The sequence below is a fragment of the Eublepharis macularius genome, chromosome 5 (genome assembly GCF_028583425.1).
Source record: "Eublepharis macularius isolate TG4126 chromosome 5, MPM_Emac_v1.0, whole genome shotgun sequence".
NCBI classification, from domain to species: Eukaryota; Metazoa; Chordata; class Lepidosauria; order Squamata; family Eublepharidae; genus Eublepharis; species Eublepharis macularius.
In genome coordinates, this window is record NC_072794.1 from 7,915,913 (window position 1) to 8,054,747 (window position 138,835).

At 45.7% G+C, this 138,835-nt stretch overlaps 3 protein-coding genes across 5 annotated transcripts; 2 read left to right on the forward strand and 1 right to left on the reverse strand.

Annotated features, from left to right (window-relative positions):
* Nucleotides 1-8,065: 8,065 nt before the first annotated feature.
* RNF126 (ring finger protein 126) lies at nucleotides 8,066-25,005 on the forward strand. 2 transcript variants are annotated; one of them, XM_054979191.1, is made up of 9 exons: nucleotides 8,066-8,163; nucleotides 12,928-12,986; nucleotides 13,643-13,706; nucleotides 14,874-15,118; nucleotides 18,644-18,712; nucleotides 18,808-18,877; nucleotides 21,678-21,771; nucleotides 22,443-22,558; nucleotides 24,219-25,005. In XM_054979191.1, exons 1-9 carry the CDS (start codon nucleotides 8,089-8,091, stop codon nucleotides 24,375-24,377), a joined length of 951 nt encoding a protein of 316 aa, XP_054835166.1. In that variant the 5' UTR covers nucleotides 8,066-8,088; the 3' UTR covers nucleotides 24,378-25,005. The 2 variants fall into 2 exon arrangements, with proteins under 2 accessions (XP_054835166.1, XP_054835167.1); XM_054979192.1 differs by having other exon boundaries at nucleotides 21,678-21,767; nucleotides 24,219-24,355.
* A 23,002-nt stretch (nucleotides 25,006-48,007) lies between these two features.
* FGF22 (fibroblast growth factor 22) lies at nucleotides 48,008-62,239 on the reverse strand. Its single transcript, XM_054979454.1, has 3 exons — nucleotides 61,549-62,239; nucleotides 49,392-49,495; nucleotides 48,008-48,337 (listed from the first exon to the last, which is right to left on the reverse strand). Exons 1-3 carry the CDS (start codon nucleotides 61,853-61,855, stop codon nucleotides 48,143-48,145), a joined length of 606 nt encoding a protein of 201 aa, XP_054835429.1. The 5' UTR covers nucleotides 61,856-62,239; the 3' UTR covers nucleotides 48,008-48,142.
* A 6,992-nt stretch (nucleotides 62,240-69,231) lies between these two features.
* POLRMT (RNA polymerase mitochondrial) lies at nucleotides 69,232-119,177 on the forward strand. Of its 2 annotated transcripts, XM_054979452.1 has the most exons (21): nucleotides 69,232-69,332; nucleotides 70,591-70,686; nucleotides 71,886-72,580; nucleotides 73,636-73,766; nucleotides 79,126-79,315; nucleotides 79,805-79,954; nucleotides 80,621-80,782; nucleotides 83,797-83,967; nucleotides 87,125-87,364; nucleotides 88,715-89,497; nucleotides 92,900-93,022; nucleotides 93,173-93,295; nucleotides 93,813-93,992; nucleotides 95,156-95,242; nucleotides 95,737-95,850; nucleotides 102,922-102,974; nucleotides 107,863-107,961; nucleotides 111,644-111,716; nucleotides 113,274-113,365; nucleotides 113,756-113,829; nucleotides 117,932-119,177. In XM_054979452.1, the coding sequence occupies exons 1-21, from the start codon at nucleotides 69,290-69,292 to the stop codon at nucleotides 117,979-117,981; spliced, it is 3,729 nt and encodes a 1,242-aa protein (XP_054835427.1). In that variant the 5' UTR covers nucleotides 69,232-69,289; the 3' UTR covers nucleotides 117,982-119,177. The 2 variants fall into 2 exon arrangements, with proteins under 2 accessions (XP_054835427.1, XP_054835428.1); XM_054979453.1 differs by lacking the exons at nucleotides 111,644-111,716; nucleotides 113,274-113,365; nucleotides 113,756-113,829; nucleotides 117,932-119,177 and adding an exon at nucleotides 109,614-110,044.
* The last annotated feature ends 19,658 nt before the right edge of the window (nucleotides 119,178-138,835 follow it).

The window sequence follows — 138,835 nt, forward strand, 5'->3', positions numbered from 1 at the left end:
TCCGGTGGCAGGCCCACAGCTTTCTGCTGCCTGGCATCAATTTGGGGACACTCCTTGGTTAGGTCAGGGAATGGGCACATCTCCTTTGCCTATGGATATGGTTGCCTCTGGGGGGGGCACTGATGGTGCCTCTTATGTGGGTCACGCTGTGGGTTGGCCAGGTGGTATGGGTTCTTCTTGGGCCGGTTACCCTTATCCCTATCTGGTATATGGCAATGTGCTATTTAATGCCCTGTCATTTGAGGATACGGCGCTGCCCCTTGGGGATCACCTGACACAGGCAACAAGGGATACAATTTTGAAAGGGGACGATGTGGATGTCTTTTCCATGAGCTGGAGAAGATAGTTAGAGAAAGAAAATGATAGGGATAGATAAAGAGAGAAAATGAAAGCTAGAGATAGAAAGAGATAGGAAAGGGCAGATATACACAGAAAGAGATAGATTCAGGTATATGGTGGTGGAAAAACAGAAAGAAACAGATAGAGATAGAAACAAATAGACAGGAAGCAAAAAGGTACAGAGAAACAGATAGGAAAGACAATATAGAGATCAACTGTGCTAAAGCTAGAAACAGAATGTGAATGCTGCAAACAGATACGGAGTTGGACAGAACAAGATCCATTGAGTGATCGATCGATAAATAGATCGATCGATAGATAGGAGAGAAAAACAAAAACCTTATAAAAGATACACAGACACATAGAAAGAGAGAAAATGATAGCAAGAAATAGTAAGAGATAGGAAGGGCAGATATGCATAGAAAGAGATAGATTCAGACAGATAGTGGTGGAAAGACAGAAAGAAACAGATATAGATGGAAAGTCATGACTAGACAGTAAGAGATGGATAAAAAGAAAGATAGAAAGGTACATAGAAATCATATGTGGTAGAGCTACAAACAGAATTTGAATGCTACAAATACATACAGGGTCAGACAGAACAAGATAGATAGATAGATCAAAAGAAGGAGAGAAAAACAAAAAAATTAGAAGATAGATACACATATATACACATAGACGAAAATAGGTAGAGAAAGGTATACAGAAAATGATAGAGATATTGAAAGAGAGGAAGTGATTGCTAGAGACAGAGATAGGAAAGGCCATATATCCACAGAAATAGATTCACATAGATGATGGAAAGACATAGAAAGAAACAGATAGAGATAGAAAGTAACAGACAAGAAGAGACAGACTCAGAGAAACAGATTGAAAACGCTACATAGAGATCAACTGTGCTAGAGCTAGAAACAGAATGTGAACGCTCCAAATATATAGAGAGAGTTGGACAGAACAAGATAGATAAATAGAACGATCAAAAGAAGGAGAGAAAAACGAGAACATTAGAAAAAGAGATACACATAGATGAAGATAGTTAGAGAAAGGTATATAGAAAACAGAGATAGAGAAAGAGAGAAAATGATAAGTAGAGATAGAAAGAGACAGGAAAGAGCAGATATACGCAGAAAGAGATATATTCAGATAGATAGTGGTGGAAAGATACAGGAAGAAACAGACAGAGATAGAAAGTAACAAACAGACTGTAAGAGACTGATACAGAGAAACAGATAGAAAAGTCTACATAAAGATCAACTGTGCTAGAGCTAGAATCAGAATGTAAACGCTACAAATACATATAAAGTTGGACAGAACCAGGTAAATAGAAAGATAGATAGAAAGAAGGATTGAAAGACAGAACAAGATACATATACATATCGAGTTGAACACAAAAAGGTAGATAGAGATTTTGAAAAACATATACATTAGAAAAAGATAGATAAACATATATACACATAGATAAAGATAGAGAAAGGTATATAGAAAACGACAGAGATAGACATGTCTCTATCATAAGAGATATATAGAGAAACATAGAAAAGGCTACACAGAGATCAACTGTGCTATAGCTAGAAAAAGAATGTGAACACTACAAATACATACAGAGTCGAAGAGAACAAGATAGATAGATTGTAAGAAGGAAAGAAAAACAAAAACATTAGAAAAAGAGATACACACACAGATGATAGAGAAAAGTATGTAGAAAATGATAGACAGAGAGAGAGAGAAAGTAATTGCTAGAGATAGAAAGAGATAAGAAAGGGCAATATACATAGAAGGAGAAAGATTTAGAGAGAGAGTGGTGGAAAGACATAGAAAGAAACAGAGATAGGAAGTAACAAAAAGACAGTAATAAACAGATGCAAATAAACAGAAAAGGCTACATAGAGCACCTGTGCTCTAGAAAGGCTAGAAAGAGGACGCAAATGCTAAAATATATATGTAGAGTTGGACAGAACAAAACAGACAGACAAACACACACACACAGACAGACACTTATAAAGTCGGAAAGAATAAGATAGATAGAAAGGAGAGAAAAACAAAAATATTAGAAAAAGATAGATACACATAGATACACAGATGAAGAAGGAGCAAAGTATACAGAAAATGATATAGACATAGTTGAATCGGTTGGTAAGGAGGGGACACCTCCCATGGGCTTTTCCTGGCCCTGGGGTCATGTGGGTCAGGGGGCCGCTTTTGGTGGACAGGTGGCACCTCCGGTGGCAGGCCCACAGCTTTCTGCTGCCTGGCATCAATTTGGGGACACTCCTTGGTTAGGTCAGGGAATGGGCACATCTCCTTTGCCTATGGATATGGTTGCCTCTTGGGGGGGCACTGATGGCGCCTCTTATGCGGGTCACGCTGTGGGTTGGCCAGGTGGTATGGCTTCTTCTTGGGCCGGTTACCCTTATCCCTATCTGGTATATGGCAATGTGCTATTTAATGCCCTGTCATTTGAGGATACGGCGCTGCCCCTTGGGGATCACCTGACACAGGCAACAAGGGATACAATTTTGAAAGGGGACGATGTGGATGTCTTTTCCCTCCTTTTCCATGAGCTGGAGAAGATAGTTAGAGAAAGAAAATGATAGGGATAGATAAAGAGAGAAAATGAAAGCTAGAGATAGAAAGAGATAGGAAAGGGCAGATATACACAGAAAGAGATAGATTCAGGTATATGGTGGTGGAAAAACAGAAAGAAACAGATAGAGATAGAAAGTAACAAATAGACAGGAAGCGAAAGGTACAGAGAAACAGATAGGAAAGACAACATAGAGATCAACTGTGCTAAAGCTAGTAACAGAATGTGAATGCTGCAAACAGATATTGAGTTGGACAGAACAAGATCGATCGATCGATAAATAGATCGATCAATCGATAGATAGATAGATAGATAGATAGATAGATAGATAGATAGATAGATAGATAGGAGAGAAAAACAAAAACCTTATAAAAGATACACAGACACATAGAAAGAGAGAAAATGATAGCAAGAAATAGTAAGAGATAGGAAGGGCAGATATGCATAGAAAGAGATAGATTCAGACAGATAGTGGTGGAAAGACAGAAAGAAACAGATATAGATGGAAAGTCATGACTAGACAGTAAGAGACTGATAGAGAGAAAGATAGAAAGGTATATAGAGATCAAATGTGGTAGAGCTACAAACAATGTGAATGCTACAAATACAAATACATACATGGTCGGACAGAACAAGATAAATAGAAAGATCGAAGAAGGAGAGAAAAACAAGAACATTAGAAAAAGATAGATACACAAAGATGAAGATAGAGAAAGGTATATAGAAAACGATGGAGACAGAGAGAGAAAATGATAGCTAGAGAGAAAGAGATAGGTAAGGGTAGATAGACATAGAAAGAGAGATTCAGATAGATAGTGGGGGAAAGAGAAAGAAACAGAGATAGAATGAAACAAAGACAAGAAGAGACAGGTTCAGAGAAACAAATAGAAAAGGTTACATAGAGATCAACTGTGCTAGAGCTAGAAACCGAAAGCGAATGCTACAAATAGCTATAGAGTTTAACAGAACAAGATAGATAAATAGATAGAAAGAAGGATTGAAAAACAAAAACATTAGAAAAAGGTACATACACAAATACACAGATGAAGTTAGTTAGAAAAAGGTATATATAAAATGATAGAGATAGATATAGAAAAACAGAAAATGATAGCTAGAGAGACAAAGAAATAGAAAGGGCAGATATACATAGAAATTGATAGATTCAGATAGATAGAAGTGGAAAAACTGGAAGAAATAGAAAGAGATAGAGTAACAAAGCGACAGTAAGAAACATATACAGAGAAGCAGACAGAAAAGGCTACATAGAGATCAACTGTGATAGAGCTAGAAACACTGCGAACGCTATCCATACATATAGAATTGAACAGAACAATAGAGAGAGAGAGAGAGAAGGAGAAAAAGAAAGAAAGAAAGAAAGAAAGAAAGAAAGAAAGAAAGAAAGAAAGAAAGAAAGAAAGAAAGAAAGAAAGAAAGAAAGAAAGAAAGAAAGAAAGAAAGAAAGAAAGAAAGAAGGCGAGAATGCTACAAATAGATACAGAGTCGGACAGAACTAGATGAATAGAAAGACAGATTGAAAAAAACAGAATCTGAACGCTACAAATACATACAGAGTCAGACAGAACAAGATAGATAGAAAGACAGATAGGAAGAAGGATTGAAAAACAAAACCATACATATCCATGGATGAAAATAGAGATAGAAAGTAACAAATAGACAGGAAGAGACAGAAACTAGCTCTAACAGTTTTTAGCTCTAATACAGTTGATATCTATGTAGTCTTTTCTAGCTTTATCTGTATCTATCTCTTCGTCTCTATTTGTTACTTTCTATCTCCATCTGTTTATTTCTGTCTCTCCACTATCTAATCTGAATCTCTCTCTTTCTATGTATATCTGCCCTTCCTATCTCTAGCTGTCTTTTTCTCTTTCTTTATCTCTCTCTATTGTTTTCTATGTACCATTCTCTAACTATTCTATATACCACTCTCTAACTATTTACCATTCTCTAACTATACATCTATATGTAAGTTTGTGAATCTATCTTTGTCTAATGTTTTTGTTTTTAAATCCTTTCTATCTATCTTTTTATCTACCTTGTTCTGACCAACTCTCCTTCTTTCAACTCTCCTCTAGTTTGAAAGAAGGCGAGAAAAAAGAAAACATTAGAAAAAGATTTACACATATACATACACAGAAGATAGACAAAGTATATAGAAAATGAAAGAGAGAAAATGTAGCTAGAGAGAAATAGATAGGAAAGGGCAGATAAACATAGAAAGAGATAGATTCAGATTGATAGTGGTGGAAAGGTACAAAGAAACAGATAGAGATAGAAAGTAACAAACAGTAAGAGACAGATACAGAGAAACAGATAGAAAAGGCTACATAGAGATCATCTCTATCCAACTGTGTTCGCATCCTCTTTCTAGCTCTAGCACAGGTGCTCTATGGAGCCTTTTCTGTTTCTTTGCATATCTCTATTACTGTCTAGTTGTTACTTTCTATTTGTTTCTTTCTGTCTTTCCACCACTATCTCTCTGAATCTCCCTCTATTTATATCTGCCCTTTCCTATTGCTTTCTATCTCTAGCAATTACTTTCTTCTCTATGTCTATTGTTTTCTGTATACATTTGTGTATATATATGCATCTATCTTTTCTAATGTTTTTGTTGTTCTTTGCTTCTTACGATCTCTCTACCTTTTTATCTTGTTCTGTCTGACTCTGTATGTATTTGTAGCATTCACATTGTTTTTCTAGCTCTAGCACAGTTGATTTCTGTGTAGCCTTTTCTATTGGGACAGGGTAAAAGCCAGAACAGGCCAGAATGGGCCGGAATAGGCACTAAAGAAATGCCACTACCACAAAAGACAGTGGCATCTGTTAAAGACACTCCAGAACAAGATTTTAGAAAAGAACACTCTGAAGTGGCATGCTTTCCCTACCAATAGGTTCCCGGAACAGCATAAAACAGGCCAGAATGGGCACTAAAGAAATGCCAGTACCACAAAATGCAGTGGGATGTGTTAAAGACACACCAGAACAATATTTTAGAAATGAAAACACTGAAGTGGTACACTTTTATTAACCCTTTCCCTGCCAAAATGCTCCCAGAACCGCACAGGACAGGCAGGAATGGGCACTAAAGTAATGCCACTACCACATAATCCAGTTGGAACCATTACAGACAATGCAGAACCAGATTTTAGAAATGAAAACACTGAAGTGGCACCCTTTTATTAATCCATCCCCTACCAAAAGGTTCCCGGAACAGCAGAAAACAGGCTGGAACAGGCACTAAAGAAATGCCAGTACTATAAAATACTGTGAGATGTGTTAAAGATACTCCAGAACATTGAAATGTTTTAAATTAATAATAGTACGCCATAGACCGGTGGCCCAGAGGCCAAGGAGATGTCTCCCAGCAGCATCTGTTGATACCTCTGCCAAGTGGTTCTGAAAGATTGTTACTCAAAAGGCTACCTGTGTCTGTACCCCTTCCCTTAATGAAAGTAGTCAGAGCATGTCTAGGGTGCAAACTAGAACCCAAGGGTTAACATAAAGTAGGGATCTCTTCCTGTATATACCACTGTCCTGTGGAGGGTGTTATTCTTGCCACTGAGGGAAATGACAACAGGAATGGGGGGTGGAGGGGAGGGGGAACCCTGGTCTTGCTGCCTCCTAGTAACTGCTTACACAGAGGGGAATTAACCAAACAGAAGCTTTTACGATGGAGAGTTAACCAGACCCAACACCGAAAGTGAAACACTTCAGTGTTTTCATTTCTACAATCTTATTCTGCATTGTCTATAATGCTTCCCACTGTTTTTTGTGGCACACGCTTTTTGTTAGTGCCCCTTCTGGCCTGTTTTCTGCTGTTCTGGGAGCATTTTGTCAAAGAATACGTTAATGAAAGCATGCCAGTTCAGAGTTTTCATTTCTAAAATCTTGTTCTGGAGTGTCTTTAACACATCCCATTGTTTTTTTTGGTACTGCGATTTCTTTATTGCCCGTTCCGTCCTGGTTTTGTGCGGTTCCGGAAGCATTTTGGTAGGGAAAGGGTTAATAAAAGCATGCCACTTCAGAGTTTTCATTTCTAAAATATTGTTCTGGTGTGTCTTTAACACATCCCACTGCATTTTGTGGTACTTGCATTTCTTTAGTGCCCGTTCTGGCCTGTTTTATTCTGTTCTGGGAGCTTTCTGGCAGGGAAAGGGTTAATAAAAGCATGCCACTTCAGAGTTTTCATTTCTCCAATCTTGTTCTGGAGTGTCTTTAACAGATGCCACTGTTTTTTGTGGTACTGGCATTTCTTTAGTGCCTGTTCCTGCCTGTTTTATTCTGTTCTGGGAGCTTTCTGGCAGGGAAAGGGTTCATAAAAGCTCGCCACTTCAGAGTTTTCATTTCTAAAATCTTGTTCTGGAATGTCTTGTGGTACTGGCATTTGTTTAATGCCTGTTCCAGCTTTTTCCCTGTCCCGATGAAAGTAAGAGTATAGAGTGGAGAAATACTTTTGTAGTGTAACAGACTGTTATATATTCTACGTTTATTGTTTTTGTGCATTCCTACATCATTTATCCATTGTTAATTGTCTTTGTTGTTTATTCTTTCCTTTGCTTTCAAATAAAAACTAAAAAAGAGATGGACAGCCCGAGCAATGAGGCTGCACACTAACATTTATTGGCACTACCCTGTTCTTTCCTCCTTGTCATTTATCCCCAGGTACTGGGCTTTGGCGATAGACTACCCTGAACATGGAGGTTCCACTTCAGGTTGCAGCGCCAATTGAGCGCGGCCCGTTATTTTGCAACCTCCGGTATTGCGCAAGCGCAGTCGCGCTTCTTCAACGCTCGCTTATTCTCTCTGAGCGCCCCTTCCCGCCTCTTTCTCTCTCCGCTTCAGCAACGCATCCGGCTACGGCGGCCGAAAGGAGGCAGCCCCATCCCACAGGACGAGTACAAAAAGAAGTTATTCCCAGAGGAAGGAAAATTTAAAAAGTCGACACGCTCCGCCCAGAGAGGCTAAGTCCAACGGGAGAAGGCGGGCATTCAGTCAGGGGCGGGGCTTCATTAGGACTGGAACGGCAACAAAAAGGGCGGCGGGCCTCGCCCACCAACTCATCTGCTTTTCTGAACTCTCTCGGCCGCCGTAGCCTGGTTACGTTACTGGGCGTGGCTTCCTCCCCGTAGGGGAGGGACGGAAACAAGATGGCCGAGGCTTCCCCACAGGCTGGGCGCTATTTCTGTCACTGCTGCTCGGCCGAGATCGCCCCACGGCTTCCGGTGAGGAGCGCGGGCGGGAGTCGGCGGCGGAGAGGGGCGCGGGCGACGGGGCGGTGTGTATGTTGGGCGGGGAGGGAGTGCCGTTGGGGGCAGGGTGTGTGCGACCCGTGGCGATTAGGGTTGCCAACTCTGGGTTGGGAAATTCCTGAAGACATTAGGAATGGAGCCTGGGGAGGGTGGAGCTTGGGGAGGGAGTTCAGCAGAATATAGTGCTACTGAGTCCGAGAGATCTCCAGGCTCCACCTGGAGGTTGGCAATCGTACGGTGTCTGGAGTGCTGTGAAGAGAAGGGGCAGCCCGGGTAGATGGAGGAGGAGGAAGGAGCAGGTGATGATGCGGAGCTGCTTTTGACCCACATGTTTGTCTGGCGGGGGGAGGTGGTTCAGTCTGGTTCCGTCAGGGAATCCTGTTCAGGCTCTTATTTTTATGCGTTGGGTGGGTTTGATTTCGTGGCTGCCCCTTAGAAGGAGGAGGCAGCTTGCTTCTGATTCGTTTTGCTTCATTTACAAAATAAAATCCTGTCTTGCACCCAGATGTTTAGGCCACCACTTATGGTTTCTTTCCACACCCGCAAGGGAGAGAAGGCGGCAGGGTATATTCCACTCTCATCAAATCTTGAAAGCTAGTCAGGGTCAGTTCCTTCCAGTCTGAAGAAGGGCCCTCTGACTCTCTGCTCCGGAAATCCTTTTGTCTCTAAGGTGCCATTGGACTGAAACCCTACAGTACTTGGATGGGCAACCTCCAAGGATGATTATGTGGAGGAAGGCAATGGCATACCACCTCTGTTTCTCACTGGTCTTTTTTAAAAATAGAGTTTTTAAAAATTTATTTATACTCCACACTTTACCAAAAAAAATGGGAAGTTGTTTCCAGAAAGGTGATGTATAATAAAACTTACCTTGAAAGCCCTTGCTGGGGTTGTCGTATTCTGGTTGTGACTTAACAACACATATGTGTACACACCATCTTCAAAAGCTGGGCTAAGAGGAAGTGAGTGGACCAAGGTCATCTTCTTAGCTTCAGGCTTGAGTGGGAGTTTGAACCTATGCCTTTCCAGGGGATGGTAGAGTTGCCACCTTTTGAGAAACACAGATCACTGGTGTTTGCTGAGGGATGGGTCCCAGCTCTGTTCACCCAGCTGAGGGATGGGTCCTAGCTCTGTTTACAGAGTGGTCAAAAGGCCAGTATAATCGACAGGTGGACAGAGATGAATGCTAACAGAAAATGCTTTATTTGTCTAAGGGGTGCTGTGCTTCCATGTACTTAAATGCCCAACCAAGCAGTAATTGCATACATGATAACTGATGGACAAGGATAAATCTACTACAGTCCAGAGTCTTCCTGGGATTGCTACAGGTACAAAGCAAGAACTTGAAAGACATGTAACTCATGTAGATAAGACACTTTCAGTCACGTTCGTAACATATAACATACTATTAAGGAATTAAGCATTCAGAACAGATTCGGTAAAACTTCATTTTACAGATGAAGAACACTGAGGCTCAAGTTCTAGAAAAGATCATCTGTATCAAAGAACTCAAAAAAGTTCAAAGATATGCTTCAAGAAAGAGAGTCAAGCCACAGGACACTCAGAGAATCCATGACAGATTATTCAGATATCCTTCAAAATATTAGATTATTGAACCAAATCAAAGAGCAGGTGCAGTAGAAACGCAACGCTTGCAGCTTAAGCAGGCAGGCACACATGGTGTGACTGTCTTTACTCCCTATCCTTGACAGAATTGCTCCACTACTTGCTTCTGCTGGGTGGCTGCTGCTTCTGTTGTAGCAGTTGACCATGGTACTTCATATTGGCAGAGTGGGCATACAGCTTGTGCTTCCAGCCCCCACATCCAGGAATGTGGTGAGAACCAATATGGAGGAAGACAAAGGGGTGTATAGAAGGATGGGTGGTGGAAGAAGAGATCAGTAAAGAAATGGAGACAGATAAAAAGAAAATATCAAAAATTTCAGCCATGTGATACAGAAGTAATAATAAACAGATGTATTGGTCATCCTTGCATACAAGTCCTCAGCAATGAATAGACTGCAACCATTACCAATGTCAGTTTGAGCACCCCCTCCCCCAGAAAAAAGAAAAAAAAACTTGCCTGGAAGTGGCTGTTCATATGTCTTAAAATAAAGGAGGGTAAAGGGAATACAATACTTAGAATTTGAGTAGTGCTTTCAAATGTTCAAAGTGCTTTGCATATGTTATCTTGCAATTCTTAGTAATCTTATAAGCAGTACAGAGTGAGGTTGAGAAAGAGTGGGTTGACTACTGAGCTCATGGCAGGGATGAGGTTCAGACAAAAGACTTTCTGTTTCATAGCTCAGTTAGTACCCAATGCCAGCTCTCAAAAGTGAAAGTGATACAAAAAATGGGATTTGCTGAGTCAGAAAGATTGGCTAGAGACCAGCTGCAGCAATTTGTAGTGTAAGAAAATGCTTCCAGGATTATTTATGTTCTTTGTCCGTATGGCTCCACTGAACAAGAGATGGAGGGCCTTTACCTGCTCTGGCAGGTTTTCAACCCTTCTGCATACATGGGAGTTTTGTGAACCGTGTGTTTCACAGGCAGCTATATATAGCTGAGCCAGTTTGAAGTGAAGAAGATGGGCAGTTCTCTTTCTGATGCTTAACTTCTAACACACCCATTCCTTCTGGCTAGCCTAGTGCTACCTTGTCAAACTGGGACAACTTGGTGGAGGTGAAAACATGTAGGTTTTCATGGTGTAGTACACTTGCAGAATTTCTCCACAGTGGATGTCCCCACCCTAGCAATGCCTTTGACCAAACTTATAAAACAGGTGCCTTCTGAAAGTTGCCTCTGACAGCTTGCTGAGGGGGTAATGTATGTTCTTGATCTTTAATTTATGTCCTCTTAAATTTGGCATGTGAGTTATGGAGGTTAATTTTACAAATTTAATTAATATTTTTCTCGCTTTTACCTGAGGAGTTCATAATTTCAATTTAGTATCTCAGTTACCTTGCAAGGTAGCTTATGCACAGCCTTTATAGATGAGTCCAGATTTGAACCTGAACTTCCTATATGGAAGCCCTGGCACTTTAGCCACACCAAAGACCTTAACGGCCCTGTGAGATAGGTAACTGAGAGTGAGTTGCTCGAACCATGCTGTCTGTGGCAACTCGGTCTGACTCTGCCAGTCTTCTGGACAACATCTAGCTAGGCTGAACTGATATGCCCAGTAAAAGGACAGAGGTGAGCAGAATCCAAGGCCCCTTGGCAATGGTAGACTACGGGGACTCTAGATTTCTCTAGGAATGTTTTTGCATCACGGGTGGGTTGACTGGTCAGCAAAAGGGTGGGGGAGCAAATGAGAGTGCCTGTTGATGGATTATCATTGGTAATAAACAGGAAGACCAACAAAATCTTATTCTGGCATAAGATTTCATGAAATTTGTCAGATGCAATAAGTAGGTAAGTTCCCAAAAAAGTTCCACAATCTACTGGAAATGCAAGGGCTCATATGGTACCAGTTTTGAATTCAGGTTTTTTACTATGCAGCCTAAACATTCTATTACCTAATCAAAACCCTTTCATTTGGCAGTAAAAGTCACGGTAGAGTAATGGTGAGATGTCTGGCTGGGACTGGAAAAACCCAGGTTCTAATCACCCAGCCGCAGTGAAGCCCATTGAGTGACTATGGGCCAGTTGTGTACAACCTCAGGTGATCTACCTCAAAGGATTGTTGTAAAAATAAAATGGAGGGGAAACCATGTGTGCTACCCAGAGCTCCTTGGAGGAAGTTGGGATAATGCACGTATGGATAGATTCTACCTGGTGAGGATAGATTGGGCCAGACTTCAGAAAAAAGTGCTGAGTGGTAGCAGTGTTACGAATTTGCTTTGTGCAACATGTGCATGTTCATGGCTAATTTGTTGCTTACCTGCAGTATCTCTTTGCAACTTGAGACCATATTTTTGAGGTTTTGACTTGAGACTCAGTCAAAATCTCAGGAATATGGCTTGGGTTTTCACCTCATTGGGTTGGTCAAAATGGGAACTGGGGATTTTAACAAATGAGAAAATAAGAACCACTGTTTTAGTGAAGTCTGATGGCAGAATTCAAGTGTAACTTTGTGAGTAGCATCCAGCTGTGAGAGAAGATGGGCACCTGAGATGTGGGAAGTTTTTTGACAGGTCTACTCACATTGTCTTTTCTTCCATTTTATTCTCAGAACAACTCGGTGAGGTAGGTTAAGCTAAGAGTGTGCAGCTTTTGAGAGTTAGAGCTCCCAAGGTGAGAGCTTGAAAGCTTATGCCCTGAAAATCTTGTTGGTCTCTGAGGTGCCACTGGACTCAAATCCTGCTGTTCTACTGCAGACCAACACGGCTGTCCACAGCCTAAAACTATTTTAAACCAACTCTTCCAGCCTTTGTTTTGTTGGTAGTATTTCATGTTGCATATTGATTGTATAAATCTCCATTAATTGCATATGAAATTGAGCTGCTTTTGCTCAGACAACTCATATTTTTTATTCATTAGTGTCCTTAATTGAAACATACAATATATTTGGATGGATCAAAAGTATTGGTGGTCAATGTGAATGACAGAGGGGAGGGAACAAGTTTGAGCCTGAAGCAGATACTCGCTTGCTGGGGGAGGCTTGGTTTATATTGTTTTGAGGGATGGACTCTTGAAAGAACACGTTGGATTTTTTCTTTGGCTAGAAGAGTATCTGCCCCCTCTGCTGTTGTTTTCTTAGCTGAAAGGCTGTTCATCTAATTTCCCTTTCTGTAGGACTACATTTGCCCAAGGTGTGAATCCGGTTTTATTGAAGAGCTTCCAGAAGAGCCCAGGTAACCAGCCTCATTCTGATTGTCTTGAATGTTGTAGGTAGTGTTTAATTATCAAGTTTGCATCCTGCCTTTTCTGCAGGGCGCTTGCTCGTCTCTCAAAAAAGCTTTGTTTGGAATTCTCAAGTGACCTCCTTGCTAGAAGCAGGCCAGGCTCAGACCTGCTTAGTGGCAAAGGACAGCTGCTTTCTGGCCCCACTTCCACCTGCATGTGGAGGACAGATTTAAGATAAAACTAAAGGAAGGAGAACTTGTTGTGTGATGGCCTCCCCTTTAAGAGTGGCTATAAATGAAACATTACCAGGAAACTTCATTTGGCAACAGATGTGGAGCCTTTCAATAAATATAGGGTGCAGATTGTGTTAAGTGCAGCTTGATTGCGTAGAGACATTTTGTGCAGGGAAACGTAACCTGGGAAAATAGTGTCTACAAAGAGAATTATAACCCCTCCCCAACAATTACCTAGTACGGTTGTTCACGCATTCCTTTGTTGGTGTTGTGGCCTTTTCTTAAAAAAAAAGAGAGAGGACAAGAACGCTCCAGTTTCAGTAGCTCCTCACCTGCCTATTCAGGTATTCATCATTACAGGCTGATAGTATTTATTTGATAGGTCAAACTTCCAAATTTGTTTAGCTGTGACTTGGTTTTTCTCTTTCCAGGAATATTGAAAATGGCTCCAGCTCTTCAGCATCGACCAGTGATCAGAGCAGACACCCGTTTGAGGTAAGCAATGTTTCTCCCATCAGCAAACACTGGCTACAAGTTGAGTGACCAGCTTTGCTGCCTGTGCATCAGTCAGTCACCTCTTGGTTCCTGGCCAGGTTCATAGTAGTGGGTTGTTATCTTTAAGGGAGTGCCTTGTCCCATCTGTATCATCCCCCACCTACACACGAAGCAAGTTCTGCTAGCACAGAAATTCTTGAATGTGTGCTGCGAGGAAACTACAAAGTGTTGCTGGGAGAAATAAATGAGTTGAATAGTTTCAGACTCCTTTGAGTCCAAAGAGGCAGCCTGCTGCTGTACTGTCCTGGCCTTGCCTCCCTCCATTCAGGACTGGCAATGCTGTCGTATTTCCCTTCCGTGTGACTGGATCAGTCACACCTAATACGGAAATAAATGCCTTCAGAGGAGCTTGCAAATGTATTGTTGCCTTCTAAACCGGAAGACATGTTAGCACCAGTGACTCATGTGGAAGTGTCTTTTGTGTGAATCATCTGTCATACTCTAAAAGTGAAGCTTTTTGAGAGCAAGTGTGACTTCTGCTAATTTTAATCTGGAAGATGAGCCTCAGCAGTCAGAAGTTTGGGAAATTCCAGGCTGTAGTACCAGAGCAGAGCCTTTCTGGTGGTGGTGCCTGTCATTGCATGGCTTCCTTTGCAAGGCCCCGTCAGTTCCCTCATTGTTTTGCTTCCACCACCAGCTATTTACTTACCAAGGTTTTTAATTCTTAAATTGCCTTTTAATAATCAGATTGATTGCCTTTATTGTGTGATGGCCATTTGTTTCATCCCTGTTGCTATGGAACATACACCTCTAAGTGATCACTTTTGGAAAGTAGCTAATAGTTACCTGAAGAAAAATCTTAGATGCAGGAGGGCCTAGGTTTACATCCTGGACAGCCCCATAGAACTTGAGGAAAGAGAGGGGCAGGCATCTTGAGAACAAACTCGGTGGAAAGATCCACAGCTCAGGCAGAAGAGTGCCGGCCCTGGCAGGTAGAATGTCCTAAGTTGGCTTGTTGCTGCCTCCAGGATAGCAGGAACTGGAAAAGGCTTCTGTCAGCCTGAGACCCCAGAGAGTTTTTTCTGGTCAGAGTAGGCTGGCGTAAGAGGATCTGTGCTCTGCCTTTGCATATGGAAACTTCATCTGCATTTCCCTTTCTCATGCCAGAATGTGGATCAACACTTATTCACCCTGCCACAGGGCTATGGCCAGTTTGCCTTTGGGATATTTGATGACAGCTTTGAGTTCCCAGCCTTTGGGTCCAACACACAGTCAGAAGACAACCGAGATGCTGAGAACCGGCGAGAGAGGGAGCACCAGTCTCGGCACAGATACGGTGCCAGGCAGCCCCGGGCTCGTTTTACCACACGGCGCACTGCTGGCAGGCATGAAGGGGTCCCAACACTAGAAGGGTGAGGACGCTTTCCAGTGATGAGGGTCTCTAGAGTGGCTCTGAACTACTGAGACTGCTGACAGTTGGATTACTTCTGCCTTTGGAGTGTGGGTGTCTCTTCTCATTCCAATGGTTCACACTGTGGGTTGTTCTCCTTTCAATCCATTAGGAGGCAGGTTCTTCACAGAGAAAATAATTGGTCAGGTCTGGACTGAGAGGCACCTCTCACTTTCTCCCCAGAGCTGCACTTTTTCCTGCTTTTGCAGTGAACCATCACTAGTTCCTTCTGATCTGTTCTATCATGGTTTGCCAGTTGGCTGAGCCCATTTGTAATAGTAATAGTAATAGTTAGTAATAGTAACATTCAATTTATATACTGCCCTTCAGGATGACTTATCACCCACTCAGAGCGGTTTACAAAGTATGTTATCATTATCCCCACAACAAACACCCTGTGAGGAGCTGAGAGAGCTCCTAGAAGCTGTGACTGACCCAAGGTCACCCAGCTGGCTACAAGTGGAGGAGTTAGGAATCAAACTCGGTTCTCCAGATTAGAATCCCACGCTATTAACCACTACACCAAACTGGCTCTCAGCTGATGTTCTCTGCTGTTTGGAGGGGTTGTGGAGCCACAGAGCCAGCCTCATGGCTGCATCTCATGCACTACCACCCCCATCTTGTGTTGAGGGATGAGTGTGGGCAGCCATGAGGCTCTGCTGTGCAGCTGATGTCCAGGTTTGCTCCCCTCCCCTCCCGACCCCAGTCCCTGGAATCCTGAGGATAGACAGCCTTGAGATCTGCTCCATTCTGTCAGGGAGGCTTCATTTTTAGGACCTTATTTGTACCTCTAGGGGGGAGGGGATGTCTTTTCAGTCTTGGATCCCCTGCTCCCTGTTACGAGAGGTGAAATCACGTTTGCTTTAGTGGAGTCCTTGGTAGCAGTAGTAGAGTTTAGGTTGTAGTAGTAGAATTTATTGTATGGCCAAAGGCCATTACAATCCAAACACATAAAACAATCTGACATAAATAAATGAATCATATACACAAATATCAACAATTAATCCTGTATACAAATATCAACAATTAAAATAATCTAACTAGGATATGCTGATCAAATAAAATCATTGCTTTCTCTGGATACAGGTCTAGCCCAAATTTTTTTGGCTGCTAAAGCAAAAAGTGACCCTCTATAAGAAACAAATGGATCAGTGTCTGTGAGGAGAAAAAGTAGCTTCTCTGAATCTGAAGAAAAGTTTAGACCCATTAAAAACTCTGCAAGAAATTTAGACCTTGGCTCTGCATAAAGGGAACAGGATAATAAGTAGTGTGGTAGGTCTTCTAGAACTTGGGGTCTGCAAATGCAGTAGCAAAGGGCGGGTCCTTGGTGTGAGAGGGCATGCTCGCTGCCTCCTCCCCTGCTTTGAAGAAGGTTCTCCTGGATGTTGTGGGGCTTATTAAAGTACTTATATCCTGTCTTTCCCCATGGCTTCAGGCAGCTTACAAATGCAAATTTAAAATATGCAATAAAACTTGCAGGTACCCCTCCTCCGGTCAAATAAATAAATTAAATGCCTGCAGCTTAAACCCCATAAAAGCCCAGGCAAATAAAATAGACTTCCAAGGCCTTCTAAACACCTCCCCTCCCCACACTTCAGGGAGATGGTTCTGTAAGGTGGGAGCTACAGTGTAAAAAAGCACTTGATCCGGTTGATGCCAGGAAGGCCACTCATCCTCTGCCGGTTAGCAGGTTACAGCCTGAGGGCCTCAGCTGGTACCCAGGGACATATTGAAAGAGACAGTCCTTTAGATCATTTTTTATATGCTGCCTTTCTACTCAAAATAGGGTTCGAAGGCAGCAAACAACAGACAAAACATTAAAAAAACATTTAAAATGCATATCATAATAAAAACATAAATATGTAAACCAACACACACAGCCAGGGAAGCGGACCAGTTCATGCTTACTGGGGGTACAGCAGAAGACAGTGACCGAGGGAGACAGGCAGTTCCTCTAGGGGAGGGAATTCCAAAGTTTTGGCACCATGACTGAGAAGGTCCTTTCTTGGGTTGGTACACATCTAACCTCGGATGGTGGGGGCACCTGAAGCTCTCTCTTGTGTAGCAGTTTTAATGATGGCTTTCCTCTGCCTCCTGTTCCCTGCTTTCTTTGGAGCCACCTGCCTCTTGGGCTTTATGTTCAAAGACATCTGCAGGGCAGTTCTGTGCTCTTCTGTACACAGCCTCTTCAGGCACTATGAAATCACACTTTGGCCTCCTCTGAGGAATCCTCTGGCAACTGGGTGCTCCACTGTGATGTTTGGCTCTAGTTGTGTTTTTTCTCCACTTGCTTTTTGTCCCTGGGCCTGCTCTTACTGCTCTGTAGTACCGCATTGTCTGGACCTCTGGAGGTCAGCAAGTTGGTAGAACAGGGTTTGTTTACCTGATAGATTCTGCTTGTTACCTGTTTATCTGACTACATTCCAGGACTCAACAGCAGGCAATGTCTGGCATACCATGCTAGGCCTTAGATCATCATCATCATCATCATAATAATGATGACAACAACAACAACAATAATAACACTAACTACATTTGATTTATATACCGTCCTTCAGGACGACTTAACACCCACTCAGAGCGGTTTACAAAGTATGTTGTTATTATCCCCATAACAATCACCCTGTGAGGTGGGTGGGGCTGAGAGAGCTCTGAGAGAGCTGTGACTGACCCAAGGTCACCCAGCTGGCTTCAAGTGGAGGAGTGGAAAATCAAACCTGGTTTTCCATGTTAGAGTTCTGCACTCTTAACCAGTACACCAAACTGGCTCTCAGAATTAATTCTACCCGTCCACCCCCCAGCATTGTACAAGTCATGCTTATTGCTGAAGTAGCAGCACCTGGCTCTGGGGGAGCTGTGAGAGGTGCCTCCTTGTCCAGCCCTAGCCACTTCTGTCCTGTAATTATCAGGAATGAGCTGGAAAAGGCAGACTTGGAAAGTTCTGTGTCACATTTTAGTTTTCCTTTGCAGGTGCAATATGACTTGAAACAGCTTGTTGCTCAGTAATACTGTACATGTAGAAATACTAAGCATGGAAAATAAAGTACAAACTTGCTCAGTGCTCACTGATGTGTGACGTTTGCAGTTTAAATTAAAGAGGAGGTAAATAACATGGAGTTGCTTAGCTGAGGGGTCTTGAAGCACTGAAGTGGGTCCCACTTCAAATGGCTTTTGAACCATGGCTTTGCAGTTACGTCACCCAACACTTATATGGCTAAGTGAATAACTGAATAACAAATAATAAATGAATAACAAAGTCTTCTTAGCTTTCATGGGTAGAGCCTGAGGGGGGTAGTGGATTCTTAGAACTGCTCACAGTAAGGTCAGAACTGCTTGAGGGGTTACTGTGACTCTAGAAACTGTTACATGCAGAACCCTCAAGCCACTTGATCTTTGGCCTGGCTTGAAGGCATCTGTTTGTTGTTCTTAGCAGGCTTTCTCTCCCTGCATGGAGATCAATCTTGTTTTGTCCCTTTCTCTTTGGCAGAATTATCCAGCAGTTGGTCAATGGGATTATTGCTCCCACCACGATACCAAACCTCGGAGTGGGCCCTTGGTGAGTTGGGGCTGTGCATGGCTCTTTCAGAAGGCTTTCCTGTCCCAGTGGAGACTTAATCCTTCCTCCCCTCCTTGTTGTCTTTATTCTTAAAGGGGAGTCTTGCATTCAAATCCCATGGACTATGCCTGGGGGGCCAACGGCTTGGACGCCATTATTACTCAGGTAAAACCTAGCTGCCTCTTGAGAGCTTCTGCTTGGGGGAGGAGAGGGAAAGTACAACCCAGAGCTATACGTGAAAACATCCAGATTCCAGTCCCAAATCCTGCATAGCTTAAGTTGAGCCAGGCCTTACCTTTGCAAAATGGGAAGGAAATGCCTTAGACATTAGAGTGTCTTTAGCTCTAGGCAACCATAGTGTCCTTTCCTCTAAAATCTGGGACAGGGGGGGCAAGTCTCTCAGATCAGAGGACATGACTTCTGTCCCCAGAGTTGTGTTCTGACCACAACCCTTTGAAACCCACAATCTCAGCACAGCAATTTGTTTGCTTTGGTTGCTCCCTTTCTGTTTCCTTGGAACATGCCTTGCACAATTTAGCTTTGCTGAATGCAATCAAAGTAAGAAATTGTGATTAAAGAGCAACCCTGCTTTCCATAATTTGAGGGCTGGTTGGGTTGTTTTGGCCTCCCCCTCTTAGCTTAGGTGGTTGAGCTCCTGGTTTAAAATGATTTTTTCCAAATCCTTTCTGAGCCAGCTTGATGTTAAGACTGCTTTGGTCCCTGGTGATTGACTGTCAGGAGAAAGATGGGGCAGTGTGACTCTGTTGATTCTCTGGGAGCCATTTGGCTGCTTTCAATGCAAAAAAGTTTATTTTTCTGAAATGACTGGGGGAGGGGGTTGAGAGCACGGCATTGTGATGGTTCCACTCCTCCCATGCTGGAAAACACCACAAGGTGGTGCTATGGGACTGTTTCTCTAGTTGGGAACACTGCCTTGTAGGGTCTCCCAGGCCATCCATACTCTTCCCCCATGACTGGGAGGACTGTCATCAGTATGCCCATTACAAACAAAAACACTGTGGATGAGCTAACATGCCTGAATCTTACAGAAGAATTTTAAATTACAATATTAAGACTCCATTGTGTAATATATGCTGCTGTGTAAAGCTGTTACAGAGTTGTGTGCCAATAACTACTATGAGAAAGAATGTTTAATAAATCAAAGCCAATACATTCAACCATAAGGAAGATAATGAATCAAGATGTACAAAACCAAGAACCACTAGGGGTGTCCGGTAACTGGCCCATTTCAAAGGGCAATTCTTCATCATGTACTGTACAATATCTTGCTTCCAAATAGTTGTAATGCAGTTATACACAGTATTAAGTGCAAGCAGTCAGATTCTTCATTGGGGAATGAGCCACAAATTAAGTGCATTTCACAGTGGAGTCTTAATATTGTAATTTAAAATTCATGTGTAAGATTCAGGAGGGCTGCATACATGGTGTTTTTGTTTATATTGGTTATTAGCACTCCATGGTCCGTTGTGTTTCATCAATATGCCCATGGCATCCAGCTCTGCTTCTACTGATTTTCTGAACTAGGTGTAGCACTTATATCCATGCAACCAGAGTTTGTAGCACTCCTGCTTAGGGAGATGAAATTGGACTTGATTATTTGTTATATGTACCTCCCTGCTTTCTTTGTAGAATCCCCCAAATTATGGGTTGGGCTGTCTTCTGAAACCTGCTAAATCTTGCTACAGTAAAGTTGGTTAGTCTTAAAGGTGCTACTGGACTCTTTTCGATTTTTTCAAATCTTGGACTTTAAGGGCTTATCTGTTTAAACAACTTTTTTTTTGCATTTAACTTGATTGCTTGTTAATTGATTTTAGCAGTTGCAGCTTTGCTTCTCATCCCCTGCCCCCTAAACTAGTATTGTATTATGCTTTTTCCTGATCTGACTTGAGAATCTTTGAATTGAAAGGCGGGTAAGACATTTGCTAAGAAAATGTGCTGGTCCATCATATATCAAAGCACACAGTCTCAAGAACTTCAGGGAAAGAGAGGGTCCCAACCTGTCCTGTTGGGGATTTTTGGGGTGGGCTGAGGCGCTGCACAGCAGCACTTTTTCAGTTTTACAGCTCTCTCTACACCCATGATGGTGATGGGAGGTGAGCTCTTCCTCAAACATTGTGTCTTTAGTTGGCTGTTTCTGGTCTTAAGTAGCTTCTACAAGCTCCTTGTAGCTGGCTGAAGGAGCCCCTGAAGAACCTCAGTGCCTGTCATTCTCCCAGCATTATAGGCCTGAATCTCCCTCCACCTCCACTTCCAAAAGAGTGACAGATGTTTGCTGCTTTGCTACCCATTCCCAGCGTCTAATGTTTTTCTAGGAATGGCCTGTGAATTTGCTTTACTATAGATTGCAGGCTACCCAAGGGTGGTTCAATGCTATAAGATTCATGGTTTATTCCCATATTCCCCGGCAGGCCTTCCTGACCCTTGGAAAAATGGATTCCTGTAGTTGTGGGACTCGCGTGGACTAATAGGAACAAGGGATGGGAGCTGCAGAATCTCCCCCTTTTTCTTCCACAAGTGTGATCTCTGCTATTGAAAGAGGCAGGAGAATGGCTTTCTCTCTTCCTTCTTCATGACAGCACCTCCCACTGACCAATCACTGTATCTATTCCATAGACTGAAAACATCTTACAGAATAAACAATTGAGATTCTTGAGATGCTGAATGGCTCCTTCTGGTTTTAAAAGCCCTATTTCTTTCTCGACGTTTATATCTTGTGCTATGGGTACTGAGTTGAGGGGTGAAGTATGAAAGCGTTATCCTTTTTTTTAAATTTGTGGTGAGTAAATGGAGTGCGTTGCCCAGGGCTTCCTACTGAACTGTGCAGTCAGAGAGCGTTTGAAACTCCAGTCTCCTCCCTCCCCTGCTTGCCACTGCACACTGTCTCCTCCCTGGTACTTGTGTGGTGCAGCCGGACCACTCTGTTAATACTCATTTTTTCTTTCAGCTACTGAATCAGTTTGAAAACACGGGCCCTCCCCCTGCAGATAAGGAAAAGATCCAGGCCCTCCCAACTATTCCTATAACAGAAGAACATGTAGGTGAGGACTCTTGCTTGCTCCCCCCACCCATGCTGTCATCGCTTTATTTTGTCCCTTCTGCCCATCCACATGATCCTTGGTTTGCTTTTCTAAGCACTTACATCTAGACTTTGTTCCAGCTTATGCTTGTGTGCTGAGTGAGAACAGGCAGTGCCTTGTTTAAGGCATGAGTGAGCCTAACATGTCCCATCAGAGAAGGCTGCCTGCCACATCTCTGCATGTTGAGCAGGTAGTTTCTGTCCCTTGTCCTGGAGTCTGACTTTGATGTGGCTGGATTATTTAGTCACTCACTCCCTGTAGCAGGGGTGTAGCAAATTTATCAGTCCTCCAAAGCCAGAAACTTGGTACAAGCCACTTCAGGTAATTCTCAGACTCTCAACTTTTATAGGAGGTGTAAGCATGAAGCATGGCTCCTGTTTTAATTCTGAAACTGGAGGAACTCTCTGGGACATTAAATTCCCCAGTATATTTCCTTGTATGAAAGGCATGCCAAACTCTGGGATGTTTTAGTTTCTAAAACTTTCACATTTCCCTGAGTTGGACCCCAGGGATCTGTTCTGCTAATGGCAATGTTTCCTCTGGGGAGGGCTGATGCTGCAGGAAAGAACCACTGCTTGCAATGGAATAAATAAGTCTACGCTGGTTCTTAGCTGTGTCTTTTGAAACGGTAGGTTCTGGGCTGGAGTGTCCTGTCTGTAAAGAAGATTACGAAGCCGGTGAGAGCGTGCGGCAATTACCCTGCAACCATTTATTCCATGATGGCTGTATAGTCCCCTGGCTTGAACAGGTTAGCACCCAAGGGCAAAAAAGAGGGATTTTAAAAACGTAAAGGGATAATCTGCAGCCCTTCCCATGTCCTTAGTTTTGTCTCTGGTCAGCTGAGGCCTATGGGCTGGAGGACAAACAGTAAAAGTAATCTCATCTTGCCTCTGGGGGGATTGTACAATATATAATCCAAGTGTGATAAACGGGGGAGAAGAGCCAGTATCTTTAAAAGCTGGATGAGAGAGATTACACACTTTTCCCTAAGTAATCTTGTATCACTTCAGCTGCATTAATAAAAGCATGGTACTAAATTACAAGAAGAAATAGCTCTGCAGTAGTCTGACCTCATCTGGAGTACTGTGTCTCATTCTGGGTGCTGCACTCTAAAGAAAAGGGCGGGGGGAGTAAGTAATTTGGGTTGTATATGCAGGAGAGCAATGAAGATTGAGAGTCTAGAAAACCAGTCATGGGAGGACAAGTTGAAGGAACTGGGCATGTTTAGCTTGGAGAAGTTAAAGAGCTGTAATTAGTCTTCCGATACCTAATGGGTTGTCACTTAAAAGACGACCAAACCTTTTTCTCTGCCACTCCAGAGAGCAAGACTCTGCCACCTCTTTTGTTGGCTTCTATCTGTAGTACCCCAGCCATGCCCAGTTGAGTATGTATGTATGCTGCAGCTCCTGACATTGTAACAATCATTTTAGGGGCCAGACTGCCCACAAAAGGGTTACTTTGCTGTATATGGAAAATTCTGTTGGAGGATAGTGTATATCCTCTAAGGACACAGCTATATGCCTTCTTGGTTCTTCACTAAGTACACCCAGTTCCTTCCACATGTCTTCCACTGGAATCATGTTCAAGACCCTCTTCAGAACCTCTCCAGTTGCTGAGTTGGACCCCTTGAGGTCGCCCAAAGATGTAGAATATGTAATCTAGTCTGAAAGGTATGTCAGTTGCTTGCAATTGACTCTGCACTGAAACATAAAATAACTTAATTTCTCACCAAGTACTTTCATTTCAGTGGACTTGGATCACCCAAGAGCAGCTGTGTTCACTGCTTAGTGGAATTGCTGGAAGTGTGTCTGTCACATTTTATCCTGCCATTCCTCCAAGTAATTCAGGGCAGTTAGAACTGTCAGTTACTTTATTACAAGTTTGGTGGTGCTGTGGGAAAATTTTGCTAATATATCTTGGCATGGTATTTTTTTACATATTTACCTTTAAATATTGTCCAGGTTTACCATTTTGGATTTTTAAAAAATATGGTTACAGGGTAAGAATCAAGATAACATTGTCAGCATTGTCATTAATTAATAGGTTTGAGAGAATAGCTGATAAACTGGTTGAAGAGGGATTATAGGGACACAGTATTCCATTAGAAGTGCTAGTACAATCTCTTTCCAAGTCCTGGAGGTATTGCCCCTGATAACACCACAGTGTATACGCCCACCTCCTCTGATTGATGTGACTTTATGTGCAGCTAGGTCAGTTTGGCTGTGGATCCCCAGAAGCTGCTCAGTAGTACCCTCTGGATTTTTAGGGATGCTAGCAGCAGTGGGGGCAATGGGGGAGGGTGTTAAAAGAAGCCCCTGCTCAGTTCAGAAGGCTAGCCTTGGTGATTTTTTTTCCTGTTCCCCATCTTTATTTTGTTCTTTGTTTGTTTGCGTTTTCTCTCACCAAAGCACGACACCTGTCCTGTGTGCCGGAAAAGCTTGAGCGGACAGAATACAGCCACAAATCCCCCAGGACTCTCGGCAATGAATTTTGCTTCTTCATCTTCCTCTTCCTCCTCCTCTTCCTCCAGTTCACCGAGTAACGAAAATTCTGCAAACAACTCATGAATCTTTAAGAAAATGAAAATAAGTCACCATCCTCATTCCCTTCTCTAATGTCGCTGCCCTTCCTCACTTCCACCTGGGGCAATGTTGGGGAGGTTCCTCCAGAACAGAGCAACAGGGGTGGGGAGAATGGGAGCCCCAATATGTTTCCATCATGATGCTGAGGCCCTCTTCCCCCTGGATGTTCAGTGATGTCACAGTCTCAAGCGGGGTGGGGGTGGGGAGTCCTGTCCTTGTAAAGGACTCCTGACATTGGCCCAGCAGCACTGCACAAAAGCTACAGCAGTTGGCCCATGGGAAAGCACTGAGGGAGTGGCTGCAGTTCCAGACGAAAGGTTGTTCATATGGGTGGGGTTTTTTTTTTGGAACTCTCGACCCCCATCCTCTCCCCTGGCTGGTTTTCTACACTGGGAGGAGCCAATGAAGCTTTTAGCTAGTCACTGCTGAAAAAGATGTGAGCTTGAAGGTATTCCCCTCCCTCCACTTCCTGGCTGTGTTGAGCTTTGCCCTCTCTTCTCCCCCTTCCCTCTTTTTTGTTTAACATCGCCCTTTTGGCAGTTCGATACCAAGAAAAGGGTTTTTTATAATTTTAAATTATTACTGCTATTAAATAAATGGACATTTCCGCTCAGTGAATGTTATCTATTGGGTTTATGCCGGCAAAACAAAGTGAGATCCTAGGATGGAAGGGTGTGGAGGGTCCTTTCTTTTATCTAAGCCAGAGTTACCATTGGGCTGGCCATCCTTCCTCATGTGGATCTTATTTATAAAATCGGAGTCTTTTCCAAGCCTATTTCTGGGGAATTTAATGTAGCATATATAAATATACACAGGTGATGCCCAACAATGAATCAGAATATTTGGAAAGCTCAAACATGCAAATAGGACTAGAGGGAAAAGGATTAGTTTGCTACCCTCTAAGTGAGCCTTCACGTTGCATTGGAGAGTTTTCCCTTACTGCTGCTTTTTCAGGGAGGAAGCATGAGGGGCTGTCTTGTAGATGGTCACGGATTCCTCCTCCTCAATATTCCTATTCCTCTGCGCTTTCCTATGTCAATGAAAGCAGTTCAGGAGGAAAAAGTTGGATGACCTACTCTGAGCCAGCTGCGGCACTGCAGGAATTATTTTCAGAAACCTCATGGAAATTTTAGGTGCTGTGCTATTCAGGAAAATGAACCACAGACCTTGTGCTCTGGCTTACAGTCAAAGCCAAGGAGTTGAAGAAAGTGTAGAGAATGCTACGGGTCGCTTAAATATATGCCAATAGAACGAGCTGAAAAGCAGAATTTTAGTGGCGGGGGGAGGGGTGAAGGGTGCCACCAGGGCATGGAGGATGTATTTTTTTGCATTTGCAGGGGACCAAATGAGCAAGCATAGCAAGTTAGAAAATGGCAGAGGCAGAAGAACTGATAGGATAGTGGGAGCAAGATCATAAATACTCCTTGGGTTCTGTATTAGTAAAATCATCTGAAAAATTGTGTGTGACGGGGGAGCAGTTTGAAAATCCCTTCCTATCCCATCTCCCCTGTAGGATTGTTGAAGCTCTTGGGGGCTTGATCTGTCTGATTTCCCTTCACTCCCCCCCCCCCCCGGTTAACTGTTAACTCCTGGAATATGTTCAGTCTTCATCAGGCCGTGGGTGAGTCTGTTTCTTTGGATGAACTTGCAGAGTCCTGTTTCCTGTATGCTTATGCATCCCCTAGGGCATCCACACAGTGGCCTGTGAATTAATCATTCGGTATGGTCTTTTTTGCCCTTGAATCTGCAGGGGCTGCCAGGGACCTGCTTCCTGTAGCAGCTTCACAGAATCACCACCGACTGCTGATAAGGTCTCATGATGCCTGATGGTGGGCTTCATTGCATGGGAAACAGTGAGAGGTGGAGGACACAAGATGGCTCAGAGCAAGCCTTTGTACAATCACCTACCTCACCCTCTGCTTCACCTCCAGTAGCTTCTGGATTGGCTTTTGTTGTTCAATGAACTTGTTTTGCAGGATCACATCAGCTGTGCAGTCATACGCAAGTGTGTGCTTTGTACAAGGGCTGTGCTTAATGAATAGTGTTCATGGCTATGAGACAGGGCAAGTAGCACTAGCTTAAGAAATGGTTGTGCAAATTCAGAAAAAGAGTCAAGGTGGCTTGATGCAATTTCCATGTTCAGAGGCAGTGTGATGCCAAGCCACAGATAAAGGGGAGGGTTGTGGACTTCACCATACCCAGGTGTTGCATGGTGGTTGGGATGGAAGACTAGTAGTGGAGGTGGGGAGAGGTTCAAATCCCCACTCTGCCACAGGTGACTTCCTCTTAAAGCCTCCCTTCCCTTCCACAGAGATGGTTGAGGCTGTAATGGAGGAGGCGAGTTCAAATATCCCCCTCTGAACTTCTCGGAAGAAGATAAAACAGAGAGGCCCCTGGCTGGCTCTTTGGGGGAAGCAACACTGGAAATCTTTAACCTGATCCAGCAGTCCTGTGGGTATGTGCTTGTCATCCCCCGCCCCGCCCGCCCCAGGCTTCTCAAGCATGAATGTGTTGAAGAAGCAGTGACTCACCTGCAGGAACTAGGTAATGTGTTAAATGGTTGATAATGCAACTGGGAGGCCCAGAGTTCTGTGGAATACACCTGCATTCAGCTTATGGTCCAGCAGGAGAGGCTGTTCCCATGGTGTCTTGAGCAATACCGTGCAATGTACTTGCTGTAACACTTTATTATATGCAGATTCCAAAGTAACTGGGTCACTGGTATTGCTTAAGCAGCCCAGCTCCTATAACCTTATTCCTCACTGCAGATTGGTGCTATTGAAAGCCATTTCTTACCTACTTCAACATCTCGTTTTTTGATTGCCCTTCAGGCTGCTCTGAATGAAAGGTGCAGCCAGTCAGATGTTTTTAAGCTAGCACAGCATGCTGCTCCTAAAAGCAAGCCAGAAAAAAATGCATTCAGTGAAGGATCTTCTGAGCGTTCCTCCTAGCTCGAAAACCCTCATAGTGACTTACAGGGAAGCAGGGCTGTCAGGCGGGGGGGTGGGGGGCGGGTGTAAGAAAGGAGTTGCTGATACGCATCAAAACTCCCTTTATGGACCTTCCTGCTTCCCACTGGAGAGGCTAATGGGCGTAGCTCTCCAGGGCGTGGAGAAGCTCTTCCCACCTGGGAGGGCTACTCGGAAGCTGCCTCTTCAACGTTTCCCATTTCTTGAAGGTTTCACCTTGGCAGTATTATGCTTTGCAAGACCATTTAGCAAACAGGTAAAACTGGAGTTGAGTGATACCATAAAGACATAAGCTTCATGAGTCAGAGTCCATTTCATCAGAATTATAAGTTATATAAGTTCTGTTAACAGGCAAAAATATAAAACTTAATGCAGAGAAACAGATAAAACAGGATGTTACTTAGATGTATTCACCTTTAATAGGGATGGGAAATACAAGGTATTAGCGGTTACAGCGAGTTAGGAATTCCAAGTACTTTTTAAACCTGGCATGTCTTGAATAATAATTCTGCTACAGACCGGATTTTCCCTTTGAAGTTTCTTTGTAAGAGAACTGTAACTTTTAGATCATCAACAGAATGCCCTGGAAGATTTAAATGTCTCCCTCCTGGCTTTTGAATATTGTGATTTTTAATTTCACATGTACATCCATTCTTTTCAGCACATTCAGCATAGACTAATACTTTGTTTTTAGAGTAAGATTCAGGTCCAGTGGCACCTTAAAGACCGACTAGATTTCAAGCTTTGGAGAGTCAGACCCTTTGTCATAGACTCTGACCCTCCAAAGCTCATCCCCTGGAAATCTATTTAAGGTGCTACTGGTCCAGAATCTTGCTCTTCTACTATAGACCAACACAGCTACCCACGTGAATCTTTTACTTACCCACCCATTAAAAATTTTTGTTTACTTCACTTGTACCCCAAAACTGCCTACTTGTATCTACCTCATTTCCTCTTGTTTTGAGTTTTGCCTGTCTAAGAACAGTTGGAAGCATCTCATGCACTAAGTGAGAATTGATTATTCTTTGTATTGCTCTTTGTATTGCACGCGCGCGCGCACACACACACACACAGACAGAGAGAGAGGCGTGTATATAAATTGGCCTGACACATAGTATATCTGATACTAAGTTCTGGCTTCTGAAGGCATAAATGACGTTAGTTTTCAGGTGCTACTAGACTGAAACAGCTAATGATTACCCATCTGGAATTCTCAATTCTATCAAAAGCAATAATAACTGTCTATTTGATTTTGTTTTAATTCACTCTTGGGATGACCTGATTTTTTAATTATTGCTGTTGAAATAACCTTGTAACAGCTGCTGAAGGAATTATTACCATCTGAAGAGATGACTAAATTCTGTGTAACATTTTGCAAGCTAAATATTTGAATCAGAGAATCTTAAAAGCTGTTGCTGTCTTTAACATCTATTGCAAAGAATGTTTGTAGCTGGTTAGTGAACAGATGCCTGTTTAGGTTGGTTCTCTTTATTTAGAGCTGCTTTTTCAAGACTTGGTTGGTGTTAGCTATTGAGGAAGGAGAAAAGTAGGCCATTTGGTTTCTTTTAATTTTATTATTTAAATTTATTAATGGCTTTATTTTAATTTTACTAATTTTGAATTAAATTAATAATGTTTACTAGACAATAGTGCTATAATACCTTTGAGTAAAGGTAATCTTTGATTTTAGGCCAGAAATATGGTAATATGTTTGGACAGTGACTTTGACAAGAAGGCAAAAAGTTGCTTGCCCTCCTCAATCTTACAGAGTCCCTGTTTTGGATCCTTCTTGTTCATATGAGCTTTTTGAACATCTTGAGATTAATTTGTTTATTGATCAAGCTGTAATTTGAGTTGCAGATGTTACGTGAGCAGTTGGTGCAAAAGGGTTGATAGTGTAGTTGGGGGCTGGTGTAACATAGTGGTTAGGGTGTTGGACTAGGGCCTGGGATGGCTAGGTTCAAATCCCCGCTCTGCCATGGAAGCTTGCTGGGTGACCCTGGTCTTGCCGCAATATCTCAGCCTTAACCTGACGTCTCACAAGAGGGGTATTAGGATTTAGTGATGGATATTTGCCTAGTAAACAATGAGTAAAAAAAAAAAAGCTCATACGAGCTATTCTCTCACCGTTGTGCTTTTGAATGGGGAGACCAGCACATCAAATATTTCAGAAAATTCAAAAGATGACAATGGAAAGTTGTTCAGTTTTATGTTATAAGCACCTTAGTAGAATAGATTAATGAGCAGGTATCAGAGAACATTGTTTTTGAATCTGTAGATTTAAGCCTTGGCACTGACAATGATCCTTATGTACGTCAGAGGCATAGTATAAAAGAATTACAAGGCAAGCTAGGTGCTGTGGCCAAGGATAGTGATTTATTCTGTGTGAATGATGAGATAGCACCTATGAATAGAGTCATTACAATCTCTGCAGGTAGTAGGGTGATAGTACACCCACCCAGGAGTTTCCATATGAACAAATTTTGGTCTTGGATGACTGATCCAAGGTGGCCAGGACTTTTCAAGGAAATTGATACACCAAACGGAGGAAACAAATAGATCAGAAAATAACCAAGCAAAATAATTCATCATTTAAGAACTCAATAAAAGGGATACCAAGTGAGATATACAGATCCCTTGTAGAGCAAAAGCAAATGAGTTGTTTGATAGCCCTTATGTTAACAATTGTTCATGGGGAACTAGAGTGCAGACTGACACTAAATATACATCTTGCTTTTGGCACTAAGCGCAGGGATGTCTGCAAGAAAAGGCCTTTAAAATGATGGCCTGAAACATTTCTTTTCCTTCCTTCACTTCTTTTTTGGGTAAAATCCACCCTGGTAAAGGGTTCTGGAGAATGTGAAAGCTTGTGTACTGTTTTGTGTCACTGGTTGGTCCTAATACAAATCATTCTGTTGATTGTAGTTTTTTTGGAGGGGTTTGATCTTGTATCAGGATGGCTACAAACAACCTTTTCCTTGCCTGAAAAAAAAAGTCATTTGTGAATGTAGCAGGTGCCTGTATCTCCACCTACTTCCGAAATTGCTTTGTGCAGCTCTTGCACCGTGAAATCCAGCTTGGGGTACATCATTTAAGAACTCAATAAAAGGGATACCAAGTGAGATACACAGATCCCTTGTAGAGCAAAAGCAAATGAGCTGGATGTACAGAGAGCTCCAGAATAAGCTAAGAGAAAAAAAGGAAATGTTCAGGAAATGGAGAGAGTATATGAGGGGTTACTAGGCACTGCAGATCAGCCATCAGAGAGGCCAAAGCTCAGCACGAGCTGGGTCTGGCCAGGAGGGCTTGCTACAATAAGAAAATCTTCTACAGATATGTGAGAAGCAAACGCAAGGTAAAAGAGGCAATTGGACCGCTGTTGGGAGTAGATGGAGAAACTCTGATGCAGGACAGAGAAAAAGCAGATAGGCTTAATGACTTTTTTGCCTCTATTTTCTCCCTGAAGAAATCAGGCTCATCTAGAGATAATAGAAAATGTGGCAGGACACCTGAGTGGCTAATTGACATTGACAGAGAGGTAGTGGAGAGGCATCTGGCTGCACTGGATGAATACAAATCCCCTGGGCCAGATGGGGTGCACCCAAGAGTGCTGAAAGAACTTTCTAGAGAACTTGCAGAACCCCTGTCCATCATCTTCAAGGCCTCCTGGAGGACTGTGCCACAAGACTGGAGAAGAGCAAATGTTATCCCAATCTTTAAGAAAGGGAAGAAAGATGACCCGGGAAACTACAGGCCGGTCAGTCTGACTTCTGTTGCTGGGAAGATATTAGAACAGATTTTAAAGGGATCAATCTGTAAACATCTGAAGGACCACTCAGTGATCTGGGGAAGTCAGCATGGTTTTGTTCCTAACAGATGTTGCCAGACCAACCTGGTTTCCTTCTTTGATCGAGTGACCAGCTTACTGGATCGGGGGAACTCTTTTGACGTGATTTATCTGGATTTCAGTAAAGCTTTTGTGATAAGGTCCCCCATGACATTCTGATGGGCAAACTGGAAGACTGTGGACTGGACTATAGGACAGTTCGGTGGATAGGGAACTGGTTAGAGGACCGCACTCAAAGAGTGGTGGTCAATGGCATTTCATCAGATTGGAGGGAGGTGTCCAGTGGAGTGCTGGAGGGCTTGGTTTTGGGCCCGGTACTTTTCAATATTTTTATCAATGATCTGGATGAAGGAGTGGAAGGGCTGCTCATTAAATTTGCTGATGATACCAAATTGGGAGGAGTAGCAAATACCCAAGGAGATAGAATTAAAATTCAACAAGACCTGAATACTCTGGAGAAGTGGGCAGCTGTGAATAGGATGCAATTCAACAAAGACAAGTGCACAGTATTACATCTGGGCCACAAAAATGGGAAGCACAAATACTGGATGGGGGATACACTTCTGGGCAGTAGTATATATGAAAGGGATCTTGGGGTAAGAGTGGACTGTAAACTAAATATGAGCAGTCAGTGTGATGTGGTGGCAAAAAAGGCTAATTCAATCTTGGGTTGTATCAAAGGGGCCATAGTGTCGAAATCGCAGGAGGTCATAGCCCCCTCTCTATACTGCCTTGGTCAGGCCACACCTAGAGTATTGTGTGCAGTTCTGGAGGCCTCACTTCAAAAAGGATGTGGACAAAATCGAGAGGGTGCAGAGGAGAGCGACGAGGATGATCAGGGGTCTGGAGACTAAGCCCTATGATGAAAGGCTAAGGGCCTTGGGAATGTTTAGTTTGGAGAAGAGGTTGAGGGGGGACATGATTGCTCTCTTTAAATATTTGAAAGGCTGTCATTTGGAGGAGGGCAGGGAGCTGTTCCAGTTGGCAGCAGAGGGTAGGACGCGAAGCACTGGGCTTAAATTACATGCACAAAGGTGCTGGATATTAGGAAAAAACTTTTTCACGGTCAGAGTAGTTCAAAAGTGGACTCAGCTGCCTAGGGAGGTGGGGAGCTCCCCCTCACTGGCGGTTTTCAAGAAGAGGCTGGATGGATAATTGTCAGAGATGCTTTAGGCTGATCCTGCACTGGGCAGGGGGTTGGACTTGATGGTCTGTATGGCCCCTTCCAACTCTATGATTCTATAAGCGAGCTTATTCCATGACAGACTAAAGGTGATCTGTATGTTAGGGGCTCGGGCACACTGGGGAGAACCTGGAACTGAGTGGAATGGCAGATAGGAAGGTAGTCTAGAATAATAATAACATTTGATTTATATACCACCCTTCAGGATGACATAGCACCCACTCAGAGTGGTTTATAAAGTATGCTATTATCCCCACAACAATAAACACCCTGTGAGGTGGGTGGGTGGCTGAGAGAGCTCCTAGAAGCTGTGTGACTTACCCAAGATCACCCAGCTGGCTTCAAGTGAAGGAGTGGGGAATCAAACCCGGTTCTCCAGATTAGAGTCCTGCACTCTTAACCACTACACCAAACTGGCTCTCTGCCAAGAGGGATAGCCAGGTTGGTGGCCTTTTTCAGTGAGCAGAAGGCAAGCAGAGGACGGGACCCAGGAAGATCATCAGCCATTATCATCCAAGGGTTTAATCCCTCTAACATCAGTTTGGTGCTGCCACAATGTGAAAAATATGGAAATCTGTTTTATTTTTATGTATGATGCTTTTTAGTAGTGTGCAACAACGCAGCTAAGCCAGCATAGTGCTGTGGTCAAATTAAGGCCTCTGTGGCCCAGGTTCAAATCTCCACCCAGCAATGAAATTGGCTAATCTAGTTGCTGTAAGGACAAAATGTTCACTCTGGGCTCCTTGATGTAAAAAAGTAGTAACAACAACAACATTTGATTTATATACCGCCCTTCAGAACAACTTAATTCCCACTCAGAGTGGTTTACAAAGTATGCCACACAGCCCCGGTGCCAGGGTTACGGGCGCTGGAGGCAATCCCCGCACGCAAGTAGAGCGCGCGCGTGCCCTGGGCTGCGTTATGATGTCATCACGTGCTGACGTCATCGTGCAGTGACGCCGGGGCCATTCACCGGTGGGGGGCTGGGGTGGCGCAAGGAGGCTGCCCGTGCTCCACACGCTGCCCTGGCCACCTGCCGTCCCTGGCCTGCAGCTGCTGCGCCCGCCCAGGGGCATGTGGTGGCAGCGGTGGTGCAGGGCTGGCCGGAGGCGGTGCTGTGCACGCTTCCGCCCCCAGCACCCCCTCCAGCGCCCCCTCCGGCCCTGCAGTGCCTGCGCCCCCCGCCTCACAGCCTCAATGGTGGCGCCGGCCCTGTCCCCACAACAAAACACCCTGTGAGGTGGGTGGGGCTGAGAGAGCTCTAAAGAGCCGTGACTAGCCCAAGGTCACCCAGCTGGCTTCACGTGGAGGAGTGGGGAATCAAACCTGGCTCTCCAGATTAGAGTCTCGCGCTCTTAACCACTACACCAAACTGGCTCTCAAATTAATTGCTTATAAATTTGTTTGTTACAAGTTTTCTTATGCTCTTGTTCTAATGCTTTAATTTTAGCAATAATCTCTTTCCAAACTCCCAGGCCTCAGCTCCTTCTAGGTCTCTCAACAGGCCAATGAAAGAGAAATACCCAAGGGCCTGGATGGCAGAATGTCAGCAAAAGCAGGCCTAGCTGCCTCCCAGGCCTCAAAGAGCATAAGCCTGTGGCCTAGACTTTCCAAACTCCCAGGCCTCAGCCCCTTCTAGGCCTCCTAACAGGCCAGTGAAAGAGAAAAAGCCCAAGGGCCTGGACCCATCAGGCAAGAATGCCTGGAAAATTTTCTGTTGGTGGTATGTCAGCAAAGGCAGGCCTAGCCTCTTTCCAGGCCTCAGAGAGTGCAAGCCTGTGGCCTAAACTTGCCCAACTCCTAGGCCTCGGCCTACTCCTGGGCCTCTCAAAAGACTAGTGAAAGGGAGAAGGTCTGGGGTTTGCATCCACCAGGCAAGGACGCCTGAAGGGAGTTGCTGTAATAATGTGGTTAAATGCTGGGCCATGAATCATTACCCTGCTGGTTTGAGTCTCATAATTGCTTGAACTCGGTGGCTGACCTTGGGTAAACCAGTCTCAATTACTTAGCGGTTCTGACCTTATCACAGCCCCTGACTTGGTTAGTCCAGGCAAGCCAGATCTCATCAGATCTCAGTACCTTCAGCAGGGTTGGCCTTGGTTAGCAATTAGATGGGAGACCTCCAAAAAAGACCAGTGTTGCAGAGGCAACTATGACTGGATGACATTTTCCACCACTAAGGGGAAAGAAATTACATGCCCCCTATTTACATAGTCACAGCCATAGTTACTATTTAACAAACAAACTGGCATGGCCCAGGATGAAAATAAGGAATTCAAAGCGGTCCTGACGGCACACCAATAAATAGTCTAGCGACTAGACTCTCAGATGGGCAAGAGGCATTTCAGTGTGGGGGCCTGACTCCAGATAGGTAAAGAGGTGCCCTCCCAGATTAAAGAGGAGGCAAGGGCCATTAAGAGCACATATCTCGGTTAAGCCTTCTACCTAAGGACCCTGCGCTATCAGTTTTCTCCCTCAGCCAAGAAAGGGAGCTGTTAAAAGAAGGGAAAATTCCCTAGCAGGTCTTCCTCAGGAGCTGTATCCTAGAAGGCTCTCTAAGGTGATGAGGATCCTGGAGTCTTCTCCCTTAAGAGCTAAGGGGTTGGAGAGAATCCTCCTTAGAATCAGGAATAACCCCATCAGGGATTCCCTTCCAGTAGTCTCTCTTACTTGTAGAAGTCTGAGAGGGAAACTCTGGAAAAACTAACTACTTTTGTTTCCTCCCCCCCCCCCCCAGTCTTAAACATTAATTCCAGGGGTTACTGAGAGGATCAAGCTGCCATTGGTGGATGATCTGGTAACCAGCCTGCCGTCTAATCCTGTGCTGCCCATTGACAAGGACGGACTACCTAAGATTCCAGCATCAAGTGGTTTGAACTGGCTATGCACAGAAAATTGGAAGTTTCCACTGCATCCTTCAGAGCATTGGTGACAGCTCCACTCCTTCCTAGAGTCACATTCTCTTGGGTCTCAGACCTGGCTTCAGTGATCAGTAAACTTCTTTAAAGAGCCAAAGATCAAAACTAAGAAAATAGCCCCAGCAATATGCTATGCTGTGGTCAACAAGAACCATGGTTTTCAGGTAATCAGGCATAACACTTGGTCCACGTTCTAATTTCTAAACTATTTGCCCCAAAGCCAAAGTAACCGCGGGTACCTTTCAAAGATATCAACCTGTCTGGAGAAACTCTAAATAAAGGAAAGCAGTCCAAACATCGAGAGAAGGGTAGTACCTTCTCCTTCAACAAATCCAGTCAGAATACTAACGGAACAAAGAAGGGAACTCAATGAGTCCACCAAGGCAGCAGGCGCGATGGTGTTTGGGGGATGCTAACAATGCTCAGCAAACCCTTGGCAGCCAATAATAAAAAACAGGCGGGTGTTGGATACTGTGACCAGTGGAAATCAGTTCTGTGCCACCTGGTCCCATTTCCTCTCGATCCAAAGGAATTTGGTCAAATAACACAAGACGCCTAGGAACATGAATGGAATGGGAATGGAAAGGCTAAAATTTGTCTTAACTGCCATTCAGAAGAGAGATTGTCTGGCTTCCATCAATCTCTCAGAGGCACTTCCAACATTGGGCCCTTTCCTTTGAGCTGAAAACGCCACTTAGGATGTTCATCAGAATCCTAGTAGCCCTAATAGCATGGCTAGGCCATGGAGAGTGGCTCCTTTCCCATGTCCAAACAACATCTTGAGAGACGTCACTTCGGAGATGCCTGTTGCCATACCATGGGGCATTAGATCACAAGCGGTCCAAGATAGTTGACCTGCCAGAGATCCTCAGACAGGAAAACAACCAGTGGCTGTACCTCATTCAGTCCCATGAGGGTGTCCCACTCAGGGAACCAGAGAGAACAGTGATGACCATGGACACATCTTTGAGGATGGGGGTCCCACACACCCAAGGAAGAATGGCATAGGGCATCTGGCTGAAGGACAAATGATCAGCAGGGTAAACCTTTTGGAACTCGGAGCCATCAGACACGGTGTGGTGGAATCTCAGAATCTTCCCACAGGTCACTATACAGAGGACAACTCCGAGGTGGACTGGTTAAGTCAGAGAGTGATGAACCAAGCAGAATGGATGCTATCCAGAGAGATTCCCCAACTGGTCTACCACAGTTTTTGACAAGGCGCAAAAAGAAGAAACCCTCAAACCATAGGGACAGATGATGTGAGCAGCAAGCTGCCTTCACACATCCTGTATGTCTTCCACAGTACAGCTATTGCACAGAGCTGTTCAGAAGATCACACAGTAAAGTGCAGAAGTTATGCTAATAGCAACCTTCAGGTCCAGAAAGATATGGTCTCAAAACGTGAAGAATCTTTTAAGCATGGATCCCTGGCACCTTTACTGAAGGAGGGCCCATTGATGCAGGGATCAATATGACACCCCTGACCAGCTCTGACAAGCCTCACAGTGTGGAGGTCGAACTTAAACAACTAATAGTGTTGGACTAAGCAGAAGGCATGATTGGTACTGTGCTAACCTCCAGGAAGAGTTCCACTGTGTGTGTGTATATATATTTAATATATATATATATATATATTTAAAAAATCCTGCCAAGTTCCCAGAAGAGGACATGGATAGAGTCATGTAATCTTTTGGGGCTAATTAGAGAGTTACTATCTTTCAAGAGGGGTTGAAGAAAAGTCTTAATACCAGCACCCTTAGGGTCAAGCTACAAGTGACGAATGACACTTGCCTGGTAAGTGAACAGACTCACATGAATTTCTCTCTGTTCTCTTGCCATTCACTTGCGCTCCACTTGATCAAGTGGCGAGCAAGTGAATGGCAAGTGAACAGGGAGGAATACACTTGAGTCTGTTCACTTGCCAGGCAAGTGTCATTCGTCACTTGTAGCTTGACCCTTAGACAACAGGTATTGACCATCCCAACAATTAGGAGTTCTTGGAAGGGATGTTCCCTTATATATCATCTTCATGGCAATGGATTCTAAAAGGGGACCTCATTGTCGAATCTTCCAAGAATTCACTGTTTTTTCCCCACATGAAATCTTAATCTGGCATTATACAAAAAATGCCTTGAGCCTATGACCTCATGTCCCCTAAAGAAACTGACCTTTAAAACCATCTTTCAGATGAGAATAAAATCAGCTAGACAAGTGTCAGAATGACAGTCACTAGCAGTAGATAGAGATCCATGCCCTTTCCTCCAAGATGGTGGAGCAAGTTATGAACAAAAACAACTTTCTTCCAAAGGTGAACTCCATGTTTTCATAGGACAGGAGAGATAGTACTTCCCTCCATCTAACCTAATCCAAAGCACAGGAAGAAAAAAAAAACCTCACTCCCTTGATATAAGTAGAGATGTGAGATTCCACTTGGGCAGGACTAAACAGTTTTTCACAAGTCTGGGGCGCTAGTTGTGTGTTTGCAGGAAGTCGTCCTTGGGACAGAGAGTGGCCTTTTCTTGGCTAAGTAGGTAAAGCAGAGGGTACATAATTCTGGCATGTCAAGCCAGAGGTCTTGGGATGCCCATAGACGTCAGGGCACATTCACTAAGGGAAACAGTGACACAGGCAGCCTATAAATCCTTTAGTCATTAGAAACGATCAATAAGATGGTCACATGGAAATCAGTATATTCTCTCATCAAGAAATATAGTTGTCCTCCCCAGAGACAACCTTCAGCAGGAGGGTACTACAACACACCCCCTAGGCCTGGAAGCCGGACTACCCACCCTGGGGCATGCAGCTCTTGTATGTCCCAAAAGTAAGGATTGCCCCACTCCTATGACCACTGGAGAATGGAAGATTTGTATTCACTTACCGTGAAGCTTCCTTTCTCGGTGGTCCAGGAGTGGGGCAGTCCTGCCCACCCAAGTTTCTTGCAGGGCGGCTTCTAGGATTGGATGAAGAGTTGAGATAATTGTCTTCCTCCCATTGGATTCAAGGGGGGGGGACCTTTCTATTTATTTTTTTAAAATGAGGGGAGTTATTTTCCTTCTTGGTATCGTGATGGGGAGTCAGGGCTTGGGAACAGACTGGTGATTCCAGGGACAAGCCCCTCCCCTCCGGGATCAAAATCAGCTGACTGACCCTGCCTTCAGAGAGGAGGAGCTATATCCCAAAAATAAGGACTGCCCCACTTCTGGACCACCGAGAAAGGAAGCTTCACGGTAAGTGAATACAAATCTTCCCTTCTTCTCCTGGACCAAAATCAACCAGGTGAAACTTTTCTTAAGCATGAAGTGTTTGTACATCTTATAGGATGTGCCCTGACATTTTCCTCTTGAGAGAAACCAGCCAAGACAAAAAGAGACTTCAAGGAAGGAGAGATCTGTGAGAAAAACTTTGCAGGCAGACTGGAAGCATGCATTTTGCATTTATTTACACCCCACTTTTCTCCCCAGTTGGGACTCAAAGCAGCTTAGAACATCATTCTTCCCTCCTCTGTTTTCTCACAACAACCATCTTCTGACGTAGGTTAGGCTGAGAGTTTGTGAAGGGGCCAAAGTCACCCAGCAAGCTTCTGTAGCAGCAGTAGGGATTTGAACACAGGTGTCCCAGAATCCTAGTCCAGCACTCTCTGCTATGCTGGAACAGTACTGGCAGGAACACAGATTTGGCTAGCAATAAAGCTCTAGAAGGCTGAGCTAGAGACCAGGATGCCAGTTGCTTCAATCTCACCTCCACAGTGACTTCGCTTTATGGCCTGAGGTGAACAAATGCTCCATACGCTAAGAGACTACAAAAGGGGAAGTGGATGTCACTCAGGGGTTGAAGGCAAGCTTCACACACAGCAGGTTCTCGGTTCTATCCCCTGGCTTTTCAACAGTTTACCAGAACATGAGGGGAATAGGCCTTGCCAGAGACCTCACTGCCCACCAGAGTTATCAGTGCATACCAAGATGGCAGGCAGGTTTGATATGTTTGTATAAATTCTGCAGATGGCTTTCCGTTACTGAGGCACATCTTTGGCTACAGGTCTCGTGAGAAAATGATTCCAATGCTCTTTGAAAACTGAAGCGGGATGCAGAAATGAGCAGCAGCCCATTTCCACAGACAGGATACAATTGTACCTACAAATATGCCCTCTTGTGGATAGTGCATGGCCAACCAGAGAGAACCAAGAGTACTAAAGAAATGCCATCTCCCAAATGAGAGAGAAGCCTGACTTGAGAAGGTTTCATTACAACAAGAAAAATAACAGATGCTTCTAACTCAGAGCACCATCCCAGCTCTCTGTCCTTTCAGCTCTGGCACGGAGGAGAGACGGCAGCAGGGAACATTTCCTGTTTACAAGCCTGGCTTTTGACTGAGTCAGCTATCAGTGCGCTGGCAAAATTATGCCATTACCTGTTTGTATCTAGGCTGGTTCCTCTCCCGCCCAGGAACTGTTTGCAATGATGATGCGACAGTGGATTGAATATAAAGAAATCTGAGGAAATGCAATGCCTGCACTGGAAAGTGGGAGGCGCCTGTAGAGGCAGAGTGGGTGTGGGTGGGCAGTCCTGAACAAATCAGCTGAAACAATGAAGAAATTGAAGCATCTTCCCTGGTAGGAGAGTCTTGTCACATATTTTAGGGTCCACGGTTTCCCTGGCCAGGCCTGGGCAATTCAGTGCCACTGCATGACCTGGAGGTACAACTTAAATATATCCAATACACACGTGGCTGCAGACAGTTGCAGCCTAGGATGCAATGGAGCGTATGGGCTGGCTGGGTATGAAGCCAGATCATGCCACTGCTAAAGGGGGCACAAAGGAGAGAAGTGGGAGGCACAGCTGCAGTGGAGCTACAACGGTGTTCAGGGAGACACAGAGAAACAAGGAAGCTGGTTTCCATGAAAACATTTGGCTGATTGGTATAGGGTCTTTGGAGTGAGCACCTACTCCTTGCCATTTCCATTTCCTCTTGGAAAGATTGGCTGAGAAAATGGCTAGTATCCCTTGCCATTTGTGAATGGCATACTACCTTAGAATTGTTTAGCTGGTCTAAATCATATTTAACCAAATATTTAGAGTGTCAGTTGAACTCCCAAAGTGTGGGGTGGAGCACTCTGTGGTGTTGCCAAAGAATCAATAATGCACTGGAATTAAAAAAAAATAGCTCAAGCCTTCCGTCAATACAAAGCAACTAACTTGGAAAGGAAATTGCTTACTGCATGCTTGCATGAGTCCTTGTTCTGACTGTGCTTTCTTCAGTTCATTTTCCCAGAGTGGCTGTTCTCATTGAATTAAAATTGGAGGAAACTCTTTGTTGTATTCCTCATGAAATACTTGCTTCCATTTAGATTCTTAAGCATTCTTCTGGAGGTTGGTAATTCTTCGGTCTGCACGGGAAATGCAAGGAAATGAGGTGGCAGAATGGAGTGCACTGTTTTGAATATGGAGGATCATATTTTGCAGTTCAAAACTCCCTGCAAACAGGAAAGCAGAACAGCAAGCTGAGAGGTTTAGCCAGGTCTGTTGCCTCATTCTTATGTAGGTGTGAAATCAGGCTCTGTTCTTTCCCACATGAAACCATTAGTGAGAGGTGAGCCTCTAATTTTAATTTAGACCATATGCCCCTCAGCTGTTAGAATTTTAGGGAAACTGATTTATGGATGTAGTCCAAATAGCATGATGTTAATTACTAGACAGCAATTACAGTCATTGGACAAGAATTAAACACCAGGCTAATAGCACCATAAAGACTAACAAGCAGAAGTTTTCATGGGCCGGAGCTCTCTTTGTCAAAAGCACATCACAGAGAGAACATCAGAGCCCATCTTTCCTAGATCACACAGAGACCTTCTCACCTCCATAGAAAATGCACCTGTCTTGGTGGGAGCAAGGACTTCTGAAGGCTTGTGGCTGTGCCTCTGTAGCCCAGGCTATAGCAAAAGTTTCCTTCTGAAACATGTTCCAAAGTCATTATGGATCCATCCTTTCCCCAGCAGTCAGCCCTTGGTAAGATAAACTGGCAGGACTGGTCAAATTCCAGCTAGGTAACTAAAGGCCAGTGTGTATCTTACTGCCTGCTGTTCCTGCCTTCCTAGCAGAAGACTGTAGCTTGCCGAGTCTGGTCTATTTACACTGAAGAGTGTTTTTTTTAAAAAAAAAATCAGGCTGGGTAGGAGAAATAATGTTACATGGTAAAGGTAGTTGGTTCTGAGCATTTTCTGCTTATTATTGTAACCAAACTATAAAGAGGGGAACTGACTGAGGAGGAAAGAAGCTTTTCAAAGAGTGCTTAAGGTAGATGGATTTAATGAACAAGTTTTTTATATAGGTCATGGATGCACCTATTAAAAGCAGTTTGTACCAGACAGCCAGTGAGGGACTAAACACTGGCTAAAGACTGACCTGAACTGTCCCTGGGTGAGTCATTTCCCTGGTTGTCTCAGTTTCCCCAGTTATAATAAGCAGGCCAAGGAGTCTGACCTGCTTTAGAAGGCCGGCGTAATACTCATGCCATTTGGCATTTGTGTAGCTCTCTTAAATTGTTCAAAGGGTCCTACACGCAGTAGTTCTTACAACAGCCCTGTAAGGTGGCCCAGTAATATATCTACAATTCAGAGCATGTGTAGGGCTGAGACTCAGAGAGTAGCAACTTGCCTAAGGATGCAACTAAGGCAAGACTTTAACCCCGGTATGTGTACTGCAATGCTCATGTGCCCTAAAGAGGGTCTTATGTAAGTCTGCTGTAGCCCAAACAACAGAGTCCCAGGTTGCCTGCATGCCTGGAGGAAAATGTCCTGTTCCTTTAAGAGAGGTTTGCTGCGTGGAAGTGGGCAGCTGCAGCTTTTCATGGCATGGAGGTCAATAATATCACCTAGTAAATAACATCCTATTAAGTCTTCTGTTAAAGGGATGGCATTTGTTTCCTCCAGGCTGTTTGTTGACAATCCTAGTTAAACATGGAAGAATGTGTTGTGGCAAAGCCAAGTGGCCTCTGGTTCATGAAAGGCTGGGCCACCATAATCTCATTTGTCTTTCAGCTGTCACAAGATTCGTTGTTGTTCTCCATTCATAAAAGCAAGGCTGTGACAGACTTGGAGCATTAATTAGAATGCTGGCTGCTGAAGAAAGAGGCAAGAATGTATTTATTCATTTACTTTATTTATACCCCATTTTTCTCCCCATGGGGGACCCAATTTACAAGTCTTCTCTTCCATATGATCCACACAACAACCCTGTGAGGTAGGCTAGGCTAATAATAATAATAATAACAACAACATTCGATTTATATACCGCCCTTCAGAACAACTTAATGCTCACTCAGAGCGGTTTACCAAGTATGTTACTATTATCCCCCCTGTGAGGTGGGTGGGGCTGAGAGAGCTCCAGAGAGCTGTGACTAGCCCAAGGTCACCCAGCTGGCTTCAAGTGGAGCAGTGGGGAATCAAACCCGGCTCTCCAGATTAGAGTCCCGCGCTCTTAACCACTACACCCATAAGAATATGGGATGGGCCCAAGCTCACCAAGCAAGCTTCCATGGTAGAGTGGTGGTTCAAACCTGAGTTTCTGTAGTTTGGCACTCAAACCACTACACCAGATTGTCTCAGGTCTGAGAGCTAAACTACACGAGATGGGTTCCCACAGGTTTACCTGGGAAGTGTAGTCAGGCCAACAGCAGCAGGGCCAGAAGGACGGGAGGGAAAGAGTCAGTGAGGGGAGCCCGAAGCTGACGGGTGGCCAGCAGCAGCAAAAGGAGCTGCTGAGGCTGCCACTGTTGCAGCTGCGGCAGCAACAGCCTCAGCAGTTCCTTCTGCCACTGCTAGCCGCCTATCAGCTTCAGGCTCAGCTCTCTTTGGGCTCTGCTCGTTGACTCTTTCCCACCTGTCCTTCTGGCTCTGCTGCTGCTCTGACATGCCCCCCCCCCCGCTCCCGCACTCCTGGAGGAAAACCTGAGTGGAGAGGCACATCTTGTGTAGTTTAGCTCTGTTGTCCTTGTCTGGAAATGGCTCATAAATGTGCTTTCCAGAGCATGGCACAACAGTTCTGTTGTTCTGCCTCTAGCTATGGGTCTCCTTGCCTAACTCCCTTTCTCATTGGCTGTGGGACACAATTGCAATCTTGCTGGCTAGGTGTGTGCATAATGAAAAAATGAGCTGAAATTACACATGGAACTTGCTGGTTCAGCTCGTTAAAGTGGCTTCTGGAACACTGAACCAAATCCAGGAAATGAGGCTGTAACAACTCCCCCCTCCCCCACTGTGCCAAAAAGTTTGTGTGTTGCGTTTCAGTACTTACTGTGCAGTGGCAGTGCAGGCAGGCCAGGCAGTGGGGTGGGCCATCTGGCAGCATCTTATTTTCCTTAATGGCAAGTCTATCTGCCCACATCATGCAACCACTTGGCTCCAGAGGGGAGAGACTGAGCCATTAGTGTTCACTCCGTTGGCTGGAAGGGGATGTGTGTGTGGTGCACATGAGTCTATTTTTTTCCAGTGCTTCCTGGACAATGGCATTGGAATTGAGTGGCTCATAGGAATCAAAGGTTTGCTTTGCACTGGGAAAGGGAGCAGCAGATAGCATGGCGCCATCATGCCAGTGTCGCCTTCACCCTCACCATCCCTTTCTGTGCATTTGTATGAACAATGCTAGGAAAGACTGGCCTGGCAACATCTACATGGGTGTGCACATGTGAGTTTGAGGAGGGAGGGGGTCTCCTGCAGCCTTTGAGCCCCCCCCCCCATCGCCACAAAGCCTATTATTATGCAGGTGAAAATTAGAAAGAAAAAGCAATAATTAAAGGACAGCCAGGAAGTCCCAGGCATGTGGAGCTGGTTTATGGCCATCCAGTGGCCTTCTTCTGCTATCCTTTGCTTAGAATCATAGAAGCATAGGGTTGGAAGGGACCTCTAGGGTCACCTAGTGCAATCCCCTGCACAATGCAGGAAATTCACAAATACCCTCCAACTGCCCAGTGACCCCTGCTCCATGCCCAGAAAATGGCAAAACACCTCCAGGATCCCTAGCCAAACTGGCCTGTGGAAAACTGCCACCCAACTCCAAGGTGGCGATTGGCACCACCCTGGGCATGTAAGAAGGGCCACGAAAACCTAGTACTGATGCAACCCCTTCTGCCCTCCCCCTCATGATCTGCCCAGGCTCACAGAATCGGCATTGCTGTAAGATGGCCATCTAGCCTCTGCTTAAAAACCTCCAAAGAAGGAGAGCCCACCACCTCCCGAGGAAGCCTGTTCCACTGAGGGACCACTCTTACTGTCAGGAAGTTCTTCCTAGTGTTTAGCCAAAAGGTCTTTTGATTTACTTTCAACCCCTTGGTTCTGGTCCGAGCTTCTGGGGCAGCAGAAAACAACTCTGCCTTCCTCTATATTGCAGCCTTTCAAGTTTTTGGAGATGGTTATCATATCACCTCTCAGTCGTCTCCTCTCCAAGCTAAATATACCGAGCTCCTTCAACCTTTCCTCACAGGACTTGGTCTCCAAACCCCTCACCCTAGCACCCTGGCACCCTGCTTAGGTACCAGGGTTACTCACTGTGATTGCAGAAGTCCTCCAAAAATAGTGGGTTGAAGAGCACTAGAAAGAATTTAATCTTGCCCAGAAAGCTTTTTGGTTTTGGGGGGCTTTTCTGATTAAAACTGTTGACTCAGCATTAAATGTCTGGGAGATAACAGGCCTGTGCATGCATACTCACACCCACACGCACCCCCAAGTCTTTCCAGATCAGTATTCCATGTGGATGGACCCTTCTTTTATTTTGGGCATAACCACAGGACTTTTTCATTCAGTTTCTTCTGTGACCTCAGTTTCACATATTTCCATTTCATTCAACTTTGGGTTAACAGTTTTATTAGTTGGAAGGGGAGACTGGCAGCTAACAACCTGTCCAGTCTCCCACTTTTACTTGTAAAAAAATAAGCAAAAAGAGGGCCATCCTCCCTCTACTTCCCCTTCTGTGAAGGAAAAACCCTAGCCCTCCCTTTCTGTGCACTTTTACGCAGAAGGGCTCCTGCAGCAGAATTCACCTGAATGGCTCTTCATTGTAGAAATGGAACTAGAAGACACAGGGAAACATGGCATATCAGTCGGACTCAAGGTAAAATTTATTGGCTTTGTCACTAAAGCAGGAATTCTAAAAAAAAAATTGTGTTATGCTGGACCTGTTGAGTCTCCTGCTTGTGTGCCATGCTGACACAGTTTGTTTCCCACTATTGTGTGTGCATGGCCACCACCAACACGCGCCTTCTTTGGGGTCCATTAGTTTTCATATGCTTGATGAAAAACTCATTGGATCAATGGGTTTTGGGACAATGCGAACAGTGTGTGCATGTGCAGCTGTCCGGTACTTGCCTTGGTGTGTGCCTTCCCCAAACATTCCTTGGGTGTATAAACACTGAACCCTATTCTTGTGTGCTCTCAAAATCAGTGGCTCAATGGTTTAGAGAGAGGACTGTTTTCTGTGCCATTTTGGTGCTGTTGTGTGCAAAAAAAGCTGCCCCAGAGCCTCACCCTCTTGAAAAGAAGAGTGCATTTGCACATGAGCATCCAACACGTGCAAGGGGCTGAAACTCATTAAACAAACAGACCAAAAAAACCCCCAAACCCGGATCAGTTCCGAGCAGGCACCACCCCAGCTGGAACAGACCGGTAATGAGCTGCAATTACTCCATAACTCCCAGAACAGAAACTGAAATGGACACTTCCTAGATGCACAGTCCTATTGCTGGGTGAAGCACAGGGGCTGCATCATCACTTCATATGCTTCAAAACAGAGGCACTCTCTGGCCACCAACTCCAGGGACAGGGTCTATTACCCTTCTGGGCTATATGGGCACTAATCAAACCAGCCCAGATGGAGAGTCTGGCCTGACTGCAGCTTGAAACAAAAGAGCTTTGCTGTGTATTATTTACCTAGCAGAATTCTTGCCTTTATGGTCGAATCCACACATCCTTGGATGGTGTTTTATTGGATATTCACTTCTTGGATTTTCCTGTAGGAATATCCATCATGTGGAGATCTTACCTGTGACAAATGAGGTGCTGTGGGGGAAGGCCCTGGATGTTGCATGGGGTCTTGAACTGGGGAGCAAATAGTGCAGCCCTCATGAATTTCTTATTCATAAACATCAGATCATTTGGAAATGAGTTTTTCTTGCATTGCTATTTTGTTCCAAGTACAGCATTTTAATTTTCCCTCAGGAGTGAATGGCAACCATATAGAGACAGTGTAGTGTAATAGTTAGTGTGTCACACTAGGAACCCAGGTTCAAATCCCCACACTGCCATGAAAGATCACTGAGAGGCTTTTTGCCACCCACTCTCTTACAGGGTTGTTGTAAGGAGGATGAAAAAGTGAAATCGACAGCAGCCCGTACATGGGCTTTCTCTGTGGTGGCCCCTACCCTGTGGAATGGCCTGCCTGAGGAGGTCAGGAGAGCCCCCGCTCTCCTGGCTTTCCGCAAACGATGCAAAACCAAATTATTCAAAAATGTTTTACTCAGATAAGGGTGTATTGTAGGGAGGGGGTCTCAGATGATCTGCTAATGAGCTAGGAACCAGAGACCTCACCACTATGTCGTATTGGATTCCTGCTAATGCTGTGTCTTTGTGAACTTGTATCTATTTACCCTATGGCATTGTTCATGGAAATGTTCCTGGTATTGACTGTACTAATCTCACACTGTGTAATCCGCCTTGAGTCTCAGTGACAAAGACGGACTGTAAATGACAAATAAATAAGGGGGAGCCACCTGTGCCGGTCTGGGCTCCTTGGAGGCAAGCTGAGATACAAACTAGATAGAGAGAAACCATTCAGTGATATTGGAGAATGGGGATTGGATGCACTTGTACGGAGACCCAAATGGGATACAGGGTTAAACCTTTCCTGAGTGAAGCCAGCAGTGGTGGTGGTAGGGATTTCTGCTTTCAGCTCTGGTCTTGATGGTAGCCTCTTTATTTTGCCCCACAGGAGTCAGTAGCAGCTACTAAGAACAGAACGAAGATAATGACTAGCCCCTGCCTAGCATTTCCAGTTCATTTCTACCCCAATTTTCTCTGCATTGCAGACTCAAAGTGGTTTACCATATTCCTTTCTTCTCCATTTTATCCTCACAAGAACCCTGTGAGGGGTAGATAAGGCTGAGGAGGTGTGAGTGGTCCGAGGTTCCATGCACATCTGACTCAGATCCTAATCTAGTGCACCACACAGGCTCTCTTGGAGCCATCTTGGATTTTGTTTCTTGGTGCTGTACACAGAGTGACAGAAGGCAGGAATCCAGAGGAGTTAACCGTGTTAGTCTGTAGTTGCAAAATAGTAAAGAGTTCAGTAGCTGTGGTTCTTGAAAACTTATGCTACAATAAAGTTGGTTAGTCTTAAAGGTGCTACTAGACTCTTTACTAGAAGGCAGGAAGGTGGCTTTTTATATGTAGTTTAGAGCAAGGAAACAACTTAAAAGGTTCACATCCTTACAGACAGAATCTTAATTGCACCATAAACCCAGCCACTGAAACACAATGGAACTTTTCTAACCTTTCCACCTATCCTGGAAGACGCTCAGGGAGACTGTCTCCCAGCATAACTGGGCAGTCTTGATTCAGCGCCAAGATGGGAAAATTAAGAAGGCATTGAGACGACCTTCCAAGAATGTATGTAAGGATGAAGGTATACCTCTTAGATATGTAAACACGGTGCAACAGTGTTCAATACTGGCTTTATTCCTTGCTGTTTAACAGACTCTTATCCTTCATTTTTTAAAACAAAAACAATAAATAGAAAAAATTAAATACACATACAATAAAATAGTCCAGTGTATGGAAAGCAAGCTCATCAGTCAAGGAGCATGGGTAGGAAGTGGGTGGAGAGGTGCTGCCGATAGGTCTTTGTCCCCTGTCGTGGGATGCCCTTGCCGTTAAGGGAGAGGAACATCTGTCGGCCTTCGTGGTGCCAGTGCAGTGAGGCGTATGTGTTGAAGCCATTCTCTTCAATGCGCTCCTTGAATTTGCAGTTGAGGCTGTACACTTTCTAGAAGGGGCAGGGGAGACACAGAAAGGAGTGGGTTGTACTTATGATTAATACATAAGAACCAGAGAATCTCTAGCGTGGAATCCTAAACTAGCAATCAGCAAAGTTCCTTTTGCTTTTAAGCTTCTTACTTCCCAGCCATAGGCTGGTCTCCCATGATGTCATAGCAGGCTGATAGACCCCCTAATGACTCAACTGTCAGCAGCAGAATTTATTTACTTCCTTTATACCCTATCTTTCTTCTTAGGCATACACATCTGTCAAGTCACAACCCATTTATGAAGACCCCAACAAAGGGCTTTCAAAGCATGTGAGAAGCAGAGGTGGTTTTCCATTGTCTTCCTCTACATAGTCTTCCTTGGTGATCCCCCACCCAAGAACTGAACTTGCTTTAACTTCCCAGATCTGACAGCATTGGGCTATATCGTGCCACCTTCCCTCCCCTTTCTCCCTAAAGAGGACCTAAAGCAGTTTAGAACGTTAACAGAAGAAAAATCAATGGTGCAATGGGAAAAGAAATGTATTTCACTTTAAGATCTTAAAATGAAATTTTTCTCCCCTGCACCATTGCTTTTTCTTAGTTCTGTATTGGTGTGGCCCTCTTTTCTGCATTTAAAATCTCACAACAAAGATCCTGGGAGAAAAGTAAAAAAAGTCAATTTTAATGTGAAGACAGACACAATCACACTCAAAAAAATGGGGATGGGAATGCAAGAGTTATTAGTAGGGAAGGGGAAAAACAGAAACTGAATGGGAAGGGGGCAGAGGCAGCGTCTGAGCTGGAAAATCAGAAAATTCACTATATAATCAGTGTTCTTCGGCATCACTGCCAGGCCTCTTTCATTTGGGGCAGAGCTTTTTAAAAATGTGCAACGAAACACAAAATGTGCAGTTCTGGGAAGGATGGAGTGTAGATCCAAAAGAGTATTTGTTCCATTTAAAAAGTCATCTGCACTTTCCTTTTCAAAAAACTCATCTGGGGTTATGGGGAAGCACAACCCACCCCCAGGCCATCTTTCCATTCCAAATTAAAAGAACAAAGTTTCCATATTACCGTCCCGTAGATTTTCCCCTTTCTGTTCATGGCCAAGTAGAAGCCACTGTGAATGGATCGAATTGCAACAACACCCACGTGAACTGAGCGGATCTCCACAATGCCTGGGGGAGGAGGGGGTGACATTGAATAAGATGCCCATGCTGAGATATCCTTCCCGATTTCATTTGTTCAACTTTGACATTGGAAAGGCAGGCAAAAAATCTTTCATATATTTATCTAATCCCATACAAATAGCAGCAAATCTGGTTTATTTGTTTCTCGTCTGTGTACATTAAAAGCAATGATATGAGGGCAGAATGCAGCATTCAGGGCAAAATTGGGTTTTCTGTGAATCCCATTTGAAAACTGCACATTTCTGTGCATGCAAAAAGACCGTATGTGGTTGGCACCTTCTGACTGACCTCCATGAAACTGGCATGGATCGGCAGTGGCTGGGGTGCAGGGCAGGGAGAGAGCTTTGGTGATCTGGATAGCTTCTTGTCTCACCCTGTGATTAGTAAGCCCTGAATCAATCATGCCAAATCATTTATAATTTAGGTTATTTACTTACAGTATTTATATCCCACCTTTCTGCCCAATCAGGGCTACCAAGGGGGCTAACTGTTAAAAACAGAGCATTACAAAAACAGATACCACCACTTAAAACGCAACTTAAAATGCAGATGTAAAAACAGAAACAACAATTAAAACATCAGGCTGGGGTCACTGAGGGAATGCCAGATGAAACAAAAAGTGTTTACCCATTGACAGAATAGGAGGGGGACAGATAAATATGTCTGGGGAGGGAGTTCCATAATTTTGTTGCCACCTCTTTTAGGTGGCTGCCTGTCTACTACAGACTAACACGGCTAACTCCTCTGGATCTATGTCTAATCTCTGATAGCTAGAACATCCAAATCAGGTCCTCAGTAGATGACTGCAGCAGTCAGGTAGGCTGCTATGGGAGTAGGTATGCTGGCCCCACTAGGGTTGCCAGGTCCCCCTTCCCCCTGGGTGGGAGGTGGCACTAACCTTGCGTTCTCTTCCGGAAAGTGACATCATTGCGCAGGCCACGTGCTGCCCTGGGAGTGCTCCCACGCCTGGCAAGGGGCTGACTCTGCTGCACTCCGCAGCGGCCCGATTCGGGCCAGAATTGAGCTGCTATGGCACTAGACTTACCATTCCTCTGCCCGGGGTGGGGGATCCCCTACTTCCTGGGCTAGTGGGGGGGCATGCCCCCCGGGTGCCCCTGGCAACGCAGCTCACCCCTGGATGGCGCGGCGCGGTGTGCTCCTGTGCCCCGCAGCAGGCCCATTTGGGCCAAATCAGCCCCCGTGTGTGTGTGTGGGGGGTGATTCAGCGCTCCCAGGCTGCCCCTCTGACCTGTGTGATGATGTCACTTCTCAGAAGTGACATTATCACGCCAGCTGGGAGCATATACATGCTGCAAGCGAGAGGAAGAAGGGGAGAAGGAGGAAGGTAAGAGACAGCATCCCGATCTCCCGCCAGGAGAGTGAAGGGACCTGGCAACCCCATGCGCCACGCAGGAGCACACCCCAGGAGGCGTGTCCACGCCCCTGCCAGCCAAGTAAGCGGGTGCGGGGGGCTGGAGGTGGGAGTGGGGGACTGGCAACCCTACCCCAAACCATATGGGTTTTAAAGGTCAACACCCACACCCTGAGTTAGGCCAGGAAACAAATTGGGAGGTAGTGTAGATGGGCCAAGACTGGAATGCTGTCATCCTTATGACTAATCCAGTCAACATCCTTGCTGCAGCACTTTGCACCAATTAAAGTTCCAAACCAGGACTGCCAGGTTCCCACTAGGGTTGCCAGCCTGGAGATTTCCTGGAATTACAACTCCTGATAACAGAGATCAGTTCCCATGGAGGAAATGGCTGCTTTGGAGGGTGGACTCTATGGCATTATACCATTCTGAGGCTCCTCTCCTCCCCAGGCTCCATCCCTAAATCAGCAGGGATTTCCCAGCGTGAAGTTGGTAACCCTAGGTAGGGGATTCCCCACTTCCAGTGGGCTATTCCCTCCACCATTCAGCTGGCCAGCAAGAACAAAAATGCAGGAAACTTGGGGCATGCTGACATAACTCCCTGTGGGCCCAGAAGTGACATCAATGTGTTGGGGACTCTCTAGTATTTGAGCAAAGCTCTATGAGTTTTCCCCAGTGCTAGAGCATCCCTGTTCATGCACTGATATCATGGGAGTTTAGATTGCCCTCCGTGCTGCTGGAGCGGTGCAGAGGGCAATCTAACCTCCCCTCTGTGTGGAGATCAGGGGGCGGGTCCACCAGCCATGTGACCATTTTAGCCGAGGGCGATTTAAACTTTTAAAAACTCTCCCCTTGTTCCAGCTGACCCAGAGTGATGTCATTGGCTCTGGGAGCATGCACACATTATGTGTGTGCACTTGTGGTACCAGGGGCACCACCTCCCACCAAGAGTTGCCCCCTGTGCTGGCAACCCACTGAGTTCCACCACCTCTTTCCCCCCCAAAAAAAGCCCTGCTGTTCATCATTGTGTCTTCTGTGCAGTCCCACATGGGAACTGCACATGCACAGTTCCCATGTGTGCCTGCACAAAAGAACACTTTATGAACAACAGTTACAGGTAAGCACAACCCAGTTTTCTACTGCAGACCAACACAACTACCCACCTAAAGCTGCCCTCCTAGAAGCATGAGACAGAGATGAGTGTCATCCTAATATTGGTGACTGCCCTGCCCAGATCTCAGGATGGCCTCACTCAGCGGTCTTATGTAGATGTTAAATGGCATAGGGGACAAGATGGGATTGCAGGACCCAAGAGGCTGAACAGCAGTGCCCCAGGACCACTTCCTAAAACCTTTCTTCCAGGTTGGATGGATACCACCACCAAACAGTGCCTCCTAGTGCTAACCTTGAAAGGCATTCTGGAAGAATACCACGGTTGATGGTATCAAAGGGCATGGAATGGTCCTGGAAAATTCTCCATCTCCTGGCACAGGCCAATCACCTGGGCAACCAAAGCTGTTTCAGTTCCATAACAGTTGCTGAACCCAAACTGGAAAGGATCCAGATGATCCCCTTCATCCAAGAAGCCTTAAAGTTGTTCAGCCCCACCCCCCCCATGCTCCCAGTCAGTCACCTGGCTCAAGAATGATACATTTGAGCCTGATTGATAATTATTTAGATCTCCTGAGCCAGGGTAGGTTTCTTTGGCAGTGGATACCACAGCCTTTTTCATGGCTGGAGCAACTGCCCCCTCTCACGGAAGCATTAACTACCTCTAGCATCCAGTCAAACCTTTCTGCCCCCCACCCTGGCAGATTTAAATGGGGGGGGGCAGTTCATACAAACGGGGCAGTAGGCCTCCACCCTCCAAGGGCCCTGGCCTCATCCACAGAATGAGTAAACTAGAAGCATCCGAAGAGTCCAAGTTGGAACAGATGTGGGAGATTTTATCTGCAAAGCGTTGATCAAAATGGTCACAGCAGGCCACCTCCTTTTGCAGACCCAATCCCAATAGTCCTCTGCCCACCTGGGACACAGGATTGCCAACTTCCAGGCAGTGGCTGGAGATCTCCTGTAACTGATCTCCAGGCCACAGAGATCAATTCCCCTGGAGAAAATGGCTGGTTTGGAAGGTAAACTCTATGGCATTATTCCCTGCTGTGTTCCTCTCCTCCCCAAACCCTGCCCTCCCCAGGCTCCACCCCCAGCATCTCCACAGATTTCCCAACCTGGAGCTGGCAACCCCATTCGGACAGCTCTACTGGCCTACATTGTGCAGCAGCAACAGTGGCAGAAAAGTGGCAGACAGAGAGATGAAATTATTGTATGTGGCCATACATATTTACAGCTCTAAAATTTTAAAATTACATCTATCTCAAAAAATTCACATTCAGACACAAAAATTATATTTCATTTCATCAGACTGCTTCCTTAAGAACCACATTTGCTCTAATTTTCCTGGTGACTAAAGCAAAAAGTGCCATCCTGTTGGAAACAATGGGACCCATGTCTAACACCATACATTTTAGTTTGTCAGAATCAGAAAAGGAATATAAGCTCTCTAATGTCTTTGCCAGAAATTTATTTCTGGGATCCGAGTATAAAGGGCAAACCAAAACATCGTGGGGGGCAGAAAGTGAGGTTTCTTTGCCATCATAACTGCCACAGAATAGACCAATAACAAACATGGCAACCTAAACAAGAGGAGAAATTAGGCTATGGTCTTCAGCTGTAGCATTCAGCAACCAACTTTTCTTAACACAACATGGATTTTTAATATTTACGCAGTTTTTTTCTTTTATTAATCTTTCTCATATTTTTATCTCACCCTTCCTCTAAGGTTACAGCCAGGTCATTCTATTTTATCTCCACAACGATGTCGTGAGGTGGGTTAGGCGGAGTGGGGATTCAAACCTGGTCTCGCCAGGCCTAGTCTAATGACCTTAATTACCTTACCAGGCTGTTTCTCATAGTCACTAACAGATATGTACCACTTTTCTTCAACACAAGCATTCTCAAAGCAGTTGGGGCACCACTGGTGACTGAAGTTGGGTCTTGGTGTCTGCAACGGGGAGGCAACTGGGGAGTATCTGAGTAAGGGCAGCTGGAGTATCAGATGGCCAGCCCGCGCACACAAGGAATTGTAACAAACTTTAAACATTTTGGATTTGGGTGGGCGGGAGAATGAGTTCTCCGAGTGCTTGCAGGGGTGCGTGAGAGTTAACAGGACAATACTAACCAGAATTATTCCCTTTGAAGCCCATTCTTCAATGGATGTAAAAGGGTATAACTCTCCTTGAAGGTGGAAGAAAATGCACTTGTCATAGCTGATTTATGGTGATCCTGTAGGGTTTTCACGGCAAGAGGTGAACAGAGGGATTTGCCAGTTTGTTTTATTTATGCATGTCCTGCTTTTCTCCCTAAGTGGGCAGCAAAGCACCATTTTTCTGTCTTCCACCATTTTAACCTCACAATGACAACCCTACGAGGTAGGTTAGACTGGGAGAGAAAGTGACAAAGCCAGGTTCGCCTGACAACCTTCTCTAACAGAGTCGGGCCTGACACAGCATTGTTCATTTCCAAAAAACAAGAAAAATGCTGGTGCACAACAAGACCCTGTCAGACTCCTGTTTGTAACCTGAGAGGGGGGTCCTCTTTCCTGACTGTAACCATATATGTGCTGGCTGTAGCTGAGAAAGGACCTTTGAGTGGTCAGAGTGACTTTTTTTTACTAAACTGCCAAGAATCTCTTTCTTTGTAGAAGGGTAAGGCGACAAAGGGTGCCTTGACCTGGATAGCCCAGATGAACTTGATCTCTTCAGATCTCAGAAGCTAAGCAAGGTCAGCCTTGGTTAGTAATTGGGTGGGAGACCTCCACCAAAGACCAGCATTGCAGAGGCAGGCAATGGCAAACCACCTCTGTTGGTCTCTTGCTTTGAAAACCCTGCCAGAGGTCTCTATAAATCAGCTATGACTTGACTGCACTCTCCACCAAAGCCATAGAGGGTAGAGTAGATTTTGTTCCTTAAGGGGAGACAAAAGGAAGGACAGATTTCCCCCCCCTGCTTTAAGTGCATAGAGAAATCACCTACCCATGTGGACGATTTAAATCTCGTAAGTGTCTCTCTCTCTCTGAGGGTCAAACCACACAAGAAAAAATACACTTGAATTACATTTGAATTGCACTCAAATACACTCGAATTACAAAATACACTTGAATTACCTGTGTAATTTGAGTATATTTTGTCTCATGTGATGAGACCCTGATTAGGGGATGGATATCTGCCCGTGCTGTTTCAGCCCTTTGAACCAGTAGTGAATCCACTTGCAACCCTTTCGGTGGGAAAGGGTGTGTGTGTTCATGTGCACCACCAAAAACAACACTCTGCCCCCCTCCCGTTTCCTTTTCTGCAGATATGTACAGTCATGTCTGGATGATAGCCACCTGAGAGCATCACCCTGTGTGTTGGGGTAGGGCGGGGGGGGGGGGGCGTGGCGTGGCGTGGCAGATGCTCAGCAACATTCTAGTTTCTTCTTTGTGGCTTACTTTATATAAGGAGACTTCAGAGCCGAGTCCTGGATCTGAATTCAAGTAAAAGACAAGCACTCCCTAAATGCTTGCTATCTGGGGCACAGAATTAAAACTGGAGGCGTGTTGTGTCTGATACCTGATAAGGCCCACACTAAAAATCAGCCTGACTTTGGAGGGTTCTTTTTTTTTATTGATTGACCAAAATGAAACACACAAAATGTACAATACTCCAATACCCATAATAACTTAAAAAATAAAAATTAAAAAAAAGTAAAAAAAATCAAAGGGGAAATAAATTTTTAAGTTCAATTAATTCAAAAACATATCATAATCCTTCCTATTTGGGATAATATTATTACACTTTAGATATTCTAATACCATATTCCACCCCTCTTCATGACTAGCTTTCCACATATTGATATTTCCTCAAAAAAGGAATTGTTGGTTATTCTACTCATTACATACATCTCCCATATTTTATTATACCGTTGCATCTTTGTAGGTGATGTATCTGATTTCCAATGTTTAGTTATTAATAACCTTGCAGCTGCCAACAAGATTGAAATCAAAGTTATACATTCTTTTGTCAATCTACAATCATTCCAAATATCAAATAACATCACTTTAACGTTGTAAGCAGGGCTTTTTTTCAGCTGGAACGTGGTGGAATGGAACCTCTTGAAAATGGTCACATGGCCGGTGGCCCCGCCCCCTGATCTCCAGACAGAGGGGAGTTTAGATTGCCCTCCGCGCCGCTCAGTGGTGCAGAGGGCAATCTAAACTCCCCTCTGTCTGGAGATCAGGGGGCGGGGCCACCGGCCATGTGACCATTTTCTCCGAGGGCAACCCACTGAGTTCCACCACCTCTTTTCCCAGAAAAAAAGCCCTGGTTGTAAGGAAAAGAAACTTTAACAATCCTTATAATCAATCTCCTCATAAATTTCCCTCCAAAAGACTTTAATTACCGGGCATTTGCAGCAGATATGATAGGGAGTTCCTTTTATTCTACATTTCCTCCAACAATATGGGCTAGCAGTTTTAAACATTGATTTAAGCTTAGATGGAGTCAAATATCAATTTGAAAACATTTTATAATATTGGTATTTAGTACACAAAATTTTCGATATATTTGAAGGCGAGGCCCAAATTTTCTCCCAGTCTGGTTCAGTTAGTTCTTTTACTCCATTCTTTTGCCAACTTGTGAAGTATCTTGGTAAGGGGGAATAGAACATTTCCACCAAATGTTTATATAACTTCAATAACCAAACTTTAACAATACTCTCTGAATCCTTTGTGGGAGGTAGATTTAATGAAAGAGATTTTATGTACCTCTATGTGCCTTTTACTATTGCTATGCACTTTTATTATTCTCAGGAGCTGATGTAGTATTTGTAACACAACCTGCAAGAAAATGAGACTTGAAACAAAAGACCAAAGCAGAATGTGTGTTACACATGTGAATCACTGTGAGAAGTGAGATTAGGCACTGTGAAGCTGGCTACCAGGTAGATTGCACTTGCCAGACACCTGCTTATGACTTAATACAGAAACTTCTTTGTAAAACTGCTTATGCAAAATATAGCAACAGAAAGGATGGGAAAAGAAAATGTGTTACTGAAAGAAGAAAGCTAGTTGCAAGCTAATTAGATTAGCAGGACCTTTCAAGGCTGAGAGGAAACCACAAAGCAGAGGAATGGGTGCTGAATGTAACTTTGAGCACATTCCTCGGGAAGGGAGAGTGCTCCCCTCCCACGGAACCCAGAGAAATATTCTCTGCTTGAAACCCACAAGGTTGCCAAAAGCGACATCGGGGCTTCTTTACTGAATGTTACATGGACCAGAGGAATGGGCATGAATGAAAAGCCTATGAAAGAGATGTGTGGGAAAGGAAGGGAGATGTTCCTTCTAGAGGCAGAACAAGGACCGATAAGCACTGGCAATTGGGTAATATTGTAATTGTGCGGTTGACCTAAGTTGTTTATTCCAATAAGAATACCCCTGGACATTTGTATCATGAGAGGTGGTCACCCACTTGAGCCAATGGGGGCCACTGTATTTTCTGAGCCAATAGAATAACAAATATTATAATTAACCAAAGGGTATTAATTGCTTTGCACTGTTATTGTAGCTTTGATGAGTGTTGGACACGAGGCAACCTTTTACTCTTGGTGTAACCATCGTTCCTCCATCGTTTAATAAACAGTTATAGATTGCTTCATCCGCAGGACTCCGTGTCTGTCTCTTATTATGATTGGCTGAGGGACATTCGGACCACAAGTTGTGCGGAACATCTTCAACATTAGCTCAAAAAATGTTATTTGTCTTTTAAAAACACCCTTTCTTTGCAATGAAGATATTTAATTACTTATTTGGAGATAATGAAACCATTCAATGTTGTTTTCCAATTTCCTCTCTACTTGAGCTTTAGTTACTATTTCTCCATTTTTGGCCCACTCCAAAAAGCAGCCTGACCTTGGAGGGTTCTACCCCCTGGGTATCTGCATGTGTCACTGTTCAGGGCATGCTACCTGACTGGAAGGAGGCCAGTCTAGACTGAGGGACTCATGCTGAAATCCAACAGACGGTTTCCTCCCAAGGCAGGTTGTTTGTCACGTCAGCATTAGGAATGATTGGCAGTGCAATTCTTAGCAATTCTTGTAAGGCCATTGAGTTCAATGGCCTTTGAAGGTGGCTACTTGGTTTAGGATTGCACTGAGAGTGATCCAGTTACATCCACTGAAGAAACATGGCACAACCAATTCCACACATAACCCAAGAAGTCTGGAAAACAACTCCAGAGCAAAGAATCCTGCAAAGAAACAGCAGTCCCCCCTTCTGTGGCTGTTAATACTCACAGGAACTTTTGTCTAATTTCTAATATATACTGCTGGTGTAGTTTGGCAATGCCTACTTTAGAAATAATCACTATTGTCTCAGAGATGGGAGCACAGATTGGGGTGTCAGCTGGCAAAGTGGAACTCAGTCCAGGCTTTGGATCCATCTTTTTTCCTTTGCACTTTGAGGCATATCAAGGTAATCCATTAGCAGAGGTGGGCACTGGCTTCTTTGACTCTTGCCTGAAATGCACTGGATGCTGGCTTCAGGCTCAAAAGTTTCGAGCAGTTGTACACAAGGAACATCTGAAATCAGCTGGGGCTGGGAGCCAAACTTCCTGCCCTCCTGATTCATATTATAGATGTATTTGGTGCTCTTCAGTTCTGACTATTGGCAGACGATTCCCAGCATCCATGATTCACAGGTAGACTGCCTCTCTGAATGGAAGCTCCATTTATTCTTGCCATAGTAACCCCAAACAAAGACAAGCAAATTCTGCCTCGGGTATAAATTATTAAAATTAAGCATGTATGTGCATATTGTGTTGCCTTTGTTAGCTATGAGGGGAGGCAATGAACCCTTGTTTCCCTAGGAATCTTATCCCATCCCTCCTCTGGCTTTGGAAATGCTGTCAAGCACACATTCAAACAGGTTTTCACAGTCCTGGAAGCTATAACTTTGTCTTTTAAATAAAAAAGCAAACTAAAATTCTACTAAATGCCATTTGTTTACTTGGTGGAAACATGCAAAAATGTCCTGCTGTGGTTTACAGCTAAATGAATTTGCATCTTCTTGTAACCTGAGCAAACAGCACCAATATATCATAAACAAGGAATATCAGGAGAGCCTTGCAGGATCAGGCCAAAGATGCGTCCAGTCTGTTTTTTAACGTGGCCATCTGTGGCCATCTCTGGGAAACGTATAACAAATCAGGAAGTGATAGACCTTATCAAGCAACAGATATCCAGAGGTACACTGACTCTAAACGTGAAGGTTTCTTCCAGTTCATAGTCATTGATAGACTAATAAGCTGTCTAATTCCTATTTAAAGCTAAACCTGTGGCTTTTATCTTGTGGCTGAAAACTCCACATACCTGTTTATGTAAGGTGAGAAGAAATAACTTTGTTTCATGAAGTGATGCTGAATTCTGTTATAAGAGAAACATTCCCTGTTTGCTATCTCTATGTCATGCATAATTTTAACTTCTCATGTTTCTTTCATGGGCATTTTAGAAACAACTTTTAAAGGTCAGTAAGGGCAGCTAGAGATTTAAAATGCTTAGAAATTAGTATGGGAAAAAAAACCTTTTGTGTGGAGGGGGGGGGGGTCAGAAAAATACGGAAATTTGGGAGAAAAATTACATACCTACTTAACAAACATGAACCGATTGTACTGCTCAGACAACATACAATTTTCGTATTTGTATAACTACATATTTTGGCATATGCATGAAATTTAACAGTGCAAATGCTTTAGTTTTCTACAAGCCCATTAATTGAGATGCCCAATAATTGGCCTACGTGCCTAGTAATTAAGAGTATTCTGAACTCCCCCCGCCCCTGCTACTTTAGCCAATGTATATTTTAACTATCTGAGTGGTAGGAAAAAATGTAAGAACAGCAGTAACAACAACAACATTAGATTAATGCCCACTCAGACCGGTTTACATAGTGTGTTGTTATTATCCTCCCGACAATCACCCTGGGAGGTGGGTGGGGCTGAGAGAGCTCCGAGAAGCTGTGACTGCCCCAAGGTCACCCAGCTGGCTTCAAGCGGAGGAGTGGGGACTCAAACCCGGTTCTCCAGATTAGAGACCTGCTGCTTTTAACCAGTACACAAATAATAAGTTTATTATTTGAACAGAAGCCCTCTCATACAGTCCTTTGGATCAGTAACACTGTATGTAAAAACTCTCATACTACTCCTCTTGAGTAAAATCTTTTTGAAAAAGTGTTTCACCCATTGCAGGAGAGGAAATATTTCCCAAAAGTGTTTTCTTGCTTTTTTAAAATTCCTATTTATCTGTGCAAAGTCTTTTTCCCTCTGTATTTTCCTCAACAGGTTTTTATAGTTCTTAAGGACAGCCTATAAGACAGTGAATTTCCTAAGAACTGGTGACTTAGGTGAGACCTGAACCATCTCTTCTGCAGAGTCCACGCTGACCCATGCTCTCATTAAGGTCTTAAGTCTCACTCACCGAACAGCCCTGTAAGGCAGGCCAGTATTTATCACCCTTTTTTGCAAACAAGTGAGCCTGAGAGAACAGCAGCTTCATGTTATTGTGGGTAAGGTGATAGTAGGGTTGCCAGCTCAAGGCTGGGAAATTCCTGGAGATTTTGGAGGTGGAGCCTGGAGAGGGTGGAGTTTGGGGAAGGGACAGACCTCAGCAGGGTATAATGCCATAGTGGTCATCCTCCAAAACAGCCATTTTCTCCAGGGGAAGTGACCTCTATGGCCTGGAGATAGGGTTGCCAGTCCCCCGCCCCTGCTTGCCTGGCCAGCAGGGGGAGAACGCGCCTCCTGGGGTGCATTAAAAATGCATTTTACATTTAAAAAATCTTTTTCCACCTTGGTGTTGGAACCCGTAAGGACTAGAAACTTATATGTTGTTTTTAGATGAAGCCATAAAATGGACAGTAAAAGCAGTACATGAGCCCTGCTGGTGAACCAGGATGCTTTGCTTGATAGAAATTGGAGCCAGGGCCTTTTTTCAGCAGGAACACGGTGAAACGGAGTTCCGGAACCTCTTGAAAATGGTCACATTTCCAGCGGCGCGTGGGTGGGTGGGGAATCTAAATTACCCTCTGGCTGGAGATCAGGGGGTGGGGCCACCAGCCATGTGACCATTTTCTCCGAGGGCAACCCACTGAGTTCCACCACCTCTTTTCCAAGAAAAAAAGCCCTGATTGGAGCTATTAGGGTTCGATTCTAGAAGCTGAGATCTGAAATAGGATACAACATCATTAGAAAAAGAGAGCCATTGAGCATATAGAAAATGCATTTATTTGCTCTCAGGAATCAGCAGCAACTAGTTTGTATAACTCTAACAGGTCTTTCAACTATAGCAGAACTACTTCATTGGTTAAAATTGGCTCTATGCACATTAGTCATCCATGCTGTTGATTAATCTACCTATTTTGTGGACTAATGTTGTTGGTCCTGGTGATTACAAACTCTTGGCCCTGTTTTGTCCTAATATTCTCTTCTTACCTTTCCAATTTGTGACAATGAGGCCTAGGAACTTTAGCCTGAGACAAATCTGGGATTTGCTGGGCAAAACGTCAAACATAAGCACTACTTACTGTATGGACACTTCTTCCAACGAGTCCCTTCTACTTTGCCAGTGCTGTCAATGTGTAGGAAGAAATGGGTTGACGAATAGAGTCGCCTCCAGCGAACGTCGCCCTCCAGGTGGTGATAGCTCCTGGCATTCCTGTTGCTCCCTGCCCTCAAACGCGGGCTGTCCCCTTGCACAGCTGGGCCTCTGTGCCCCAGAACTGATCCACCCAATAGAAGAAGAGCCAAAGGAAACCAAACAGCAAACCCACAGAGTGGCTCTCGCTGACCCATAGCAGCCCAGACCACAAGACCGAATCTCTCACCCAGCATCTAGCTGGCCAGCGGCAACCATGGGTTTCAGAATGCCACCTGGCAAGTCCCTTCCCTCCCTAAAACTGGTGCCTTCTGTTCCTTGGTGTGGTGCAGTCCATAGAAAGGGATGGATGCACTGCCAATGGACCCATGCTGGAAAACCTCATCAACTGTAAAGTGATCTCCAGTTGTGTGTAAGTTGCAGAGCCCAGCAAAGGAAAAGGAAAAAAGGCAAAGGGGGAAGGTTGCAGCTTCAAACTGTAAGCCTGTAAGGTTGTCTTGTATTCTGGCTCCTTGGTGCATCTGTCAGCATCCTCAATGCTTCCTTTTCTGCTGAGAAGAGTTTGGAGCTTCGCTGAAGCTTAAAAGGATACTGCCTCTTTAACTAGCTGTTCTAGAGAGAGCCACACCAGCTTCACACCGATTTGTGCCATTGAGATGGGGAAAAATATACACAGCTAATTTTTTCCACTTCCTGCCCACAAAGGGAGGGATTGGCCAAGTCTACTTCCCAACCAATAGCAAAATTTTAAAGGTGGGGCTAAAGGATTTCCCCCTTCCTCATTCATAAATCTGAGCATTTGAATAATTCGATGTTTCAGTTCTTAAGAATGAATGTGTTGGGGTTGGGAGTATTTGGCAACCCATAACTTAATACTGGGCTTGTTTACTCAAAAGTAATCCCTACTGAGTTCACTAGGATTTAATCCTTAGTTGAATATGTTTCTTCGCCACAAACTGGGATTATAAAGCAGGATTAAACTTTGTGGTTTATTTGCCTGATTTGTAGGTGAGGAAAAAAACTTTGTTTTTAGACAGGGCCAACAAAAGCCTTCCAAAACCATGAAGTTGTCACCAAAAAGGATGAAGGAAGGTGAGAGCATATAAAACTGCCCATTAAGCAGGCTTTGCACTTACCTGTCCTTGGAGTGACCACCTGAGTCTCTGTGAGTCCCTGTTCTGAACATTGCACCCCCAGTCAGGAATCTGCAGAGATGCAACAGGAACCGTCCTTTGAGAGACATAGTAATTACGTTGATTAACTGCTGCAAGTTGATTGGTTCATTCAGTGCAAAATAACTTGAGAGAAAAAGTGGAATTTCTTCGCTCCAGCAAATTAGGACGACATGAGCACAGCATTGTGCAGAAGCACAATGGACCATTTCCTCTGTAGGGGGCTTAAAGCTCACAGGAGCCTCTGAGTAGTTAATTAACCAGCCCACAGTTTGGCTCCCTTCTTCTTAGAGCTGGCAAGGTGGGAGAAGTCGTGCCTACCATCATTCTTCCTGCTGTGCCACTTTTAGTCACAGGAGCTCCGGCCTGCCTGGAATGTGGCACTTCCAGTCTGCTGGGCCGTTTTTAGGCAACTTTGAACCTGTTTGCTCCCAGAAGGATGAGAAAGCGCCATGGGGAGAGCCTCTCCCTTGCTGTGTTTGCAAACATTCCTGCTCCCTGGTTATGGGAGGAGAAACATTCTGAAAAAATGCAACTTGATGCAATCCTGTTCTTTTTATAGACGCTTCCGAGGCCTCACTGTGGATGAGCCATTTGGCAGGCTTCAAAAATTCATCCAAGCCCAGAGAAGCCTGCCCTCTCTGAATAGTAAGATCCTAATATTAAAATGGGTTTTAGAAATTTCAAAAGGCCCTTGTGCTTTTCTGTGGCTGAATTGCAAATCTATTGTCCAAAGGGCTCATTCACTGTACAACCTGCACTCTGAGGTACAACACAACCTCTACACAGACAAACCGGGAGCACCCCCAAAATGCACACACACCCAGTGCAAGTGGATCACCCACATGTTTTCTGGGAAGTAAGTTGGATGCATATTTATTCGGGAAGTCTCGATTTCAGTGATTATTCCAAGGAAGCATGTGTTGGACTGTAGCCCTGAGATATGTTCCACGTGGCATGTGAATCAGGAATTTGGATTATCTCATTGGGTGATGTGAGTTCACACATAGTATCTTCTTCTCGCCCTTCTGAATTGGCACTCTTCGTGATACCCCATAAATTGATGAACAGCCATCCTGTCTTGATGCATTTCACAGTGACAGGCAGTACCTCTGAGCATGTGCAGAGTGCATTTTCTCATTCCACTGAATAATCCCAAGCAGCCCCAGTTATTAGGGAGGGGGTTTCAGGTCAGGGGGCTTTGCTACCAAGTGGGAATTCTCTGTTAAGAAACACCATACTCCCCACTACTGATTCTCTTAGAGCCAAAGCGATATAGCCATGGAAAATGGTGGGGGGCTCTGTTTATGTCTAGAGAGGACTGGCCTGCCAATTTTTAATAAAAAAACAGCATGTGGCTCTGTTTAGATCTAGAAATACACACCAATCCCACTAACTTTGATTATATATGTCCCATAAAACAACTTTTTATAGCCTTGGGATTTTTGCTCTCAATATAATTAGTCAATTTGTAATCTCTGTTTTGTCTTGTGCTTTTCACTCTCCTTTTATAACTTGAGCTGTGGCTCAGTTTAGTTACCTTTTTTATCTTGCTTTTCCTCCAAGGAGCTCATGGCAGAGCATATGATCTGTCTGTCTGTCGGTCTGTCTTTTATTTATATATTCTCACTGGGACTCAAGGCGGATTACATAGAGTAAGACAATACAATAAGCAGGATGGGACATCTAATAAACAAGGCAATAGGATTTGGATTCTAGATTTGGATTCTTTCTTCTTAATGGGGACCCCTGGTGGCTTACATCATTCTCCTTGCTATTTTATCCTCACAACAACCCTGTGAGGTAGGCCAGGCGGACAGTGTGACTGGAATCAACCAGAAATTTGAAAGCAGAGCTGAAACTCTTTAGCCAACTATCTTTTTGAGTTGTTTTGCTTGATTTTTCCCTTCTTCATTTTATACACAAAACCACCCCATGAGGTCAATTAAGCCAGAGAGAGCCTGGTCTAAGGTCATCCAGTGAGCTTCGAAGGTGGCGTGGAGATTTGAACCCTCAGTCCGGTAGCTCTAATCATGACACTTCACTGCCTCTCTTGCCCAGATTTGTTGCCAGAAAGCCCTGATGGCGCAGCAGTCCTCAGATGGCAACAGCCACTCACATCTTTGCAGAGGGTAGGGAGTACAGCTTCCCAGATCACAAGTCTGGCTTTCTGTGTCAGACTATGGAATCCCAGTTATCTCGAGTTCGTCTCCCACCCCTTCTGCAAGAAGCACCAGGTCTCTTGGTTCAAAAGGTTTATTGAAAGACTATGCTCAGGATACAGGTGTCCATAATCCAAGGGCTGGAGAGGCCCCTGGCTGAACGAAAGCTTTGTTGAGAATGGCATGTAAAACGACAGTTACAACACTTCAAACACCCATTCCCAGCCTCCCCCCTAGTCCTGTCTGCAAAGGCCTGAGAAGACGAGGACATCAAGGTCATTGACTGGACTGGACAGATAAGACTCTTCGCTCCCATGAGTATGAACGGCCTGGACGACACCTGGGCCTAGAGGGAGGAAAACTACACAACTACTGATTATAACAAGAGTTAACATGGCGTTGCTCTGGCTAGAGAACTGACATCCTGACATTCTGGTGGCGCATTTTCATTACTATTATTTGGAACAGGCTCCTGGATTGTGAGCTGCAGAGCCTAGAAGGGGGGGGGGGGAGGGACTGCCTTTGTTGTCATAACTTGGAAAGAAAATCAATTTATTTATGATCATAAACTATGTGGCAATGTCCGAGACAGATTATAGCATCTGCTATTTTTGGCTTCCTTGTTGCAGTTCACCCTCCCGGAATCACCTTCCCCAGCTTGTTGAATATGTCTGCTTCCCCCCTGCACTGGTGTTGCTTATCCTTGTTTCACCTCTGCCTTTAATGGGGAAAAGGCAAGACATAGGTAGTAGCCCCCGCCCCCCCCCCGATCACATCACAGATCCTGATATTGTTTCTCCAGCAGCCAGATGCACTTAGGGAGTTCACAAACCTTGCAAGAAGTATTGTCCACAGCATCCACTATTCAAGGACAGATTACCATTGCACATGGAGGTTCTATTTGTAATGGACATGCTGGATCCACTGGAGGCATGCACAGTAAAATCCCAGATCCAATTGATTCTCACCACCAGGAGAAAAATTGATCCTTTTTGTAACCGATGGACTCTTCCAAGCCAGCCCAGGGTCTCTGCTCATGGATTATGCGTTGTCAGAGAAAAATCTAAGGGCTTCTGGACTGGCAGCACAGATGGTCTGTTAGAGTTGGTTCCAATTTCTAGAGGTTTATTCTGTGCATGAATCAATAGATGGGGTGGGGAGATGCCAGAAGAGAAACAGAACTTAGAAAGAAAATACAGTTTCTGGCTAACTCCAAACGTACACGTTTTCTTTAGGATTAATGCCTCCCTTTCGAAAGCCGTCTGAGCTCCTCCCCCCAATCCTGTGGACAGATGCTGACCCCCTTCTTGCTACTGGAATTACATTTAAGCAGTGGTTCCCCTCCCCTAAAAAATTGTCCAGTACTGTGGGGGCCCAAGCCCACCAGCCAAAAGAAGTGTTGTTACTGCTTGCTAGCATGTATTGTGCCCCTCTCCCCAGCCCTGCACACATCTGGTGTAGTTTGGTGTGGTGGTTAAGAGTGCCGGGACTCTAATCTGGAGAGCCGGGTTTGATTCCCCACTCCTCCGCTTGAAGCCAGCTGGGTGACCTTGGGCCAGTCACAGCTCCCTCAGAGCTCTCACAGGCCCACCCACCTCCCAGGGTGATTCTTGTGAGGATAACAGTAACACACTTTGTAAACCACTCTGAGTGGGCATTAAGTTGTCCTGAAGGGTGGTATATAAATCAAATATTATTATTATAATCTCCCTCTTCTTTGCATCCTTTTGTACAACACTTTAGATTGCTCCCTGCAAAGCTCCATACCCACACATGGTGTTGAATTCATCATAATGAAAAGTACCCATCATCACACCTTGTGGAAGTGAATCCCAAAAGCAAATTATGCACCTTGATTCCACTGGCCTGACGGTGGGTAGCCCAGAGATCTAGTGTTGTGAGGGAGGGAGGGAGGGAGGGAAAGGTCTCTACCCACCTTTTCAACACCATAATTTGAGAAACTATCACAGTGACTTTTAAGTGAGATCAGACAGGGCTGTTAGATGCCCTGAAAAATCAGGCACTACTGGGCACATTTAAGATTTACTTCCAGGTCATGCAGTGATGCTGAGCCCTCATTCCAGGCCTGGCCAGGCGAACCACAGGTCCTAAAATATGTGACAAGACTCTCCTACCAGGGAAGATGCTTCAATTTCTTCATTGTTTCAGCTGATTTGTTCAGGACTGCCCACCCACACCCACTCTGCCTCTACAGGCTCCTCCCACTTTCCAGTGCAGGCATTGCATTTCCTCAGATTTCTTTATATTCAATCCACTGTCGCGTCATCATTGCAAACAGTTCCTGGGCGGGAGAGGAACCAGCCTAGATACAAACAGGTAATGGCATAATTTTGCCAGCGCACTGATAGCTGACTCAGTCAAAAGCCAGGCTTGTAAACAGGAAATGTTCCCTGCTGCCGTCTCTCCTCCATGCCAGAGCTGAAAGGACAGAGAGCTGGGGCGGTGCTCTGAGTTAGAAGCATCTCAGTCCAGCGCTTTTTTAAAAAAAGGATAAATTCCAACTGCACCACCATGCTATGCAATTGTCATGTACACACCAACACAACCCACCTGTATTGGCTGCTTAGTGAGGCACATTCCAGCTAATACAGGTGTATTTTTATATTGTTGTGATCTGCTCTGAGCTCGCTCGCGAGGAGAGTGGAATATAAATTTAATTAAGTAATTTTTTAAAATATCCCACCTGTATAGAGTGGGAGAAAAAACTCCAAACTGCCGTTTGATACCATTAATAAAGGAGAATGGAATTTTGGAAGGGCACATTAAAAAAAAAAGAAACTTGCTATGTGCCAAGCAAGATACATGAGACGGGGTCACCATATGAAGAATCTTATTATTATTTTTTTGGTAATGAAATGACTTTGGGTCTCAGGTCTCCCTCTGATTTCAGAGATGGATTTGCAAAGCATGATCTCGCCATTGCATTCCAGTCTTGCCTCGATGAGCTTACAGCGTGACGAAGAGCAAAGCAGTTGTTGCAACTTAAAACCCTGAGAAACCAGCGGAATTTTTTACGGACTGGGGAAGATTGAAAACATATTTAGAAAAGAAGTGGGACATAAAGGGGGAATTATGGCAATTTGAAAATTATTAGAATGGATTTGTTATTAGAAGAGATAGAGTCTTTACCATATGAAGTGAAGTATTAGCTAATTGTTAGCCCAAATGTAAGTGGACTTAAAGTTAACAGATATTGTTAGAATTACTAAAGTAGATATTTTATCCGACTGTTAGTTTAAATTTAAATATATGTGGAACTAAAGTAATAGATAATAGATTTTAAGTTTATAACAATATTTTTGAAGTTAATAGATAGGGCTTAGTTGAATAAAAGAGTAAGTATATATGAGATAAGGAGTTATAGAAAAAGGGGACAGATTGGGAATAGATTAGGCTATAGGGTTGGAAAGCTGTTGGAAGTCTTGGAAAAGGGGAGGGGGGAAAGGATAATGAGATGCTATTTGAAAGTTGTATATTAATATTCTCACCTAATAAAAATTTTCTAAAAAAAAAAAATAAACCCTGAGAAACCAGGACTAATAATAAAAAACATTTCCCCTTCAGCTATGCTGTCAATGCAACGAATGTTGCTCTTGAGAACTGAGCAATCAATGGTATTTTAAATGAAAGGATGATTGCAGAAAACATTTTTTTTAGCCATGCCTTCCTTGGTGGTCTCCCAGCACAGGACTATAACCACGGCTGACTGACCCAAGTTAGTTTCCGAGCTCTGATGAGGCCAGGATAGCCTGGGGCAGAGAAAAGACATTTTGAAAAGGTTAGTTTATGGGACTGGTACAGGTGAAGGAGAAGCCGGGAGGGGAGAAGGATGCCACGTGCATAGGAAAGTTGGCCTGACACCCTCAGTAAAGGTCCATTCGCACATGCTGCCAAACTCTTCCCAGCCTTTCCCACTTGTGCTAGTTTTCCTGGAGCTGTGCGGTTTGCAAACACACGTGTGTTGGACTTGGGCGGCTCTGGCAGTACCTTTCTCTGAATCCCCGCGTTGAAAAACTAGCCCCGTTTTTTTGTTGTGCACGAGAAAGAAGCATTCCCTCCCCACTTCTGAGAGCCGCGCGTGAGAATCCGCGGTGGCAGCCCGTCCCTACCCGAGCTGCATTCTGACCGCCGACCGGTAGAGGGAGCCCACAGCGCTCCCATGGGCCGTGCGCATGCGTTCCTCGCCGTGCATCTTGGGGCTGCTGCGCTCTAGGACAACGGGGTTGGAGAGGAGAGCGCATGCGCTTTGGAGGGCTGCCCATGTGGGAGCTCGGGGGGCAGGAGCGAGGATGAGGGAGGTCTAGCCAGGCTGGGGATGTCCCTGCGGAGGCTGCAGGGGGCGCTGCTGCGGGGGACAGGTAGGCGCTCGAGGCGGAGGGGCTGCATGTGGGAAGGAGCCTGTGCTTGCCATCCTCCAGGTGGAGCCTGGAGATCTCCCGCAATTGCTACTGATCTCCAGGCCACAGAGATCAGTTCCCCTGGAGAAAGGAGGGGGGGCTCTATGGCATTATACCCTTCGGAGGTTCCTCCACTCCCCAAACTATGCCCTCCCCAGGATATACCTCCCACATCTCCAGGAATTTCCCAACATGGAGCTGGCGACCTTATTTTTCTCCTCCTAAAATGGTAGATGGCTCCATCTCGCTGCCCTAAAATAATAAAGCTGAGTTATTCCCACCCTTTTCTCTAAACTCCATGCAAGTCCTTGTCCTGATGAGGGGTTCTTAGATTCTGTGCCTGCCCCCGTTCAGTGTGTCTTTCCCAGCGACCCTCTCCCTTCCCCAAGAACTGAGCATGGAAACATAACTGTGCTTATATACCACTCTTCTAGACAGATTAGTGCCCCCCCTCAAAATGGTGAACAAGGTCAATATTGTTATTATCACCACAATACACTTGGGGCTACCCACCTAAAGCCCCCTGCTGAGCTCAAGGGAGTAGTAGGAGTCGAACCAGCAGAGTGCTGATTGGCAACCCAACCCCTGAACCACTATGCTGCAGGAGTGCTCTTATAATAATGACTGTGTTTATATACTGCTCTTCTAAACAGATTAATGCCCCACTCAGAGAGGTGAAAAAAGTCAGTTTTATCTTTCTCTGCACAATACCTGGGGAACTGGGCTGAGAGGAGTGGCTGATCCAAGGTCACCTGTTGAGTGCATGGCAGTGGTGGGATTCGAACCAGCAGAGTGCTGATTTGGAGCCCAATCACTTAACCACTATGCTTCAGGACATAACGTGAGGGTGGGGGTGAGCTGGGCCCTATGAGAGTCAGTGGAAGAAATTTTCTCACAGCTTGAAATTATAAATAGCCCCAATGTTGTGTGTGGGCTAAGTATTTTTAAAAAAATTATTTAGTTTAGCTGTTTTCAGCCAAAGAGGAGGAAAAAAATCTGTTTTGTAAAAGTGCCTTTGCCTGATCACATGGTAGTTATTTACACTTACCACAAGCAGCATTTGTCGCATGAAACTGCAGCTCCCACACTCCTCTGTCCCCTTGCCCCTACTACAGAAGGGAAGGTTATACACTGCCTGGGCTGTAATGTAGGCATGGTGCTAGCGTGTTTTTTGAAGCCTGCTTCTTGCTGGATGCATTTGGTTTCTCTTATGCTGCAGAAAGCTTGTGGATTGTAGCGAGGCGTTACTCCTCAGCCAGGGCAAAGGAAGAAGCCAGGAAAAGATGGGCGTGTGAAAAGGCTGAACTTTTGGAGGGTGAGTCAGAACATGTACTGTATGCATGCTGTGAGCCGCCTTGAGCCCATTTGTGGGGACGGTGGGGTATAAATAAATAAATAAATAAATAAATAAATAAATAAAAGTCTTCTTTACACTGATGAAAATAATGGGGGCTGTGTATGGGACACACTCAAGAATAGCAAATCCGGGCTGTGGGGGTTCTGTGCAAAAAATGTTTAAAATTTCACCCCTAAGGAAATTCAAATTCTGTACTGAGATCACTGAATTTTTAACACTGCAGGTTGGCCCAGTTTCTCTTATTTTGTGTGGTTTCTGTTCTTTTGCCTAACTTATTTAGGGCTTCCTACATTTTTAGTGGGCTAGAGCCCCATGGGGCAGAGTGGTAAGCTGCAGTACTGCAGCCCAAGCTCTGCTCACGACCAGAGTTCGATCCTGGCGGAAGCTGGGTTCGCATAACTGGCTCAAGGTTGACTCAGCCATCCATCCTTCCAAGGTCGGTAAAATGAGTATCCAGTTTCCTGGGGGTCAAGTGTAGATGACTGGGGAAGGCAATGGCAAATCACCCCGTAACAAAAGTCTGCCAAGAAAACGTCGTGATGCAACGTCCCCCCATGATTTGCACCTTTACCTTTGGAGCCCGTACAGCTCTTTCCCTGACCGGAATTGGGTATCTTATTTGATGACCAGTTTAACTTCTACCCACCGTCTTTAACAGCAGAAAACTTGTATTTAAGAAAAAAAGAGAAAAAACAGTTTTATATTGAAAAATGCATTGCAGACTGTTTTGAAAAGTTCTGTACAAGAAGGTGTGCAGGGAGGGGCGCTGCGTGGAACTGCCTTCCTCTGGGAGCGAACTCATCACACTTTTAACTTGACAAAAGCTTAAGCTGATGCCTAACTTTGAACTGATTACAGTGAGGGGGACTATTCTGCTACATACAAAATGTATGAAAATCTGGTCATCTGTGAATGATTAACCAGTGAGTTCCCCCTGAACATGTGGTGTAGTTCAGATGATAAACTCCTCTGGCTGTTCTCTGCTCCCAGCTTTTTACATTGGGTTAGACGACCCAGCTGTCCAAGGCCGACCAGAGCTCCTCAGCACTGCAGTATAGTTGAGAGGATTCTAAATTCAGTCATAAGCTTTAGAACCCAGGACTGTATCACAGTCTTTCTTTTAATTCTCCTTGTTAATGTTTTTCCTGTTCCTGTAGTGCTGGAGGCCAGAGTGAAACAGCTGCAGGCCAACAACGCTCAGGAGGCCACCACGACGAAGAGCAATTTTTCTCAGTCTACACTGTGGAAAGTGGCTTTACCAACTTGGAAAGAGAAATCTCCAAAGCATGAGGAGAGAAACTCTTCCCACCCCAGCCGTTGGATGGAGAAGCTGAGCAAAGAGAAATCCCTGAAACACAAGCGGCTCTTGCAGCTTGAGTTCAAGCTCTCAGACGCTGATCCTAGAATGAAATCATCTAGGAAAGGGGGCAAACTTGTTGCCCGAGGGGAGGCGAGCCCCCTGAAATCTCCCACTAAAGGAAGTCCTGATGGCCCTGCAAAATGTCAAGCCCCCAACAAAACCAAAAGCCACTGTGAGGTCCCCAAGGTGGCCGCAGTGCAAGGCGATCTTGGCACAGAGCCTTTGGGAAACAGTCACCGTACTGCTGAAGGTTTAGGAGTGCAGGTTCTGGGCTGGGAGGATGCCAAGGAGAAGCTGCCCCTGGAAGAGGAAGAAGGAAGCCAGAATGGGAGCATCCGATGCAGTATCTTGGCGTATCTGGATTGCTGCCTCTTTCTCGACCAGATGGAGAGGGCTCATCAATGCCTGATGTTCTATCACCGGTCCCACACTAGGAGGAAGCTGCTGGATATACAGGTGTACAATCGGCTGATGCGTGGATATGCCAAGAAGGTATTCCTTGGTGGTTTGCATCCCTAGCCAGGCAGCCTTTTTTAGCTTTGCTTTTAGCTGTTAGGTAAGCTATGCTGAGAGTGATGAAGCTGCTCAAGAAGCTGCACGGTTAAGGAGGGAAATTTGAACCCAGAGCTTTTTGATCCATTAGGGATCCATGCTCCCCCTTGCTGGAAATACGGCTGGCCCAGGATGGGGTTTGTAGCCTAAAAATGAGTTATTTTTCAGAGGAGTAAATTTTTGTTAGATCCAGACAGACTTTTTAAAGGGCCAGGTTGAAAAGAGGGAAAGAGAGAGAGAGAGATGCATGAAAAGAGAGTTGCTTTTCTCTGTATTTTTGTGCCCTTTCCAGGCTGTGTCTCCTGCCTTCTTCAGCAACTTGGTCAGAAAAATGAACTTCTTGGGTGCCAGTGGTTTTGCAAGACTGTCAAAACTACTTCATGTAAAACTGCATTCCTGCTGCCAAGGAAGCTCATGATATGAAATCGCCACAGATGCAGGCATGCACAACACACACCATTAAGCAGCAAGGGGGATTAACAATCCCCAAAACAGCAGACCTTCCTTGGTAGAATTAAAAGCATTTTTTAGAAAGATAAAGTAGATGTAGAAAACCTCATGGAGTTCACAGTTCACATTCCGTGACACCAGGGGCTGCTCCAGAAAAGGCCCTGCTTTCTTGCCACCTGGACTCTTTTCTTGGTTGGAATGCTCATGCATATTTTGTCTGTTCTTGGAGCAGTGAGTGGGGGGAGAAGGTTGAATAATAGAATATTGACAAGTTCTGCAGTTTGCTCAGGAAGAGAGACCAGTGTGCTGTTATTAGAAAGGGTGAGCGGACAGCTGCAGGGACTGCTTCAAAATAGGCAGTCTTACAGGCTGGGGGTGGGAGGGTTGAAAGGAACAGGAGGGGAAGGGTTGTGGACACGTTCAAGGCTGTGGTGGCATAATTGTTCACTGAGTGAGCTTCCTTTGACTGGCCGGTTTCACGGATCAGCGTGTGGAATTCTTGGTGTCAGAAAACAAAGCCCTTTCTTACTTCTGCCTCACCTTAGGGTGCCCTGAGCCGGGTTGGCCAGCTGTTCCACCAGCTGGAGGAGGCTGGGCTGAAGCCCAATCTGGAATCCTATGTCACTGCCTTGGAATGCCTGGGCCGATCCAGTGTCCACCCACAAGTTATTACCAGGTAACATGCTTATCTCCCATTGGTCTAGAGACAATGAGGTGCTTCCCTGTCTGTCCAGTAGGAGGCAGGATGTTTATAAAAAAGAAAATTGGCCTGGGCTGGACTTGGAGGCGTCTCTCATGTTCTGCATGGAGCCAGTCTTTTTCCTGCCTTTGCTGTGATGGTTGTAGGTTCCTGGGTTTCACATAAGAATGAAGAAAAGTTCTTTGCCTCTTGGACTGAGTGTGGGGTCACAGAACCAGCCTCGAAGCATGTTACATGTCCAACTGGCAGTAGGGATATCTAGGGAGTAAGTGGGCACTGTCTGGCTGGTAGCATCTCAGAAAACAGGAATGGCAAAAAAGTGTCTGTACCTTCTCATAGTCACTGTCACTAGAATAGTTGCTAAATAAAACTTGTGTGTTCCTGGCTGCTACTGGAAGTGCCACCTCATTAGAATGTGTCTAGTCCATCATCCTGTCTCATGTAGTGGCCAACCAGTTACTCGGGGCGGGGGTTGCGGGGGGGGGAAGAGGCAACAAACGGGGCATAGAGGCTAAGGTCTTCCTCCACTGTTGCCTCCTAGTATTAGTAGGTATCCCAGGTTAGTTGTTGTGGGTTTTCCGGGCTGTATTGCCGTGGTCTTGGCATTGTAGTTCCTGACGTTTCGCCAGCAGCTGTGGCTGGCATCTTCAGAGGTATAGCACCAAAAGACAGAGATCTCTCAGTGTCACAGTGTGGAAAAGATGTTGGCAGGTCATTTGTATCTACTCAGGAGGGGTGGGGTTGAGCTGAGTCATCCTGTAAGAGTTTCCCAGGGTGTGGAATGCTAATGGCGGGAGGCTTCACTGTATCCTGAGGAGGTTCTTTTGCATATGGATTGGTGCTTGATGTGCTAATCGTCTCTGCAGGGCTATTGTCGAGTATAGAGTGTTTTGTTAGCCTGGTGTTTTTCAGAACTGGAAACCATGCTCTGTTCATTCTTAAAGTTTCTTCTTTCCTGTTGAAGTTTTGCTTATGCTTGTGAATTTCAATGGCTTCCCTGTGTAGTCTGACAAAGTAGTTGGAAGTGTTGTCCAGTATTTTGGTGTCCTGGAATAAGATACTGTGCCCTGTTTGAGTTAGGCTATGTTCAGCCACTGCTGATTTTTCAGGTTGTCCAAGTCTGCAGTGTCTTTCATGTTCTTTTATTCTTGTCTGGATGCTACGCTTTGTGGTCCCGATGTAAACTTGTCCACAGCTGCAGGGTATACGGTATACTCCTGCAGAGGTGAGGGGGTCTCTACTGTCTTTTGCTGATCGTAGCATCTGTTGTATTTTTCGGGTGGGTCTGAATACTGCTTGAAGGTTATGCTTTTTCATAAGCTTTCCCATCTGATCAGTAATTCCTTTGATATATGGCAAAAACACTTTTCCTGTAGAGGACTGTTTTTCCTTGGTTGTTTGATTCATCCTGGGTTTGATTGCTCTTCGGATTTCATTTCTGGAGTAGCCATTTGCCTGAAGTGCGTGGTTTAGATGATTAATTTCCTCATTGAGAAAGTGCGGCTCACATATCCGTCTTGCACGATCCACTAATGATTTCATTATGCCTCTTTTCTGTCGGGGGTGGTGATTGGAGTTTTTGTGTAAGTACTGATCAGTGTGAGTTGGTTTCCTGTAGACGTTGTGACCTAACCGAAAGTTTGCTTTGCGGATGACCAAGGTATCCAGAAATGGGAGTTTTCCCTCGATTTCTTTCTCCATTGTGAATTGTATGTTCAGGTGGATGTTGTTGAGATGATTCAAAAACTCCATCAATTCTTCCTCCCCATGGCTCCAAATGATAACTGTATCATCCACAAACCGGAACCATACACTAGGTTTGTGGGGTGCTGATTCTAGAGCTGTTTTTTCAAAATGTTCCATGTAGAACTTTGCTATAACTGGGCTGAGAGGGCTCCCCATGGCCACCCCATCCATCTGTTCATAGAATTCGTTATCCCATTGGAAGTAACTGGTTGTCAGACAATGATGGAATAAAGCTGTTACATCCTCTGGGAAAATCTGATTAATAAGTGCAATAGTGTCTTTTACTGGAACCTTGGTAAACAGGGATACAACATCAAAACTGACAAGTATGTCTTGTGGATTGAGTTTCAGAGAACTGATTTTGTTGATGAAATCTGCTGAACCTTTGATGTAAGACGAGGTTTTCCCGATGTGGTCCTGCAGGAGATCGGCCAGATGTCTAGCTAATTCATATGTCGGTGAACCAATGGCACTCACAATGGGTCGGAGTGGGACTGAATCCTTATGTATTTTAGGGAGTCCATATAGTCTAGGTGGCTGTGCTTCTGTCTTGCATAGTTTTCTGTGCATGTCGGGATGTAGTGAGGCCCAGTTATAGTAAACTTCTACATGGAACATTTTGAAAAAACAGCTCTAGAATCAGCACCCCACAAGCCTAGTGTATGGTTCCGGTTTGTGGATGATACAGTTATCATTTGGAGCCATGGGGAGGAAGAATTGATGGAGTTTTTGAATCATCTCAACAACATCCACCTGAACATACAATTCACAATGGAGAAAGAAATCGAGGGAAAACTCCCATTTCTGGATACCTTGGTCATCCGCAAAGCAAACTTTCGGTTAGGTCACAAGGTCTACAGGAAACCAACTCACACTGATCGGTACTTACACAAAAACTCCAATCACCACCCCCGACAGAAAAGAGGCATAATGAAAACATTAGTGGATCGTGCAAGACGGATATGTGAGCCGCACTTTCTCAATGAGGAAATTAATCATCTAAACCACGCACTTCAGGCAAATGGCTACTCCAGAAATGAAATCCGAAGAGCAATCAAACCCAGGATGAATCAAAACAACCAAGGAAAAACAGTCCTCTACAGGAAAAGTGTTTTTGCCATATATCAAAGGAATTACTGATCAGATGGGAAAGCTTATGAAAAAGCATAACCTTCAAGCAGTATTCAGACCCACCCAAAAAATACAACAGATGCTACGATCAGCAAAAGACAGTAGAGACCCCCTCACCTCTGCAGGAGTATACCGTATACCCTGCAGCTGTGGACAAGTTTACATTGGGACCACAAAGCGTAGCATCCAGACAAGAATAAAAGAACATGAAAGACACTGCAGACTTGGACAACCTGAAAAATCAGCAGTGGCTGAACATAGCCTAACTCAAACAGGGCACAGTATCTTATTCCAGGACACCAAAATACTGGACAACACTTCCAACTACTTTGTCAGACTGCACAGGGAAGCCATTGAAATTCACAAGCATAAGCAAAACTCCAACAGGAAAGAAGAAACTTTAAGAATGAACAGAGCATGGTTTCCAGTTCTGAAAAACACCAGGCTAACAAAACACTACACCCGACAATAGCCCTGCAGAGACGATTAGCACATCAAGCACCAATCCATATGCAAAAGAACCTCCTCAGGATACAGTGAAGCCTCCCGCCATTAGCATTCCACACCCTGGGAAACTCTTACAGGATGACTCAGCTCAACCCCACCCCTCCTGAGTAGATACAAATGACCTGCCAACATCTTTTCCACACTGTGACACTGAGAGATCTCTGTCTTTTGGTGCTACACCTCTGAAGATGCCAGCCACAGCTGCTGGCGAAACGTCAGGAACTACAATGCCAAGACCACGGCAATACAGCCCGGAAAACCCACAACAACCATCGTTCTCCGGCCAGGAAAGCCTTCGACAATATATCCCAGGTTAACTGCCTCTGAATACCAGACCAAGTAGCCCGATGAACCTCTCATCCATTAATCTTTCTAAATCCCCTTTTAAAACCATCTATGCTCATGGCCTTGTCCACTTTCAGGGAATTCTGCAATTTAGTTACTCATTAATTTTTTTAAAATCCTTTTGTTTCTCCTGAATCTGTTTCCCATCAACTTCATTGGGTGCCCAAAAATTCTAGTGTTTGGGGAGAGGGAGAAGAAGTTCTACTTTTACTTAATTTTTAACTTTTGTACTTACTTACTTTTTCTATCCTACGCATAAGTTTATAAATATCATACCACCTGACCCAGTCTTTTCTGAACTGAAAACTCACAGACTCTTCTGCCTTTTACTCGTAGGAAAGGTGCTCCAAACTCTTAACCACCTTGCCTGCCCTCTTCTGTGCTTTTTCCAGCTCAGCAATGTCCTTTTGGAGATATGGTGACCAGAATTGCCCACAGTATTCTAAATGAAGCTGCAGCATAGATCTACAGGGGCATTATAATATTGGCCATTTTATTTTCAACCCCTTTCCTAATAATCCCCATCATAGCCTTTTTCACTGCTGCCTCATTGAGTGATCCACTGCAACCCCAAAGTTCTCTTTACCTCTCAGTCTAGGCCAATTCAGGCCCCATTAGCATTAGTTTAAAGTATTTTTTTTGGGTTCCAATGTGCATTGCCTTACGCTGGCCAACTCTGAAGTTTGTTTACCTTCTTGCTCACGCACCCAGTTTAGAGAGAGCCTCCTGGAATGCTTCCTGACCTGCCTGGGGATTCATCTCCCCCATCTCTGAGCAGGAAAAGGCACTGGATCTCCCCCAGCCTGTCACTTCACAGGACTTGCTGCGTGCTGGTGTGCTGGCCTCTCTCATGAAGGAAGTTTCCACCCCTGACTTGTGATGTTTAAATGTACAAATGCTTTGTTTCATGCCCAGTCTGCTGGGTCCCAGAGGTGTCTCAGGTTGTGTGCGTCCCAAAGTTCAACCTCTTTGCTGTTGTAGGGCACATGAACCATTTGGGGGCACACCTTGAAGGCAACACAAGCCCTGTTTTCAGATCTTTCTGGTAGTGGGAGTCTCTTGAATGAACTAGGTTCTGCGTTTCAGACCTTCCATTCATATAGAAGGGCCAGAACTGCTTGGATACACCCACCAGAACCCTATCAAACGGGTGCTTATGTATTGGGTAGCCAGGTTTTCATTGCTGATTTGGGCTGTGTCAGCTGGCTCCTTACTGATGGTGCTGTGTTGACCTCAGGACCCCCTCTGAGGGCTAGGCCTGGAGAACCACACTGGACCCCTTGGGACCTCTGTGTGGCTTTCCAATGTTTTGGGGATTGGGGGTGCAGCTGGTTTTGTTATTGGTTGGAGCTTCTTGAATGATTCTCTTGATTGACTCCATTGGCTGATGTTTGTTAATGGCCTTCTGGATTTTTTCCACTACGTGTCCTTGAGGTGCATTTTTGTGCTGCCAAGGCCACTTCTCAGGTGCTTCTGCTTGGCTCTAGTGATGCTGGTTTCCAGGGGTTATGACCAGGCCTTAGGAGCCAGCCTGCATGGTGAAAGAGTTGGCTGCTGCTGCTGCTCTGGAGTATCCACCGGGCCTCTGCCCTTCCTCCTCCTGCAGGTGCCTCCAGCAGCTCAAAGGCGACGGCTTCCAACTGGAGGACATCCTGAGAGACTTGGAGCCCGAGGAAGATGAAGTGAAAATGGCTCTGAAGGCCATCCGGAAGGTCAAGCCGGACTTCCAGCCACTGCCACCTGTCCACCAAGCTGAGACCTGTATGGCTCCTCTGTCCCGGGACTTCTACACAAAAGTAAGTGCAGGGTGGTTTGGTTCTGCTTTCAGTGCCTAGAATGAAGCTCTTTAAATACATCCTCTGTAGCATGGACAGCGCTCTGATTTCTGCACCTACTTGAGCAGTGTGCGTCCTTGGTGTGCAGGGCTTTTGAACTTCCTTGCCCTCCTGGAAGTCCATTGCTTGATGTGTGCTGTGCTCTGGAATTCCTGTGATGAGGAGGGATTGGATCGAGGAGTGCTGCAGTTATTAGACACTTTCTCCTTGGGCCTGCTACGTAGACTAGGAGATTGCAGGCAGGTCCTCATTGGGAAACCTCTGCAGCCACCCCAGAAGGCTTATGACCCAGCATGCTAGAAAGCTGGGCCTGTGGCACTCCATCACTCTGCATTCTGAGCAATTGTGTTGCTTGCCAGGCTGTCCCTTTGTGTTGCTGGACTCCCTTTGCTCTCGCCAGTGCTCAGACCCAAGCCCCTCATGCCCAGCTCCCTTTGGGTCTTGTTGCAGGAGAGGCCCATTTCTTACCCCAAGCTGGATTTCACGGCTCAAAACCTGCGCAAGAGGTTTCGGGAGCAGCTGCAGATGGAGGCATCCAGTACGGTCACCATTGACTCTGTGGAGGCAGACAAGCCCCTGACAGAGCAAGCCATCAGAGCGGTAAGAGATGCTTTCTGTTGCAGGGCTTCTGGAGCCTGGGAAGGGCTTTCCGTGCTCCACCTGGTTCCTTATGCTGCAAAAGGCCTTGCTGTTTCAAAGACTAATTTTAATCATTATCTATATAAATGGGAAAGCATGTTCGGAACGACACACTTTTTATCCTGGTGCACCTGCACAGGAGCACCAGGATAAAAAGTGCGTCTGGGCCAGTGAGGCCTCCAGAAGGTGCCACTGCCGCAAATTAATTTCCAATGAATTTGTTCCTTGATTTTGTGTACGTGTTTTCAGATGTCCTTTGGGTTTGGTTGAGTTTTTTTTTCCCATGATACAGAAGGTGGCGGAATCAGAGGTGCCAGTGGCTGTGTTGTGCAAAGTCCTTTCTGCTGTGTTGTGGGAGCAGATGCTCAGCACAGCACCCCAATTGCCGTTTTTGCACTAACACCATTGCATAGTGCAAAATATTTCCTAAGAGTTTTTTTTTTAAACCTGGCTGCTTGGTGATGCTCGGCATCATACAATTGTGACATTCCCAGAGATCTAAAGGCCCCCCCTTTCTGTTGCAATTTGGGGCAGGTTGATTTCTTGTTCTCCACCCTTGATGATGTACAGTTGCTAATTAATGTTGCTTTCATCTTTTTTTTTTTTTTTTAAAAAACCCTTGTCTAGCGGGAGGTTCTGGCCACGCTCCGCTCCCAGTGGCGGGCAGCCCTCCTTCAGAGCTTGCGGGAATCCAAGTTCCACCTGGGCCAGAGAAAGTCAGGGCAGTTAAACTTATATCCTTTCCTGTGTGTGTTGAAGGATGAGGAATACGTGGACATCATGATGCAGGTAAGACCTGCCAGGGCTGCTACCCTGGGGGGTGAGATGATGCCAGATAAACCTGGGACCCATCCACAGTGGGCACAGAGGCGGCTGAGTCTGTGGAGCACTTAACATTCTGGAGTCTGCTAGGATTGGGACAGAGGCCTGAGACAGACCGCGGAAGCAGGCATGGGAGGAGGGTCAGTCAACGGCTGCAGAGTACAAATGTGAGAGGAGAATTTTTAAAATTGTACTCTGCTGCCAATTATAAATTTTTCTACTATCACTTACCCAAATATTATCCAAGACTCCAATGAAAGCGATACAAAGAAATAAGAGTTTTATTATTTCCAAATAAAGCTCAGGTGCATATTTTTTTTGTAACTCGTATGCATAAAGAACTTTATATGCACAGAGAACCTTATATGTCCTAGCACTAATGGTTTACAGAATAAAAGATCAAAAAGGTTAATACAAACATCCCTTCAGAATTACATTTTTCCCGAATACATTGAACCAGACAAGTTTGAGTGACAGTCAGATGTCACTGTATAAACACCTCAAATCCTGGAGCCATACTTTGTTATGAGTTCAAAACACTCATGGGAAGTAACACATTCGAGGCTGAAATCTTAGTTGTGAAATGAAAACAAGAAAAAATGTTTACAGTTGCCAGAAACTTTCCCCCTTGCCATGAGTTCAGGCTGACCTGCGTTCCTAATCTCAGCAGGGAGAGAGAAAGAAAGATGCCACTGAGGCAGGTTTGCCTCCTCTCTAGGTGTTCAGCTTGAATAATGCTCACACAGGATTTGGGGAGAGGGGTCCCCGGAAAAAAAAATCCCTTAACAAAATGCTGGAATGTTTGGAGGCAGCTGGAAGGAGGCAGAAATGTGAGTTTGGCAGGCAGGGAGGAAGACCTGAGGAGCAGTGGGAAGGATAAGACTGGGAAGCCAGACAGGCAAGGCCCGAGTCCTCCAAGCCTGACTTGGAAGGTTCTGTGTAGCCAGTGGAGTTGGGGAAGTGAGCAAGCCCTGGGGGAACTGGATCCAACCTGCTACGTGGGTGAGAGGGACGATCCTGCCCTTCTGCAGCCTCAAGGGGCTCCCAACAAGGAGCCCTGATGCACAGATGGATATGTTCCTGGTGGGTGGGCTGGCAGTCCCTGATGATCACTTTGCCACAGGATCTCCAAAGTTAAAAAATCAGCATTAAGCCCTGAAATCTGAGACCTGGAATCCACACTCTGTGTCTCAGATTTGTTTCAGCCTTAAGCTGAAGGGAAGCGCCGGTCTGTCCCACTTCTTCTATTTGTTTTTTTTTCTTTGGTAGAATGTAGCCATTGAAAAAACCAAAAAGCCACAGACGATCATATCCTGCTCTCTTAGAGCTAAACTACACGAGACGAATTACACTAGGATGCTCAAGGGAAGGGAGACACAATGATAGCCAGGAAGTGTAGTTTGAGGCCCTTTTCGCACTTATGGTTTAAACCGTCATTTATGAGCATCTGTCGTGATTGCAGTGGCTTCAGCATGGCACCCCCACGTTTTACGCTGTCCAAGGCAGTTTCGATTTGGTGTCTTGTTTTTCATTTATATGATAATACCCACTAGAGAGGCGTTCCCAAAGAAACAAATTAATAGCACCACATAAACAGTTCCCAGGAATTACGTCCACTTGAACATGAACAGTCTCTATAGTATTAGTACAATTAAACTCTCACAATTATAATTTCTCCAATACAAAAATATCAATTTATCAATGCGTATGAATACAGTCAAAAATAAGCAGCAAGGTTAGGAATTGTTCCTAGCTTTGGAAAAAAAGTAAGTGTGTGTGCATATCCAGGAGGAAGGAAGCCAACGGAGAAGCAGCTTTATGACCCTTACCTCGCTTTACTGATAAAATTGGCAGAAAAGGAGTTCAGAGAGCTGAGGTGGGTGGGAGTGGTTAATTCCACACAGACCAATCAACTCCCAGAGAAAAGGAGAGGGGAGAGAAGAGAAGCAGAAGGGAGTATAGCATTTGCACTGACATTAATCGGGCCAGATGCGACTCGGCAGCGGCTTCAAAATAAAATCGTGGTATGTCTGCAGGGGGAAAAATCGGGGATACCGCAGACAAATATCGGTACTGCATCCCATGACTACCTTGCAAGTGTGAAACTCCTGCAAACATGGGAAGCAGAACAGATACTGAAATGCTTTAAAGTCTCAGTGCAAAAAGGACCTGAATTTCACCTTTCTAGAGAGCTAGCAATGATCACTCCTCAGAGAGTTTGTTATCTTCTTCTTCTTTGCCTCCCCAATTTATTTATTTATTTATTTTAGACTTTTATTCTGCCCTCCCCACAAGCAAGCTGAGGGCGGATTACGTCAGATAAAAACATTTCATACAATTTACATATCATAAAAGAAAGAAGACAGTTTAAAAATTTCAGACAAAAACATCCTAATAAATATAATGGCTAATATGCCGGACAGCAGCAGTCAATATTCACTCATTAAAAGCCAGATGGTGGATGACTTTGGTGGGGAGGGCTCAGATCTTCTCTTCTTCTCTTTCCAGGCTAGCAGAGGCCTAGCCCAACCTCAGCCCCCAAATGCCTGCCTGGTGGAACATCTCTGTCTTACAGGCCCAGTGAAAAGAGAGTAAATCCTGCTGGGCCCTGGTCTCAACAGACAGAGAGTTCCACCAGGTTGGAGTCAGGACCGAAAAAGCCCTGGCTCTTGTCGAGGTCAGGCAGGCCTTCCGGGGGCCAGGGACCACCAATATTTGTTTATCTCCTGAACGAAGCGTCCTCTGGGGCACATAAGGCTCTGTCCATTATTAGCAAATCCTTTGAGGAGGATCTTTGCCAGCTCTGTAGAGGTGAATTTAACAAGCCCCCTGAGGAGTGATCTTTGCCGGCTCTGTAGGAAATGGTGGAATTCAAACTACTCTTCCCGGCTAACATTGCTCTCCCTTCACTTGAGCATCCTTACGTAATTTGTCTTGTGTTGTTTAGCTCTTAGAAGACCCTGCTTGCTTCTCCCTTTCAGAGCCTCTCCAGCCTTCCCCCTCAAGGGGAATCCCTCCTGATCTTGGCGAGGGAACTGGGCACCAAAGTCTACAACAAGTACATCATCCAAAGGAAGTCCTGGAGCTGTTGGGTGGAAAAAATTCAGAGACTTTATGACAGCTACATCAGGCTGTTGGCTAAAGACACTCGGGTGAGTAATTGCTGGCCTGTGCGGAGCTGGAAGAGCGCTACTTTGCAGAATACATCAGTCCAAGTAAGGCTGCGGGGATGACTAGAGGGATAGAACACCATCCAGGGGGGCCTCGACTTTGCTGTTATGCATCTGTTGTCAGGGCTTGTCGCTGCCACTGCTGGGCGGGGCCCCAGCTGGGCCGGCCCTGACATCAGAGGGGGCACCAGGGATACTGCAGGACCCTGCTCTGTGGAAGGAGGGGCGGTATACATCACCCTGACTCCCTCTCAGTCCACTCGCTGGCCTGCTCAACCTGGCCTCCTTACCCCCTGTGTCCTCCATCCTCTCCTCCTTCCAGAACTCCCCTCCAGTCTTCCACTCGCCTTGGCTCTCACTCTGCTCCACTCCTTCTCAAACCCACCACCCCAGAGCTCTTCCCAGCCACCCTTTATAGGGCTTCCTCTCTCCACCCCGCCCTCCTTCCAGGCTTGCTCCCTCTCCTGACCGGGCCCAGCTGTGCGTTCCTCCAGGTGTTTCCCTCCAACCACTAATCCCTTCTGGGCTCCTTTGTCTTGCTGGTAGGGTGGGGTTGAGTGCGAGCCATCCCCAGCTGAGGGCTCCTTGGCCTTGCTCACGAGGAGCTGCCCCACCCAGCCTCTGAGCTACTGAGCTTGCCTGGCCTTGCTCACGAGGAGCTGCCTTAGCCAGCTTCTGCGCTGCCTGCTCAGCAGTGCTGGGCGGGGCTACCCATCTCCTCCCCCAGAATGCCTGTGGCAGCCCCCCCTGGAGAGGCTTGGCTTCTAGCAACTCCTGAGCCAGGCTGCTGTCTTCTAGCCATGGTGTGGCTCTGGGCTGTAGAGGCTGCTTCCTCTCCCTGCCAGGTAAGGGCTCTGCTTGGGCTGCTGCTGCTGCTGCTGGACCCACATTCCCCCTGCTGTGGCCCTTTCCCTCTGGCCTGCTTAGTCCCCTTTCTTCCCCCTGGAAGGTGGGACTGGCTGGTCTCTCCTTGTCCCCTCCACCCCTCTGAGGTTCTGGCCTTTTGCCCCTTCCCCCTGGAGTAGGTGGGTTCTGGCCCTGGTTGCCGGCTTGGGGGGTGGGGTTGCTGCCACCCTTTTGTCCCCTGCTGTTCCCTTTTGTCAAGTCTGGGGGCTGGGGCTCAGACCCCGGACATCTGTAAGCTCAGCAGTCCTTTTTGGGAGGCAGCAGGGAAAGAACAAGTGTGACTTTGAACCCATCGCTGTCTCTCTGCCTGACCTACTTCACAGGGCTGTTGTGAAGAACTGCTGTGGCCTTGGTCCATTGTTATCTGAAACATCTATGACCTGCAGGGTGAATAAAAATCAGTGATTTAAAAAAAAATCAAAATTTTGAATCTTTTTGATTTAAACCAGATTTTTTAAATAAAACGTTTTTGAGGAAAAAACTGTCTAAAGATAGTTTTCTATTTAAGATATCATCATGAAATAAGGATTAGTTTTTAATTATGTAGCATGAGGCTATATATTCATGTGATGTTTAAATTTTTTGGTAAACGAATTCCATTAATCCATTCATAATGACATGTTCTTCCAGAGGTTTCTGTAAGATTATTGGGCAGTTTTTCTATCTAGAAGATATTATCACAGATGCTTGGTTTTACAGTTCTCAGAACTCTGAATTTGTGTCTGAAGAGATCACGTCTCTTCTTCGTAGCAAAAAGGTTATAAAATAAACATACACAGTTGAGAAAAAGACCTTAATCCCATTGTTCTTTTTCAAATCTTTGTACACAGAACCAACCCCTTACCTCTTAAGTGCTAAGTTTCAAAAAATTCAATGAATAGAAGATTGTTGGGAGTAGAATAGATCTGTACAAGAAGCTAAGTGTGAGGAGTCTTTATGCAGAAAACCATGATTTAAATCTAGTCTTACTGACTAGTGATTTAAATCGTGATTTAAATCAATTTGACCTGCCTGCCCTACCCTTCTCTGATTGCTGAAGAGGTGTATAGTCTTAACATCTTTGCCACTGTTGGATATATTTTTATGGTTTTAAACTGAGTTTTATATTTTTATTTATACTATATTTATTGTTGTTACTTAATAATGTGAGCCCTGTGGTGCAGAGTGGTAAGGGGCAGTACTGCAGCCCAAGCTCTGCTCACGACCTGACTTCGATCCTGGCGGAAGCCGGGTTCAGCTAGCCGGCTCAAGGTTGACTCAGCCTTCCATCCTTGTGAGGTCGGTAAAATGAGTACTCAGTTTCCTGGGGGTAAAGTGTAGATGACTGGGGAAGGCAGTGGCAAACCACCCCATACCAAAAAGTCTGCCAAGAAAACATTGTGATGCGACATCCCCCCATGGGTCAGTAATGACTCGGTGCTTGCACAGGGGACTACCTTTACCTTTGCCTTACCCTCCTTGAGCCCGTTCACAGGGAGGGCGGGTTAGAAATGTAATAAATTAAATGCGGGGGGAGAAGAGACTGTGTACGCTGCACTGAGGAACAGAATGGGGAGGAGGGGGAAATGTAGGGTGTACACATGGAGACAACCAGTTATTAGCCTGTCTGGGCTTAACAACAAGCTATGGGATTTTTTATAAGATTGGTTGGCCTGGGGTAGAGTGTCGGGGAGGGGTAGAATATATTTTTTTTAACAAGGGGAGCCCATGTTGACTCTTGGAAGCCTCTCAGGTTTCAATTATGAATCCCCAACTCCTTGGAGGGTGCCCCTTGCCTTATTGCTAAAGACTTTTCAGTGCCTGGTCCCTTCTTTCTTCCCCTCTAATATTTGATTTATCGGGACTATCGGGTCCTCACAGTGGTTTACAGCACTTTTAAAAAGCAATGGAACCTCAAACATACTAATGCAAAGCCTAAAGACAACTGAAGCGACGTTGACATTTAATTTTTTTTAAGCCAGTAGGCCCCGACTCCTTAAGAATGCCGGTATCCTTACCGCTCTCTTTGTCCCAGATAGCTGCCTGGAAGGTTCCCACCCTTTGGACTGCGCAGGGCATTGAGCAGCTGCTTGTGTGAGCAAAATTAAACAGCATCTCCAAGGCATCCACCTGGTTGAGGCTGGAGCCCCTGGAAATTTCGCGCCCTTGATGATTGGTTGCTTTGGCCTTTGTGGCTGGGCAAGCAAGAAAACCATGGGAATTAGGCCTTGATCCTTCTGTCTCCTCTCTGCAGCCAGATAATTACCTGCCACGGAAGTATTGGGAGCAGCTGCAGGCAGAGGCTGGCTATGGACCTTCTCTGGTTAGCAGGGAGTGCGTCTGGCCCCACTCTCTGGTGGTCCAGCTGGGCCTGCACCTGGTAGAGCTGATGGTCCAAGTACTCAAGATGGAGAGCAACCTCCTCAGCCTCGATCTGGAGCAGAAACTCATCCCTATCCTGTATCACGTCTATTCCTTCCGCAGTGGACGCCAGGTGAGGGAGCCCAGCAAAATCTGTGCCGCAAGCCGCTGCGTGCGGACGTGGTGAACTTGCAGAACTGATGCCCAGTCACAGAATTCAGCATCCGCTTTTAAAAGGCAGAATTTGTGAAAAATATAAATATTTGTGCCCTAGCAAGTGTCAGGGAGAAGACCCCTAGAACTATGAAGCGCTGGCTGTTCTCTGTAAATGTGAACTTCTCATTCATTTTTATCTAGAAATGGGACACATGGGAGAATGTTTAGAGGGAACTCCTTGAGGGGACTTGAAGATAGCAGTGTGACACAGGCAAGAACTACAAGTACTCTTGCCAGGGGAGACCAAAAAAAAGTCAAACAAATCACCAAACCATGAAATGTGGCACTGGACACAGAATTCAGCTCCAGAATTGGCTTTTTCTATTTTTAAAAGCATGTTTCTAGCATTTACGAAGGTGTGTTTGAAAGTGTATGGGAAATGCTAGCAAAACCCAAGGATCCCACTGACTAAGATTTCAGCCAGTCGGAGGATTGGCCTTCAGTGCCCCTCTCCCATGACAAGCAAAATTAAGCAGCCCTGCATATGAATATCTATTTCCATTGCAGATTGGGGTGTGTCTTTATGTAAGTACTTAGGTTATTTGTCAGTTTGGTGTAGTGGTTATGAGTGGCAGGACTGTAATCTGGAGAACTAGGTTTGATTCCCCCTCTTCTGCTTGAAACCTTGGGTCAGTCACAGCACTTTCAGAGCTCTCTCAGCCCCACCCACCTCTCAGGGTGATTGTTGTGAGGATAATAATAACACACTTTGTAAACCACTTTGAGTGGGCGTTAAGTTGTCCTGAAGGGCAGTATATAAATCGAATATTATTATCAAATGTTATTAACAAGAAAACTAAAAATATAATATTCAGATTTCAAAACAGTAGATATTTATTAAAAGGCATTCAGGAAAGCTGGTCTGTATCAGAAATGTCGTCCATGATATGTCCAGCTGGGTGACCTTGGGCTAGTCACGGTTCTCTGGAGATCTCTTAGCCCCACCCACCTCACAGGGTGTTTTGTTGTGGGGATAATAATGACAGACTGTGTAAACTGCTCTGAGTGGGTGTTAAGTCATCCTGAAGGGCGGTATATAAATCTAATGTTGTTGTTGTTAATACATGAAGTTAATAAAATCAGCAGCATAAAATAACACGTGGCATGAAAACATGAGTAGGTGAGAAAATAGGCCAGGATTAAACACAGCAACAGGGAGATAAAAGTTCTGGAAAACCAGTTTCTTGATACAGAAGGGATGGGTGGGTGTCTCTGAAGGGTACTTTTGGGCCTCTGAAACCAAACATTTAAATTCCTCTTCCTGCAGATTGGGTTCATCAGACCACACCCCATACTGACCCGTCTCTTCTCAGAGTCTGTCGAAACCACCCTCACTTTTGACTCATTTGTCATCCCCATGCTGTGCCCGCCGGTGCCGTGGGTCTCCCCTTCTTTTGGTGCCTACATCCTTAATCCCATCAAGCTCATGCGGTCTGTGGATGGGGCTGTGCAGCACCAGCTGCTTCTGGAAAAGTGCCCCCGCGGTGACCTCAATTTGGTTATGGATGCGCTGAACCACTTGGGGAACTGCCCGTGGAAGGTCAACCAGGCCATCTTAGACATCGTGATCTCCATTTTCAATGACAAAGGCAATGAGAAGCTGGACATCCCACCCCCACCTTCTGAAGCCCCCCAGCCCACCAAGCTTGCCCTCGGAGGGGGGCCCTTGACCAAATCAGCTTTGAAGCGGGAGATGGCCCAGTGCCGCAAGAAAGCGATGGAAATGTTCAGCTTGCGTATGGATGCTCTCTACAAACTCTCCATTGCTAAGCATATGCAGGACCGGACCTTCTGGTTCCCCCACAACATGGACTTCCGTGGGAGGACTTACCCGTGTCCCCCTCACTTCAACCACTTGGGAAGTGACCTCACACGGGCCATCCTCCTCTTTGCCGAGGGGAAGCCACTGGGTCCTCATGGCCTGAATTGGCTGAAGATCCATCTCATCAACCTCACTGGGCTGAAGAAGAAGAACTCTTTGCAGGACAGGCTGGCTTATGCCGATGAGGTCATCGAGGACATCTTGGATTCGGCAGACTATCCCCTGACGGTGAGGGCGGATTATGAGCAAAGGTGGCCTTTCCATCTCGCATGGGAGCTGTTGGGATCCAGGACGTAGAGAGGTGGCTGTGGAGCTGGGAAATCTGTGTTCTTAATCTACCTTCGCAGTAGTTTTGTTGCATCGGTTTTGGGGGTGGTGCTCTTGTTTAGCTGTGTTTTTTGTCTGTCAGTTGTCCCTCTTGCCTGCTTTGGGTGGTTCATGTTGTAGCATGCAGAGATGGGACTTGGCTGACTGGCCCAGCTTTAGCCAGAGAGAGCTTCATGGCCAAGGGAACCGTGCTCTCCCTGGCTGAAGCCTTGGCTCAGAGTCTCTGACTCCCTTCTACAAAGGGAGCCGGACTTGTCGGGAAATGGTGTGTGCATTAACAAGCCACCTTGAGGTGCAATCCTATGCACCCTACAGCCAGGGGTACTATCAATCTCCCAATGGAGCCTTTTTTGAGGGCAGTGCCAGCTCAGAGATTGCTGTTGGGCGGCCAAGGCTGGTCTCAGCATGGCCATGGCGGAACGGGGCGGGGGATCCTTTCCTAGTGTTTCACTTGCCGTCAAAATTGCCTCCCTCTTGAGCTTGCTTTCTCATGGATGGGGGGACAGTATGGTATTCTCACAGATTATAAGGCAGCTGCTGCATTAAGAAGAAATAAGAAACAAAAGCCATGCTGGGCAATTCGTCACTGATTTCCTTGTTGTCTCTTGAACTTGACAGTTGTACAAAAGACCATGGAGAATTGGTTGAACGGTGTCTTCAGTCCTGATAAGTACAGAATGATGCCGGGCAACATTTGAAGGTTGTTGTTAGCCACTCTTACCCTCACCCATGCAATACACAGATAATAACATTGGATTGTATTACAGGGTAAACCACCTTGTCTCAGCCACAGTCTATAACTGGGGGGAAGCAACACTGGGCTAAACTGCAGGGCTGTTGTAAGCTGAACTGCTTGGTCTATGTGTCCCATCCCCTGTAATATGGGGATAGCAGCTGCACTTTTAAAAATCTTCCACCCCACAATCATATTGCGTTTGACCCATTTTTTAAAAAAACTAAAGATCAACGGAAGGTATCCTGTCTAACTTTCTTTCAAAGTCTGTGCTAGCCTGTGAGTGTGGAAAAGAGCACCTGGAGAAACAACAGGATATAGAGGGCAGACCAGTCAGTGCAGTGTGGCAAGACCTGGGTTTGAATACTCCATTCTGTCACAAAGCTTCCTCTGGCCAGTTAAAATCAAATTTATTACGGTCCTAGACCAGCAAGGATATTACAAGAATAATAATAGATCATACAATTTAAAAGGTATATCAATATAGTAATAAATTACATTGCCTTACATTACATTAAAAAGTTTAAAAATTAGAATTTTAGTATATCATAAAACCAGATCTCATAAAACCATATACAAGTAATGAACAATCTCCTGTTCTTTATTGCCATCCAGTCAAATTTGGCAACCTTATATGTTATGTCCTGGGATCTATCAGAGCATTTTTGAAAGGAGAGAAGCTCTATGTCTTCCTGGATGGGCAGAAAGTATAGGCCTTATGTAATCTTCTTGTAGCTGCGTGTATATCTTACAGTCAAAGATGACGTGTTCTAGTGATTCTGTTTTCCTGTCACCACAGGGACACAAATGTTCTTCTACCGTCAAGTACAGCAGAGGGCAAAACATCCCATTGCATTAATGTGAAGGTTTTCCTGTGTTCATGATTTGCCAGATTATAACATAGGGGTTAGCCTAACATAGGGGTTAGCCTAATCATGGGGTCAGGGTCAAATAGTAACATTTTGGTTCTACTTAAGTCGTGTTGCCTCTCGACCTCTATTATTCTCTGCTTAATGGCCTTTTTGGCTTGACCATAACCCATACTGAGCAGTAATTGCTGTGATAAGCCATAGGAGGCTAGTTTACTATCTTATCTTTCTAGCCCAGGATGGGGAGTGCAAGGATCAGTTAGCATTAAATTGATAAATCTTTTGGGAAAAAATTAACTTTAACCAATGAAGTACTGCTGCAATCCATAATCTGGCCTCCACTGTTACCAGGCCTGCGTCCAGTCGAATTGCAGCATTTGTGGTACAAGGGAGGACCTGGAAGATAATTCTCTGATTGCGTTATTTCCATCGAGGTGCAGTTGGATTTAATACTAAGCAAAGCTTCACACGTTAGTTGAGCTAGTGATTTTGCAGGGAATAGCCTAAGCACAGCTGTCAGGAATCTACCTAAATTTTTTTGGATTGCTCCAGTAGACCTTTGAGCACTTGAGACAACATGGGAGATATGCGATTGCTTGACCCAGTCGCCTGGAAGATCGCACTCAAATACTTAAAGCATCGTACTTGTTCTATGCAGACTGAGTTCAGGTTCCATGAATGAGTTCTGGGTCTCTTGGCAAAGACCAGATCTTTGTTTTTGCATAATTAAACTCTATACTGTTAATCCTGGCAATATTGCATAAGTGAGCGCCTAGCTCTCCTCAGTCCTGTAGGAGTCCTGACTGCATCATCTGCATAAAGGAGCACACTTTCTGTTCCCAACTTTCAGGAGATGGAAATCTGGATTGTTTAAATAGGATACCATATCATTAATATATAAATTGAAAAGAAGGGGGGCCAGTATACATCCCTGTGTGACTTCCCACCTTACTTCTATCGAGCCTGAAACCTTTGGGGCTGTATCTGACTTGTATTGTGTTGTTTTCATGTAGGATCAGATATAATGTCTGTTTATTGATATAGATTTTAATTTTTCCCATAATGTGGGTCTAGAAATTGAATCAAACGCTGATTTTAAGTCGATGAAAGCTGCGTATAACGACACTGTTGGAGGAGTATTTTGTGATCAGGTGGTCTAAGACTGCACATTGGTTTAGTGTTGAGTACCCCTCTCTGAACACAGCTTGTTCATCGGCTAGGCAACCCCCTTCCTCAATCCAGTCCTTAAGTTTCCATTGAAGATGTTTTCCATATAGCTTACTTACAGAGCTTAATAGCCGAATAGGTCTGTAATTAGAAGGGTTATCTTTACTGCCCTTTTTAAGGATAGGAATGATGATGGCAGCCCCTCAGCCTCTTGGGAGTCTGCTGGTATTGTCTATTATTGTAAATAATTCCATCAGATTTACTCTAGCCAGTTACTTTTTCTCAGCCTCATCTATGTCCCAACATCGTCATGAAGGTACAGTAGAGGAAGGGAAAACCAGGCATGCTGCCCTGAGCCCCCTAGGGGATAGGAAGATACTTGATCAACAAATTCTGCCAGAAGTTTGGTAGTGGGGCTGACTGAGCAAAGAGTCGCAGTTCCTGAAGCAGGCCTTATTAGCATTTCTGCTCTAAATTTGAACAGTTTTTCCCACTTAAAAAAAAAAAATCACACCTGTATTTGTTCCTCCTCAGGGCAGGAAATGGTGGATGACCACTGATGAGCCGTGGCAGGCCTTGGCCTGTTGTATGGAGATTGCCATGGCCACCAGGTCACCAGATCCCGCTGCTTACATCTCCCACTTTCCTGTCCATCAGGTGCGTGGGCAACAGAGGTGAACTAAAAAGGTGGCCTTCAAGGGCATTTTTGTGGCAGAAGATGCGGTGGCAGCAAACATCCCCGCATCGTCTGAACCTTGCCACTTCTCTTTCCACCGCCATCCAGTAATCTGTGTGGTCTTTCCCCAGGACGGCTCTTGCAATGGCCTCCAGCACTACGCAGCCCTTGGGCGGGACGTCATCGGTGCTGCCTCAGTGAACCTCATGCCCTCTGATGTTCCTCAGGATGTGTACAGTGGTGTGGCTCAGCAGGTGAGAAGGGTGTGTGTGTGTGACAGTGCTGAGGACAGCCGTGGTGGAAATGTCTTTTGTGTTTTCAGTGTTCTCTCCCACCTTGTCCTCATTACAGAACAGTTTTGAAGTTGTGACTGACATATCTGATAGTAAAGTGGCTAGACTCCTTTTCCACTCATGAGAGCAACACAGAGGGGTCACACACAGATGAAACACAGAGTGTTTTTGTATGCTGGGGACTTCCCAGGTCTGTAGAAAAAATTACTTCAACAAAAAAGCCAATGAAACTGGACATGTGCTTAGAATGACATTTCCGCCCCATTCCCTGCAAAAAGTATAAAAGGCTTCCAGGTAACAATAAATGTAGACAATGTCTTTTCTCAAAGAAGTAAGTGTAGCCATCTCTGCAAATTCCATCCTTTCTCTAACTATTCCTCTATTGTGGATAGTGTTGAACTTTTCCAGTTTTTGGATATAATAATCCTGCTGCCATTGTCATATTGTCATTGTCATAAATTTCCATGACTTTTGACAGGTGGAGGTGTTTCGAAAGAGAGATGCTGAGGAGGGCAAGACAATTGCTCAGGTATTGGACGGCTTCATTGGTCGCAAAGTGGTAAAGCAGACGGTGATGACAGTGGTCTATGGAGTCACTCGGTATGGAGGGCGCCTGCAGATTGAGAAACGCCTCAAGGAGATCGAGGCCTTCCCCCAGGTTGGTATCTTTTCCCCTCCTTCATTTTCAGCAGGATTCCTCAGTTCTGTACCTGGAACAAAAACATAATGGTCCAGATCAACAACTGGGGTGGGGGTACCAGCCCCCAAATCAGCTCCCACTTACCCACCAGAGGTGCCAGAAGGAGTGTGGGGGGAGGGGAGTTGTGGATTTTACCAGCAGACAGCTTTGGGTAGTGATAAGCTGACAGCTAGTTTTTGTTAGTCAAAAGCATTTTCTTTCAGACTGCACAACTTCAGGCTGTGATGGGGGTGGGGGTTGCATTTTTGTACAAATCCTCCATCAAAAAGGCTCTCTGCATAAGAAGAACCCTGCTAGATCAGAACAGGGGGGTCTGTCTCCTCTAGCTTTCTGTCTCATGCCGTGGACAACCACAGGGCTCAGACTTGGCCAAAGCTCAGGTCACCTCGGTTACTGTGCCCGCGCTTCCACTGCTCCTTCCTGCTGCAGCCCGGCTTCCCCCTTCCTGTACGGTCTTCTGCCCTGTTATCTCCTGGAACTTTATCCAGGGGCCTCAGGCCTGTCTTGGTGCCCTTTAGGCACCATTCTCCGATTTATCAATATAATCAAAACATTTTTACTCCCACTTTTCCACCGTCCTTGAGGCAGCTTACTAAATCTGCAGGAAGGACTGGGGCAGCAAGTAAGCAGTATGCCTAGCTGGGGGATGGATGTTTCCTTGCCTTCTCCCAAGGCCTCAAGATCTTCTAGGTTGCAGGTTTTTTCTTGAGAGCCCAATGTTATCCACCTGTGCAGGGGATGGTGGGGGGGGCATCTTCCTCTGCACGGGTGCTGTGGAGACCCTGACAGATTTCTCCTCTCCCTCTTGCAAGCTGGGTGTTGGAGGTCCACCGTGAGAACTATGCACAATGGAAGGGGGGCTTTAACCTCTGGTGCATCACAGTGAAGGTTCTGCTGAGATGTCTCCCTGACATGCTCTTTCCTAAAAAACATGTCCGGGAGCTGGCAGTAGTGGTTTAGGCAGGAGATTTCAGTCGAGTGACAAACTCACACAGAGCCCAGTCACAGTTTTTTCAATTTCGATCCCCTTGAAACTGGACAGATGGGGAGCAGGGGTGAGGTCAGAGGGGGGCCCCTCTTTGCGCCCCCTATTGTCTCTGTCTTGCTTTCCCACCATGCAGGAGTACATTTGGGAAGCATCTCACTACCTCGTCCAGCTGGTTTTCAACAGCCTCAAGGAGATGTTCTCAGGCACTCGAGAAATCCAGGTAAGCGTGTGTCTTTTGGATTAGATTCACTCCCTGAGCCTGGCTTCACACAGATACTGATGGTCTCTCTTCCAAGAGAGCAAGATTCTGGTCTTAGAGATTCTTGAAACTCTATTGCATCCTTATCCCACTTTTCCTCCAAGGAGTTCAGGGTTCTCCCTTCCTGTGTTTCATCCTCACATCAACCCTGTGAGGTAAGTTAAGCTGAGCGAGAGAGAGTGCGTGTGCGCGCGCGCGCGAGAGAGAGAGAGCGCACGCGCACGCGCACGTGCATGCGCGTGCACACGCGAGCCAGGACATCCAGTGGTGATGGGGCAAGCACGTCTGTTCTCTCTCTTTGTGCCTAGCAAAAGCAGAATAAAATTTGCAAGTCCATGCAAAATCTCCTGAACCACATAATTTATGCAACATTTGGGATGTCTGGATTTTTATGTTGGCCCCAATGAAGCTCTGACCCTAGCTGTGCTCACCACCACCCCCCTTCCTTCCTGCAGAGCTGGCTGACGGAGAGTGCCCGGCTCATTGCCAAGTCTGGGCGGACAGTGGAGTGGGTGACGCCCCTAGGGCTGCCCATCGTCCAGCCTTACCATCGCGCCAAGACTCTACTGGTAAGACTCGAAGTAGTGAGATTGGGGGTGGGGTCAGGGTGTGTGAGGCTCTGCACTGCTGCGGGAAGAGGTCTGTTGGGTAGCAGGGGTGAGCGCCATCATGGCCTGCACATTTTTGAGAAACTGAAACTGCAAGTGAATTGCTGCTTCTCTTGGCTTAGCTGCAGAAGCAAGAAGGTCCTCAGTGTGATCAGACTTGGTAATGAGGCAGCATCCTCTGTAAAAGAGTGCATTCCCCCCTCCACTCCCCATGCTGTTGGTTGTGGACTGTGGCTTGGCAGTGGAGCACTGCTTTGAATTTCACAAGGTCCAACAAATTCAATCCCTGGGTCAAGGGATCTCAGGTGCTGCGACAGCTGAGCTCATTTTGTGACCAGGGTATTTTTCACACTCGTGCTTTACAGCGTTTCCGCACCTGTTTCGCGTCCCTTGTTTGCAGAGGTTTCACACTTGCAAGCTAGTCATGGGACGCAGTGCTGCTCTTAGTCCACGGTATCCCTGATCTCCCCCCCTCCCCCCCGGCGGACATACCGCAATGTTATTTTGAAGTCTCTGCCGACTTGCAGCTGGCCTGATTAATGCCAGTGTGAACACTTTTGTTCCCTTTTTGCTTCTCCCCCCCCCCCCCCGTTCTCCTTTTCCTTGGGAGCTGATTGGTCTGTGCATATCTGACCACACCCACGCTCCCTGACTGCTTTGTCTGCCCCCTTTTTTAAACATTTCAGCATTTAGTGGCAGTGCAGTGAAGCATCCCTGGCCTGCCCAGCTGGCTGGCAGCAGGGAGCTGGGCGCCCGCCTGGCCTGGCCTGAGCAGGGAAAGCAGAATGCATAGTGAGAGGGAGGCAGGCCAGGCTGGGGTCGCAGGGTGCAAGTGCACATGCTCACTCTCTGCACACCGGCACCTGCATCCAAGCAACACCCCTGAGGAACTTGGGCTTGGCTTAGCCGGCAGCCCTGGTGGTGGTGGGGCCTTCAGCTGTGCAGCACACGAGGGGCTTGGTGCGCCGACTTTAATCTTTGCTCAGCTGCCTCTTGCCCTTGCCAAGTGCCAGGAAGTTTGTGAACCAGGGATTATATGTGGCCCAGAGTGAAGGAGGGCGCAAGGCTGGGAATGAGCAAGGGGCCCGGCAGACTCTCCCTCCGGCAAGGCCTCTGTTCAGCCTCTCCTCTCTTCTGGCTCCCATCCTTGCCCCCCCCCCATCCTGCTGCCGCAGCTTCCTCTTAAGCTTCCTCATCACATTTGAGCTGTTTGCTTCTCTACACCACCCTCTCCTTTTCCTTGAGCTGATTAGTCTGTGTGGATCTAATAGAACCCACCCTCCTCAGCACCCCGTCCACTTTTTCTGTAATGTTTTTTGTATTTCTAAAGGACAGTAACATTTCAGCCATGGGAAATCCCCACCAGCAGATATGCTCTCTGGCTCCGCAAAGAACCACTTCCGTTCATTTGTTTTGGACATGTTTCCCTTTTGATTTTTAATGCTCAATATAAATGATAATGATGGCCTTAAAATGGCGTTTGAACAAACATAAGGAGTCTTTCTCCAAAAAGACCACCACACCCCACCCACTCAGGGTTTACATGAATCACGTGAGACCAGTGGTGGCCGGAAAATTTGCTGGGTGGGGACAATCAGTTCTCAACCCCACTCGGTGCTGTTTTCATTGTGAAAAGTTCAGGTGCGAAAATGGCCGCACAGAGATGCAGCATTGGTGTGCGTAGGGAGGGGTGGGGTTTCAAGTGGTGACGTCACAACATTACAAGACAGGTGCAAACATTAAAAAAAAAAGATGACATAAATTCCAAAGCCCACAATAAAATCAGGGCTTCAAAGTGAGCGTGAAACAAAGTGCAGGACACCAATTCAAAACTTCTCAGATAGTGTGAAACACACGAGTGCCGAGCTGAATCGGTTGTGATCGTGGCAACTCCTCAGAAATGGCACATTAACCCGTGAGTGTGAAATGTACCCAAGAATAAGGCAGCTTCATTAGTTCAGAGGAGATTCAGGATAGTCCAGAAAACCTTCCTGTGGGGTACTTGAACTGTTCTGGAATTGGCACCAACTAGCACGCTTTTTTCCCTTTGTGGTCCAATGATTGACAGGTTACAGACGATCAGGTGCCTGGCTGCATTCCACGGTGGTAGCTAGAGTGACATGTAAGCCAGGAGAGCACTTTTAAAGGGGAATTATATTGCTGGAAGTTCTGGTAGAAGAAGAGGATCACCACGCTGCTGTTTGCTGACTTCCCAGGCAATAAAAGGCTTGTCACTGCTGCAGTGGTCAAGGTTTAATGGCTGATTGAGGTAGAAAATAGGCAAAGATATGGGGAAGAGGGGCCTTGATGGGCAGTCACCGAGCATCAGAACTGATACCTGGAACTGCCCTAGTGTTTGTCCTCTGATTCTGCTATTTCCCCCTGTGCATAAAGATCGGAGCTATCGTGGCTGATGCCTTTAGCTGTTATCAAATAGTTTTGGCTGTCAGCACGTCTCTGCATTCTTGAATTGGTCTGTCCTGCCTACTGAGAGCCAGTTTGGTGTAGTGGTTAAGAACGGCAGGACTGTGATCTGGAGAACTGGGTTTGATTCCGCACTCCTCTGCTTGAAGTCAGCTGGGTGACCTTGGGTCAGTCACAGCTCTCTCAGAGCTCTTTCAGCCCCACCCACCTCACAGGGTGATTGTTGTGAGGATAATAACGCACTTTGTAAACTGCTCTGAGTGGATGTCCAGTTGTCCTGAAGGGCGGTATATAAATCAAATGTTGTTACTGTTATTACTTGCTTGTCCTCCCCTGGTCCAGGCAATAGAGTGCTTTTCTGTCTCTTCACTGGGAGGAAGGGTTTTACAGAAGAAAAAATGGACAGGGGCTGGGCTGGGCGGCCCCTCCTTCCCAGAGCCAGGCTTTTTGCTGCGTTTGCAGGGAATTATTGCAAGTTCCAGGTTCCTCCTGGTGTTTTGGCAGGGCCTAGGTCTGTTATTAGGGGAGGCTTCAGACTGTGGGAGGTGGGGTGTGTGTGTGTGTGTGTCCTTTCTGGCTTGGAAGCCCTGCCATCACATCTGAGAGGCAAGGCAACACAGTGGAGCACTTGGTGTGAGTGCTGCCTTGAATATTCTCGGTACACTTGCTCTCCTTCCCATCCTGAGCTTTGGGGAAGGTTCTCATAAATGCAGAGAGGTTTATTCTTCTCTTAGCTTCTCAACGTCCCTGTCTACGTCACCCTCCAGCTCTCTCAGCTTCTGAACTGCCTCCTTTTCCTCACTCAAGGCATAGGGTTAGATTTCTTCTCTTTTTTTCCTTTTATGAAGAATCTCTTGGTAGCACAAGATGGCAGCAGAGCGCCGTTTCCAAGGCTGCTTTCCGTTCGTCCTGGCCCCGTCTCTCTGGCTCAGTCATAAAGTCTGCTTTCTATGTAGCTCTCATGTCTGCGCATAGAGTAGGCCTTGACAAATTTTCTTGAACTCTAAGGTTCAACCCAAAAACTTTGGAGCTGACTCATTTTTCAGCTCTCAGGACATTGTATTTTAATTACTATATTATTGCTAGCACAAAACGTAATCCTGAATTCTGCATTCTTTCTAATTATTTCACTTAACTATGACCTAAATGTTTTAGTATCTAAATAATTATGGGAAATCCTGGTTGTCATCCCAACAGAAAGCTAACCCCTTGCTTTAAAGATCAGCTCTCCCTATTTTTGTATAAATTCATCCTTGCTTTAAAAATATCTCCATTTCATTGAATATTGGAGCCAGTAAAGAGAAGAATCGATTAAGAAATGGATTCATCTACCACCACTGACAGGTGTAGAATTGCCATATAAGCGCATATGGTCTGTGGATAAGGACAAGCAGTGAGCAACTTCGTTAATGCTCTGCGCATGAAACCAGTCTGGGGTTACCCATGTGACAGAGGAAGAACATCTGGTAGCCTCTTTAGGTGCCCACCCGTAATTTGGCTGCTAAAGATTTATCAATGTGTCCAAGAGAGTAAAATCAGAAAAGAACAACAAGCTGGGAAAACTAACTAGGTCTCCAATTTTTTTTAAAAAATAATCTCACTGGAATACAAAGGCAGTAGAATTTGGAAAATACATAATTAGTACTTAGAAGGATTTTTTTGTGGCTAACAAAATTCTCTAATAGTTCAACACACACTTTTCAATAGTATGGCAAGTGTGTGTTGAACTATTAGAGAATTTTGTTTGTTTTAACGAATTGTTAGTTAGTTTTAGACTTAATTTTAAAGATTTATCAATTGCAGTTTTGTTATAAAAAGCAATAACAAGTACTTCATGCACATACATGTTTATGGCATGCATCAAAATGTATTCTGATGTGAAATAATAAACTTTGTAGTTCTACTGAGAATTGTATTTTCATTTCTGAAAATACTGGAGGCCACAATGAAATCTTGAGGTACCATGGTGATCTGGAGCCTGGGAATTGTTGAGCCCTGCTATAGAGTATTGGATCTATGGGCCTTTTGCAGCCAGCCCATTCTCTTGTATTTTTGTGTCCTGACTTCATTCCTATGGTGAATGTTCATCCTCCCCTCCTTTTACCCCAGGCCAGTCCATCCTCTAGCACGGGTACCTGCAGGGTCCTTAAGAATCTTTCTGCAAAGGACACAGCCCTCTAGGAAGTCCATCTCCCTGCTTATAATGTAGAGGCAATGGATTACTAATTGCTTCTGCTGCTAGAGGTTTTGGAGGCTGCAGGGCATCCACCTCAAGGTGGTGTTGCTGCCTATTGGCAGTGGCTGCCTCCTGAGCTTGGCATTCGAAGGCATCTGCTGAGGCGGTGTGCAGGTCATACACATACATAGAATCATAGAGTTGGAAGGGGCCATACAGACCATCTAGTCCAACCCCCTGCCCAGTGCAGGATCAGCCTAAATCATCCCTGACAAGTATTCATCCAGCCTCTTCTTGAAAACTGCCAGTGAGGGGGAGCTCACCACCTCCCTAGGCAGCTGAGTCCACTTTTGAACTACTCTGACAGTGAAAAAGTTTTTCCTAATATCCAGCCAGTACCTTTCTGCATGTAATTTAAGCCCATTGCTTCGGGTCCTACCCTCTGCTGCCAACTGGAACAGCTCCTTGCCCTCCTCTAAATGACAGCCTTTCAAATATTTAAAGAGAGCAATCATGTCCCCCCTCAACCTCCTCTTCTCCAAACTAAACATTCCCAAGGCCCTCAGCCTTTCCTCATAGGGCTCAGTCTCCAGACCCCTGATCATTCTCGTCGCTCTCCTCTGCACCCTCTCGATTTTGTCCACATCCTTTTTGAAGTGAGGCCTTCTATAGAAACCACAGAGTCAAAATTATTGCCTCCATGGAGGCATCTTTTGACATCACAAACATGCCCTGGTTTGGCATTTTGTCCTAGCTGTGTTTTCCCATCTCCCTTTTGTCTCTGGGCTGCTGAAGCATCTTATTGTCTGGACCTCTGGAAAGTGACAGGAAGAATGGAGTGATTGCTTACCTGGTGAATTCTCCTGCTATTTGTTCACCTGACAGGTCCAGAACTCACCATTAGGCAGATGAAGAGAGCTGTGGTTCTTGAAAGCTTATGCTACAATAAAGCTGGTTAGTGTTAACAGACAGAGAGAAAGACAAAAGATTTTTCTATGGTTCAGAATTTTATAATCCATCTGACTTCACTAGGCTAATCTTGCAGCAGTGGGGTAGGAAGAACCAGAGACATTTATTATGAATTTATGCACTTGCCTTTTAACCCCTCTGATCTTCTGTTCACCCATAACTGTGCCCAGGGACAGATTTTCATGCTTCCAGTCATTTGAGGAGAGGTGGTTTCCATCCTTAAAATCATCATTGGCCAGTTTGCAGCTGTTAGTTCTCCCCCTGCCCCCTCCCCAATACACAGACACTTGGTATGGACAGAGGCTCTTTGGCAAAGACTCTTCTGAGCAAACAGTTAAGTTTTTCTCTTCCCTCCCAATTTGTGGGGTTATTTTCCTCCTGCTTTGGGGAGCCAGATGTGGGAGGGTCAGCTTGTGGCTGCAGCTTCTGTTAGATAGATCACTCTGATTCATGCCGGTCCTCCTTTCTCTTTTGCTGCACGCAGGTCTTTCATGGACTTGTCTGGTCTGCTGCTTCTCCCTCCTTCCCCATCCTTTCAGACTCACAGGTAGCCAGAGGTAAAGCACATTTCAGCAGCTGTAATTGGTGGCTCTGGGGTGCAGTGTGGTTTGCAGCCAGGAGGGGAACGGCGGAGCCAAGGGTGCATTTGAGTCTGATGTGGGGGTAGGGAAGAGTATGTCTGCGCGCACACGATCGACAGAGTACAGAAGGGCTGGAGACGATAGGCAGTGAGTCAGCATTTTGCAGTATCAAAGTGTATGAGTCAGCAGGTGGAAGGGAGTGAGTCAGCAGAGGGGAAGTCAAGGTGACATTTGCCAGGATCACAAAGGATTGCCATGGTCACAAAAGCCCAGGGAGGGAAGGAGCAGCAAATCAGAATGCCCCCTTTTAGGAAGCTGTTATTTCTTCCTTTTTTAAAAAAGACAGGGTGTTCTTTTAAAAATTAATTAGTGAACCATGAGTCTTCAGAGGCTGTGCCACAGGACCGCAAAGCAGTGGCCTCCAAGGCAGAACTTTGCCTGTGTATTATATGAGGGTAGTACAGGAGTCCAGCAATTGCTTGCATGTGTGAATGAGCACAGCAGGTTTCAGCAGATCTGTTTATGTGTGCTGTGTCCACAGCCATTTTGTGAGCGCGTGCAGTGGTAGTGGGCTCTATGGCAGTCTCTGTTTTGAAGAAGCAGTAGGTGGCTATGCTTGAGGGGCAACGTCTGCTAGATTCTCTGAAGGTCAGGAGTTGTGCCTGAGAGACCAGAGTAGGATTTATTTACAGCTCCAGTGGAGCGCCTGGGCGGAGTGCAGGAGATTGGTTGATTGCAATGAACAAGGGCTGCTGCCTCCTTTCCTTCCCATTTGCACCACAGACAGGTACACTTCCCATTAGTGCAGTCTTCAGCCCTCGTGCCCTGTTAAGTCAGCCAGTCCTTGTGTGTGGCTAACCCTCTCCTCCTCTCCCCACACAGCTGAATAGCAGCATGCAGACGGTCAACCTGAAGTCGCGCCACGATGCCAGCCAGTAAGTATTGGTCTTGAGGGGCCATGGAGGAGACCTCTCTTGGTTCTCTGTGAGTGTTAAGGGCCTTTCCAAGGGGGTATGACTTTGGTTCTGTAGCCGCTGGAGGTTTCTTGCACAGCTGCCTGGAACAGGAGCTTTTCTGCCTTGCTTTGTGTACCAAGTTATGGAAAAGTAATTTGTATGCATTCATTAATTTGGCAGTGAACTTGTGTGTGTATGGTGGACAGTGTAGTGTAGTGGTTAGAGTATTGAGCTAGGACTGAGACCCCTGTACTCAGCTATGAAGCTCACAGAGAGACTCTGAGCTAATTGTGTACTCTCAGCCTAAGGCTGTTATGAGGCTAAAGCTGATGAGGAAATCTGAATTCCTTGGTGGAAGGTAAAATAATGTGACAGATAAATTTACTTTCTTGTCAAGACCTCTCAACTATATCTAGAACTTGTCTTTAGGTGTTTTTCCAGACTTCTGAGAGACCAAGCAGAAATCTTTTTTAGAGGTAGACTTTGCCGTTACAACCAGAAAAACTTGCTTTCAGACTGAGCAATGGTTACCAGCCCCCTGGAGAATCCCACCCAGTATCTCTGCACATTTTACTAATCTGTGAACATCTCCTTATTGAGAGGAGGTAATGCCAGAACAGTGACCATATAGTGTTGCAAGAGGCAGCCTCTCCGGAGAGTGGATAGTCCCTCAGCGCTTCTGCATCCCAGAATTATTAGATCATTCAATCCCATACGATACAGAGAGACAAGAGAATTTGATGTGCCCACGCCAGCAGAGGCCGATGGGAGATAGGGAAAGCCAAGTGACAGGCAGAGAGATGCAGGTAACGCATCTCTGTAGATGGTCACTTCATTCAGTCAGGAGCTGTGAATCACTGGATTCGTTTCTTTCCGCACAGGGTTTTGAGAATTACAGCGGTAGCATCTATGTGTGTGTTATGTGCTGTCAAGTCACCTCCGGCCTATGGCGACCTTATAAATGAAAGATCTCCAAAATGTCCTATTATTAACAGACTTGCTCAGCTTTAGCAACTGGAGAATGTGTCTTCATTTATCGAGTCAAGCCATCTCGTTTTAGGTCTTCCTCTTTTCCTCCTGCCTTTAACTTTTCATAACATCGTTGACTTTTCCAGAGGTCTTCTCACGATGTGACCGAAGTATGATAGCCTTTAGCTTCTAGGGAGTATTAAGACTTGATGTGACGTAGAACCCAATTATTTGTCTTTTTGGCCATCTGTGGCATCCACAAAACTCTCCACCAGCACCACATTTCAAATGAATCTGTTTTCTCCCTGTCAGCTTTCTTCATTGTCCAACTTTCACATCCATACATAGTTTGGATTATATTGATCTTGGTCCTCAGACAGACATCCTTATCTTTAAGAATCTTTTCTAGTTCCCTCATGGCTGCTCTTCCAAGTCTCAATCTTCTTCTAATTTCTTGGCTGCAGTCTACCTTTTGGTTGATGATGAGCCAACAAACAGAGATTTTTAACCATTTCAGTTTCCTCATTGTCAACTTTTAAATTGTGTAATTCTGCAGTAGTCATTACTTTTGTCTTCTTGATGTTCATCTGTAATTTTGCTTTGGCGTGTTCTCCTTTAACTTTCATCAGTAGTAGTTTCAAATCTTTCTACCAGTAATGTGGTGTCATCTGCATGTCTCATACTAGCTTGATACCCATGCTTCGCTACGGTATTTAACTATTTTAAATCCAGTTATAATACTTATGGGTATGTAACATTTTTTGGTTTGTGTGGGGTTTTTTTTAGTTGGCAACCCTAGTGAACTTTGAGGGGAAGACTGGGAGGTGCATTTGACCTCAGGAAACATTCAATGACTCCCAATATCAACTGCATACTGTTTTGAATGTGAGAGGTGAGGACCAATCAGGCTGCATACACAAATGACTTCTGTGTTCCAGCTGTCTCGGGGGAGGGGAGGGGGTGATGAGGTGTGGAATGTTGTGAGCCCCAATCAGCCCACATATGCAAATGACCTTGAAAGACTGGCCCAATCAGGGAAGAGTGGCCGAACTGGCAGTGGGCAGGGGCACAAGCAGGCAGCAGCCTGCCAGTCACACAGGGAAGCTGTCTGCCTTTGGGAAAACACATTTGACCCCTTTTTACCCCCTTAGGGGGGGAATTTCTTAAAATCCCTTCTTAGTGGGTGTTTACATCATGAAAGGAATGTTCTCCCCAAATTTCATGTTTCTAGGTCCAGGGGTTTGGGCTAGGTGTTAATGAGTCAGTTAGGACACTTGTCTTTATATAGATAGATAGATATAGATTGTTAATGTTCCTTCCACCAATTTTCACTCCACCTTCTTCTAAATCTAATCCAGCTTTCCTTATTATATACTTTGCATAAAGGTTGAACAGGTAGGGAGAAAATATGTATCCTTGTCTGTTCCCTTTGCCAATTGGAAACCATTCTGTTTCCCCATATTCTGTCTTCAGAGTGACCTCTTGTCCAGAGTACAGGTTGTGCATCAGAACAACCAGGTGTTGTAACACCCCCATTTCTTTTTAAAACTATCCACACTGTTTTAGGTGTATGATCAATTTCTTCTTGGACACTTGGATAAAAGTTTTCTGTTTCTTCCTCCTCAACATCTGTAGTTGGGACATAAACTTGAATGATGGTTATGCTAATAGGCTTTCCATGAAGTCTGATTTATTAATTGGTCAGACTTAGCATTATTGTTCTTGACCACTTGTGCTGTGTCTCGCCTCACTACTAGAGCAGCACCGTTTCTTATGAGTTTGTCATTTCCGCAGTAAAACACTTCATAATTTTCTGACTGAAAATGTCCTGATTCGGTCCACATTAGTTCACTCACACTTGGGATTGCAATGTTTAAACATTCCATTTCTTGTTTTATGATTTCTAGCTTGCCCGAATTCATACTTCTTGTCAGCCTTCCGCTGGGGTGCCGCTGCGCTTGGCCTTCCTCCCCCTGGCGCAGGCTTCGCAGAGGCAGTCTGGCCCCTTCTTGGCTGGGATGCAGCTGGCTTGGGCACCTGTGCACTGGGTGGGAGCTTCTGGCAGGTTGCCATCAGGCTAGGCGCTGGCATTGGGTCTGCGGCCGGAGGAGGGGTATACATCACCCTCGCTCCCTCTCATCTACTCCTCCGCCTTGCCTGCCCCCTGCCTACTTTCTCCTCAATACGCAGCATCCTTCTTCCCATCCTCCTCCTCTTCTCCCTCTCTCCAAGAACTACCCTCCGTCTCACTTTAATTCTTTCACTTTCCCTCTCCACTCCTTCACTCTCCACCTACAACCACTCCTGCACAACCCACCCCACTTTGTGGGTGGACTTTCCTTATATCCCTTCACCCATTCCTGGCTCCACTTGCCAGCCACGCCCCCAGCACCCTAGCCAAAGCCCTGGCTGTCTTAGGCAGCCACACCTGTGGTTGCTTTGGTGGTTGCCTTGGGCAGCCACACCTGCACCTCCTTTGCTGGCTGCCAGGCTTTCTCTGCTAATTGCCTCAGGCAGTCCTACCTGTGGCTGCTTTGCTCTCAGCCCCACCTGGTTCTAGCTGATTCCTTCTAGCCTGCCTGCAGGTTGGGGCGTGGCCCTGTGCTGCCTTTCCTCTACTGCCGGTAAGGTTGCTGGCTGGCTTGCTCCTGGCTGGCTGTCCCTGCTTCCTGGGCCTTCTCCCTCTGGTCTGATCCCCTCCCTCTGGTCTGATCCCCTCCTGGTTGTCCTCACTCTCCCTGCCTGGGCTCCCAGCTTTCCAGTGGAGGGTGGGGCTAGCTGGCTTCCACCTGCCCCGTCTAGCCTTCTGAGGCTTGGGTGCTTCTTTCCCTCTCTCTGGTGCCGGTGGGCTCTGGCCCTGGGGATTCATTGGGGTGGCTGGGTAGCTGTCTCCCGGCTGCCTCCTGTCTCTTCCTCCCAGCAAGCCTGGGAGCTGGGCCTCAGACCCTGGACATTCCATGTTCCTATTATGTGTGTCACACAGCTTTGGATGTTCCTTTTGCATCTAGTCACATCCACAACTGGACAACGTTTCAGCTTTAATCCAGTCCCATAAGTAAGAACAGCACTATTCATACTTGTCCTCGGCTCTTCCCCAGTAGCCAGTTGAGTTCCATCTGACCTGAGGATCTAGCACTATATTTTCTTTCATTTTGGATTGTCTCATCAGAGGGTTTTCAAGGTATGAGATTATCAGAAGTGGCTTACCATTGCCTTCTTCCACTTTGCAGTAATAACCAGGGTTAGTTGAAGTGCTACTGCCGTTGACTGTGAAAGATCCTCTGCCAGTGTTACCTTCCAGTACTGCTGCTGCCCAGGAGCTAAACTTCAAGAATTCTTCCGCTCCCATCACCATTGGAACATCCAGTTCTCTTCTGCTGGTGCAACCGTTGATTCCTGAAGGGAGCGGATGCATCTTAGTCTGGTGTCTCAGCTTTGACCATTCTACTTTCAGTGTCCCTTCTAGGAGTTTAGACTCTTGAACCAAGCTTGCGCTCTTGACTGTGTTGCTCTCAGCTTCCCTTACACACACAGACCCCCTCACCACATTAAGGTGTGTTTCCAGAAGCATCTATACACATCTTAATAAGAAGCAGTGTTTTTGTAAGATGCTATAAACAGGCTGTTAATGTTTTTTGCATCCAATGGGATGCGAGTCCTGTCTCCAATTGTCATTGGCTTAACTCCTCTGATGTCACAGAATGGCAAGGCAGCTGAGGGCTATAGGGACTTGGAAGGACCATAGATCTGGAATTCTGTTGTCCATAATCAGTGTCTTGTTAAGCAACTTGCTGTATGGGTTTTTGAACCCAGCACTTCCAAGTCACTCATGTCTGTTGGTACTCGCTTCATCTCGAAATAGTCTCTTATGTACCCCTCACCCCATGTTTTCCTGCAGGAAACCTGACACAGTGAAGCAGAAAAATGCCTTCCCACCTAACTTCATACATTCCTTGGACTCCACCCACATGATGTTGACAGCTCTGCATTGCCACAGGTATGGAAAGTGAGAATGGGGGAGGACAAGCTGGGGACCTGTAAAGGATCATGAGATCAAGGGTGTGGAAAACATGGACGTTCTGCCTCTTAAAATCTCTCCCTCCAGCATCCTTTTAGCTCTTGGGCTGGGGTTGGGTGCTTGAGCTGCCTAATCTCTCCTCCCTCAGTTTTCCTTTAAGCAACTCTCAGCTGCCCTGAATATTCTCTGCCTCCGTGGGACACGCTCAGTTCCCTTCCAGCTGTTCTCCCTGCACCTCTGGGGAGTCTTCCAAGTAGTTAAACGCCTCTGCCTTGACTGTGGCTAGCCTGTTTTAGTCATGGAAATAACGACAGGCAATTTTACTGTTAAATTTAATGGAGGAGGGGGCACATAAAAATATTGCAAAATATTGCCTAACCACCACCTCCATAATTCACACCGTAGCTGCAGTTCTGCACTGGGCTAAATTGGAGAACAAGCTAAAAACTGAACATGGTCAGTCGGATGTGGTCACATATTCTGCTTGTAGCAGGGGTACAAGACAGCGTCCAGTGTTCGTTGTTAGCTCTCTGGGTGTAGAAGTCTGCCTCCAAGGAATTGGAATTGTGGTTGCTGTGCTCCAGAAAGGATGTTTTGGTTGCATCCGCCCCCCCCCCCCGCCCCCCAATGTTTTTCTGCCTAAGCACTGGTCAGGCCAGGGATTTTGTTTGGCTTCATGGCAAGATGCCCCACCAGAATTCTGTGATCAGCTGGAAAGGGAATAGCTGTGAAACCCAACAGATGGAGGAGACATTCAAACCACTTTGATTCAGAAGTGGCTCAATTTCTGTATGAACCCTGAGCGACTGCCAAATGTTTCATCCTGAAGTGATGGTGGCGTTGTGGGAAGATGCAAGTTGTGTACTTAGATTGTTCAAACCATGCCGCCCTCTTCTGACCCCACGTGCCCTCGCCCCAGGCCCCAGGAGCTATTTCCGTTCATGTTTCCAGACTGACTTGCGCCCTGAAGCTGTCGACGGAAGTCCTTCTAGACTTCATGATACATCTTGGAGGAAGGCCCCCTCTGACAGAGGATGGTGCCGCTGTGATCTGGGCATGGTAGCAGGATGCAGCCCTGTGCTTCAGTTTATAGGCAGCTGCCTCAAGAACAATTAGAAAGTAGAATTTTAAGAAAATAAAGAAGGCTGCAGGGAGCTTCCCCCATAGGTTGAGGCCCTGGAGCACACTGGAGAATTTTCCGCCCCCCTCTCTTTTCCTACCTCTTAAATTCCCCAAAAGGACACATTTTGGGAAATTGATTGGTGAGGGAAGATTCGTTCAAAATAGTTGTTTTGTTTTGGAATGCTGCATATTTCTTAAATCATTGTTTTAAAATAATATTGTTTGTGTTGCTGCAAATCTCTTGGATCCACAGGTAGTAATGACTGCATTGCTACTGCATTGGGTTTGATTGTTGAGCAAGCAGGTGTTGGAACAAAGTACTTTTGACAAACGCCAATCCCAGAATATTTTCTGGTGTTTGGTGCGGGAGCTGCAGCTCTGGAACCCGCAGAGAGCTCTGCCTCCTGCAAGAGAGCAGCAAGGCCTTTGTACAGGATCCGTCTCTGATGTTATCTTTCTTCTTTCTTGCCTCGGATTCCTTCGTCTTCTGCATCTGTTAAACACAACAGCAGCAACCAAGAGCACCTGAAAACACAGACACAGAGACACACACAATTGAGGTGCAAGCCAATATGGTAAAGGGAACGGAGAAGCTTGTTTTAATTGGGGCAAGACTTCCATTTTCATAGGCTCATTCTGTCCTGGGGCAGAGCAGGATAAAACCCAAAGAAATAAAGCCTGCTATCTTGTTCTGTCGATACGCAGTTACTGTGACACCTGAGACCATGATTGAGGTTGGAAGTCAGTGTTGTTAGAGTGTCGGATTAAAATCTGGGAATTCACACTCAGCCAGGAAGATGTTCTTGCTGTAACCTACCTTATAGGGTTGTTGTGAAGATAAAATGGGGAAGGAGGAATCTTGCATGCTATCCTGAGGCCCTTGGAAAAGGGGAGGGGTAAAAAAGTGCTAGATGTAGTCAGTTAACCTATCATGTAGTTGAACCATATATAATTATTTAGTGCTACTCTTTAATTACATTATAGGAGTCTTTATTTTTGGATCCCCCCCCCCCTTTACTGTTTATAGATCTCCTAACTGTACAGAAAAGAAATAAGTGGCTGCCTGATGATACCCGCAGGCCACATGCTGCTTCTGGGCCCTGGCTGTCAGATCTTTCTTTTGTTTGCTACAACATCAACAGTTCCTGTTTCCAGTTTTATTTTTTCATCTCGTTTTCCCTGCTGGGAAACATAAAATTTTTAGAGGGCTACGATTTACAGTTCTCTCTCTTTGTGCTAGGTGTATTTTGTAATGAGTGTTTTATTTAGAACAAAGATATTCGTGGTTTTAAAACGTTCTTATATAGACCAAGGTACAGGGTTTTTTGTGCTGTTATGTTTTTTTACAGTTTGGATAAGAAATCCCCTAAATTCTCACTACTTGGCCCCCAAGACGGAAACCACAATTTTCCTGTAGGTGTCAAAATTCTCTGGATGTTTTGCCCCTTCAGCCATTGACAGCCTCCCCTGTGTGCCCTGTTTGGTGGCAGAGAGGTTTCCTTAGGACTTGGGCCTGCCATGCTCTACGTGGCACATCTTTGCCACTGGGTGGTGCTCCCATCCTCAGGATTAGAGGGTTGAATCAGATTACAGCCCTTGGGGGCCGGAGAGGCACAGGCCTGGGCCCCCAGGTGGTTTGCATGTTTGCATCTTAGGGAATGCTTCTTTGCCCTTGAGCCCAGAGAGAGAGAGAGAGAGAGAGAGAGAGAGAGTGAACATCCCGTTTTAGGTGATGCATCTCTGGCTGCAAGTTCAAGAGGGGTAACGATGTTGGCAAGCACAAACAAACTGGAGCCTCAAGGAACTTTTGAAGACTTAACAATGTTGTTCTGTCATCAGTTAATATGGACCAAAGGTTGTTTCCTCTGATGCGTGAGTTTGATCTTCCATTGTCCGACACACACATGGTGTAGAAAAAAGGCACAAATCTGGCATGTAATGTTATGTAAAATCCAGATGTAAACAAGAAAAGTTCAGGGGCTGCTCCTTAGAGCTGCGATTGCTGATAAAGTCCTCCTTAGTTCTGCTAGGCTGAGGGATCCCTGGTCTTTATCTGAGTCTCAGGAAATGCAATTAGATTCTTTGATGAATTCTGATTTAGCAGTTTCACATGCCGAGAGTGTCCATTTTGAAGCTCTGTTGTTTGAAGAAGGAGGTCTTCCTTTAGTAAGAGTGCCCTGAGAGAGGATGATCCTCGTGGAACAGTCTACAGGAGACCAACATTTTGCCAGACCTTCCCAAGGATTCCTGTTGGCATAGACTGGCATTTTGGATAGTGCATCATGGATAGTGAAAACTGGATACTCTTGACAGTGGAAACGAGTGGGGAACCCCAGTGCAACACTGACATGTAGTGGGATTGTGTCTCCTCCCGTGTGAGCTCTCCTGGCCCTTCTGATGGTCACATGAGGGCCTCCTCTTCCTCTTGAGGTTAAGCGAGGTTGGATGGCTACATGGTGCTTGAAATGAAAGAGTTCTGCTTGTTTCTTTGGGGTGCTGAGGCTTGGCAGAGCTTGACACGGCTGCTTCTGTCTCCTAGGCGGGGGCTGACCTTTGTCTCAGTCCACGATTGCTACTGGACTCATGCGCTCACTGTAGATGTAATGAATCAGGTAAGGTTCCACTGGATGCTTTTGCTAACCCAAGACAAGACTCTGTCTTCTTCTGTGGGCAGAGTCCTCCCCTTTCCCATAGCTGAGGGGTGTGTATACTCTGTAATCCAGAAACAACACAAGATGTGGTTTCTTTGGCTACAGAATTCAGCTTGCAGGGGCGGGGGGGAGTCTTGCTCTCTCTTTTTTTAAGAGCAAGCTTCTAGCCCTTCTTGGGTGTGCAGATATGCTTGGGAAGTGTGTAGTGCGATCTCAGAAGCCTCTGTGGGCTGTAAAAAGCAGCAGGGAATCTGTACCCTGCAGAGCTCCCCACAGGCAGCAAGCCCAAAAAGAAGCGGACAGAGTGAGAGAGATGGAAGGATTTGCTCCATTTGCATACATTATGTGGGTCGTGGATTTATTTAGTAGCATTTTCAGCCAAAATTGGCTCCCCCAAGTTGCTCGTAGCAACAACTACAAAGGAAATTAAAATTCAGTACCAGCATTCCTCAGGAAGAGTGGGTGCCAGCTTGCAGCTGAATCAAGGTGTGACCGGGAGGGGGGGGGGGCTGGCTGGCTACTTCCATCTCTCAGGTGGCCCATCCTGTCCCTTCCTATTTGGAAATGAGGGGTCTCAGAGTCCCCCGCCCCTCTTAACTGGCCAGAGAGGTCCTGCATGGCTAGGAGCAGATTTGTGGCAAGAACACCCCAGGAGCAAGAACGACTATCGCAAGAGACAGTGCAGGGAAAGTTGGGCAGCATCCGGTGGGCTCTCCCAGCTCCCGTGGAAGTTCCCAGTCTTCTCTGCTGGTCCTGGTCTTTCTTACATCTGGCACCCTTCTTCATGAGGAGCCACCCTGTCTTCTCTTGGGGGTCACATGAAGTGGTTGTGGAATGGTCCCAGCTTTGGCTTCCGGGTGGCACCTCCCTCCCTCCACAGGAAGCTTTAACTCCCCCCCCCCCCGGTGCCTGCAGGGGTGGCCTTGCAGGGATGCAGGAGGCTGCTGACTCTGCCACCCCCTTCTGAGCAGCCCCGGGAGGTTGTGGGACATGAGAGGGTGCCCTGTTGGAAGCTGGAAGGAGGGTGGCTTCCATGGTGAGGGAGGAGGGGCATTCCGCTTTCCCCCTAAGCTCATGGCTTTTTGGGCACAGAATTTGGATTGCCTGTGAGTGGGAACTTGTGTTTATGTAGCGCTGAGAATTGACATGCCTGAACTCTTGCAGACATAACAGGTTTGGTCTGTAGCTGCTTTCCCAGCTCTTGCCCTTGACCAGCCAGGCATTTTCTAACTTCTGCAGCTGCAGAATCAATTGCTTCAGTGAACTGTGTGATAATCGAGGTTTGAAGCAACCTGGCAAAGGTCTGGGTGTGAGATCTCCCCCGTCACCCTGGCTGTGCCTCTGTTTTGACAACCTCTAGGAGAGAGGAGCTTGGAGAAGGAAAGGGGCTAAACGCCAGTGCTGCTGCTGGGAGGGTTGTTCCTCCTCCCCCAGGGCCTGTTCTCCCTGAGCTGGCTTTTGGAACTTCTGGCTGGTGTGGGGCTCTGCCATTCACCCAGCTCCTGCTCTGTTTCCCAGGTGTGTCGAGAGCAGTTTGTAGAGCTGCACAGCCAGCCCATTTTACAGGACTTGTCCAAGTTCATGCTGCAGAAATACTGCACCCGTTTTCCGTAAGTGGCAGATTACTTTTCTCTTCCCCACCAGATTCCTAACCCCAGAATTTTTTGCATCTTGAGGGCTTTCCACTGTGGGGTTCTTGGGAGGACAAAAGTCGGCAGCTGTAAGCCTGAAAGCCACCCTTCCCTGAGCCAGGCTCCCGGTTGGAGACTTCTGCTGCAGAGGTGGTGGGGAGGTTTGTTAGCAAGGTCCCTGGAGCAGACTTCACAATTCTAAAAAACAAAACCCCGCACTGTTTCGTTGCTTGCCTTGAACTAAAAGGTTTCACTAACTTGGCACGGAGTGGGAGGAGAGGGGTTTCTTTTTGGGATTGTTGGGGGGGGGATCTTTTTTGCATAGATAATTTAATTTGTCATATAACAAAATCATTTTCCCGTCCCTAGGACTGAGTTGAGGAACAAGAAGTTCCTTGAGTATCAGAGGCTGGTGCAGTTGCTATCCAATGTTCCTGAGAGAGGTATGATCATGGAGCATGTTGTTGTTTGTTCTGGGGACTTCTGCAGCTGCAGAATCTGCAGAAATTCTGCAGCTGCAGATTTTCAGGAACAAAAGGAAGATTGTATGTGTGTCCCCAAGGCCCTGCCTGGTTTTCTTATCTGTATAATTTTCAAAGCAAATTTTGGTGAACGTGCACTGCAGTGAATCTCACTGATGCCCCTGGGAATTTAGGGACAGCTAGACTATTTAGAATCAATGATTCAGTAACTGGTTATCTTGGTATTTAAAGCCCATTGGGTTAGACTTCCTTTAAAGATAAGTTTACCCAAAGGTACTAGTCTGCAGAGAACCAACTTTTGTAAAGATTCTTTGTTTCATCACCTGGAGGCAACTTTCAGAAAGCAAGCAGATGTTTCCAAGCTGTTGTTGGAATACATGATGTGTTTTACCAATCTATTTTCAGAGAATCTCTGCTTCAGAGAGGAGGCAGGTTTCTAGTCCATGTGACTACCAAGATTGGCTTGATTGGCAGTGCTTTTACCAATCCAGTCTGAGATGGTTATTATAGCTCAGTTAGACTAATCAGCTAAAGTAAAGTTTACCTGATCATGCCTGTTTTATGTGTGAGGGCACTCCTAAAGCGAGTGTAAGCTCTACAATACCCAAATAGTTTACAGGACACTTTATTGGTAAAGATTTGTTAATTGTGCCAACCACCTTAAGAGTCTGGGCTAGAAGCAGGCTTTTCAGGGCCACAGACAACTCCATAACAGCAGATAAGTTGCTCTTGGTGCAGGGTCTGATGATTCCCACCCCCACCCCACCCCCACCCAACCCTGGTGTTTAGAAGAGAAGGGTAGCTCCTAGCCAGATCTAATGGGACCTTGAGCAAAAATTCAGGGAACCCTGGAGTCCTAGATAATTGCTGAGTGGATTCCTTGGAGGCTCCCTCATCGCATTCCTGAGTTTCAGACTCTCAATCTTAGACCGTTCTGTGGACAAGATGCCAGTCCCAAATATTTCCTTGTAGCAAATCCAGCACCTAAATAGTTGCATTTCAGAAAACGTTTCTGCAACTCATTGGCGTCTTCTTCTCCCTGCTTTGGTTTCTTTCTCTGAGCTTGTAACCTTATCTTTTTAAACCTCTTTGTTCCCATTTGACTGACTGACTGACTTTCTTTCTCTCTCTCTCTTCTATTGGTGTGCAACTATAAATTGTTAGAAAGAACATGAAATAAATGAAGCAAGTTTCTAGTTGTCATGACGGGAGCAATCTCTTCCTCCCCCATTGGCTACCAGTCGTACCCCTCATAGTTGCTATTTATACAAGCAACGCAGCATAGAGTTCTGATGCTGTCGGGTCTATCAGGATGAGTGTGGCATATTCGCGTTACCTTGAGTGACAGCCCACTTCGTTAGATGCACGGACTATGGGCACAAGTAGATCCACACAAATAAGAGGGCACAGAGTGGAATGGGGTCAAGCAGGAAGAACCGTCAAGCCAAGAGACTAGTTTGTTGCATTCTCTTGCTGAACACACCGGAACTGAGGAAGCTGCTTTATCTTTGGTCTATTAAGATAAACATCTTCTTCTACTCTGACTGGTGGTGGCTTTCCAGAGTCTTTCACATTACCTGCCACCTGATCCTTTAACTGATACGCCACGGATTGATCCTTAAATGCAAAGCAGATGCTGGAACTCTGAATCGCAGCCCACCCCAAGCAAGATCCAGGCAAGAGTTGGACCCCTCCCAACTGGTAATGAAGGGGCAAAAGAAGATGAATTGTGTACATAAATATCTCTGAAAGGATAATTGTTTTCTGCCTTGAGCTAACCACTCACCGTCTCAAGGCCAAGACTTAACAATCTTAAATCTGTTCATGAATTCCAGCACAGCTGTTCCTTAACAGAACCTCCATTTGAACGTTTCCTGTAGAAGTACTGCAACCTCTAAATTGTTTTGTTCTTCCAGTCTGTCTCCAGTTTGGAGAGGTCCACACACCACTGGGATCCCTCGCTCTCTGGACTGACTCTTGTTTTGAGCTGTGCTCTGCCATGTAAACATGAACCTGCCAGGGCTTCTGTGTTCTGTAATAACTCTCTCCCCACCCCCTTCTTGTGTGTGTGTGCTTGCGTGCATCTGCCCACTTCGTGTAACACATCTCATATCTGGTGAAGTGGCCTCTGGTTCACACAATCTTATGCTGCAATAAATTTGCTCTGGCTGCAGTAGCCTAGCATGGCTCTCTTCCCAGGAAGTCTACTAGCCCATCGGTTTGATGCGTGGTATGGTACCAAAGGGCAGTATCCCACAAAATGGCCCTTCCTGATCTCAGCCCTCATCGAGACCCAGAGAACGGTGCAGGCTCACCATTTTTACTTGCCGGCTTGGATCCTTCAGATGTCTTTCTCTCATTCAGTAACCTGAGGAGGCAAGGAAGCCTCAGGGCACCCAGAGAGTATTTTTTGGCTGTTCCAGCCTCCAGCTGGGCTGGAAGGGGTTGTCATGTCCAAGGGCACAAGGCAGAGGTGGGATGAACTTGAGTGCATGGCACTCATGCATGGCACTGTGTGTGTGTGTGTGTGCACGCGCATGTGCGTGCACAGAAATTTTCCTGTTTTACTGGAATTGGGCCCCCAGTACATGTGCCGTTGACTTCTGCTCTTTCCCTCTTGGCCAAGACAAAATCCCTTCTGGCTAACTAGTTCAGTGCTTTCTTCCTATAAAATAAGCCCCTTGAGATCTTTCTTTACTGAGGTCCATTAATTGGAGATTAGGAACTTAATACCCTTGAGTAATATTTATGTCATTGTGGTTATTTCATACAGGAAAGCAAAAAGAGTACGAGAGAGAGAGGGTGGGAGAACCCAAAATCAGCTGCTTATTTTGCAATTGTTAATTGATCTGAGTTTTTTTCTGTCTTTGATTCCAGGAGGCAATTTGCAGCATTAGTTAGCTTGGCTTTATTTCTTTGAGAACTTTTTGGCAAAAAGCGTGCAGCGTTTTCTGGTTTTTTGCTGTGCCGTTTGGCAGGGTGCCTTCTCTTGCCCATGGGGTCTTGTTGGGAGGCCCACCAGCCTGGAATCTGTCATGCAGGAGGCAGGTGGCTGCTACCATGTCATTTCAAAAAGAAGATGCACCCCCTGCCCACCTCTGTTGTGTTTCTGCCTCTGTTCTCTAAAGCCTGCCTGCCATCAAACACAAGCTGCCTGAGGTGCCTCCTTGGCTGATTGCCCATCTTCCCTCCAGGCTGTTTCACTTTGAAGGACTGGAGAGTACCCGAAGATCAGTTATTTATCCTTATTCTTAAAGAAGGGGGAATCCTTTTTGTTCTTGAATGCTCTTTAATAGCCCATAAAGTAGCCCATTTAAAAACAAACGTGACTAATTGCTCCCCCTTTCATTTTGAATTCCAAAAGCAAACTTGGAGTAGAAAACCTTCTAGAAGATTCTATAGGGTTCCTCCCCCCCTCCCCCCATACCTGACTTTTGATATTGAATCGAGAGAGGGAACCAGTGCTTCCAAAAAGTCCGAGGCTTTTAAAAAATATTAAAATTGGGGGGCACACTCCACTTTGATATCCGAGAGTGAGAATGGCCAGTCCTCAGAGGACACCATCCCCTCCCTCCCCAGCCTTTTTGCATGAGTTGATGACTACTGCTTGGGAAAAAATCACATCCAGGACAATGACTTGTACAGAGTTGCAACAGCCAACCTCTAACAGCTGTGGTAGCTGAATGATTAAATTGTGCATCATGCAGAAAGGCAGCAGAATCATCTGTGGAGGCTGATAGGAAGGAGCCCAAGGCCAGAGTTTGACAAGACTAATCATGTCGAGACATGGCGGGTAGCCTCCTAAGCTCCCAGGATACTTCTGAGCTGCCAAGAACCTTCTGTTAGCCAATTAAAAAACTCTTCCTGGTGCACGGTTTGGGGATTCCTGTCCTGAATGATCACAGATTTGAATGTCATCTTCGTAAAGAGAGCAGGTATTTAAGGAGGGCAGGCTGCAGGCAGGCCTCTGGGTCCAGGCCACAGAGCAGCGTTTTCTGTGTGAGCAGACATGAGGGGTTTTGAACAGGCATTCTGTCTCCTGACCATCTCTTTCCTCTTCCAGGTGAATTTGACCTGCAGAAGGTGAAGGAATCCACCTACTTCTTCAGCTGACCTCAGTTGCTGTTTCCAAAACTCTGTTTGTGTTGCCCAGCCTGGATATAGAACTGGTCTGCTGTCCCACCATGTAGGCCTGACCTCCCTGAGAACTACAATCTCTCTGCTCCCAGGAGCAACGGATTGCTGTGGCAAGCACTGGTCCTGCTCAGAACACCATTGTTTCCTTAGGGGTGGTGTATCCATGGGGGGGGGGGGTTGCAGAGCACTGCAGATTGGGCCAGTAAGTGTGCCCGTGTCTGCAAACAAATGCATCACACATGTGAAAGAGAGGGGTGTGTCCTGCGCTCTTTGCAAGTTGCACTGGACACCCTCCCACCCACCCCACCCCCCAAAAATCTGGATCTGAATGTGTGTTCTGCTGTCTTTCTGCAGTGCTGTATTTTTGCACTGCTTGTTCTTAAATCCTGCAATAGACTCATAGAGAAAGCTGTGGCTGTGGTCTTTCCCTGGTTTTTGCCTTGGTCCAAGTGCTGCAATCCTCAAGGTGCCACCGGTCTCCATTGCAAATTCTCTATGCAGGAAGGGAGGGCAAGGTGGAATGAGCTGGCTTGACTGCGTTTCAGCTCCCCATTTAGGAGTAATCTTTTCTCCCACCAGGACAGTATACTGGCTTGGTGGGTGGGCTTGAGAATAGGCCTTGGGAATGTCTCCCATCCTTCCTCATCTCAGCGGCTTGGTGGCCCTGGGCCAAATTCAGCCCTCTGGAGAGGTCTGGTCTGCCCTCCCACACATATTGACTTCTGGACAAAAGACCACAAAGCATCTTGGGACACCAAACTTGCCTTCAAGGAGCAGACCCAGGTGAGCTGTTGCCCCTGCCATTCCTTGCCCCCTTTTTATGCAGGCCCCGCAGAAAAACAGTAGTTTCTGGTCTGGAGCCCTGAGAATTCATGCTTATACATTGGGAAGAGGGAGCTTCTTCCCTGTGGCTTCCTCCTGTGCTGCTCTGATGTGCAGTGACACAATTATGCCATCACTGGCTTCAGATGCTTGTATGGACCTTTCCTGCATCCTTCCACCCTGTCACCACATTGGAAGGAGTTCACAGCTCCCCCTCTTCCAGCAGTAAGTGTGGATCAGTCCTTCAGCTTCCCTTGTGGGGATAACCTTTTCTTCCCCTATGCTACTTGCTGTTTCAGCATGGCAGTTATTAATTAATGTAAATTAAAGAAAAAAGGTATTGAAATCTATACTGTGCCTCATCAGCATCTTCAGTCTCCTCCATCAATTATCCCAGTCCACTCTTTGCGTTGCACAGAATACATTGATAAGGGCTCTGGTCTATTGGAAGGGCCTGTTGACTGAGAGAGAGGCTGCATCCCTCTGGTCCAGGGAGAAAGAGAGCCTGCAGAGAAGGTGGAGTTTGCAGCAAAGCAGTGTGGCACGGAGCTCAAAAGAACAAAACAGAGGGGGCTGATTCACACGGCAGAGTCCATTGCCTTATGCTGGCAACACCAGAGATGGCTCGCACTCGTGTGTGAGCCACTGCAGGTGAAATAGCACCTGATGCCACCTCAGTTTTCATCTGGCTGAGTTTGCATGTGCAACAATTCTTTGAGAATGTGCAACGCTATATGCTTCCCTTTAAAAAAAATTAATAGTTTTCTAGCTGCCATCATTGGGAAGGTGTGCTTGAAAATAACTAGACCATGTCAGATGAAATTTCAGAAGTCAGAAGAGTGGCTGAATTAGGTTTTCAGAGATTTGGCAGCAAAGCTTCAGTGTCCTCTACATCTTGGTGTTGTTCCCCCTGATTTGCAAAACCCAGAATAAATTATACAAAATAAGAACTCATACTAAACATGTACTAAAACATTTGGAGTCCTTTGGAAATAACATCTAAATTTGAAGCAGAGAGCCAATGTGGGATGGTGGCTAGCATCCTGGCCTTCTTCTGAAGATACCGCCCCCCCCCACACACACACAAACACACTGGTGCACATCCCTGCACAGGCAGGAAACACTCTGGCCTGTAGCATATGCACATGATCAGCGTCACCTATTTTACTAGGTTATTGTGAGGCTTAAAATGGCTGGAGGGAATCTGTGACAAAAGAGAGTACTTTTAAATAGTTAACAATGGGAATACACAGGTTTGCATGTACCAAATCTCTCATTTCATGTGATTAGAAATTGATGAAGCGGTGGGGCAAAAGTGCTTGTTATGGGTTACTGTTTCCCCCAGTTGCTAACAATAGGTTGTGTATCTGCAGCTTCATGCATTCATTCCACCTTAATGTGAATCAGTTCCTTTAAAAAAACAGGCTTTATCTGCCCTAGAGAGTTGTGACCGGGTCAGTCCTGAAAGAGGACCAATGGGGGTCTTTGCTCACCCTTCTCCCTCTTTTAAAAAGTTGTATCCAAGGTCCTCCAAACTCACAAACTCGTCGGCTTAACCCAGTCATTCCCCAAATGTATGCTGGGGCTTTATCTTTTTCCAAAAGTTCTCTTAATAAAAATAACATTTGATTTATATATCGCCCTTCAGGACAACTTACTGTCCACTCAGAGTGGTTTAAAAAGTGTTGTTATTCTCACGACAATAATCCTGTGAGTTGGGTGGGGCTGAGACAGCTGTGACCGACCCAAGGTTACCCCGCTGGCTTCAAGCTGGCTCTCCAGGTTAGAGTCCTACCTCTCTTAACCACTACACCAAACTGGCTTTCTAATTGGCTGCTGTGGATGGTCGGGGCGGGGGGGTGGTAGTGGTGAAGAGAAACGTACTGCAGGATTCCACTATGAAATGGTACAGCAGGATTTGAGACCAGTGGCACAGCTGTCCTACTACTGACCTGAAGAAACGGTACAGAGTGATGAGTCAGTCACCTGGCGGGGAGTGAACAAAATTCCCAAGACTTCCGTGAAACTTGTTGGTAGGTATTGTGGTTCTCCTGGGCACCACATTGGAGAACCACTGGTCTGTAGTGGTCTCCTTGTCTCTGACTGAGAAGATCAGGCAAGTGATGCTGTTTGAATGCAGGCATGTGGATGGAAGCAGAAACTCGTGTTGTAGCCATCTGGCCACTGCCTGTGGGTCCCTACAGAATTCTTTTTTCTGCAGCATTGATAGAACAGCAGCTATCTGTCTGCACATCATTCTGTGACTGCAACAGCTGTGTGCTGGTACCTTGTTCAGGGGAGGGGATGGTTGCAAGAAGCCTTTAGAGAGTCTCATGCAGCCCTTTTTGTGAGATGCATACCAGAAATGAGGCCTGTTCTGCAAAAGAGCTTCTAAAAGACGAGCTGCTAGGTGACAAGCACTTGTTTGGACATGTAGGATCAAAGCAAGCATCTTTAAATAATTGAAATACCTGCACAGATGTTGTATGCATAAAAATGGAGAAGAAATACATTGAGTATCGTTTTTTTAAAAAAAATCCTTGCTTTAAAATCTTTTTCCTTTTGACTATTCAAATCTCTTTGCAATAACCTACTGTTCTGGCATTTGGGGCCTACGTGGTAACCAGATGGTAACCAGACCCATCCACCTTGGCTCTTGGGGAAAATCATCATCATTACAGCACACGTCCGCTTTTGCTGTTCACGTAGATACTGGCAAGAGGGCCCAGGTACGCTGGGCTTTCTGCTGCCATAGCTGCCTCTGGAGGGTGGCTTGTCTGGCCGTCCCACAGTGGCAGCGCCCTCCAGAAGGGTGAGCGGGCTCACCAGGCTGCCCTACCCCCACAGCTCCCTCTGGAGGGGTGGGCGGGCTCGCCTGGCCATCCCACAGTGACTGCTCTCTCTGGAGGGGTGGGCAAGTGGGCTTGCCTGGCTGTCCCACCGCTGCAGCTCCCTCTGGAGGTCGCATTCGCCATGATGGATTTTTATCCTGGTGCTCCTGTGCAGGCGCACCAGGATAAAAAGTGCATCATCAGCAACATGGTTTGCCTTTTATTATGGCAGATATATTAAAATGGTGCAAACTGAAATGGAGAAATGAATATGAAAACAAGCCAAGCTGCTTTCCTTTGGCAACCCCTGTGAATCACTACCCAACTGTCCCCACTGTGTCTTCTGTGTGGATCCCTAGAATCATGGGGTTGGAAGGGAACTCTAGGGTCATCTAGTCCAACCCTCTGCACAATGCAGGAAATTCACAACTACCTCCCCACACCCCCAGTGACTCCTGCTCCATGCCAAGGTGGCTATCAGCTTTGCCCTGGGCATGTAAGAAGGGGCCAGGAGAACTAAGCAGTGCTGTAACCCTGCCCTCCCTCTCACGATCTGCCTAGAATCAGCATTGCTGTCAGATGGTCCTCTTTGAATCCTGTAAGTGCTGTACCCAGCACTTTATAGAGCAATGCAAGTCAAGACCCTGCCCAGAGGATTTACATTTCACTACATTTCAGCTGTATGGAGACATGGAAAAGCAAGGGATACATAAGAATATAACAGTTACACATTGCATGCAGTGCTGTATAGCGGTTAGTGCGTTGGCTAACAACAGGAACTCAAGTTCAACCACTCCCCCCATTAAGCTTTTTTTGTGGCTGTGGGCTAACTCGCATCGTAATGGCAAACAAGAAAGCCCAGGTGAGCTTGCACCCTGACCTGACACTATTCTACCCCCCCCCCAAACCCACATACCTGTTTGAGAGAAAGAGGCTTCAGCAGCGGAATCTCTGCCATCTTCTGCTTCAGCAGCAGCTAAAATTAGCACGAGGCTCCTTAAGGGAAATGCCAATTAGTTATCAGGAATGTAACTGAGGGAGTGTATTATTTGCTCTATAATTAGGTCTCTCCAATGTGATTTTATTTTTTGCTGAAGCTTGTGTTTCAGATCTATATTTGTTCTATGGCTTAGCAATAGATAAGAAGCTGGATTTGGCTTCCTAAATACCCGTCTGTGGCAGTTCCCGCTGGGAAAGAGAAACAAGTCGGGGCTGTACAGACTGCGCTTCCTTTGGGGCTTTGAAGTGGGCGGGGGCCAGCCTTCCCAATCCAGGGGGGGGGGATCTCCCTTACCACTCGCGTCATCTAAGTGGTGGGCTGGAATGAATCCCTAAGGAGAATTCGCTGCATTTGGAAATGCCGTTTGTGCGCGTGAACTGGTCCCTCGCTCCTGGACGCGGTGGTCCCAGTCCACCCTGACAGCACCACGGAGAAAAGGAGGCAACTAGTGCCTTTCTGCCCTTCCGGTTAACATCCCCAGGATCTGGAGGGAGGAGCGGGAGGACTTCCTACGCTTCCCCTCACCCGGGAGACGGTTTTGGTATTGCCTTTCCCTGGCGTCCTGCGTGCAGCTCCTGAGAGGGGGGTGGGCGCTCTGGGCAGGGAAGTAGCGCCAGCCTCTTGTCCTGCACCTTGTTTCCAACAGTGGCCAGTCTGGTACTGCAGGGGGAAGCCTGCATCTCGCTGGAGGTATTTTGAGACTGATCCTGCAGCCCCCTTTGGCTACCTGGGCGAGTAGCGGGTGACAGACCTAGCCTCCCGGGATGTTTTGCCCCCTTTTAAAACCTCAAAATAGAGCAACACGGTAATGTAATTGTCACAACAGAGAATCTCCCGTGTGGTATTATGTCTTCACAATTGTTTTAATAAAGGATATATTAATTGAGTACTGTTTCACAAATTTGTTTATACAGAGTAAGGGATGTAATAAACAATTTGTATATTCTTTTGTTTCTCTTGACACAACCATATACTACACCATATATTGCAACCTCCCTAGACCTCAATTATACAGGCATCTTATGCGTTCTAAAAACAATTCATTAAAGTGTCCCGTGCTCAAAGTGCTATCATAGATGTTATTAAAGTGCAATTGCTTTTGGCATCTTATGACACTATTTCTCATATAGAACTCGATTTGCCTTGCATACAGGTACAATACAGGTACAGTATAAGGGTAATTCCAGACACTGTGAATGTCACAGATCAAAAGGACCTATAATCATAGGTTCACGTAGTTGGTTCTGTGACTGCATTCTCTAACGGACGGTCCAGATCCTTGTAAGGTCCGTTTCCAAGCTTCTTTCTCAAAGAGCACAGATGCTGGAAAATACACATAACAATATAATACATTCCCAAATTTTAAAACATACATTAGTATATTCATATTGCAATATACTCACTCAAAGATTCATCATAGTTAACCTTCCATATCCCTCTTTGATTTGTCAATTACTTCCATTTGTGTCCCATTGACTAACAGCTGTATTATCTACAGAAAGCCATCCACGCCCTAATCACACAATCTCCGTCCTTAAAGTAACATTGTTATTATCCCAGAAAGCAGGTGTAATCGTTGGCTATATTTAAGCCATTTGGCATAAGAGTGTTGAGTTTATATATCCAGAATGTCTCCTTTTGATGCAACTCCCTATTTGCTGCTATGTGTTCTTTCTTCCGAGTTTTAAATAAAACGGTGAACAACATTTCCCTTTCACTATGCTTTTTTTCTAGATAATGCTGGACCAAAGGAGCCTCTGCTACATTATTCTTAATCCTAGACTGATGTTCACTGAGTCTCGTTCTAATGGAACGTGCAGTACTTCCCACATACAATAATCCACATGGGCATCTCAGGGCATATACCACTCCTTCCGTGCCACAGTTAACAAATTCTTGTGTGGTTTCAATTCCTAGTTGATTCAAGTCTTCTGTGGTCATTATTAGGGAGCACTGTTTACATCTACCACATCTGTACAGACCTCTTGGTAGTCCTGTACCCCTTGGGTCATTGTCATGGTTCAAGTCTGAATGTATGATCTGATGCGTTTTTTAGAACGCATAAGATGCCTGTATAATTGAGGTCTAGGGAGGTTGCAATATATGGTGTAGTATATGGTTGTGTCAAGAGAAACAAAAGAATATACAAATTGTTTATTACATCCCTTACTCTGTATAAACAAATTTGTGAAACAGTACTCAATTAATATATCCTTTATTAAAACAATTGTGAAGACATAATACCACACGGGAGATTCTCTGTTGTGACAACCCTTTTAAAACCTAACAACAAGGCAGTGGCCATCACCCCATCTTGTGGCGGTGAGTTCCACAGAGATCTTTCCTTTGATCTCTCTGAAATTAACTGCAAACTGGTTTGTTAGAATGACCTCCCCCTCAACTTCTAGCATTATGGGAAAGGGAAGGTTTCTCTCTTCACTTTGTGCCTTGATCCTGGAGGGTGTGGTTGATTTGGGGTGACAGGAGGCTGGCTTGGAAAAGCAGGCTGGCTTTTCCTGGAAAGGAACAGGTCATGTGAAATTCCTCTGTGCCCCTCCAGTGCCCTGGTGTGAAGCAAGAAGCGTGGTCAGTCCAGTGGCGAGTAGATCTGGGAAGGGCTGTGAAGTCTCCATTCCATTCAATTCAGCAGGCACAGATGTGTGTTCTCTTTCTTTGGTCCCAGCTATGGACCTTGAGCCGAAATCAGCCAGAAGGGTTTGCTATGAGAAGATTGTCTCTTGGTTGCATGAGTGCACGCATACACAGAGGTATGTCTGTGTTTTGCATCGAGTCCTCTCCGAGCAGCCCTAGCTTAAATGACACCCATTTTCCAAGTCAGGCTCTATAATCTATGGCTTAGTTAAGATGGGGGCTTTTGGAAGAAAATACATGTTTTAAAATAACATGCCTGCCCTCTCCCATGGCTAAATTCAAAGTGTTTTAGTGTTCAGTCCACAAGTGGCAACTTAGGAAACAATTATTGTTGTACCAGGGAGAGACTGCACAGTTGGTACAGGAAGAGCAGAGAGGACCCTTGACCTCTACTCTCCAAGCCCCTGCCTCCTTGGGTCTCTGCTGGTGCTGTGTGTTGTGGTACAGAATAGGGTTTCTTGTTTTTTACTTTGGGGGATACAGTTCTGGGTAGTAGTGTATGCGAAAGAGATCTTAATAACATAATAATAACATTCGATTTATATACCGCCCTTCAGGACAACTTCATGCCCACTCAGAGCGGTTTACAAAGTATGTTGTTATTACGCCACAACAATAACCCTGTGAGACGGGTGGGGCTGAGAGAGCTCCAGAGAACTGTGACTGGCCCAAGGTCACCCAGCTGGCTTCAAGTGGAGGAGTGGGGAATCAAACCCAGCTCTCCAGATTAGAGTCCCATGCTCTTAACCACTACACCAGACTGGCTTTTGGGGTAAAAGTGGACTGTAAACTAAATATGAGCAGTCAGTGTGATGTGGTGGCAAAAAAAGGCAAACTCAGTCTTGGATTGTATCAAATGGGCCATTGCATTGAAATTGCAGGAGGTCATAGTCCCTCTCTATACTGCCTTGGTCAGGCCACACCTGGAGTACTGTGTGCAGTTCTGGAGGCCTCACTTCAAAAAGGATGTGGACAAAATTGAGAGGGTGCAGAAGAGAGCGACGAGAACGATCAGGGGTCTGGAGACTGAGCCCAACGAGGAAAGGCTGAGGGCCTTGGGAATGTTTAGTTTGGAGAAGAGGAGATTGAGGGGGGGCATGATTGCTCTCTTTAAGTATTTGAAAGGCTGTCATTTGGAGGAGGGCAAGGAGCTGTTCCAGTTGGCAGCAGAGGGTAGGACCTGAAACAATGGGCTTAAATTACATGCAGAAAGGTACTGGTTGGATATTAGGAAAAACTTTTTCATGGTCAGAGTAGTTCTAAGGTGCACTCAGCTGCCTAGGGAGGTGGTGAGCTCCCCCTCATTGGCAGTTTTCAAGAAGAGGCTGGATGAATATTTGTCAAGGATGCTTTAGGCTGATCCTGCACTGGGCAGGGGGTTGGACTAGAAGGTCAGCATGGCCCCTTCCAACTCTGATTCTGTGTGATTCTGTTAGTGTGCCATCTTCTTAGAATGTTTTTTTTATCTTCTGTTTGTTGTCTATTGCTTTTATGTTATTGTTTATAGTTTAAATAAAGAAAAATCCCCCCCCCCACAAAAAGAATAGGAGGCTGTTCGGGTTGGCAACCTCCTGGAATGACTACTGGTTTCCAGGTAATAGGGATCAGCTCCCCTGGAAAAAAATGGCTACTTCGGAACGTCTCTTATAGTGCATTATACTTTGCTGAGATTCCCTTCCCTCCTCAAACTCTCCCCTCTCAAGCTCAACCGCTGAAATCGCCAGGAATTTCCCAACCCAAACCAAGCAATCCTAGCTGAGGGTCTGCCTAGGGCTTTTTCCAGCTGCTGCCACCCAGGTGCCTCTGGGAGACTCAAAATTCCCTTTCTTTCTCCAAAACCCATTCCAGTTCCAGAGCTTTGTTCCTCTGGCCAGCTCCTGCCGTGGCCCCTTCTGCCCATGGGGTGTGGTCAGCTATGGCCCTGTGAGCTTCTATTGCTTAGGGGACCTCCTCCTGGAACCTTGTAAGGAAGGCGGCTCTTAACTTTCCCAAAGGCTGTAAAACTGTGCCCATGTTGTGCAGATGATGCCTGCCACAGAGCCAGCGTTTCCTTTCCACCTGCCTGCAGGCCCCTCCTCAAAAGCACCTGCTCTGGGAGAAGGCAGACAAGACAGATGTGGTGTGCAAGTGCAAGTGTCCAGCAGGGCCTCAGCTATGCGCTCCTCCTTTCAGCTCTCTCCCAGTCCAAAGAGAGGAAAACGGGGAGGGCTGATCTGAGGTCCAAGCCAAGCTGGAACAGAAAATGTCAGGCAGTTAACTTGTAGATGTCTCTGTTGGCAAGATTGGGGTGGGGTGGGGAGATTGCTTGCTTTTAAAATTCATGGAATATACTTTGTGCAAGATGCAGTTCTAGCAGAATGAGTCAAGGCTTCCTCCATAATCCTATGAAAACAAACTGCAGACATATCCCCCCCCCCCAAGCTTCGTTCCAGAGCACTCCAGCATTCTTCAGAAGAGCATTTGGGTTTCCTCATTTTATTTGTTAAAAATTTAAGCTCTCTTCTCCAGCTGAAAACTGTCTTCTGGAGAACTCATACCACAAGAGACAAAAGTGAAATACAAAATGCTAATTTTGCAGAGGGAGTTGTGATCTAAGCAGGATTCAGGCCTGGAGAGGATGTTCCAGTGAGACGTGGTGATCCCGTCTCTTCACTTGGATGGGGGAGGGAAAGACCTGGAAAGAGGGATGGTGGGGGCTTGGTAGGGGGCTGATGGCTGTTTCCTCTGCTAGTCCCATCAAAGGCAGCTGGAGAAGCCAGGAAAAGATCAGTTGATAAACCTCCCTGAAAGAGTGCTTGTCCACGGCTACCAATCTCCCGTAATGTGTGATATCATGTTGCGTGTTTTCTAGGGCACCCTTTCACTTTAGGAGGAACAGCAATGAGGCCAAACAGACTGGGCCACAATTGAGCGTGTGACCTTGAACATTGTCCTAGAATGTTTTGCAACGCTCAGGGGTTCCTTTGCAGTCAAATTAAGGTGGAAGGTTTGAAAATCCATGGCTTGGTTCAGACATCACACAGAACACTGGTTTCTTTTCGTGTCGGTTACTACAGGAAACCAGGATTTGTCTCACAGATGACCACTCCTCTCTGTTTGCCTCAACACTTGTGGGTTTGGTCACCTTTGCTCTTTCTCCACAGAGGCCTGGTGGGTATTGCAGCCTTCCTTGCTGTAAAGTTCCCTTGTGGGAATTGCACGATCTGCAACATGGCAGTTAATTGGAAGGAGACACAGAATCCTGTAGGTATGAAACAGCTCAGTAATGGAGACTTTTCTAACTGTAAAACACCTTATGTAGTTTGTGTGTTACAATGTTTCTGTAAAAAAATATACATTGGGGGTACCACTCGACCCTTGAGAGTGAGGATTCAAGAACACATATCCAGAATAAAGAATAAAGTTACAGATGCCCCTTTAGTGTCCCATTTAATTGAAAACAACCATAGGTAGAAAGATTTTAAAGTTTCAGTTTTAACAGTAATGAAGCCCTCCTTGAACTATGACGTCCAACAGAAGTTATTGCAAAGGGAGTCAGAATGGATATTCAAATTAAAAACATTGTTTCCATATGGGTTAAATAATGAGATGGAACTCTCTTGCTATTTGTGATATAATTATGCATCTGTTTAATACAACACTGTACCTTTAAATCTGTAATTTATGGCTGCAGAAGTGTATTTGTATGACATCATGAGCATTAGAACCCTACAGAAATGGTCCATCGGCTCCTTCATCTTCCAGGGAATGAGTGTGATGGTGTTGGAGTGATTGTAAGTAACAGGCATGCATATGGTTTGATTAAGCGGGGTTGTTACAGTGTAATATTTAGTGCAACATCATATGGTTTGATTACAGTGTATGTTGATTTGAGCCTTTGAAAAAGACATTGTTGAAACGGGAAAGCAGGCTGGCGACACCCGTCAGGCTCTTACAGCCCATTTTTGGATGGTCTCAGCTATAACCACTGGGGAATGTTGTTGTGTGAAGATATTCCATACGGATATGAACAGTTCTGAAACTTCAAACAAATATCAACAGCTTTGAAACAGAACAAAGAACAACATCATACAGGTTCTCATCGCCCAATCTTGGAGAGTTTCAGCTGTAACCACTAGGCAATGATGTCATCTGAGGATACTCCACACAGATATTTATCGTTTTCAAGATATTAACAGCTTTGAAATAGAACAAGAACTAAGAATATACAGTTTACAACTCTGGTATTTGGAACTGATTTTTCAAAGTGGACTGGAAGCATTGGACGCTTGATGAATATTTATGATTATTTATGAAGGTTTATTAGCTGTATATTGCAGTATATTTATTGTAGAATATTTATCACATTTGAGCACTTGCACCTTTGTAAGAATTAAAAATATAAACATTTACAAAATATATTTAACATATAACCTTCGAGGTTTGTAATTTGTTTTGGAGTAAAGTTGGAACAAGTCAGGCAAGGCCAGCTGTGCCTCATCACCCAGCTTCAAACTGCGGTTTCCATCCTGGTTTGACAGGCCCTAATTATGGGCTGGAGCCTCATAGATATCCCTTGAGGCCTCAGTCAGACCTGCTCCTGAGACCTGCAGAGCCTGCCTCATCTGTCATCCTTGGCTCCTGCTACCTCTGCAGGCTCCATCTGCCACCACCAAGCCCCTGACACTTGCAAGTCTTCCCAGGTTCTTGTTCCCATGGCAACCAACTAGGGTTGCCAGCTCTGGGTTGGGAAATTCCTGGAGATTTGTGGATGGAGCCCAGAGTTTGGGGAAGGGAAGGACCTCAGCAGGGCATAATGCCATAGGCTGCACTTTCTGAAGCTGCCGTGTCCTCCAGGAAATCTGACAAAGTGACCTTTGACTTTCGAAAGCTCCTACCTTGGAAATCTAGTTGATCTTTAAGGTGCTAACCCAAATCTTACTCTTTGACTGCAGACCAACACGGCTACTCTCCTGAAACATTTCCTCCAGGAGAACTGCTCTCTGCAGTCTGGAGATCAGTTGTCATATCAGGAAAACTCCTGGCCCTACCTGGAGGATGCCAATTCTACAAACCGCCCAGCCTCTGAGACAGGTTTCAGTCTCTCCAGGGATGCCATCCAACCTCCTGTAGGCTCACCATGAAGGCTGTTGTGGGTAGGTTGTTGCTTCTGCCTGTGGGCCCTGTACCTGGGCCACGGTTCCACTGCGTAGTTGTTTAATGGCAGCAGCTTCAGAGCCAGAGCTGGGGCCAACTCTGGACATGAACAAATTAGTCAAGTAGGCCAAGACAATCATGCCAACTCTTCTTTAATTAGACCCTGGCATTGTGTAATGATTAGGGTTGCCAAATCTAGGTTGGGAAATCCCTGGATACTGGGAGTGGAGCATGGGTATAATGCCTAGAGGAGGGCAGAGTTTGGGGCCGGGAGGAACCTCAGCGGGATGTAATGCTATAGGCCAGGGGTGGCCAAACTGCAACTCCGGAGCCACATGTGGCTCTTCTAGACATATTGTGTGGCTCCCAGTGGTCTCTGAGTATCGCCATGGCCATACATTTTATTTCCTTTCTTCCTTTCTTTTCATGTCTTTTCCTCCCTTTCCTTCTTTCTTTCCATGTCTTTCCTTCCCTTTCCTTTTTTCTTTCCTTCCTTCTTTCTTTCCATGTCTTTCATATTTTCAATAAAAATATTGGGGTTGCCAGGTCTGACTCAGAAAATACCTGGGGACTTTGGGGGTGAAGCCTAGCAAGGATGTGACATCCCTTTTGTGATTTTACTTCCAAGTCAAAGGTCAGGTGATGTTTCTTCCCAAGCTCCACCCCTTCTGATGTCACTTCCAGCATACTGCACCAAAACCCCACCCCTTCCTGTGATGCCACTTTCAGAACACTCCCCCAAACCCACCTCTTCATCTGAAGTCACTTCAATGCATCATGTTTTGTGGCTCTCAAACATCTGACGTTTATTCTATGTGGCTCTTATGTTAAGCAAGTTTGGCCACCCCTGCTATAGAGTCCACTCTCCAAAGCAATCGCTTGGGTGAGTTTCCTGCCAGTCTCCAGTTAGGAGGGGCAGTGAAACCCCCACCCTGGTTTTCCATCGGTGGGACCACTTGCTGTTCTTCACCTCCCACCCCATGGAAATGTTTTACTTGGTCTGGGAAAAATAGGCTGCCATCTAGAATTGTTTTTATGACTGAACTGTTATTTATTATATATTGTGGTTTTAATGTTACAATTTTAATATAAATGAAATTTTGGTGTTATCCTTTCTGATCCTGTTTGCGGGGACAGCGGGCTACAAATGTAATCAATCAATCACTTTCTTCAGGGGAACTGACCTCTGTCATCTGAAGATCACTGGTAATTCTGGAAGATACTTACTTCCCCCACTTTGTTCTCCAGTAGGGATCTGAAGCCGCTTACTCCATCATTCTTCGCTCCTCCATTTTATCCTCATAATAAAACAACCCTGTGAGGTAGGTTAGGCTGAGAGACAGTGACTGGCCCAAAGACACACAGTGATCTTCTGTAGCAGAGTGGGGACCCTGCGTCTTTCAGATCCTAGTCTGCTGTTCTTAACTATTATGCCATGCAAATATGAAATCTCAAGATGTCAGCTGCTCAGTACTGCTGCATGTAAGCTACCAACAGTCAGAATTTGAGGAGAACCTTTGGAAGCAAATTCATTTTGGCACTGAATAGAGTCATGGCAAAACTAAGGAACTCTGACATAAAGTCTCTCTTCTGTTGCTCTACCAGGTAGCTTTTGGCAAGGTATTCTGCAGTGGGGCATTCATACAATGTGAATTAGAGCCAGATACAGATAACATTCATTACATTATATTTCTCCGTGACCAAAGTGAAATGTACATGTAGAAAATGAATAAATATTAAGGAATTAATAACAAAATGGGGTTTTTTTTCTCCCAGGAGGGATTTCTATGCCTTTCTGATTCTACTGCCTCCTGTTTCTTCCCATTTTTGAAAATGACTTCAAACTTGCATTTTAAATGAGGCTTATCTGTCTTGAGACCTGACTAATGGTATTCTACTATCTTTGAGGAGACCTGAAGGCTGATTTGGAAGAAGCGGGGAAGGGTACAAGTTGCTCGTGTGATGAACTGAGGCCCTGCCAAGCTGAAGGGTCAACCAGGGCTTTTTTCCAAGGACCATCTGGAACTTCACAGGGATTTATGCACATGGTGCATGCTGTGACAATGCACTGGTGAGTTTTCTTTGTGGGTGTGCACGTGCTTTGAGTCGTGTATAAGCATTTAGAAGTCTACACAGAGCAGAAGAAAACTCTCAGAACTGGGGATTTGATGGCACTCATGTGGAAGACTTACATTTTTGAACAGCACAAACATTATTTTAGAACTGTGCCCCCCTTTACATATTTTGTGTCTGGTTCCACATTTTTTTAAAAAAACCCAGTCCTGGGGTCACCCTGGTTGCAATCCCATACCAAAGTGTATGCAATCCCCTTAAAACTGCTGCTGCGGTTGCTGTTCGTGAATTCGAGACAGTGCAGCTAGGAGGCTCATGGGAGACTCCCTATCAAAGGAGTTGTTTACATCCCCCCTCTCCTCCTCCCCCCTTCCCCCCCTCTCCTCCTCTATATTTGGCCAGTTTCCTTCTGCCCTCCATGCATCTGACGAAGAGAACATGGTTCTCGAAAGCTTATGCTTATGGTCTTAAAGGTGCTACTGGACTCTTTTTGATCATAGGAGACTGTATTCTTTGGAGTCCTTTTTATGATATACCTGTTGTTCTTCCTGGGTCTTTAGGTCTTTCTTACTTGGTAAGGGAAAAAAAGACTCGTCCTCTTTTTGTATCTGTCTACCAGATCTGGAGCACACACACCATGCATCCGTCAAGAAGAGATTTGCCCCTAAAAGTTATGGCACAATTCTCTGCAAAGTGTGACAAGACTCTTTGTTGCTATGCCTGTGATCTTAACTAGCAAGTAGATCCCTTTTTCTGTACAATCATTGAGAGAATAAGGCTGCCTCTTATCTTTCCTGACTGTTCCAAAAGTATCTGATTCCTTCTCTCTCCTTTTGCTCTCCCATTTCTCCGTATTAATTCCTTGCTTTCCATTTGATTCCCCTCACCCTTGCTCCAGCGGCTCATTCATATCTCCCCGTTCCCTGCTTTTTCTCACTTAGAATAGGGTTACCAGCCTCCAGGTGGCGGCTAGAGAACTCCTGAAATTACAACTGCTTTCCAGGCCACAGAGATCAGCGCCCTTGAAGAGAATGGCACTGTAAGGTAGACTCTATGGCACTATGCCCTGCTGAGATCCCTTCCCAAACCTCACCTTCTCCAGGCCCCAAATCTTCAGGAATTTGCCAATCTGGAGCTGACAATCCTGGTTCTCAGCATGGGGAGGGGATGTGGGGTGGCAAAACTGGGTTTCAAACTGTGCGACGGGGGGGGGGGGGCTGCCTTTTGGGACAAACAAGCTTTGGGTCCAGTACCACCTTAAAGACCACATAGATTTCCAGGGGATGAGCTTTTGAGGGTCAGGGTTCCCTTGGTCAGATGCCCTGGATATCTAGTTGGTCTTTAAGGTCCTGTGATGGGGAGTGCCCTCAAGTCATAACCGACTTATGGTGACCCCTGGTGGGGTTTTCATGGCAAGAGACTAACAGAGGTGGTTTGCCATTGCCTGTCTCTGCAGCCCTGGTCTTTGCTGGAGGTCTCCCATCCAATCACTAACCAAGGCTGACCCTGTTTAGCTTCTCAGATCAGATGAGATCAGGCTCTCCTGGGCTATCCAGGTCAGGGCCTTTAAGGTCCTACTGGCCCAAAGTCTTGCTCGTCTATTACAGACCAACATGGCTACACCCCTGAAACTGAGTTTTGGGATGCCTCTTGTGCTATGTTAGAAAATCCCTGCAGCTAGACAGTGAGCAGCTCAGCAAGCTGAGAGGGAGGCCATTGAAAGGTGGGGAGGTTTCATTGCAGCATCACATTCCACCAGATTGCAGAGTTACAGTGGGTCCTTGCTGGGCAGAGAGAGGGGAGGTGTCAGGCTATGGATGACAGGCTATGGCAGATGGACCCCTGTACCCTCACAGCAAGAAATCCATGATCTTGGTTGAAAGGCTTTATTCAGGAATTACATCAGATCCACAGATACGTCCATAAGATTGCTCAGAGGAAAAGTTAGCAAACAAGCAAGTTAGCAAGAATACTTGAAATGTGTGAAAATCATTCTATTATAGAGCACAATTACACTTCCCCCCCTCCCAACAGTAAACACAACTTTTGGCCCGAGACTGCCCTGGGAACTCCTCGCATATTTTACATATCAAGTCTAGACACTAGGAAAGTACAAGATTAAAGCTGAAACACAGTAAGTCATGAGAATGAATGGTTACAAGGTCAGAAGCCCTGGGAGCTTCAAAGGAAAGATAAGGCACTTGCAGCTTCATTAGGCCTGTGAAAGCAAAGCAGTTATGGCATCGGCAATGTGACATCAAAGTCCAGCATTAACAATGGTTCTTAGTGACAGCTCAGCTGGGAATAATGGCAGGGATGGTGTCAGTCTATGGAGAACAGGATACGTTGAAGTTGACTCCCACCCCTTGCAACAAGAAATCCAGGCTCTCTTGAGTTAAGGTTCTTTAATGAGATATCATAGCTTCAGCATATATATGTCCATAGGTTACACAGAGGCAAGTAAAAGCATCTGGCTGTACACAAGTCCTTTGTTGAGAATGACGTATAGAGTGCTTGCTACAAAGTTTCAGTCCCTCTATGTAAGCCTCCCCATCCTTGGTGCCCAACCAGCAGGGTACAGTCAGTGGGAGAGTAGGATGGAACTCTCCCAAGGCCGCTGTGGTGAGCCATCTCAGATAAGAGCGCAGCCTTCCCAGGAGTTGGACAGCTTATATGAAAAATAGACACACAGAGGAGATGATTGCAATAAATCACAAAGATGGAGGGACTGTGGACAACAGACTTGACATTTCTGCCCCCCCCAAAGGCCCCCCTTTCACCCCCCCCCGGCCCTGGCTTGTCAGGGCATTTCTTGTGGAAGTTGGCTGTAAGGCGGGGACCGTTAACGTGGGAGTGTTCAACCCACTCCTGGAAGCTTTCGTCAAAGTCTTTTCACCTGATTAAGTAGAGTTTTTTGTTTTTCCATTTGGAGTCTAGAATCTCTTCTACTTCATAGTGGACTTGGCCATCAATTAGGGTAGGAAGCGGAATTCCTTTCTCTGGGTGCCATTCATCGGGTGGGGGAGCTTTCTTTAAAAGACTAAAGTGAAAGGTTGAGTGCATCTGGCGTAGATTCTTTGGAAGTCTGAGCTCCACTGTCACGTCGTTGATCACTCTTTTGACTGGGAAGGGACCCATGTATTTGAGGCCTAGTTTTTTGCATGGTTACTCACTTCTGAAGTTTTTAGTGGAGAAATAAACTCGGTCTCCAGGTTGCAAGTTCCATTGTTCTGTGCAATGTTGATCTGCATATTTCTTGTAAGTCTCTTTGGCTTTCTTTAAGGTCTCCTGGATGACATCCCACTGAGTTGTTAAGGAGGACCACCAGTCTTCTAGGTCCCCTGCCTTATGAGATTCTGGTTTTTTGGCAAAGGGCAGGGCTTGTCCCTTGTATCCGTGTACTATTTTAAAGGGGGAGACCCCTGTAGAACTGTGCACTGCATTATTGTATGCATATTCAGCAAAATGGATAAAGTCTGTCCAGTTGTCCTGCTGATAGTTGATATAGCAGCGCAAAAACTGTTCCAGCACCTGATTAGTGCATTCGGTTTGTCCATCTGTCTGCGGATGATGAATGGAGCTTAATCCTTGTTCAATGCCTGCAACTTGGAGGAGCTCCCGCCAGAAGTTGGCAACAAATTGTACGCCCCGGTCCGAGATTACCTTGAAGGGGAAAGAGTGGAGCCTTACTACATGCTTCATGAACAACTTAGCCAGTTTTTTGGCAGTGGGAATGGTAGTACAAGGGATGAAGTGTGCTTGTTTAGAAAACAGGTCCATCACTACCAATATACACGTGCACCCCTTAGAGGGTGGTAGGTCGGTGATGAAATCCATAGAGATCACCGCCCATGGTCTGGAGGGGGTTTCTAGTGGTTGGGAGTAGTCCTGGGGTTTTCCCCCTCCTGGGTTTTCCCATTATGCAAACTGGGCAGGAGGACACATATTGAGAGACATCTCGTCTCATGTTGGGCCACCAGAACTGGTACTGTACTAGGTGGAGGGTTTTTAGGTAGCCGAAGTGACCAGCTAATTTGGCGTCATGGCATTGCTGGAGAATTTCCTTTCGTAGACTGGGTGGTATATAGAGTTTACTGCCTTTGTACCACTCACCCGCCTCTGTTTGTGTGAGCTCACTTTTGGGCATGCCTTCCCCTTCCTTTTCCACCTCTTCTTTTACCCGCCCCTTCCACTCTGAGAGATCAGGTTCTTTGTTGAGTTGCAGCCGCACCGCTTTGCTGTGGGTTGTCACAGCCCCTCCCAGTTGGGCGGGTGAAAACACTGTGTCAATGATTTCCTCTCGCTGGCTGGGGCATGCGTGAGAGCGTGTCTGCTAGGAAGTTGGCCTGCCCTGGGAGGTAATGGAGCATGAAGTTAAACTTGGAGAAGAATTCGGCCCAGCAGAGTTGTTTAGCATTCAGTTTCCGGGGGGTGCGGAGAGCTTCTAGGTTTTTATGATCTGTCCAGACCTCAAATGAGTTCCTGGCCCCCTCTAGCCATTGCCTCCACATAGTGAGGGCGAGTTTAACAGCAAAAGCTTCCTTTTCCTACACGCTCCAGTTGCATTCTGCATCAGAAAACGTTTTGGACAGGTAGGCACAGGGGCGCAACTTGCCTTCCTCATCTGGTTGTAATAACACTCCGCCCACTGCTGTGTCACTTGCATCGACTTGGACAATGAACTTGCAGTTCTCGTCTGGGTGCTGTAGCACCGGCTCTGAGACAAATTTGTTTTTTAGTGTCTCGAACGCTTGCTGACACTCCATGGTCCACTGTAATCTGGCTTGTGGCTTTTTCTCTTGCCCTCCTTTGCCCTTGGTTTTAAGTAAGTCCGTTAAGGGCAGAGCTAATTGGGCAAAGTTTTCTATAAATGACTGATAGAAGTTGGTGAACCCCAGAAAAGATTGTAGTTGTCTCCTCGTTTGGGGCGCTTCCCACCCCTCCAGCGCCTGGATTTTAGCAGGGTCCATTTTTAGCCCTTGGCTAGAGATGCGGTAACCCAGATAATCTAACTCTTCTTTGTGGAACTTGCACTTAGATAACTTTACAGGCAGCTTATGCTTTATTAAGGTGCTTAGCACTTTCCGGACTAGTTCAACATGTGACTTCCTGTCCGCTGTGTAAATAAGCATGTCATCTAGGTAAACAACCACCCCTTTGTACAGGTACTCGTGTAGTACTTCATGAATGAGCGTCATGTACACAGCTGGGGAGCCCTTGAGGCCAAAAGACATGACTAGGTATTCATATTGTCCTAGGGGCATGTTAAAGGCAGTCTTCTACTCATCCCCTTCCCTTATTCTTACTCGGAAGTAGGCATCTTTCAAGTCCAACTTCGAGTAGGTCTCGAATTAAGGGGAGTGGGTAGGCATTAGACATTGAGACTGCATCGATACCTCTAAAGTCCGTGCACAATCTCAGTCCTCCATCTTTCTTTTTGACAAACAGGACTGGGGCGGCATTTGGGGAACTAGGTGGCCGAATGAAGCCTCGCTCCAAATTTTTATCTATGAACTTACTCAGCTCCTGGTGCTCAGCAGGGCTCATTGAGTCGAGTTTGCCTTTAGGCAGTTTCTCTCCGGGAATTAGTTCGATAGCGCAGTCGGTGTTGCGGTGGGGGGGAAGTTCATCTGCCTCCTTTTCGGTGAAAGCTAGGCGGAGCTCCCTGTACTCGCGGGGGCAACCCCCTCCGACCATTTGATGTAGGGGTCATGATCCCTGAGCCAGCGGCTACCCAGTATTAAGGGGTATTTGGCTGCATTACTGACTATGTAGGGGCGGGCTTCCCAGTGCTTCCCCATCCTGGTTGGTACTGGCTCTGTTTCATAGGGGGCAGGGCTCATGCTTGACCCATCCATTTGCTCAAAAACAATTGAGTCTTCTAGCTTGTGGGGTTTTAAGCCTAGTCCATTTACTAAGGCGGGTGATATGATATCACGGGAACATCCCGAGTCTATGAGGGCTTGTACCCATATGTGAGTCCCCCTTTTTGGGTTTACGAGAATTACCAGCATGAACAGTATGGCACCCCTTTCCCTCACCTCGGGAGGGGTGGACTCTTTAGTGACCTGCCGCTGGGGCCCTCTTACAGCAGGTCCTCCACATTTCCCAACTGCACGGACATCTCACCTTCTTGGGGGAAGTAACTATGTTCAACTGGTAGTTCTTCTGCTTCCAGCCCAGTATCCTGCTTCCCACGCTGGAGTGGAGGCTTGTGTTCAGCCTTTGGGGCTTGCGGTGCTGGCGTGGGTCGTGGGGCCCCTCTGTCAGGAGGGGCCTTGAGGGGACACTGTGCGGTGAAATGTCCACTATTTCC

Coding starts and splice junctions, on each gene's coding strand:
- RNF126 (XM_054979191.1), top strand. CDS start 8,089: ATGGCCGAGGCTTCCCCACAGGCTGGGCGCTATTTCTGTCACTGCTGC. Junction 15,119..18,643: donor GGGGTCCCAACACTAGAAGG/GTGAGGACGCTT, acceptor TCTCTTTGGCAG/AATTATCCAGCAGTTGGTCA. Junction 18,878..21,677: donor TGGACGCCATTATTACTCAG/GTAAAACCTAGC, acceptor TTTTTCTTTCAG/CTACTGAATCAGTTTGAAAA.
- FGF22 (XM_054979454.1), bottom strand. CDS start 61,855: ATGCTGGGTGAGAGATTCGGTCTTGTGGTCTGGGCTGCTATGGGTCAG. Junction 49,496..61,548: donor TTGGAAGAAGTGTCCATACA/GTAAGTAGTGCT, acceptor CTCCTCCCCCAG/GCATTGTGGAGATCCGCTCA. Junction 48,338..49,391: donor AGGGGAAAATCTACGGGACG/GTAATATGGAAA, acceptor TGCCCCTTCTAG/AAAGTGTACAGCCTCAACTG.
- POLRMT (XM_054979452.1), top strand. CDS start 69,290: ATGTCCCTGCGGAGGCTGCAGGGGGCGCTGCTGCGGGGGACAG. Junction 73,767..79,125: donor CACCCACAAGTTATTACCAG/GTAACATGCTTA, acceptor CTCCTCCTGCAG/GTGCCTCCAGCAGCTCAAAG. Junction 79,955..80,620: donor CAGAGCAAGCCATCAGAGCG/GTAAGAGATGCT, acceptor ACCCTTGTCTAG/CGGGAGGTTCTGGCCACGCT.